The sequence below is a fragment of the Muscardinus avellanarius genome (assembly GCF_963383645.1).
Source record: "Muscardinus avellanarius genome assembly, chromosome: 15".
NCBI lineage: Eukaryota > Metazoa > Chordata > Mammalia > Rodentia > Gliridae > Muscardinus > Muscardinus avellanarius.
This window is the reverse complement of record NC_137801.1, coordinates 31,890,084-32,034,262: the sequence shown is the minus strand read 5'-3', so window position 1 is coordinate 32,034,262 and position 144,179 is coordinate 31,890,084. Positions and strand designations below refer to the sequence as shown.

At 40.7% G+C, this 144,179-nt stretch overlaps 1 protein-coding gene across 2 annotated transcripts; it reads left to right on the top strand.

Annotated features, from left to right (window-relative positions):
- Nucleotides 1-47,139: 47,139 nt before the first annotated feature.
- On the top strand, nt 47,140-106,629 carry ATL2 (atlastin GTPase 2; the record flags this gene model as incomplete). 2 transcript variants are annotated; one of them, XM_080710973.1, is made up of 14 exons in its annotated part: nt 47,140-47,257; nt 76,044-76,288; nt 90,565-90,699; nt 90,954-91,058; nt 93,323-93,373; nt 93,863-93,919; nt 95,210-95,302; nt 98,583-98,721; nt 99,713-99,840; nt 101,224-101,280; nt 102,282-102,353; nt 103,697-104,128; nt 105,916-105,930; nt 106,510-106,629. In XM_080710973.1, 14 exons carry the CDS (start codon nt 47,140-47,142, stop codon nt 106,627-106,629), a joined length of 1,767 nt encoding a protein of 588 aa, XP_080567099.1. The 2 variants fall into 2 exon arrangements, with proteins under 2 accessions (XP_080567099.1, XP_080567100.1); XM_080710974.1 differs by lacking the exon at nt 105,916-105,930.
- Between the last annotated feature and the right edge of the window lie 37,550 nt (nt 106,630-144,179).

Here is a 144,179-nt window from a genome sequence, read left to right as displayed (position 1 = left end):
TCACTGATGGTGTTTTTTGTGTGCTCATGTCAAAAATGAGATAGCTTTTACAATGCTTCCCTCAGCAGTGCACAGCAGTCTTTTTCTTCCCCAAATTCCCTGTGGTAGCTCCTCCTTTCCTTCTACTATGATTTTTGATTTCTTGATTTCATTTCCAGACTTTTCATGGTTCAGATCACTCATTCAGTGAATTCTTCTGTCTTCCTTACTCCACCCAAGCTGGGTTTATTTCTCTAGAGATTGTAATGCACAATCTGTGCGCCAATCATCTTTTCTTTCTGATCTTGCCTAAAAATAACATTACCAATGGACTCTCCCAGTGGTAGACAAGTTTCAAGTAGGCCTGACTAACCAGCTTTGTTCAGCTCCCAGGCTACACTCTATTTTTTTTTTTTTTTTGTGGCACTTGGGCTTGAACCTAGGGACATTTTAACTCTGAGCTACACCCCTAGCCCTGTTTTATTATTCATTTTGAAACCGGATTTCATTAAGCTGTGGAGAGCCTTGCTAAGTTGCTAAGGCTGGCCATGAACCTGTGATCCTCCTATCTCAGCCTCCCAAGTGCTGGGATTTTAAGTATGTACCACCATAGCCAGCTCCAGCCACTTCTTTAGAAAGTACCATAGGGTTTCCAGACAGACTAGAAGGAGCACGGATGTTTTTCCTAGAATGCAGTTTCTATGACACTGTGGTAAATAGGAATTTTCAGATTTGCAGTCAATAAAAGCCTTTAAAATTCAGCTTGGATGAGACTAATCCCAAGGCTGAGTAACCTCCTCTTACCAAGGGTCTTATAAGGCTCAGTGTCCAAATGGCTGGTTCTCTGGGCTGAAAACAATGATTTGGGCTGTGAGTCACTGACCACAAACTGATGCCTAACAACACCCTCCAAGCCTTCTCAGGGCCAGAGAACAGTGATTAGGCCAGCAGAGCTAGGACAAGCCTTTCCAGCTCTAAGTCTCCACTCAACTCATGAAATCCTAAAGCTGTTTTGCTGATAACCTCATTAGGTTATTCTATGATATGCCAATTCAAAAATGACACTAAGTGGTATAGTGTTTGCCTAGCGTGTGCCAGACCCTGGAATCCACCCCCAGATCCACCCAAATAAATAACTACATAAATAAAATAAGCTGGAGCCGGGTGTGATGACGCACGCTTGTAATCCCAGCATTTGGGAGGCTGAGACAGGAGGATCACGGTTCGCGGACAGCCTCAGCTACTTAGTGAGGCCTTCTGCAACTCAAGTTTCAAAACAAAGAATAAAAAAAAAAATTAGGGCAGGGGATGTAGCTTGGAGGTTGAATGCCCCTGGGTTCCATCCCCAGTAACACACACACACACACACACACACACACACACACACACACACACATGCACGCGCACACACACATGCACGCGCACACATGCATGTGTGTGGAAATAAAAAAAAGCTAGGCATGGTAGTACCTGACTGTACTTTGGGAGGCTAAAGCATAAAGATTGTAGGTTGGGGGCCGGCCTCAACAACTGAATGAGTCTCTCAGCAACTTAGTGAGACCCTGTTTCCAAATAAAAAAATAAAACAAAATAGAGCTGGGGTGTAGAGGTAGAATGCCCTTGGGTTCAATCTTTAATACTGCAAAAAATAAGTAAATAAATAAATAAATAAATAAATAAATAAAATTCAATAAAATAACATATTTTTTTTGGTACTGGGGATAGAACCCAAGGGCATTCTACTTCTGAGCTACACCCCCAGCCCTATGTTTTATTCGTTATTTCAAAACAGGGTCTCACTGAGCTGCAAAGGGCCTCACTAGGTAGCTGCGCTATCTGTGAACACTGACCCTTCTGTCTCAGCCTCCCAGATGCTGGGATTACAAGTATGGGCCACCATGCTCGGCTATATTATTTTGAAAATTAGTTCACATACCATTAAATTTCTATTAACAGGCACCTGTACAAATGCATGGTGTGCTAGTGAGCGGTGCTCTTCTTTTTTTTTTTTTTTTTTTTTTGGCGGGTTTGGGGATGGAACCCAGGGACATTTGACCTCGGAGCTACACCCCCTGCCCTATTTTTTTTTTTATTCTTTATTTTGAAACAGGGTCACCTTAGTGAGGTTCCTCCACAACTTAGTGAAAACCTGTTTCAAAATAAAAAATAAAATGAGGCTGGGGTGTAGCTCAGAGGTAGAATGTCCCTGAGTTCAATTCCCAGGACCAAACAAACAAACAAAAAAGAAAAACAGACCCAGGAGAGCCGATGGCATAGTTACAGTCTAAAGACCAGTCGTAGTCTGAAGTTGCACGTTTCCACTTGGCGGCATTCGGGAGGCAGGAGGAGTTCTCTGTTATGTGAGAGTCAGCCTTTTATTCTCTTCAGTTCTTTAACTAATTGAATGAAGCCCACCCATGTTAGGTGTGGGGCATCTGCATTACTGAGTCTACCAACTTAAAATGTTAATCTTTTTCAAAAACACTCTCATAGCAACAGCCAAAACAATGTTTGACTTTATTTATTTATTTATTTATTTATTTATTTATTTATTTATTTATTGGTACTGGGGATGGAACCCAGGGGCATTCTACCACCGACTGACATCTCCAGCCCTATTTTTTTCCTTTTTTTTTTTTTTTTTTTTTTTTTGTAGGTCTGGGGATGGAACCCAGGGGCATTTGACCTCCGAGCAACACCTCCTGCCCAACTTTTTATTCTTTATTTTGAAACAGGGTCTCACTGAGTTTCGGAGGACCTCACTAAGTAGCTGAGGCTGTCCGCGAACTGCCGTCCTCCAGTCTCAGCCTCCCAAATGCTGGGATTACAAGAGTGTGCCACCATGCCCAGATTCCTATTTTTTATTCTTTATTTTGAAACAGGGTCTCACTAAGTTGCAGAGAGCCTCACTAAGTAGCTGAGGCTGGCTGTGAACTGCAGTCCTCCCGTCCCAGCCTCCCAAATGCTGGGATTACAAGCGTGTGCCACCACGCCCAGCTTAAGACTTTATTTTTTAATAGACACATAAAATGAGCCATCACACCCAGTATATCAACAGTGTTTATTCACTCTAAAGTCACCATGATTTGCACAGTGCACACAAGGTATATTTGCTGTGTGTGCACTTAGGGTTCTGTGAGCTTTATCATTTCTAATCAGCTAAGTTTTTCAAGTAGACGTGTTGATTTTTTTTTCCAGGAGCAGCACATTAATTTATAACTTAAAGAATAAGTAAATATAATTTTTATCGACCTGTACCTTCACTAATATTTTAATTATCTTTGGTTCTTCCTTTGAAGGATGAAAATTTCAAAAGTACATGCTTCCTATTTTTTTTAGCCTTTTATCTTGCCTTTGTAGATATTTTTAGAGAAATATATTGAAAACTGTCATTATTAGTGCTAAGGGCTCCTGATGGGGAAGAGGAACCTAGTTGCAAATATTGTTGGAGTAAAGGTAGAGAGGAGATAGCTAGAGAGGAATAGCTACAGATCCCTGATCCTCAGAGGGCGACCCATGGTCCAAATCCCTAAGTTAGGGTAGAGCCAAGTCTGATACAGGCTGGACTGGTCTGTGGGGAATTCCATCTGGGCTAAATAGGCAGGGCCCAGGATGGCATTGCTAAGGAGAGCTCGAGTGCCCTGTTTGTGTTCAACATACTTATTCAAGGGTCTATCTACCCTGGGGAAAAGACTGAAACAAACATGTCCCAGCCAGTGGTACCGTGGTTCATGAATGGGCCCTGGTTCCAACAGGGAGAAGGAAAAGGAATCAGAACTGGAAGTCATGGCAGAACCTAAGACAGATGGTCCTTGTGCAGTGGCTTTTGGCAGGAAGACTACGGCTCTGCTGCTGTCCATGCAGAGGCATTTCTACAGGAACTCCTGACACTGGGCCTGGGACTCTTCCAGTTCTCCCTCTACAGTGGAGAAGGCTCCATTGTCCCTGCAAGGCTGGCCCTGCACTGGCTCAAGAACCAGGCAGAATGAGCTCTTCTTGGAGTTCTTTTCTTCCTATTGTGAAGAGTTTTCCTCCTCACGGCCATATCTATCCGCATAGACCATAGTCTTTATAATTTACATATGAGCAGTTTCCATCATACTGCCTCAGACTGAATTTTATGTCAGCCTAGAGAGATGAGTCAAAGGGGAACCATTGCAGATGAGGAAATGAGGGTCAAGTAACTTGATCAAGGTCATATACAGTTAATCCTGTTAGCTTTCTTTCCACTCCAGTTTAGAACTTCCTACATTCTGAGATCAGGTCCAAGGAATCTACAGGAAGCTTCTGGATCAAATACACCAATGACTCTGGATAAAGAGACGCCAAGGCTATGCTCAGGCCCAACCCTGGCCTTGAGAGCCTGTGTGGACGAGGTCTATGGCTCCTGCTTCTTTGGTTCTTAGCCACCTAACTATGATTTCCCAGCTTCTCTCTTGTGGTCAGATTCTCGAATGTCCCTGCTTCTGCTCATCAGGCCCGCCTGCTCTTCCCTTCATTGAATGGCACCGCTAGATTCTCACAGTTTTTCTGCAAAGCCCTGACTTGACTCTTAAATGGAAGGAGATAGTGGAATAGTTATCTCTGGATCCCCCAGGGTGCAGGTCTTTGGGAGCACGCACTTACTTGAGTAATGATTATTTTCTTCCTGCACCACATTTTATTCTCTTCCAGAAAGAATTTCTCATGATTTAAGAATTATGTGTCTCTTGTGGATGGTGGTCATGCCCTTACAATGATCCTTTTCATATGCCTTCGCTCTTGGTGAGACGTAGAAATAAATTTTCACGCCACACACGGGAATGCTAAAAGGTGATGATTAATTCATTTAAAGTCACAGACCCAGTCAGGGGGGAGGCAGGAATGAGCTCTCTATCTCTTTACTCCTAAACTCTGTATATCTTTGAAAGGGCAGGCAAGATGGAAGAGCCTCGATTCCTCTTTGACTCAGCTAGCACAAAGAACGAGTTATAAATCTCCTGTAGGTAGAAGGTGCCAAGAAAATGATCAGAAGAGGCGTGATGATACTGTTCATTCTTTTCTCATCCTTTGGTATTCTTAACATCCAAAGCAAAAGATTTTGAGAAGACACAAAGGCAGTTGGTCATGGTGTGGGGTTTTACAAAAATGGTTCCCACTTTCACCCTCCCAAAGGTGATTATAACTTATTCTAAAAGTATTCATAAATTTTATTTATTTATAGGGCTTTTTTTTTTTGCAGTGCTGAGGATCAAACCCAGAGCCTTACATGTTCTAAGCATATTCTTTACCACCGAATGAGACCCCCATCTTCCACTTAACTGTTAATCTGTAGATTTTGTTTGGGGCCCAGATGGGTCTTAGACCGAGTTGCTGGTTATGAAATAAGTGTGCATCTGTCTCTAACAGCCTGCGCATTGGCTGCAGTGGGTCTTGGAGGCGCATGGCTTTTTGACTGTGTTTCAAACTATAAGCCAGGCTTTGGTACAGGAGATAAATGGCACTCTTCTGATCACTCTGTGTCTTAGGTTGGCTGCCCTAAGCTGATTCCCAGGAGGGGATTCAGGGGCTTGTCTTAATGCACCTGCATTATAGGAGAATAGGGGTGAATGAGTGAAAGCTGGATTCTACAAGGAAAGGTGCTCAGCAAGGAGTCTTCCTTTGGTCTGAATCCAATAGGGTATGAAGTACACCACTGCTGAGCTGGTCCTGCCTTTTGTATAGGGGACCACTCCCCATCAACCCGGCATCAGTGTGCTGCCATGGATGGGAGTGGTGGTACAAACTCCAGGATGGGGGGCGTCTGTGCAGCCAAGAGCAGCTCTCTGGAGAAAGAGCCAGATGTGATCCCTTCACAGCCACCCAGGAGGGGCACTGACAGGGTCCACCAGTACACTCTATGGGATGAATAGTGGCCAGCTTAGGCCATTGGGCAAAGTTGAGGCCATACAGATGCCTGACATATCCTGGTTTCCCAGAAGTATTCTGCACAGGTATTATTAGGAGACAGATCCAGATTTTTGGGGGTCCTGATGCTTATTACAATTTGAGGAGTCATTTCTTAAGAAAAAGGTCAAAAAATTTAATATTGGGTTCATTAGCCTGTGCAAGTGGTGAGTCTCAAAGCTGAGACTTTGTTGGCTCCATCCACCTCTAGGTATTTTAGCACCACTATGCAGTCGAGAAGACTGTGTTCAAGTTTAAATGAAGGACATCAATCAAGGAAGTGGCTAGAGATAGAGCCCTCTGCTTCTGGCTCACGGTCCAGTGTCTGCTTTGTGATAACACCAAATGTACCCACTAAGCGGGTTGCTGGGAGGGTCAGGAGATAACAAACATGCTTTGTAGGCCCTCCCTGAAATGCCATGTGGCGGTAAGGCATTAAGATTAAATGGGCAATTGACCTGTGAGGTGAAATATTGCCAACTCAAATTAATTTAATCAAAGGAGAAACACACACACACACACACACACACACACACACACACACACACACATATATATATATATATATATATATATATATATATATATATTCTCTCTCTCCTGAGCTTTCCACACTGGCTTGCTATGCTTGTGCAATGCTTGTATTTTTTTTCCATCAGCTTCCATGGCTTGATTTAAAGTTGTAAGCTTCCAAAATTGGCATGAGTAATAAATTGATAAATTTCCCAGGCTTGTGGCTATTTGCCTACGCATGAATACAGAACATAAAGGCTTTGTCACAGAAAACAAGAGCACCCCCTCTTATCACTCTACCAGAATGAATAGTTGATGAACACTGACAGTTCTTAAGAGGCAATGCTGAAGAGATAAGAGAAAAATGGGGTCCTCTGAATTTACTATGGAGCAGTAACAAAGTTCCTAAAAGCATTTCTTTGTCCAAAACAAACAAACAAACAAACAAAAAAACCATTTCCAGGTGGCACAGCTGACTCTAAGTCCTGGATAGTACAGTTTATACCCAAAGAGTTTTCTCTCATTCCAAATTTAATCAGCAATAGGTTGGACGGGCCTCATCCCCTCAATGCAAGTGGGTGTCACTTAGTTGGGATTTTTTGTGGATCCCTGTGCCTTCTTTTCTGTAACAGACTGAACAGCTCTGTTGAGTTGTGGGACAGTGGTCCACTGAAAGAGTTGAATAGCTCTGTTAAAAAAAGCTCTTCTTTCAGAAAGCTCTTATTCATTCTGTTGAAGGTGGAGTCCAAGAGCGCAGGACTTTAGAATCTGCACTGGCAGAGAGTGCGCAAGCCAGCCCCTCACCCTGTGTGGGATCTCTTGTGGGCTACTGCTGGCAGGAGGTCATCCAGGCTCCAACCAAATCCTCCCGACAACTGGGCTTCACTTCCTCATGCTCCTGCTCGGGACAGCTCTTCTTCCTCTACCCTGTCATCTGCCTTCCTTTCCTTCTACCCACTGAGAATTCTACCCATAAAGACTCATTCTGTAACTTTAGGAAATGAGATGCACGGCTCCTCTCCCCCTCAATACCTTGCAGGTTATTACTTTGGCAATGATTGTTTTAGATCTTTCTTGCTTGTGACTTCTCCAACACCCGGCTCAGGGTCTGCAACATGGGTTGGTGTTTGTGAAAATGTTTGTTACATGAATGAATGAAGGAAATCAATTTCTTCTACATTACAGCTTTTTAAATATTAAAAGATAGTTATTGGGTGGTCTCTCTTGTGTCCCATGTTGCCTTTTATTTTCTAACAGGCTCATGACCTTCTACTGTCCCTTAAATCTTTTTTTGTACTGGGGATCAAATCCAGGCTTGTGCTGGTTTACGCTTGTAATTTCTGTTCTTGAGAGGCTGAGACAGGAGGATTGCGGGTTCGCAGCCAGCCTCAGCCATTCAGTGAGCTGGAGGTGTAGCTCAAAGATAGAATGTCCTGGGTTCAACCCCTATCACACACACACACACACACACACACACACACACACACACCAAAAAGAAAACAAAAAGAAGGAAGGAAGAAAAAAATCAATGTCTATAGCAATTTCAAGATCACTTAAAGTGTGATAATGCTACTTGGGATTTCCCAGGAGTTTTTATAATATGATCTGTATAGGCAAGGTAAGCCTAAGTTCAGCCCTAGGGGTATATGGGGAAGGGGAAATACATAAAGTGATGTATACTTGGTAGATTATGCTGCTCCTGTGAGCTACAAATGAGGTCATAGAACCACCTAATAAGATTTCTAGTAGGCTGGAAATACGGGACACAGCACAATGATCACATCAACATTAGAGCCCTTGGAAGAGCAGAAATGGTACACAACTGGAGAGTGCAGAAACTTGTTTCCTGGAACTGACTTGCTCCTTCCCCTTTATACTTGGATACAGATTGAAATCCATACTGCTAAGTGCTAGCCAAGAGTACCTAGAATTGGCACCTTGACCTTTGCCTGCCAGCACATCGACTAGAAGGAACCGCTCTTTAGACTGCAGCGAGATGGCAGTTATTTTTAACTCTTCAGGTCCTCTGCTCCCATAAGGCACCTGAGCTCAGCCAGCTGAGGAAGGCTAGGTCTTGATTGGTCTTCTTGATACCAGAGGACAGTCTATGCTCAGCTCATCAGCTCATTTGTCCCATCAGGCCAATGGAGAAAAGGCCCTAGGGCTCGGGAATTGTTTCTCTTCTATTTATGTCACAGGTCTGACCCTTTTGCATGAATAGAAACTACCATTAGCATGATACTTCTCCATCATTTTCTAGCCTTTCTGGTGTGTGTGTGGGGCGGGGGGTACTGGGAGGATTGGACCCAGGAACATTCTACCTTTAGCTAAACCTCCAGCTCATTCTTACTTTTTATTTTGAAATGGGATCTCACTAAGTTACCGCACACTGGCCTCAAACCTGTGATCTTCCTGTCCTGTCTTGACCTACTGAGTATTGGAATTACAGGAGTGTGCCCCTGTGTCTGGCTCCTGTCTTGGTTTTCACACAGTAAATCTATTTCTTAAGGGTCTCTCAATTTCTGCAGGGGAATGGTGTGAATTGGAGCATATGGATATCCTTCTCACCACTTTGTTTATAGAACCACTCTCTGCTTGGCCTTGGAAAAGGCTCTCCAGGGCTAGGAAGGGTTGGGATGGATGGAGAAATGGGTATGAATATGTGCTCTTGGGATAATGAAGCACAGAAGGTGAGAAGACTGGGATTTTAAGAACCTGGGATTTCAGGATCTTAATTGCTTTGAAATACGATTTTCACTGTCCATATAGTACATTTAAGACCAATTCCTTGAAACAGAAGTGAGCCATTCAAAGTGGCATAGTGGTGCATACCTGTAAGTACACTGGTACTTTGAAGGCTAAGACAGGAGAATTATAAGTTTGAGGTCAGTCTCAGCAATTTAGTGAGACCCTGCTTCCATGCTAAAACTAATTAAAATAGGGATGGGGTATAACTCAGAGGTAGAATGCCTCTGGGTTTAATTCCCAGTAACACTCTCTTCCATCCAAAAAGAAGTAGGCTATTCTTTGAGGCTGAGACTTGACCCAAGGAGGGAACCATACTTTGGAATTTTCTCAATTTTTTTTTTTTTTTTTTTTTGGTGGTACTGGGGTCCCTGGAAGCCCTTCTACCTCCGGGCTACACTCCCAGACCTATTTTTACATTTTTATTTGGAAACAGGGTCTCTTAAGCCAGCATGCGCAGATGGCTTCAAACCTGCGCGATCCTCCTGTCTCTGCCTCCCAAGCGCGGGGATTACAAGCGTGCACCACCACGCCCGGTTTTTTTTTTTTTTTTTTTTTTTAATATCCCAGAATTCTAGGTCAAGGCTTGCAGCCGACAACCATTTAAATGTTATGTTTAATGAGGTATCTAAGAACTTTAGAGAATAACCCTAAAGCAAGTCGCAAGGTACTTTAAGATATGAATATGTGTTATTCAGACACTTGTCCTCGGCATGTTATACTGCTCGCTGCAGCCAAAGAACAAAGAAAAAAAATAAAGGACTCCCTTCTTTCAAAACAACAAAACAATATGGCAGAGGATTGAGAAGGCTTGGGGTTGGTTTGTGTCTGTGCTAACTCTAAGACTGGCTAAGATACAAACCACTCTTATCAGTAAAATGGAAAGGACAGTGAGTGGTACCTTTTAACCTCAATAGGAGATGAATGTGAGGATTATGGTCAGAAACAACTGAGATGGAGGAGGAAAAAATAAAGGCAGCTTAGGTATAGTTCTACTGAAAACTAGAATGTGGGGTGACGCCAAAGGCCAAACTATGGAACCAATCTAGGTGTCTGTCAACAGATGAATGGATACCAAATTATGAGAAATTCACACAATGGAATTCTGCTCACCAATAAAGAAGAACAAAGTTATGTCATTCATAAGAAGATGGAAGGGCCTGGAGAACGGTATGTTAAGTGAGATTAGTCAAGCACAGTAAGAGAAGGGACATGTGTTTTCTCTAATATGCTTGAGCTAGGGAGTATTGGGGATACCAGAGGGACTCCAGGTAATGGAGGAGATCCTCATGGAGCCAGGGAGGAAGGGTAGGGGAGGAAGAAGGCTGAGGTTCATTAATGGAAATGCTACCTGAGACTGTGTGTCTACATGTGAATATAACATATTGGGAGGGTGGGAAATGGGGAGGTGGCGGGCACCAAGTACTGCTTAAAGGGATGCCATTGTCAACATGATCTACATTATGATGTGAAACTATAATGCACCAATAAAAATTAATAATTAAAAAAATTGGGGGGGGGTGTGTGTGACATACTTGGGTATGGCTTCTGTGGCAACTTTCCTTTTGCCCAGGTCCCCATTTCTAACACTGACCAGACTGAAAGAGGCCGTGTGCCAGCCGGGTGTGACGGCACCTGCCTGTCATCCCACTATTTGTGAGGATGAGAAAGGAGGATCACAGGTTCTCAGCAACTTAGCAAGAGCCTGTCACCAAACAAAAAATAAAAAGGAGCCCAGTGTGGCGGCACATTCCTGTAATCCCAGTACCTGGGAGGATGAGACAGAAGGATCACAGGTTCGAGGACAGCCTCTGCCATGTAGCAAGACTCTCAGCAATTTAGTGAGACCCTGTTTCAAACTAAAAAATAAATTGGGCTGGGGGGTGTCGCTAAGAGGTAGAACTCCTCTGGGTTCAGTCCCCAGCACCACACACACACACACACACACACACACAAATAGGAGTTGGGAATAGTGGTGCATGCTTATAATTCCAGTCCTTGGGAGGCTGAAACAGGAGGATCCGGGTTTGCGGCCAGCCTCAGCTGCTTAGTGAGGCCCTCCCCAACTAAGTGATATCCTGTTTCAAAATAAAGAATAAAAAATTGGGCTGGGGATGTAGCTCAGAGATAGAATGCTCCTGGGTTCAATCCCCAGAACACACACACACACACACACACACACACACACACACACACACCAAAAAAAAAAAATTTAGGACTGGGATGTAGCTTGGAGATAGAATGTTCCCAGGTTCAATTCTCCAGCACCAAAAAAACCCCAAAAAACAAAAAAACAAAGAGAGAGAGAGAGAGAGAGAGAGAGAGAGAGAGAGAGAGAGAGAGAGAGAGTGAGTGTGTGTTTTGCGTCAAAATCCCAAACCAAGAGCCTTCTCTCAGAAATCCTTTGGTAATAACAGAAGTAATAGTAGGAGCCAGTGTCTATTGAGCAGGTACTGTGAGCTTTCTCACTGTTCTCTCACCTGTCCTCTCAGTAAGCATCTGTGTTATCACTTTATAGATGAAGAAAACGAGACTCAGGCTGTCACAAGGAATATAGTTATCTCCCTTTCTCTAAATGTCTACCTTATTTCTCATTCATCCTGATTCTCAGATCTGTGGTGAATAAATACAATGTTTTTCCAGTGCTGAGGATCTAACCCAGGGCAAGCACTCTGCCACTGAGCTATATTCCTAGCCAAACACACACACACACACACACACACACACACACACACACACACAAATTGTGTGTGTGTTTGTGTATGTGGTACTGGAAATTGAACACAGAGTCACTCTACCTCTGAGCTTCCCCCCAGTCCCTTTTATTTTGAAAGAGGGTCTGGCTAGGTTGCTGAGGCTAGTCTCAGACCTGCTATCCTCCCATGTCAGCCTCCTAGGTACTGAGATTATGGGCACACCGTGCCCCGCTTCTATATTTAACTACAAAATAACACATAATTGTACATATTTATGCTGGAAAGTGTGATTTCACTACTTTTTTTTTTTTTTATCTGATACTGGGGATTGAGCCCATGGGCATTCTATCTCCAAGCTATACCCTCAGCCCTACTTTTTTTTTTTTTTTTTTTTTGTGGTACTGGGGATGGAACCCTTCTATACTCCCAGACCTATTTTATATTTTATTTGGAAACAGGGTCTCTTAAGCTAGCGAGGCCGGCTTTGAACCTGTGCGATCCTCCTGTCTCCGCCTCCCAAGCGCGGGGATTACAAGTGTGCGCCACCATGCCTGGCTGCCCTACTTTTTTTAATTAGTGAGGCTCACTAATTTACAGCGAGCCTCACTCAGTAGCTGAGGCTGACCACAAACTTGTAGTGCTCCTGTCTTAGCCACGTCCGGCTTGATTCGTGTACTGATCAGATCCCTGTAACTGGTATACCCATCATCTTGAACATTTATCATTCCTTTGTATTGGGGGCATTCAAAATCCTCAATATGAGCTATTTGGAAATATATAATAAATTATTGTCAACCATAGTTGTTCTATTAACATGTTTGCATTTTGGGGGGCCATTTTGGTCTTCTGGTCTGTTTCTGAGGTTTCCACTATAGCTACCTGCTCATTTAATTAGCATATCTGTAAAATGGAGTGCATTCATTGAGATAAATCCCACTAGACTGCAAACTCTGTGAGACTAAGGATTGTTGCCTTAGTTCACAGCATACCATGTTACATAGTAGGTGCTTTGCATTTATCTTACAGAAGGTTAATTGCTAGTGCATGAATATCAATAGAATCTCAGAATCAGAGACATGCCTGCTGGCTGGGATCCGGCCTCTCGAAGCTTTAGCGTCTGGTAGGCTGTCCATTGGAGGTGTCCTTTAGGATATGGGGGCCTGGCAGGAGGTTGCTCTAGGTCAGCCCCATAGAGCTTCAGATGCAGAATCCATTCAGAACATGTGTCTGGGTTCTGAAGATGCTTACATCAATGTATATAATCCTCAGAGTAGCATAATTGCTCAAGAGAAGTATGCTTATCTTTGGTATTAGGACCAGAATGAAACTTTTCCTGGGGCTTCTCATACAGACAGTCTTGCCTAATGAATACACCACGTCTTTAACATACCCATAAGGAGGTATGCTATGGTGCTTCTTTCTGGCTACCCTCAGTAAAGGTAGAGGGGAGGGTGATTTGTGGAAATGCAATCACAAGTCATGAGGTCCGGCTGGGTGCATTGGTGCATGCCTGTAATCCCAGTACTTGGGAGGTGTAGCCCAGAGGTAGACCACCCTGAGTTCAATCCCTAGTAACACACACACACACACACACACACACACACACACACAGTCATCAGGCCTACCTGTGCATATCAATGAAGCGGCTGCTCCCTCTGTTTTAACCAACCCTTCCCTTCCATGACTTCCTCTGTGGGATGCCCTCTAGGAGCAGCTGGGCTCCCTGGAGAGACTTCATTCTTGGATTCTTCTGGAAATAGCGCTAGAAATTCAAACACCTGCTCGCTCGCTCGCTCACACTCTCTGCTTTCTCTCGGGCCCATTACTCACCCCAAAAGACACTAGACTGTTCCACTTGGAGGAAACCCAAAGGAGTGAACAAGGTCTTGTTTCCTAAGTAAGATGATGAAAAAAATGCAAAGCAACCCAGCAACAGCCATCCAGTGCCATGAGGGTGCTCTTTATTCTGATGCAAATTGAAGACAGCCATGGCCTAATAAAGAGGATCTGGCCTCACAGAAATGCACATTTTTGTTCTCTCTGGCTTGGCTTTGCTGGTGTGGTAGAGTACTGAAAACCTAGATCATCAAAACTAGCACTTCTAAAATTCTCAAGCCCATGGGGAGTCTTACCATCTTCTTTGGATTGAAATAATAAACTTCAAACCTATCATTTGGTCCTTTAAAGTCCCCAAATCTAGAGCCAGAATGATTAGGGATGCTGGCAGAGTGGCAGGAAAAAAACTCTCTCCCAAGGCTTTGCTCTGTCCCAGGGAGCCTGCCAGCTCTGTCTGTCTTCCAGCAAGAGATTGTGTAATCCCGACACCCCTGGGAGCCTATCAACCCTGCCTCCCGCTTCAACCTGGCCCGGCAGGTCTTGCAAACAAAGACCCACTTTATTGTCTGTCCAACCAGCTCGGGCCACCTGCTGCTGGGTTTAAAGCTATAATCCATCCACTTACCTGACACAGGTGGCCAAGAAGCTGCCCTTTACTTGGCAGTTGAGGTCAGGGTTCCTGAGCTACATCTGGGCTTTATGTTTTTCTTTCTCCTTCATCTACAACCAAGGAGAAGACATAGAGGGGATAGTAGAGTTGCATGTACCCAACAGGATAGTAGCATGGGCTGTTATCTTAAAATAGATCATCAGGAGAAACAGAGGTTACATTAAAGGAGTCCCCAGCCACATCAAGCAGGGACTTGGGATGGACACTGCTCCCTGACACTGGTGTCAGGCAGTTGGGAAGCTCTGATTTTCCCTTTCAACCTCATCAAGTAGACTAGACTCCCTCAAAGTTCTGATCCACAGGGAATCAGGAAGATCCTGCCCCCAGGTCTTTATCTTTTAAATATTTTCATGGATAGGATTTTTTTCCTTATTAAAAGCTGTTGGGTTTTACTTAAAAATATTGTATTAAAATGTATTTACCTTATGGAGGGTTTGGATTTTTCCTTTATTAAAAGCTGTTGGGTCTTACTTAAAAACACTGTATTAAAATGTATTTCCCTTATGGAACGTTTTGCCAGAAGCATGGCCAGTTTTCTAGTAGGAACAGTGACTAGCAGGAGGGAAACTCTCAGGAAGAAGGACCCCGGTGGGCCAAGGCTTTGGGCTTGGAGATAGGAAAAAAGCAACTGAGGGGGGAAGTGTTTTGTCTCCAGAGAGTCCTGCCTCCCAGGCAAGTAGAGGTCCCTCCATTCTCCAGTGGGCTGAGGACAGAGGCAGTTAGGGAAGGAGAAAGGAAAAAGCAAGAAAGTCAAAGAAGAGAGAAGAAAGGGGGAAGCGAGGCTTTGAGCAGAGAGGGGACGTTTCTTAGAAGGGCTGCCCAGCTGCTCTCCAGCAAAGGCCACTGACCGCTGGCCCCTGGCTGTGTCTGCAGGTACAGACGGAGTGGGGAGGTAGACGTTTTGCTGCCGGGACCTCAGGGTTCAAGTCCTTGCCCTGTAACAACTGGCTGGATGACCTCTGGAGTTTCTTATCCAAACAAGACGTGAAGGCCACGTGGTCTCAAAGGTCGCTTCCAACTGGAACAGTTCTCGTGTTGTGAAATGAGGCTGATTTTGAAAGCCCAGTGACTTCAGCACACCTTACCCAGAGGACATTCTAATTAACCAGCAGAGTCATTAGCTACTGAGGCCTCTGTTACCCACTGCTGGGCCTCGTTATTGGTAGAAAGTTCATAGGAAAAGCGCTCGGAAGCTGCGGCTCGTCTCAATTCCTTTGGGTCTCACACGTGTCTCAAGTTATGTAACTCACTTTTATTAAAACACTCTGACTGTTTTATATTCAGCTTCTTAGCTGCCCTGGTTTGCGGCTTTAATTAAATAGGTGGACTTGTATTTATGCTAATTTGTTGTCTTTTTCAGATCTTGACAGTTGTTTGTTTGGTAAACAGAGACAAGTTTCTCCATTCTGGACAGCTTTGCTCCTGGTCCAGGAAATGTTTTCCAGGGAACAAACCTCAAGCCACCCAGATCTGCCTCCTTTCCAACTAAACTCATTCCCCTCGGAGAGGGAGATACCTTTCTTCCTGTTTGTTGAGCCCTGGGGACAAGATTCACTCATCCATGGCTCAGAGTGGATGTCTCTGAAGCCCTGTCCAAAGGAGTTCCCTTCCCCCACCGATTGCTCATTTAAAATTGTCTTCATAACACGTACTAGTATTTGAAACTATCTCAGTTGGACGTGGTGGCACACACCTGTAATCCCAGTACTTGGGAGGCTGAGACAGGAGGATTGCAGGTTCACGACCAGCCTCAGCTACTTAGTGAGGCCCTCTGCGACTTAGTGGCACCGTTTCAAAATAAAGTATGAAATAGGGCTGGGGAAGGGGTAGCTCAGACGTAGCATGCCTCTGGATTCAATTCTTAGTAACACACACACACACACACACACACACACACACACACACACATTGACTAAAAAAGAAGAAAAAAACTACCTCATTGAATCATTTTTTGTTTATATAACTGTTGGTGTGTTGTATATGGCACCAGAGATGAACTTCCCCCTAAAAGTGGGAGCTGTGCCCACAAAAATGTCTTGTAAAGCTGGGTGTGGTGGCACACACTTGTAATCCCAGTATGTGGGAGGCTGAGACAGGAGAATCTCAGGTTCAAAGCCAGCCTCAGCTACTTAACAAGAATCTGTTTCAAAATATGAAGAATAAAAAAATGGGGCAGAGGTGGAGGTGTAGCTCAGAGGTAGAATGCCCTGGGTTCAATCTCCACTATCAAAAAAAAAAAAAAAAAAGAGAGAAAGAAAGAAAGAAAGAAAGAAAGAAAGGTCTTGCATTGGATCAGTACAGGTAGCCAATGACTACTTATTGAGTACCAAGCATGTGGACACATCCATAAAAACAAAATATGCCAGGCATGGTGGTGCATACCAGTAATCCCCATACTTGGGAGGCGGAGACAGGAGGATTGCAGATTTGAGGATAGACTCAGCAATGTAGTGAGACTCTCAGTAACCCAGCAAGAACCTGTTTCAAAACAAAAAATAAAAAGGGTCAGGGGGTAGCTTGAAGGGGTTCAATTTCAAAAAATAAACAACAATAAAAAAAAAAAACCAGTATGTGTTACATGTTTAGAGTTATATGTTGGCAGAATTAGAAATTCCCTTAAGCCTTTGTGGTTTCTCCTGAGAAGTACCTGGGAAGTCCCCATCCATGGATTCACTTCTTGATGGTGTGTCAGGTACTCGGGTGGGGTAAGAGCACACAGGAGAAGAACAAGACAGGTTTTTGAGGAATTCATGGTCTAGTGTGGAGTGGGCTGCTGGGGGAAGACAGATAAGTAAACGGATAACTCTGACATAAGGAGATTAGTGTCTTCATCGAGTGATGACCACAGTTACAGGAGCAGCCATCAGGAGAGGAGCTAAGAGGTGCGGCTTTACAGACCATGAGGTTCTCAGAGTTGGACAGGCAAGAGGGGGAAGAGCGTTCAAGACACAGGGACAGCGTGTGCAGAGTCTGGAGCCAGGAGAGGCCCTATGTGTTGCCAGAACGAGGACAAGCTGGAGGAGGGCAGGTGCAGGGCAGCGAAGCAGGTGGAGGAGGCAGAAGGAGGGAATGAGGCTTGAAAGATTAGCTAGAGTGGGTTGTGGGAATCTGTGCTCAGGCCTTAGTAAGGGAGTCAGGAGAAGGATGGCCCAGGAGGTGTTCATGGCAGGCTTCCTAGGGACAGGAGGACTTGGAGCTCACCAAAGGAAGGCATATTTACAAACTCCAGGTCCTGACTAGTTGCCGAAACTCTGATACTAAAAATTTGCAATGTCATTTGGGTACATGTATGGGTTGGGGCAGGCTTGAGAAGGCCGGTCTGTCTGCTTGCTTGCCTGCCTGCCTGCCTGCCTGCCTCCCTCCCTTCCTTTCTTCCTTCCTTCCTTTCTTCTTTCTTTCCTTTCTTTTTTCTTTCTTGTACTTAAACCCAGGGACATTCTACCTTTAAGCTATGCCCCTGGCAGCTTTTTTATTTTTTATTTTGAAATGGGGTCGCCCTAAGTTACTGAGGCCTAAGTTGCTGAGGCTGGCCTCGAATCTGCAACCCTCCTGTCTCAGCATCCCAAGTACTGGGATTACAGGTGTGCACCACCATGCCCAGCTCTTTTTGTGTGTATGTATGTGATACTAGAAATTGAACCCAGGGACATTCTACCTCTGAGCTACACCCTCAGCCCTATATTTTATTCTTTATTTTGAAACAGGGTCTCACTAAGTTGTGGAGGGCCTCACTAAAGTAGCTGAGGCTGGCTGTGAACCTGTAATCTTCCTGTCTCAGCCTCCCAAGTACTGGGATTACAAGTGTGCACCACCACACCCAGCTCCACTTTCTAGTTTTCAAAACAATTTTACACTTGGAATTCCAGTACTTGGGAGGCTGAGACAGGAGGACTGGAGTTTTGAGGATAGCCTCAGTGAAGAGTGAGATTCTCATCAACCTAGCAAGACGCTGTTTCAAAAATAAAAATAAAAGCCGGGCGTGGTGGCGCACGCTTGTAATCCCCGCGCTTGGGAGGCTGAGACAGGAGGATCGCGCAGGTTCGAAGCCAGCCTCAGCTACTTAGTGAGGCTCTCAGCAACTTAGTGAGACCCTGTTTCCAAATAAAATATAAAATAGGTCTGGGAGTATAGCCCGGAGGTAGAAAAGACCCTGGGTTCAACCCCAGTACCACCAAAATAAATAAATAAATAAATTAAATAAATATAAAAAATAAAAATAAAAATAAAATAGGGCTGAGGGTGCAGCTTGGGAGTGGAATGTCCCTGGGTTCAATCTCCAGTGCCACATACAAAAAATATTTTTTTATAAACATAACTCATTTCCACCTCAAAACAACGCAGTGAGCTCAGTAGGAGAGGGTTTGTTATGTCCCCATCTGGAAGATGAGTAAATTGAGATGGTAGATTAAGGGGTGTGACCACTTGTCTGAACATTTCCAGCCCATAATTAGCAGTACCAGGGCTTCTTCCACCTCGTTCCAGCTCATATTCCTAAGTCCTGCGATTGCCCCTTGCTCTTCAAATCCAGAGTCCAGCCATGTAAGGAATGAGAGGAGAGGTCTCTTCAGTCCTCTAAGAGGGAAGGAAAAGACACTTTGACTCCATGTGAAGGTTTATGACAAATAGCCCAAACTTTACGTGCGCATCGGGCTGTTCTACAGTGATAATGATTAAGTTTGAACAAAAACAATATTTTCATCCCCTGAGAAGAATTTTGAGACCTTGCTATTTTTAAAAATAGAGGTGCTAGAAGTATTTTCTCTAGGCATTTTTTTTTCTAAAATTGCCTTGATAACTAGTGACAAAAGAGATTATGGAATTAAGAAGCCTGAATCTCCTGTTCTACTAAAAAAAAAAAAAAAAAAAAAAAAAAAAAAAAAAACTATTGAAAATTCCTACAACTCCCCTGGTCTTCAATTCTCCGCTAATAGAAATCTCTGGAAAATGTTGATGCGTTTGTAGTACATAAATGTGGCCCTTTTATGGATTTTTTGTTGACAAATAACATACATAAAAAAGCATGCAAAACATACAGCACCCAGTGAATTTTCACCGAGTGAATCCACTCATGTAATCAGCTCCCAAAGTAAGAAGCTGACATGACCAGCAATCTAGAGCTCTCCTCTTGCCTTGTCCCAGTAACTAACACCCCTAAGCAAAGGTAACCATTATTCTCCATTCTACCACAGTGGATTAGTTTTACCTGCTTTTGACCTACATGTAAATGAAATCATATAGTATGTAATCATCTGTTTTGTCTTGGTCTGTCTTCTTTTGCTTTATATTACCTTGGTGAGACTCATCCACGCCATTGCTAATAATTGTTGATTGTTTATGCTCACTACTCTGTAGTATCTTATTGCCTGTGATACTATACATTCATTCTATTATTTATGGTCATTTGGGTTGTTTCCAGCTTGGGGATGCGATAGAATAAGGAGGCCTTGGTCCCACTCTCACCCTCTCTGCTGAGGTTTTCATCTATAATGTAAGCTAATCCCATTGATGACTGGGTTTAAGAGCTGCTGACTTCTCCCAAAGCTGGGGAGACACATTCTTGCAACCCCTGAGAATGAGGAATGCCCACCTCTGACTGCAATATAACCTCCTGGGGTGGCAACAGTGGGCATCTCTATCATTTTTTTTTCAAACCAGCGTAGTTGGATCCAATGCACATGGGCAGGTGGCTGGGTCAAGTGCAAACCTTAGTATGGGAGCAGAAGACAGATGAAACATGTGCAGGAATTCCAAGTTGTTTGCAACAACCACAAAGAGTAGCTGCTCAAAACAGTAGCAGCACCATGAATGCCTGGTCCAAAGCTTTGTCTAAAACCTCCTGGGAAGCCGTGCATGGTGGTACACACTTGTAATCCCATCATTTGAGAGGCTGAGACAAGAGGATCACGGTTTGCAGACAGCCTCAGCCATTACTTAGCGAGGCCCTTTGCAACTCAGAAAGACCCTTTTTCGAAATAAAGAATAAAAAATAGGGCTGGGAGCATAGCTCAGAGGTAGAATGTTCTTGGGTTCTATCCCCAGTACTGCAAAAAAATAAAAAATAAAAATAAAGAATAAAACCTCCTGGGAGAGCCATTCCGGGAACCCTGTTCCTCATTTGGTCTCCTTTGTCCTTGGCCATGAGCCCTGGTGAAGCTAGGGCTTCACTGGTTGTTGTTTGCCTCTTCATGATTTTTATCTAGAATTGAGCGAAAAACCCTGGGCTGATTGGTTAATAAAGCTATTAAGAATAGTACCACTATGACCATTCTCACACATTTCTTTTGATGAAAATATATTTCATGTGGATATAAATCCAGTAGTAGAATTGCTGGATCATAGAATATAGTATCATCTCACTATCTGTAGGGAATTGGTTCCAGGACTTTCTGGGATATAAAAATCTGAGGGTGCTCAAGTCCCTTATATAAGGTAATATTTGCATATAACCTATGTACACCCTCCTATATACTTTATATTTTTGTGGTACTGGGGGTGGAACCCAGGGACTTTTCTACCTCCAGGCTATACTCCCAGACCTATTTTATATTTTATTTGGAAACAGGGCCTCACTAAGTAGCTGAGGCTGGCTTTGAACCTGTGCGATCCTCCTGTCTCAGCCTCTCAAGCACGGGGATTATAAGCGTGTGTCACCAGGCCCAGCTTCTCCCATATTATTTAAAATGGCTCTAAATTACTTATACCTAAGTTAACACAGACACTATGTAAATACTATGTTTAGTATATAATGACAAAAAGTCTGTGTATATTTAGTACAGATGCAATTATTTTCAAAATATTTTCCATCCGTAGTTGGTTGAATCTATGGATGCAGAACCTGCAAATACAGGCCAACTGTACATATAATCATAGATACTGAGAGTTTTCCAAAGCTGTCTTGCCAATTTATCCTTTCATCACTGAAGTATACGAGGTCCAGTTGCTCCACAGCTTTGTCAGTGTCTGGCATTATCTATCTTCTCACTTTATGCTTGGTTAAATTTTAATATAGTTAAATTTTGGCTTGATATGTAATATATTTAAATCATGGCACGATACACTTTAATATATTCAAATTGCGTCTAACTTAATTTGTCACAACTTAGTAACTATATTTGTGGATTGCTACATAAGAAAACGGATTAGATGGAGATGAGGCTAATTTTGATAATTATATTCTTGACTTGTGTTGTTCTCTAATGACCTCATATGGACAATTTCAGCCCTCTCAACAAGATGGCAAGCTTCTTGAGGTCAAGAGTTTTGTTGCAAGCTTCTTTTACAGTTGATATAGCCCTTAGCACAGTGCCACTGGGCACATGGTAGACATCCAATAAGTTCTGATTGGATTGGGCTGAACTAAATGATGGCAGCAGACTCACTGAGGTCTGTGGACTATCTCAGTGTTCACAGCTGCCAACATAATCATCCCCGTTCAGGTACTACACAGGGTGATAAAAAGGCCAGGAGAAAGTCATTTTAGAAAATGTCCAACTGCTTTGTGTTTTCTGGAATCAACATGCCAAGAAGATCTTTAGGTAACATGAGTCTTCTATTGTTTTTACTTGGATTTTCCTAAAACATGTACCTTAGGCCATCCGAAAGTGGATCAGACAGGACTGTCTTTCCCTGATGTCAAGAGAGAGCATTGTCTGTGTCCTCCCATGCTTGAAGTGACGCTTTGGACTAAAAATGTCTAATCTTATTACACTAACCTGACTTCCCTATGACTGAGTCCAGTTTGATAGAAATTTCTGCAAAGGCCACAGTAATCTCTACAATACTTAATTCCTCATTTTTTTGATTAAATGATTAATAGTCCTAATTTTTGAGTACTATTTCTGTCATCACATAAACTAAAGGATCTCTATTCAGTTGCCCATTTTGACATCCAACCTCGTTGGATGTCTTGCTGCGCACATTTTTGTTCATTTTGAATATTGTCTAGTTTTAGATTAAGATCCTGAGATGTTAAAAAGTACATCTTAGTATTTCTGATTTAGTTTGAAATTAGGCACTTACTGGATGTAATTGGTAGAAATATCTCTCCTGGCCTTTTTGTTTTGAACCCTGACATTTAGCAAGAAAAATTAGCTTTTGTGGGTTTAATCATGAAGGGGCGAGGGAGTAAAAAGGAAGAAATACAGACTTTGAAAAATATACAGAAAGCTGATAAAACTGAGTCTATCTGTGTTGGGCCACCTGCCTCTAAGCATATCAAGATAGGCTGAGTTTCTGTGTAAGGGATGAAAGAATAAAGAGAAAATTCCTGAAAAGAAAGATCGTGATGTGATTCTGAAAGCATATCAGGTAGTAACTGGATACTGCCGCTAATGGGAACAGTCTTGTTCTGCAAGTAGAAATCAGGACCAGCAGGTAATCAGATCTAGTATCCTGGGCCTCACAGGACACAGTGATTGTTGTAGACTAGACAAAGAAACAACAGCATGTTTTATTCTCCCCTCTCCTATCAGGGTTGGCCAGTTTCCCAAGATTTGTGGGGAGAGGGAGGAGAGTTGTGAATGTCATAATGTTTCTCCTTTGGAGACCTCAGATCTCAGGTCTCCTGATCATTTTTTTCCTTTCATTTATGTATTTGCTTTTCAACCTCAGGTTGTACTCATCATGACTCTTGCATTTATTAAATCCAGGTCCATTAGGCAAACCCCCTAAAAAAAAAAATAAGAACTCTATGTGTATGTGTGTGTGTGTGTTACTGGGGATTGAACCTCAGCATTATGCCTTCAAGATTGATTTTATTACTTACTTGGAAACAGGGTTTCACTAGTTGATGAGAGTCTCACTACTTGATGAGGCTGTCTTTGATTCTGAGACCCTCCTATCTCAGACTCCCAAGTACTGAGATTATAGGTATGCACCACCATGCTAAGCTCTATGGGTATTTTTTTTGTGTGTGTGGTACTGAGGGTGGAACCCGGGGAATTTTCTACCTCCAGGCTGTACTCCCAGACCTATTTTATACTTTATTTGGAAACAGGGTCTCATTAAGTTGCTGAGAGCCTCACTCAGTAGCCAAGGCTGGCTTCAAACCTGTGCAGTCCTCCTGTCTCAGCCTCCTAAGCACTGGGATTACAAGCGTGAACCTCCATGCCCGGCATTTATGGGTATTTTTAATTAGGATCCAGGGGCCATGAGTTCAAATGCTTGGGGTGAATCAGGCAGGTATTATTGTATGAAATGGGGCCTCTGGCAAGATGGAGAATCTATTTCCTGACCAAAAAAAGAGATCTGCTAGTCAGCTTCAGGTAATGATCACTGAGAAGGTAGAGAAGTCCAGGAAGTCAAGTCAGATCGTCTGTTTTTTTTTTTTTTTTTTTTTTTTTTTTTTTTTTTTCAAAAAGCCGGGGCCCCAGGCCGAACTGCGAGTAGCACGCCAGACCCCTGGAGAAACCAGGCCCAGTAAGACGCTGGGTTCTGGGCGGGAGTCGCGGGTTGGGCACGCCAGCTGGGGCCCGGGTCGCAGGACTCTGGGCCCCGGGCCGAACTGCGAGTAGCACGCCAGACCCCTGGAGAAACCGGGCCCAGAACAGAAAAAGATAAAGAAAAATATCGGAGAGGTGGTAAGAAAGCCGTTATGGATGCCAGGACACTGGAGATGCAGACAAAACTTATCTAAATGCACTGGAACTTATGGAAAAATTCGCCGTGAAAGAGGACTGCTATTTCTCTATATTGTTAAGAATCTCAGACATCACATATAAGGAGAGAGTTTAGCGGAGACCAAGGAGAAATGCGGTGTTAAAAGAGTTCTCCGCGATGGTGGTGGAGACTTGTATTCAGGAGAAGCAGAAACCGGATCTTACCAACTTTACTTTTTTGGAGAAATTACACCAAATGTCGAATGCTACCATCACGCATGCTTAGGAACACTGGACAACATTCAGAGTGGAAAAAGAGCCTGGGAAGGATTTGAAACGGTGGAGGCAGTGGAAATGCCAGTGGCCAATATTCGGGGGAGGCAGAGATCTGATACATTACACCTGGAACCTTTGAAATAATAACCACAGAGACAGTGAGCAGAACCTGCTGAGGGGTTAGGCGGGCGCCGGGGCCAGTGGCCGACATCGGAGCTTGCTGTGAGGCAAGGCCACTACTGAGGCCTCCGTGGCCGGGATTGGAACCTGCAGAGGGGTTAGACCGATGCTGGGGCCAGCGAGGCCGGCATTGGAGCCTGCCATGATGCAAGGCTTATGCTAGGGCCTCCGAGGTCGGGTCCGGAACTTGCTGAGGGGTTAGGCCGGTGCTGGGGTCAGCAAGGCCGGCATCGGAGCCTGCCGTGAGGCAAGGCCAGTGTTGGGGCCCCCGAGGACGGGACCGGAGCCTGCTGAGGGGTTAGGCCGGTGCTGAGGCCAGCGAGGCTGGCATCAGAGCCTGCCATGAGGCAAGGCCGGTACTTGGGCCTCCGAGGCCAGGATAAGAGCCTGCCGAGGGGTTAGGCCGGTGCTGGGGCCGGTGAGGCCGGCATCGGAGCCTGCCTTGATGCATGACCAGTGCTGGGGCCTCCGAGGCCGGGATCGGAGCCTGCCGAGGGCTTAGGCTGGTGCTGGGGCCAGTGAGGCCGGCATCGGAGCCTGCCTTGAGGCAAGGCCGGTACTGGGGCCTCCGAGGCCAGGATAAGAGCCTGTCGAGGGGTTAGGCCGGTGCTGGGGCCAGCGAGGCCGGCATTGTAGCCTGCCTTGAGGCAAGGCCGGTACTGGGGCCTCCGAGGCCAGGATAAGAGCCTGCCGAGGGGTTAGGCTGGTGCTGGGGCCAGTGAGGCCGGCATCAGAGCCTGCCTTGAGGCAAGGCCGGTACTGGGGCCTCGAGGCCAGGATAAGAGCCTGCTGAGGGGTTAGGCCAGTGCTGGGGCCAGCGAGGCCGGCATCGGAGCCTGCCTTGAGGCAAGGCCAGTACTGGGGCCTCTGAGGCCAGGATAAGAGCCTGCCGAGGGGTTAGGCCGGTGCTGGGGCCAGCGAGGCCGGCATCGGAGCCTGCCTTGAGGCATGACCAGTGCTGGGGCCTCCGAGGCCGGGATCGGAGCCTGCCAAGGGGTTAGGCCGGTGCTGGGGCCAGCGAGGCCGGAACCGGAGCCTGCCTTGAGGCAAGGCCGGTACTGGGGCCTCCGAGGCCAGGATAAGAGCCTGTCGAGGGGTTAGGCCGGTGCTGGGGCCAGCAAGGCTGGCATTGGAGCCTGCCTTGAGGCAAGGCCAGTACTGGGGCCTCGAGGACAGGATAAGAGCCTGCTGAGGGGTTAGGCCGGTGCTGGGGTCAGCGAGGCCGGCATCGGAGCCTGCCGTGAGGCATTACCAGTGTTGGGGCCTCCGAGGCCGGGATCGGAGCCTGCCGAGGGGTTAGGCTGGTGCTGGGGCCAGTGAGGCCGGCATCGGAGCCTGCCTTGAGGCAAGGCCGGTACTGGGGCCTCCAAATCCGTGATCGGAGCCTGCCAAGGGGTTAGGCCGGTGCTGGGGCCAGCGAGGCCGGCATCGGAGCCTGCCTTGAGGCAAGGCCGGTACTGGGGCCTCTGAGGCCAGGATAAGAGCCTGCCGAGGGGTTAGGCCGGTGCTGGGGCCAGCGATGCCGGCATCGGAGCCTGCCTTGAGGAATGACCAGTGCTGGGGCCTCCGAGGCCGGGATCGGAGCCTGCCGAGGGGTTAGGCTGGTGCTGGGGCCAACGAGGCCAACATTGGAGCCTGCCATGAGGCTAGGCCGGTGCTGGGGCCTCCGAGGCCAGGATTGGAATCCTGCCAAGGGGTTAGACCGGTGCAGGGGCCAATGGCCAGCATCGGAGCCTGGCATGAGGCAAGTTCACTCCTGCGGCCTCCAAGGCCGGGCCCGAAGCCAGCTTAGGGGTTAGACCGGTGCAGGGGCCAGCGAGACTAGACCTGGGGCCTCCCATGAGGCAAGGCCGCTGCTTGAGCCAGCGAGGTCTGGATCAGTCCACTGAGTAGCCAGGCCACTACTGGGACCATCAAGAGTGGGATTGGTACTTGCAACGCAGCATGCACAGAGAAATATAGCAGAAAATATAAATCAGATGCTTCTCTTAATCAGCAATAACTAGGAGGAAAAGGGCAACAGGAAGAGGTTGAGCTATAGAAAGGGCCCTATAGTGAAGCAACTAATGTGACCAATCAGAGGGTATGTAATACTGGAGGACGGAGCCTCTTTAAAACGCAGGAGGTACATAAACAAATGTATCAAATAAATCACCAAGGAAGTGTGGGATGGAGGGAGGGGGAGGGAATGGGATGGGGGCTGGAGGAGGGCTAATTGGACGATGTGTGCTTGTATATCCTCTCAAGTCTTGTACTCCAATGTGATTGATATATGACTACAATGCACCAATTTAAAAAATAAATTAATTTAAAAAAAATAAAAAAAATAAAATGAAAAAAAAAACAAAAAGCCAGGGATCTCTATTTTAAAAATATGTATATTTTTCTGATTTTTAAAAGTCTTACATTTATTTAGAAAATTAAAAGAAAATCACTCTGTAGGCCAACTATATAAGCACCAAACGAAACAAATCTGTGGACCTTGTTCAGCCTTCTACCCATAGGCATCCTGGTTATATTGATTTTCTGGAAGGAAAAACTCAATGCTTATTTCAATCACTTCAAGTTATAAGAGACTGTATAAGGACCTATGTGGTGATAAAATAAATAAGATTTTCAATCATATAATAAGTCCTCATAGAAACATAGGAACTCTATAAACATTCTAGATCAAGGGAAGAGCAGGAACAGCACACATTTCATAGTTAGGAATAGCTACAAGGTCCTCTACCATCACTAATATTGTAACTTATGCTTCTAAACTGGTTGTACTATAGTTTGGGTCTTCAGTGTTCCCCAAAGGTCCACGTGGTAAAGGCTTGGGTCTCAGCATGGTGCTATTAGGAGATGATGAAAACTTTAAGAGGTGGGGCCTGATGGGAGGTCTTTAGGTCATTGGGCATATGCCCTTGAATGGGATAGCAGGACTTCTTCTTTTATTTTTGCTTCCTGGCCATAAAATGAGCAGTTCTGCTTGATCACATACTTTCTGTCACTGCTATCCAAAACCCATTTCGGAAGCCTAAACAATAGGTTCACCTAATCATGGACTATAATTTCTAAAACTGAGCCACAGTAAACTTTTTCTCTTTTTAAGTTGATTATCTCAGGATTTATGAGAGTAACAGAAAGCTGACTAACACAGGTGGCATGCTTTGATATAAGCCACCTGTCACTCAGGTTAATTTCTCTTGTAATTATAGAACTTCTGGAACTTTTTATTATAGAAGGGCCGTCATTACTTCAACTGGAGATAATGGGATTTTCCTTGTGGCAATTAGATTATTGAAGTGTAAGAGTTGGTAAGTCAGGGTGTGCTTGAAAATTATGCCCAATGTTCTTATCCATGATAGACGCTGTGGACTGCCTCTTCAGATTGGCCATTCTCTTTCTTTCTGACAATATCCCAATTTGTTCAGGTATTGGTAAACTTACATGTTTTGGGGGAATTTGGCTTCATACTTGGATTGATGTACTTATGGAAAATTCATTTTCCTCCTCAGAAATAAGTTTAGAAGCCGGGTGTGGTGGTGCACGCTTGTAATCCCAGCATTCGGGAGGCTGAGACCTGGAGGATCACGGTTCGCGGACAGCCTCAGCTACTTAGTGAGGCCCTCTGCAACTCAGTGAGACCCGGTTTCAAAATAAAGAATAAAAAGTAGGGCAGGGGGTGTAGCTTGGAGATCAAATGCCCCTGGGTTCCATCCCCAAACCCACACACACACACAAAAAAAAGAAGTTTAGGAAGTGGCACTTATAGCTATTTTGTAATGATCTGAGAGGAAGTCTAAGGGGCTTCTGGGAAATTTTTCTTCTGATGAGAAGAAATTCAAGGCAGGAAATTTACTTTTTTTTTAGTAACAAACCATCCACATTAAACTGCAAGTGGTCTAGTCTAGATGATCAAAGGATCTGTGATCCTATGAAGTCACACTTTGGCTGTGATCACTACATGCAGGCCCAGAGTAGACTCTCTAAGCCCCAGTTGACGAGATCCCCAGCCCACTGTAGATGCTGCTCTCATTTCTCAATTCCTCCAGTTGCACCTGCTAAATCTCTTCTACATTAAAATATTTGTTGCTATTGTTCTTGATATTTTCCCTGTCTTTATTGTCTACCTCCTTCTGTTTTTTTCTGTCCCCCACAAGGGAATAGCTGGCCCAAGTATTGCTTTAGAGAATTGCTTTAGTGGATGTTGGAGAGGATAGACCAGAAACTGAGATCTTATTCTTCACTTCCGTGCTTGTGGGAATTTTTAGTGAGTGGACCCAGATCCTTCAGAATCATATGTGACTTTAATACATTCCATTTCTCTGTTACCGATTCTTGAATTGTTGTTGGCTTATTTCTCTTTTTGTCCTCTTGATGTACAATGGTCATTTTCTGGCTTAAGTTGATGATCCGGCACCAGGTTCCCAAGACAACTTGCTCTCGGTCCCTCTTTTCTATTCTAACTGCTCACAACTAACTTCTCGATCCCATAATAACACTTCTGTCTTTTAATCAAAGTCCTGCTATTTTTCTACTGCCTTCCTTAGAGCATCTGTGTTTGTACCTAGAGCAACAGCAGTTTCCTGGAGCTCTCCTGACTTAATCTAGGCAAATAGCCATTTTTTGCCTTCTGCATATATGCTTCATCTCCACCATATTTAACTCCCTAGAGAATGGTTATCAGCCCCCCAGTTCTCATATAAACATTGTGAAAAATATTAAAAAACACTTGGGAATAAGTTTCCTTGTCAAAGTATTAGACTGGAAGAGTTTGAGTCTTTAATACTACTTCAAGTTATATGATGAGAAATTGCATGCCTCTCTTAGAAAGAACCAGTACCCTACCTACAGTCATGGTGAACTTCCTGTTAGTTTTTCTTATTGACCTGAATTTGATAAATCTTCCCAGTCACCATCCAAAAAAAAAAAAAAAGGAATAAAAGAAAGCACAAATATTCACAAGGAGAGAGCCCCCAAAGGAGATAGAGGATGCTGATCTCGACCTCCAGATTTAAATTTGCCCATGAATAAGAATCTAAAAATGTTGTTTTCTCATGTGGACATGCACATTTTTAGTGCTACATACTTAAAATAAGAATAGGAGGAAAATATTTAATCCATACTGAAATTCCAAATATGATTATTTTAGTCATCTGTTATGGGGAGTCTTTGAACTACTGAGCTGGGGCCAAAATATAGCGAGCGAGGACAGTATTTATCTTCCAATTTCCTTTTGGTTCCTGCTTCTCTCCTCCCAATATCTATTCCCATCCATCCTTGTCACTAACATACATGGTTTTGTGCTAAGTAGATCAAACATCCAGTACTCTTGGGAGGTACAGGTAGGATTGGTGGAGAGCAGCACCTGAGAGGGGAGCAGTGGAGGAGGCACAGCCTCTGTTCCTGCATGGCCTCTTGGAAGGGGTTGGGGGCCCTTGGCTAGAAGAGTGAGGCCAGCAACAGAGGAGTTGTCTTCCTGAGACTCTGAGACATTCCCAGCCAGGGAATGAGAGTAAGAAGCTGCAAAAATGTCCACAAGCATGAGAATCATTAGGCACAAACAGAACTGCTTAGGAGCAAAGTGTGGCTCTGCATAGACTTTTCTCCTCAGAGGTGGCACCCAGTGGACCAGAGACTCTGGGAGCATCAGCAGGCTGCCTAGTTGGCACAGACCCTAACTCTCTCCATGGGCACTGTGATCCGCATCAGGATATATCTCTGTTCTCAAGAGTTCTAAAAAAAAAAAAAAACACCAAAAAAGCAAAACAACAACAACCAACCAACCTACCAATCAAATAAACAAACAAAAAACAGGTGCTGACAGGACAGGAGGAGGGTGTTGTAGGGGAATGATAAGACTTAGTGGAGAAGTACATTTAACATCAACACTTGCTCCAGAGGGAGAGAGGGGGAGAGAGAGAGAGAGAGAGAGAGAGAGAGAGAGAGAGAGAGCGAGCGAGAGCGCTGATAAAAGTTTTCCCAACTTTGGCAATAACCCTCGACACATATATGACATTAACACTAAAATGTTATGAATCAAACACCCTTTAAATGGTACTGGTATGTTTTACCCCTTTCAGCGCTGCAGAAATGAAAGAACATAAAAGTTAAATACAGTTTTAAGAGTTCTTATCACAAATCTGGAGTTGGAATCTGGAGCTCTTGCTGTTCCAGTTTGTGGATTTTTCATAGCAAGTGCAGTTGTTTCTAAGGATGACTTTTCATGAATTATAATAGGCAACTCATGGCTGTGCTGGCAGTGAGCATGCCCTTGGTATGCTCAATAGGCTTCTGAAAGAAGCAGAGAATGGGTGCAGATGGAGGGAATGGATTGGTTGCTGCCTGCACCGCCCCAGTGTGGGACTCGCAGAGTAGTGATGGCGGATGCACGAAGCTTCCCCAGTAACTGACCCTCCTCGAAGCAATTTGGGCTCTGGGTTTGAGAAGCAGAACTCGGCACACGGAATACACTGGAGAAGCAATCACTTTATCTTCTGAGATCTTCCATTGTGTCACATGGTGTTGGTGGTGGCAAGAAGCCCAATGAAAACCCTAGAGATATTTAATCATGGCCTTTGACTCGACAGTGGGGAGAAGAGAAACCATCGCTTAACCTTGGATGGTTTGTCCATCCTCAAGGACACTAAATGTGAATTCATGGAAGAGACTTTTGGGGGTGAAGGGATGGTCAGGCCGATCCCATGGTACCATCACCTGGAGTCTTCAAGATGCTGCAGGTGACAGAACTTAGTAGTCTGAGTGTGAACTCCTGATTCTACCTGTGAGGTCAAAGCCAGCTCTCCTGTTTTACAAATTAGATGGCCTTGGAGAAATAAATAAATAAATTTCATACTTCTCAGTATAAAATATATGGTGCCATAGTACCTATTTTATTTATTATGAAACTTAACTAACAATGTAATATATTATTCTAGTATTATAAATTTCCTGGCATATGTAAGCAACTTATAAATTATAGATGTTATTATAAGTATTAGTAGAGAATTTCAGGGAGTGTCCCCTGTGGCTTGAGAATCTGACTCTGTTAGTTTGGACTCTGTTGTTTCTATTCCTCCTGGAACAATAGCTGAAGGAACAGGGTAGCAGACAGAGTGGAACATCTCTTCATGTGACCACCTGACAGGGAGGAGCCCTGGGCTGCATGTCTGGATCCCAGTACTGTATGTGGGGACTTGCTGGCTCTGCTCTGAGATGCTTGCCTAGCATTTGTGCTCATGTCTGTGGAGTTAGCTGGAGCTGACCCGCCTGCACTTTGTTTTTTGGCTTATGCAAGACCTGGTGCTCCTTTTTTGCTGATTGAGGTCACTTTGGTGTGGCATGCTTGTCAGGAGTTCACCTTCAACCTCCATCTGATTTCTGGCTTTGTTTGGACACCCTGTTTCACTACTGTGATTGCTGGTTCTTAATTCTGCTGCCTTCATGGTCCTCTAAGATGTATGTGCTGAGCTCTTGGCCCCAGCCAAGAGAGGTTCAGAAGGGATAACAGAGCCCCATTTCCACCCATTTCCGCCTAACCCCCGCATGCCATCATTTTTAACACGCTGCATTATTTCTTAATGAAGTAAGACTATCCTGTGAAGCATGATTTTCCCCCATGAGTTCTACATGGAGAAGAGGGCCATGAACCCCCTCTAATTTCTATTTTCTCCTCTCTCTATATTTAACATCAACTTCCAGGATATAAGCTTTAAAGGAGAAAGCCACACCATATGTATCCTCTATTCCTATATTCTTAGGCTCAAAGATGTTAGAGAGATATATAAGTTCAGAGGTTAAAAATGTCCTAAGTGACCAGCACCGGCATATGTGCGCAAGGAATGGAAATACATTTGAAATGTATGGAACCGGAAACTCATCTGTGAAAAAATTTCCAAATCACAAGATGGATAAAAATGTAAAAATAAGAGTCTTGTCCTCATAAATATTGATTAAAAATGGAATTTTTCTACTGTTTGTAATACACTGAAAAAATATAGCATATGCAATTATATATGATCCATACATTTTTAATCCAAAGGATATTTGATAGTCACTGAACATTTGCTGTGATCTAAATCTGATGCTCCTACATGAAAGAGAAATGATATTTTCCCAACTTTGAATAATAGTCTTAAAGTTTATATGCCTTAACAATAAAATGTTGTGAAATTGAGGGAGACTTTGTAAATGATCATTAATTTTGAGTTGACTATGCTACAGGATAAAACAAATTGCCTTTATACTACCTCTTCAGAAAATGGTATCTTCCAAATCGGTACAGTGTAAAGAGCCAACCAAAGATTCTACAGACAAAAGGTTAAAAAAGAGTTTTAGGAAAATATGCCATGAAATTAAGCAATAAAAATAATTATTTATCTATATGTTTGAGATTTTGTGGCATGTGTTAGCTTCATAAAATATGTGATTTTGAGGTCATTTTTTTTACCCCAAATAAGTATTTGATTTCATAATTTGTTTTCTTATAGAAGTTCCCCAAATTTATAGATGCTTTAGGCTCATAAATTTTGGATTTTTGGGGAGCAACATGGCTCATACTCTAATTTGCAGTGGCTACCAATGGACATTTGGGCACACCTCTTAGAATATGTTCTGCGGATGAATGTTATATATCACTTAAATTAGTAAAAAAAAAAAAAAAGAATTAAGAGCCACTGTTTTAGATAGCAGAATAAACTTTACCAAAGTGCACTCATCATTCCCTAGCTGCAGTGTTTATTCTTGATAGGCATTAATGCATTGCTATCACACTGTGAGCACGTGTTCTGATTATCTATTGATGTATGAAAAATTACACCAAAACCAGCATCTTTAAACAACAATAACAACACTATGTTTTACTGTATCTCACCTTGGAGGGTGATCAGGACAAGCTCAGAAGATAAATATTTGCCAAGCAGATCAGGTGGCAGTGGTATTACATGCTGATATCTCTGCTTGAACAACGAACTGTTACTGGAAGTGTTGGAAAGAAGGAACCGGCATCCTGAGCAATTACAACGGAAGACAGACCCCAAGGATGTTGAGGGCATGAGACTGAGGTGAAATGTTAGAGGTGAGGTGGGATTTAGCTGCCAAAGTATAATGGGGAAGCTACTCTATTGGAAGGATTAAATAGGTGACCACAAGGACCAAGGTCTCCCAGGTGGAGTGTTTCTGCCTGCCAACTTGCCAGTCAGTTTTTAGAAGTCTGGAATTAAGGTTGGGCATGAGATGCCAGGAAAGATCTGGCTATTCTCCAGTTACAAATAAAGCATGTGGATTGTAATAAGGCCAGCATAGATGTTGTCTTAATCTTAAAAGAGGCCGGGATACCTATTTTCCCCTGTGAAGTCTGGATTTCCCACTAACTTCAAAGGCATTCCAGAGACAGGCAGGCTCTGGGAAATATATTGGGTGTTTTCCGGATAGGCTGTTGGAAGTGGATACCACTCTCTATTCTGTTCTCAGGGAAGTCTGAAGCACACGCAAGATTTGTTTCAAGCTACAATCACATTTTTTGTATCATGGTGGCTACATTCACATCATTATCATCATCATCATCATCATCGTCATCATCATCATCATCATCATCATCATCATCATCATCATTTCTGAGCTACTGCAGATTGAACCCAGGGGCATTCTATCTCTTAGCTACACCTCCAGCCCTATTTGTTGTTGTTGTTGTTGTTGTTGTTGTTGTTGTTGTTTATTTTGAGACAGGGTCTTACTAAGTAACTGAGGTTGGCTGTGAACCTGTGATCATCCTGTTATGTAATCCCAAGTACAATCGAGGACCCAATCTAGGACCACACCTGGTCCTCATTATAATTATAGAAAAAGTGCCATGAGATATGATGTAGTTTCTAGAGAGTTACTGCCAGAATATTTTTGCATAATCGTTATAACCTGGATTTTGTTTTTTTATTTTTACTTTTGCAGTGGTGGGGATTGAACCCAGGGGCTCACACATGGTAGGCAAGCACTCTGTACCTCTGTCTGCAGCCCTGATAATCCTAACTTAAAACCAATTTCTATTTATTCTTCCAGACACACTCAAGCCAGTCCAGTTAATCAATTTGAATTTTTAGCACTCCTACCTGCAAACTATTCAAGTGATCACAAGTCACCTGTGAATTCTCTAGAAGTCATTTGGTCAAGAGGATGATTCCCATTGCACACAGGACAGTACTTTCCATGGTACCCATGGGTGCCTTCATCCTGGACCTTGCGTGTTCTACTGAAACAGTCTCTGGACATACAGAAGCTGTGTTTTTGGCTACTAAGTGGCCAGAATTAAGGATTTTTTACGACTGTAAAGTTTTCAGTGCCTGGTCACACCACAGTGTGTTGTCCAGAGATATATGCTTAAGAACACGGGCAATTCAGGCAGACAGAGACAGTGGAAATCTTAGCTCCTCAATTTACTAGCCATGTGGTCTTGAACAAATTCTGTAACCTTTGTGTTTTTTTGGTACTGGAATTAAATCTAGGGATAGTTTACCTCCAAATTATACCCCCTCAGTCCTATTTTTTATTCTTTATTTTGAAACAGGGTCTCACTAAGTTGCAGAGGACCTCACTAAGTAGGTGAGGCTGGCTGCGATCCTGTGATCCTCCTGTCTCAGCCTCCCATGTACTGGGATTATAAGTGTGTGTCATTACATCTGGCAACTCTGTAACCTCTTAAGCCTCAGTTTCTTCATCTGTAAAAGATAATGATGATGGATGGTGCCAATAATCTTTGTCTCATGGAGTTATTTTGTAGGTTAGATGAAATTATGAATAAGTATTATTATTAATTATGCTCTTTTCTTCAAAGGAAGGGTCATAGACTTGAAAGGTCTCCTTCATTGGAGGAATAATCATGATGTCTGTCATTTATTGACCTGTGCCCATCACTGGGCTAAATGCTTTATTTACATTATCTGTCATCATAATGAAAAGTGTGGAAGAGACCTTTACCTCATAGCAGAAGAAAATGAGGGTTGGAAAGGTTAATTATCTTTTTCAATGTCATAAAACTAAGTGGCAGAGCTGGTGTGTGAACTCCAAAGCTGGAAACCTTTTTTTCCTCCCTCCTTCCTTCCCTTCCTTTCCTTCCTCTGTCTGTCTGTCTGTTTGTCTGTCTGTCTCTCTCTCTTTTTTGGTACTGGGGATTGAATCCAGGAGCATTCTACCTTTGAGTTATACTCTCAGTCCTCCCCCCCCTTTATTTTGTTTTTTTTTGTTGTTTTTTTATATGTCTTTTTTTATTTATTCATTTATTTATTTATTTTGTTATTGGTACACTGTATTCATACATCATAATGGGATAAAAATACTTTTGTAGACATACATGCACACTCACCCAGTCAGCCCCCACCCGATCCCCACCCCATTCTCTCTCCATCCCTCCCTCCCATGCTTGGCTTAGTGGTTGACATCTAGTATTATAGCAATTTATCCAAAATTAAAAATGATAATCTCACATAACAGTTTCATTTGTCTGATGCCAAGCTTTTGATGACTTAAAGATAACATTTCAATATTTCTTTTTACTTTCTTTCTTACCAGAGAATATTTTTTTCTATTTTTTTAAGGTGAAACTACCATATATTTATATATTTATTTTTCAGAAAAAAAATCTATCCTAATATGGAATATGGACTCTAGATACCCAAATCGATCTTGAAAAAGAACAAAGCTAGAAGATATATATTTTCTGATTTAAAACCATAAAGCTACAATAATTGAAACAGTGTAGTACTATTCTAAAGTTAGATATATAAACCATTGGAGTTAAATAAAAGCCTGGAGCTAAATTCTTCCCTATATTGTCAAGTTATTTTTGACAAGGTTTCCACGAACATTTGGTGGTGGAAATAATAATCTTTTAACTAAATATTGTTGAAAAATAATAATTACATGGAAAAGAATAAAATTGGACCCTTACCTAATCCCATATACAAGTATTAACTCAAAATAGATAAAAGACCTAAATATAAATCTTAAGACTATAAACTTTTAGGAGAAAATCTAGGTCATAAAACCTCACAACATTGAAATTGGCAGTGATTTCTTGGATATGATTTCAATGGCACAGGCAACAGAAGAGTATACAAACTCCCTAAAAAATAAAAAAATTATTGTATATCCAAAGACAATGTAAACAGAGTTAAAAGTTACTAATAGAATGGGATAAAATATTTCCAAATGCTATATCTGAAGGTATATTAATATTCCAACTAGACATCCAAAAAATTAACAGCAATAAAGGCAAACAATACAATTTAGAGATAGGTAAAAGACTAACATAAATAATGAATCTCCAAAGATAACCAATCTTAGTTGTCTGTTGGATGGAAAATCTTGTTTCTCTGGTTCCGGTGTGTGTTACCTATTTCTTCTTTGTAGTTAATCTCTTTGAGTATTTTCTCTAGTGCTGGGTTTGAAGACATAAATTCCTTCAGTTTCTGTTTGTCATGAAAGCTTCTTATTTCTCCATCTAATTTGATAGAAAGTTTTGCTGGGTAGGAAATTTTTGGCTGGAAGTTGTTTTCTTTCAGAGTTTGGAATATGTTACTCCAAGCCCTTCTGGCTCTCATGACTTGGTTTGGGAAGTCTGGAGTGATTCTAATTGGTTTGCCTCTGAATGTCACTTGGCCCTTTGTTTTTGTTGCCTTTAAGATTCTCTGCTTGGCTTCCACATTGGTCATTTTGACTATTATGTGGCGTGGGGATCCTCTTCTCTGATCCTGTCTAAAGGGAGTTCTATAAGTTTCCTGGACCTATGTATCGACCTCTTGCTCTATGTTTGGAAAATTTTCTGCTATTACTTCCTTGAAGAGATTGTTGATCCCTTTGGTTTCACTTTCTTTTCCCTCCTCTATTCCAATTATTCTTAGGTTAGCTCTCTTAAAATGGGCCCATATTTCTTCAATATCAGATTCCTGCTGTTGGATATTTTTTTCTAGATTAGAAACTATGTGTTCATTTTTTGGAATGATCATCTTCTAAGAGTGAGATTCTATTCTCCATGTGTTCTAATCGGTTGTTTGTGCTTTGAATTGAGGCCTTTACTTCATTAATTGCATCCTTTATCTCTTTTTGGCTCTCTCTGAGTTCTTTTCGAAGCACCTCTATTATTTCCACAGTTATTTTCCTGATTTGATCTTCTAGAAATCTCTGATTTTCTGTTTTATCGGGTTCTGATGTTGTGGGGTTGTGGGCATTCATTGCTCCAGTGTTATTCCTCTTTCCCATGATTTCGGAAGTTTGTGCCTTCTCTGGGTTCTTCCCTTGGGTCACTATGACTTCACTTAAGGTGTTCTGGATCTCGAGTCAGTAGTTTCTCAGACCCCACTACTCCTTTACTGGGTTTTATCACAGAGTCTCCGACCCAGAGAGTCGATAGAGGCTACTTTTTTTTTTTTTTTTTTTTGGTGGTACTGGGGTCCCTGGAAGCCCTTCTACCTCCGGGCTACACTCCCAGACCTATTTTATTTTTGGAAACAGGGTCTCCTAAGCCAACGCGCGCGGCTGGCTTCGAACCTGCGCAATCCTCCTGTCTCTGCCTCCCAAGCGCGGGGATTACAAGCGTGCGTCACCATGCCCGGCAAGAGGCTACTTTAAACTATGGGGGTTATCAGGTTGCATGTTCTTCTATGGTGTGATATCTCTGCCACTGCCACTCCCCCACTGGGTCAAGTCCCAGGGAGTACAGTACTGGGATTTCTCCTCTGTGGCCCGCAATTTGACTCACTGTTCTTGAGTTTGCAGATGTAGCTGTACTGGACTCGGTGAATTCACTGCTGCTGCCGCCAGTGGCAATATGGCGCCCCTGCTATGCCCTCGGCCGTGAGGCTGGCGTATTTCTTCTTGGTTTTGATTTCCACTCTGAATCCCTGCAGCGTGTGCTGAGCTCAGCCACTGGGAGCTTTAGATGCTGCCTGCACTGAGAAATCCCGCCTGGCTGTTCCGCAGCGGCTCACCTCGGCTTGCTGTAACCGTCCGGTGAACTCGCCGCTGCCGCCGGCAGTATGGCGCTGCTGCCGCGTCCTCGGGCGTGAGGCCGGTGTATCTCCTCTGTGGCTCTGAGCTCTGTTCTCAGTCCGCTTTCTCTCTGGAGCCTGGTGATTTTTTTGTTTCTCTGGTGATGGTGTTTTCTGGCTATTAAAGGCGCTGATTTTGTGGTAATGGAGATTGGTTGTTAGCGGGGCTCTTAAGCCCCGCTTTTCTCGGTCGCCATCTTCCCGGAAGTCCCCCCCCCTTTATTTTGAAATAAAGGTCTCACTAGGTTGCTGAGAGTTTTGCTAAGTTACTAAGGCTGGTCTTGAACCCATGATTCTCCTGTTTCATCCTCCCAAGTACTGAGGTTACAGGTGCTCTCTACCACGCCCAGCTACTGGTGTTCTCTTCATTAAGTCAAATTGATGCTTAGATATCCCAGTTTAATTAATCACATCTCAGGATGAATATGGGTGGGAGTGATCAGGATTTTCTTCTTACATTCTTGGGAGACATAGATCTCTTGCTCTGGAGAAAAATAGATCTCTAGAATTAAGTAGAAAGCCTAGGTGGAAACCCACCCATTCCTAGTATTTCAGATGGTTGAAAGCAGTTTCCAGATGGAACTGCTTTTCAAAATGCCTATAATTCTGAACCTGAGAGAAGCAGGGTTATGCCAGGGAGGCATGCATCCACAACCTGGCTCTTCCAATAAGTATTTACCCTCAAGGAGCCCTTTATACTTTTTATTTACCTTAGACAGTATAAGCCAATACCCTGGCTCACCAGATTATATATAAAGAAAATCTTCCTGCCAACCAATAACTGCTATAGTTGAATCTCACATGTCTCCCAAAGGTCTATGTGTTGAAGGCATGGCCCATGGGGTGGTACATTTGGGGGGTGATGGAGCCTTAAGAAATGGGGCTTAGCAGGAGGTGTTTAGGTTATTTGGAACATGCCTTTAAAGGGGATTGTGGTACCCTGGCTCTCTTCCCTGTTTTTGCTTGTTGGCTTGTGATGAGGTGAGTGATTTTGCTCCATCATAAGCTCCCCACCATTGCCATCCGGTGCTCCCATCAGAGGCCTAAAGGCAGTGGTCTGTCCAATCATGGACTGGACCCTCCCAAATTGTGGACCCAAAGAAAACTTTTCTCTTTATAGGTTGATTATTTTAGGTATTTGTTACAGTAGCAGAAAACTGACTAACACAATAACCCAGAGTCATTATTTTTGTCCACATTTACTCCAGCAGGAAATCTGGTTTCTCTCTGTCTCTGCAAAATATTTTCTGTGTGGCTCCTCCCTCAAAATGTTTAATCGCAAAGGAAGCCTCCTCACATGTGTTAAATCAGTTTATTTATTATGGCCATTGCACAGCTTCTGGGCCTAATCAACGGCCACTGTCCGCTGAGGTGAAGGGAAAGGGCCTGTGGAGTCCATTATGATAATACCAACGGCCAAGCTCCCCGAGCGTGGCCACTCCTCCAGGCCAATTCCCAGCAGCCCTGTTCTGCGTTGTGTCTCCTGGGCCTTGAAGAAACTCTGCCCGTGTCCAGAACTCCCTCTACGTTGTCCAGGCAAACAGCTCACTTATCTTCTGTCTGCCATTCTTGTACATTCTTGCACATAGCTTCAGTAACAACAGTTTGCAAGTATGCTGTAGCTAAAACAGTACATCCTGTAAACAAGTCAAAGATAGATAACTATATCAATAGAGAGTGCAGCTTCCCTAGCATAGGCATTTTTTTCATTTCCTTCCTCCTTCCTTCCTTCCTTCCTTCCTTCCTTCCTTCCTTCCTTCCCTCCCTCCCTCCTCTCCTCTCCTCTCCTCTCCTCACCTCTCCTCTCCTCTCCTCTCCTCTCCTCCCTCCCTCCCTCCCTCCCTCCCTCCCTCCCTTCCTTCCACCACAGATTGGCCCCAGGGGTGTTTTGCCTCTGACTTATACCCCAGCCCTATTTTGTATCTTTATTTTTAAACAGGTTCTAAGTTACCACACACTGGCCGTGAACCCGTGATCCTCCGTCTCAGTCCCATCCTCTTCACTGTTAGAGTAGTTGGTCTCATTTGAGCCACAGAAATATCCAACACCTTTGCTCTTGTTGCCCCTGCTTCCTATCTGTCTACCTTCCCCCACAACATGCTCGGCCTCATTTGGCTGGTATTCTCCAAGTTCAGGGAATGGTTTGCGTTAATGGATAGCCAAGGCCCTATACGATTTACGGAGAAAGGGTCCTTCTATCTTACACCACTTGCAGGACGGTTAAAAAGATGAAAGGGTGAGTTCTGGCTAGTTCTCACACTCTACGTTCTCTGTTTTCCTTCCCCCACATAAGACTTGTAAGAAAAAAAAATGTTTCTCTGAGTAGTGGCAGGGAGTGTTTTCTTTCGTAATCACTGCCCCTTTTTGGATGGCCAACATTTATTTTTTAAATAAAAATTTGACTCATCTTGATTCAAGTGTAGCAACCACAGACCGGGGAAGAGTGGGTTTGGAGGCCAAGCTGGGCAGAGAGGACAAGGAAAGAAAAGGAAAGGGCAAACAGGATGGTGGGCTAGGTTCAGATCAGATTTCTCAAAGCTAAAGGCAAAGGGCAGAAAACCATAAAGGCTCTTTTTTTTTTTTTTTTTTTTTTTTGGTGGTACTGGGGGTGGAACCCAGAGGCTTTCTACCTCCAGGCTACACTCCCAGACCTATTTTTTTATATTTTATTTGGAAACAGGGTCTCACTAAGTAGCTGAGGCTGCCTTTGAACCTGTGCGATCCTCCTGTCTCAGCCTCCCAAGCGCGGGGATTACAAGCGTGCGCCACCGCGCCCGGCATAAAGGCTCATAACACACCAGATGCATCTTCTGAAGGAAGACCTATGCCACAGCAGAGGGTGAGCTGGCTCAGAGTTTTCTCTCTTTTTTTTTCTTTTTAATCTTCTTCCCTGGCCCTGGATAAGACTGAGAGATACTTTTGGTTCAACAATTTTTTTCAAATTACTTGGATTAGTTGTCTTTCTTTTTTCCCTCTTCATAATGATGGTTATTGATTTTACTAATTAATGAATTAATTTATCTGGTGCTGGAGATCGAATCCAGCAGCATTTTACCTCTGAGCTACACTCCAGGCCCTTTTTATTTTTTATTTTGAAACAGCGTCTTGCTAAGTTGCTGAGGCTGGTCAAGTACCTGCAATCCTCTGTCTCAGCCTCCTAAGTACTAGAACTACAAGCATGTGCCATCATGTCTGGCTTTGTTATTAATTTTAAATACTGTTGAGATCATTTATTTAATTTGTTTTTAGTTTTAGTTCTCCATTCCCACTGTTTTTTTTTTTTAAATAACATAGATCAGGTCACCAAATGTCAGCCTTATAAAAAAGTTATACCTGGAGAAGTGTCTCTCCATTCTGTATTCCTACTGCCCTTGGAATTCATTTTATTGCTTGTTCTTAGTTGCACGTCCTCTCTCTCTCTCTCTCTCTCTCTCTCTCTCTCTCTCTCTCTCTGCATATATATATATACATATATATATACACATATGTGTGTGTATATATACATACATACATATGTGTGTATATATTTGCTATATATATATACATATATATAATTTCTCTCCTGACACAAAAGGTAGCATACTAAATATGCCCTTTTGCACATTGCTTTCTTTGAACTCAAGAATATCTCTTGGAATTCACTTAATTTCTTATTTTCTCTTATAATAGCTGTAAAGTACGCCATCATGATTATTTATCACAGTTTATTTAACCAATCAGTTATACTTGGTCATTTCAATAGTTTCCAATATTTTGCAGCTACAAAGAGTTTAGTAGTGAATAACGCATTCTTTTTTAATTGGTGGGATTATATCTTTGGGGTAAATGCTCAGAAATAACATTGGTGTATCAAAATAAAAGCAAAATATACTTGTTGGCTATTGCAAATTCCTTTCTATAGGGGATATATTATTTTGTATTCTCACCAGCAATGCATGAGAGTAACTTCCCCCCACATCTTTCTCAACATACTATAATTATAAGCTTTTGAATTTTTGCCAAATGATGGGTGAGAAGGGGTTTCTTAGTGTATTTTAATCTTCATTTCTTTTACTGTGAATGAAATTGAATGCTCTTTATTTGTTTGAGGTACATTTTAAAATTTTTATTTTTTTATTTTTTTATTTTTTTTGCGACTCTGGGGATGGAACCCAGAGGCATTCGACCTCCGAGCTACATCCCCTGCCCAATTTTTTATTCTTTATTTTGAAACAAGGTCTCACTGAGTTGAGGAGGGCCTCACTAAGTAGCTGAGGCTGTCTGAAAACCATGATCCTCCGGTCTCAGCCTCTCGAAAGCTGGGATTACAAACGTGCACCACCACGCCTGGCTTAAAATTTAAAAATTTTTAATTGGTACATTGTGATTATATACAACAGTGAGATTCATTGTTATATATTTGTATTTGCACATAATATAAAAAATGCTTTGGTGATTGTCTGTGCATGTCTTTTGTGTGCGTTTTTTTCCTTGTCAGAGTGTGTGTGTGTGTGTGTGTCTGTGTGTGTGTGTGTGTGTGTATGTATGTGTGTTTACTGGGAATTTAATCCAGGAACATCTACCTCTGAGCTATACCCTTAGCCCTGTTTTATTTTTCTATCTTAGAAACAGGGTCTCACTAGCCAGGTGTGGTGGTGCATGCTTGTAATCCCAGCTGGGGAGGCTGAGATTGTACGATTATGCAGGTTCGAAGCCAGCCTCAGCTACTTAGTGGGGCCTCTGCAATTTAGTGAGGCCCTGTCTCCAAATAAAATATAAAATAGGTCTGGGGTTGTGGCCTGGAGGTAGAAGGTCCCTGGGTTTTGTCCCCAGTACCACATAAGAAAGGGAAAGAAAGAAAGAAAGAAAGAAAGAAAGAAAGAAAGAAAGAGGGTCTCACTAAGTTGCTGAGGTTGGTCTTGAACTTGTGATCCTCCTGTTTCAGCCTCTGTGGGATTTTAAATACTTATTTAAAATTATCAAATTGTTTATTTGATAGAAATAGCTTTTGATATAATTTTTTGAGGGGGCAGTACCAGGGATTGCACTTTGGGACATTCTACCTCTGAGCAATACTCCCAGCACTATTTTTATTCTTCCTTCCTTCCTTTCTTTCTTTTTGCAGTAATGAGGTTTGAACTCAGGGGCATTCTACCTCTGAGATACACCCCCAGCCCTATTTTTAATTCTTTCTTTTGAAACAAGGTCTCACTAAGTTGCAAAGGGCCTCACTAGGCAGCTGAGGCTGGCCGGGAATCTGTGATCCTTCTGTTTCAGCCTTCCAAGTACTGGGATTACAAGTGTGCACCACTACACCCGGCTTCATATAATTTATAGCTGAATCAGAGTCCCGCAGCCCTGGGGGGCTGTGCTGTGGACTGTGCCTTCCAGACATGGGCAGTAGGGCAGTTGGTAAGCCGAACCCAGCACGGTGGGGTGAGCGCAAGCTCTGCACCAGGCTGCCTGTCTTTGAGTGCCAGGCTTCTGGAGGCAGGTTATTTTACCCCAGGTCCCCCTTTTTATCCCCATCTGTGAGATGAGACTAGTAATAACACTTACCTCTTAGGATTGTTGTAAGGATTTAAATAACTTGACATTTGTAAAGTGCTTCAAACAGAGCCAGGAACAGTAAATATTCCACAAATGTTAGCTGTTTTAAGTCAAGAAGATGTTCTCAATCCATTATTTGATTTTATCCCATAAGAATTTGGTTAGTTGTAAAAAAAAAATGAGGACTGGGAAGTTCAGAAGCATTAGGTAAATCAGTGGTAGAATAAGATTGTGTAACCCATTCACTCATTTATTTATTAAATTTAATTGATCAATTAATTAATTAATTTTCTGGGGGGTGGTACTGGGGTTCCTGGAAACCCTTCAACTTCCGGGCGACACTCCCAGAACCTGTGCAATCCTCCTGTCTCAGCCTCCCAAGCGCTGAGATTACAAGCGTGAGCCACCATGTCTGGATCCCAGCCCTATTTTTTATTCTTTATTTTTGAAACAAGGTCTCACTGAGTTGCAAAGGGCCTCACTAAGTAGGTGAGGTTGTCCTCAAACTGCAATCCTCCTGTCTCAGCCTCCCAAATGCTGGGATTACAAGTGCGTGCCACCACGCCCGGCTTCATTCACGTACTCCTTTATTCCTCAGGCATTTACTGAGACTCTGCTATGTGCCAGGAACTGGTCTAGATACTGGAAATGTACCTGAGCAAGACCTCTGAGCTCCCAGGTCACTTTCTTGTGGTGAGGCAGTCTGTGTGGGGAGTGGAAAGAGAAAAAAAAAAAAAAAAAAAACCAGAAAACAAAAACCAGGGAAACCCACTTTACTTGTCTTGGTCATTACTTGTCTCTTTAGCACCCACAAAGGAGCCAAGATTTGTTTGTTAAATGAATCAATGAAGGAATGAAGAGCTGAGTGTTGAAAAATGAGGGGAAACATGGCAGAGCCCGCATCACGCACGAAAAGTTTTCTCAACTACTGTGAAGAGCTTGGACTTCCTCCTGAACAGAGTGCGTGATCAGATTTGCATCCAGGAAAACTCAGGTTGGCGGCCTCCTGGGCAACCCACTGGAGAAGGGAAAACAGTTTTTACAGTGACTCTAGTGAGCTGATGGATCAAGAGGGAGGCTCAGGGATGGAGAGGCGGTGGGGGGTGGATTCAAAGTCAGGATGGATTTCACATTGGACTTGCTGGCATAGAGGGAAGAGAGAAGGAAAAAGGAGAGACAGCTTGGAATAATGCTGAGGTTTCACTGTGACAGGAAAATGAAGAGAGATGGCGTGTGTGTGTGTGTGTGTGTGTGTGTGTGTGTGTGTGTGTACTGGGGTTCCTGGAAGCTCGCCCTTCTACCTCCGGGCTACACTCCCAGACCTAATTATATATATATATATATTTGCGGGTCTGGGGATGGAAACCAGAGGCATTTGACGTCCGAGGTACGCCCCCTGCCCAATTTTTTATTCTTTATTTTTTGAAACAGTGTCTCACTGAGTTGCGAAGGGCCTCACTAAGTAGCTGAGGCTGTCTGCAAACCGCGATCCTCCAGTCTCAGTCTCCCAAGCGCGGGGATTGCAAGCGTGAGCCACCACGCCGGGCGAGAGATGGCTTTTTAAATATGGATTTCGCTGGGCGTCGTGGCACATGCTGTTATCCCAGCATTTGGGAGGCTGAGACAGGAGGATCGCAGTGTGAGGAGAGCCTCAGCTACTTAGGGAGGTCCTTTGCAACTCAGTGAGACCCTGTTTCCAAATAAGAATAAAAAAGAAGGTTGGGGGGTGTAGTCGGAGGTAGAATGCCCCTGAGTTCCATCCCCAGTATTGAAAAAAAAAAAAAAAAAGAAAAGAAATGGATTTGAAGTGACTGTAGGACTAATGCCTTTTCTCTTAACTGTTTGTATTTGGCCTTTCTACGCTCTTTGGAGTCAGGAGCTGTGAATTTGTCCCTGCACTGCCGTAGTAGCTTATGAGATTAACTGTACAGAGAACACCAGTTAGGGGACCAGTTGGCCAGCGGTGCCGCCTTGTGAATCACCTTAACTTTTCCCCACGTTGCTGATGGCGTGTGCTTAGTGCTATGCCAACTGCTAATTAGAAGTGGAAATTTGGTCTTTGAAGGCAAATTTATTCATATTCACATTTTGCCTCATGTCCAACGTGATACTTTGCATATAATGGACAATATAAAGTAGATGTCGCATAGGGAGTTTATGAAAGAAAATGGATTATCAAGCAAGACTTGGCTAGACCAGGCAGTGTTCACGGAGTTAGGAAGCCCAGGAGCTCCCAATTTCCTTTTTGTAAAGACAAGAAAACAAGTCAGGAAACAAACAGCCCCTAAAGAGCGCAATAAAAGCACCTGCAAGCTTCTGTGACACCAGTGTCTTTCTAAAGATCACGCAGGATGACAGGCTGTGAACTTTAGACTTACAAAGAGACCTGGACAAGGAGCCATTTGGACACCTGGACTCCTGTCTTTGCCAAAGGAATGAGATTTCTAATGCAGCCGGGGATGTGGCAATCCAAGAGAATAGGAACTATGTTTCACCAGGCTGGCATTTATTTTTAAAAGCAACTTGAACTCTGTACAGGACGCCACTGGATCCCCACCAGAAGGCTCATCAGTTAGAAAAGGATCTAAAGGATTCATCTTCTGATCAGAGTGCTTTCTGCTTTGCCCCTGGGAGGTGCTGAGAATAGGGGGGCGAGGGCGTGGTCTGCACAGTTAAGACGGTCGGGGAGGATCTCCTGTAGATGGGCAGCGAATGCAAACAAACCCCGGGATGGTGGCGGGAGGGGAAGCCAAAGATCCGCCGAGGCTGGGGGGGCACCAGCAACAGTTTGCAGGGTGGGGAGGGCGAGAAGGGGAGCAGCTGTGGCGGAGGAAGCGGGGATAAGGCGAGGCGGGGAGGAGTGCGAGTGCAGCCTCAGTGCGGGGACGAATCTACACTAGAGACGGGGTGCGAAGAGAGCTGGGTTACGGCTCGGGGAGGAGGGCTGCATCTCCGGGGATGCCTTTCCGTTTCTGCAGACCCGAGGGGGCGTGGCCGGGCGCCGAGGGGGCGTGGCCGGGCCCGGGAGGGGCGTGCGCGGCGCGGCGGGGGCGGGGCCGCCGGCGGGGGCGGCGCTAGGACCTGGCGGCCGCCCGGCCGGCTCCCGGGAGGTTGATAAAGCGGCGGCGGCGTTTGACGTCAGTGGGGAGTTAATTTTAAATCGGTACAAGATGGCGGAGGGGGACGAGGCAGCGCGAAGGCAGCAGCCGCACCAGGGGCTGAGGCGCCGGCGGCGGACCAGCGACCCGAGCGTCGGGGTCAACCACGTCTCGTCCACGACCTCCCTAGGTACGGGCCGGCGGGGCGGCGCGGCGGGCCGGGCGGGCCGGGGGCGGCGCGGGCTCGGCGGGCACCGGCCGCGGCGCGGGGCGGCTGGCGCTGCCCGGCGTCCTCCCGCTCCGGCTCCGGCTCCGGCTCCGGCTCCGGCTCCGGCTCCGGCTCCGGCTCCCGCGCCCGCCAGGCCCGGCCGCCGCGCCCGCTCCCTCCGCCGCCCGGGAGGCGCCCGCCCGCCGCGTGGCTGCGGCGTGTCCGCCCCGGCCCTGGGGGGCGGCCGCGAGCCGGGCGGGAGGGCGCGGGGTCGGGCGGCCGCCGCGGGCGGGAGGCCGGGTTTCGGTCGGGCGGGGATCCGAGCCCCGGGGCGGTGCGGTGCGGCGCGCGGCCCCCCGGCCTGGGCCCCGCGTCCGGCCGCGTGTCAGCCCTACTGTGTGCCCCCGGCCCCTGCCCCCTCGCAGACGCAGCTGCGTTGGCCGCGCAGTGTTGTGCGTTTTCCTCACACACAGCACCCCTATTTTTAGGAGTTTAGCATTTGATCCTTCGCCGTGGTGTGAATTGAACGCATGAAATCCTGATTAAGGATTTTAACAGTACTTAAAAGGTATAAAGTTTTTCAGAGGTTTATAAATAGTATGGCGAGGTGTGTGGGGCTCAGTATACATTAAATATACGAAGTAAGATTGTGTTTTCCGATTTTTTTCACAACCTGATGAAGGTTATGCTGGATGAAATTTAAACATTTTGATTAAGTATTAACCACAAGGATTCATTTTGTTTCAAATACTAGAGATACTTAGGTATTTATATTTTGCTGTACTGAGGATTGAATCTGGGGACACTACTGCTGAGCTAAATTTCCTTTCCCTTTCTTTCTTCCTTCCTTTCTTTCCTTCTTTCTTTCTTTCTTATCAATTTTGAGACAGTCTAGCTAAATTGCCTAGGCTGGCCTGCGGTCCTCCTTTCTCAATCTCCAGTAGCTGAGATTATAGGCGTGCGCCACGCCTGGCAGGGATTCACTTTAATAGAAATGTTATTTAGAATAAATATACTTCATCATTCATGATAGCCCATATGTCAGAGGTAATGACAAACTAGAATTTTCCTAAGGGAAAAAGAAAAGGAAATAAAGCATATTTTATTATTGTCCACCAATCACAGCACTGGACAGAACTGTTTACAGTGGTAGCACTCTATAGGAAAAAAATACTACCAGAGAAGAGAGGCTGTGCCTTAGATCTCTGCTGGTTGGGTTTCTCAAGAAATTAGTTGTTTTGGAATGCAAGTGGATTAATATTAGTTCTTTTGAGTACTAGGGGAGAGGGTATTATGTGCCTTTTCTCTTCAACAGTTTTAGATGCAGTTTCAAATTATTTTATGAACTTGCCTTATTAGGAGAGGTATACATTTTAACTCAGTCTCGGTTATGAACATTTGCTTTGTGGTACATTGAGAACGGAGACTCTCGAAACCATTGATAAATAGGGCCCATCATTTGTTAAGTGTTTTCATGTGTTACTGATTTTGTCTGTTGGTTGTGGGGGTTGGAAGACCTTCACTTGTTAGCCATTCCTGTCAAGTGACTGTCTAAAACAGCACCTTGCTCTGACTCACTCATTACTGTATTAAAAACCAAATAAACGTGTTAAGATTTGTGTTGAAGGTTCAAACAAACAGGCTGAATTATTAGGGGCTATTTTTGGCTATGTAGAAACTCTGCTTTCAGGAGAAGTAAAGTTGAGCAGAATTGGGGTGAGTTGGGTGTCACTTAAGTCTTAGGAAGACGTGTTTCTCAAGAGAAATGCCTACTCTTTTTAGGAATGTAGGATTTGTAGAAAACATAGGCACTCAAATAAATATCAACATAGTTGATAGAATTCTATAGATGTGATCAAGTTGATTTAGTAAAGTGTTTGAAATTCTGAAGTTCTTTTTGGGGGTTGGAGAAAAGATAATTATTAAATGGAAAATATACCACGAGCAAAGATGATATTTAGCCTTAAGTGGAGTGCACATATATGTATAGTACTTTACGGGTTTTTTTTTTTTTGGTGGCTGTATTGTAACTCTGGGATAAAGAAGTCATGTTTCCCTGTTTGGGCATGCTAGGGCAAGTGCTCTACCACTGAGCTACATTCCTACCCTACAAGGTGTGTTTTTTTAATTGTAATATTCACAAAAATAACTTTCTTGAAATTGTTAATCTTTTCTCACAATGGTATTAGGCAATTGCTTGCACTGGGAAGACTAATGCTATGCTGGAGATAGTTTTTTTTATTATTTTTTATTGGTGCATTGTCATACAGATTAATGGGAGGAGATAGATTTTTTAAATGTAGAACTTAGTAGCAGTATATTTAAAAATTGTTTATGCTCCATTGTAAGACCTGTTTGATACAATTTTAAGCAAAGCTGTTTGGCAGGCTCACAAAGTTTAAAAGTCAGAAATGTAAGAGAGGAGAAGTTAATTTCTTTTTTCTTTTTCTTTTTTTTTTTTTTGAATGGTGGTGGTCTTTTCTTTTTCTTTTTTTTTTTTTTCTCTCTACTGGGGATGGAACCCAGGGGCATTCTACTTCCAGGCTACATTTCCAGCCCTATATTTTATTCTTTATTTTGAAACAGGGTCTCACTGAGATGCAGAGGGCCTCAATAAGTAGCCAAGGCTGGCTTTGAACCTGCACAATCCTCCTGTCAGCCTTCCAGATGCTGGGATTACAAGCGTGTGCCACCATGCCCGGCTTATGAGTGGTGGTTTTCATCTTTATAGGAGGGTCATCTCCTGGGTAGGTATAGAAAAACAACTTTTTTTTTTCTTTTTTCTTCCTCCTCTTCTTTAACAGTATTCTGATTTTGTAATCATTTGGGGTTTTCAAATCCCAGTGTTTCTTACTTTCTAGAGAGTTTGGGTATTTTTCTTTTTTACCTTGAGGAAGTTTGATGTGAATGTGGAATAACAACTTGATCTCACAGTGAATCCATTATCCAGTTAGTTTCTTCCCATCCTTCACTCTTCCTTGAAACTCCTGATACAGAACAACAGTTGAGGGGTTTCTCTATAGCTTTATTTTTGTGGAGTAGGGGATTGAACCCAGGGGTATTCTGCCTCCAAGCTACACCCCTGGCCCTATTTTATTTTTTATTTGGCCAAAAAACTGCCATCCTCTGGTCTCAGCCTCTTCCCAGATGCTGGGATTACAAGTGAGTGTGCATTACCATGTCCAGTTTCTCTTCAGCTTTAAGTGTGTAGCCAGAAGAAAATACCAACCTGAAAATACAGTGGCAATAAGGGTAATAGGTGGTATTTTAAAAAGTACTTTAAACACTTAGTCTTGATTTTCTTAAAGCCTTCCAGTGAAGGAATTTAGTTGTTATCCTCCATGTGGTGGTTTCTACACAGTTTCAGAAACTACTGAGGCACTTTCCTCATGAGACTTAAAGGAGGACAAGGTACCTTCTTCATTGGACATAATTATATAATTAGAGATGACAAGACAAGAGTTTATTGAATAAGTGACATTTGAAACCATACCGGTGAGGGAAGGAGAAAAGAGGGTAATTTAAAAAAGAATGAGGAGCCAGGTGTGCACGCTTGTAATATCATCTCCCCCCCCCCCCCACTTGGGAGGCAGAGACAGGAGGATCATGCTGGTTTAAGAGACCCTGTTTCCAAATAAAAATATAAAATAGGTCTGGGAGTGTGGCCCAGAGATAGAACGTTTCCAGGAACCCCAGTACCACCAATAAATAAATAAATAAATAAATAAATAAATAAATAAATAAATAAATAGAATGAGAAGGCAAGACACTAAGTGGACTGAGATTTTAAAGTAGGAAGAGAAAAGGTATGTATTATAGAGAGCAGAGCGATTATCGAAGGGAGTAATACTGTTCTGCTTGTTAGGGATGTTGAGAAGCATCAAGTGTCAGAAGTCAAAATAACTTTAACAAGTGACTTTTCAAGTTACTGGTAAATATATCTCTTTGAAAATGTGTGTTAAGTGGCCACTGTCACTACTTTGGGACAAATGGCTATACACTGATATTTTAGGGGCAAATGATAGCTACTAGAAATAGCATTTGACATGAAAAAGCCATTTATACATCCTCTATTTTTCCAATGAGATAACATGTACTTTTGACTGACTTACATTTGGTCTTCTGGCCACTAGAAGTAGAATCTTGTGTATTCTCTTGCTAACCTGTCAGCTTAATGCATTTTGTTCATACAGCTAGTATTTATGATTGACACCCCAAAAAATCAGTATCTGGATATCCTGCTAACTCGTCAGTAACGAGAATACCTAGTTGGAGAAATTTGTAATTGATGAAAGGTGTATATCTAAGGTCTCTTGTACAGTTCATCTTTTATTGCAAAATGCCAATTGTGGCAACAATGTTTCTTTAATCATAGAGGCGGAAGACAGTGTAGTGGAAGAATAAGGAATCATAAGTTTAGTGACTTTGCTTAAGCTCTCAGTTTTGAAGCTCTCCTATATAGTAATGATAATCTTATAACAAGGCTATTGTGGGAAGCGGATGATAGGGTAACACTTTACAGTTTGTAATGCTGTAATAAAATACAGTAACATATGTAAGTATGTGTCACTTTGTACTATTACATATAGTATATACATTTGCAATAAGAGTTATGATTTTCTCTTGCAATGTGCAAGATTTAGTTTGGGCAGAGGTAGTGAGCAAGTTTCTTTCTGTAAAATGCTGAAAATAGTTTGATTATATGGTTATTATGAGTATTAAATGTGACTAAAGTACTTAACCCAGTGCCAAACAGTCTATTGGAGGTAGTTCCAATATTTGGTTGTTCAGATGAGATTTTGAACTAAAAATTAATTTTTAAATAGATGACTTGGAAGTTTGTTCAGTCCCCTCTCCCCACTCCCACCCCCAGTACTGGAGGTTGAACCCAGGGGCATTCTGCCTCTGAGCTGCAGCTCCAGGCCTATTTTTTTTATTCTTTATTTTGAAACAGGGTTGCACTAAGTTGCAGAGGGCCTTACTAAGTAGCTGAGGCTGGCTGGCCACATACCTGGGATCCTTTTGTCTCAGCTTTCCAAGTACTGGAATTATGCCCAGCTTTTGTTCAGTTTTGCTTATATTAATACTTCTTAGCTATCTTCGTGCATTTTAGAGAATCATTCATGTGAAAAAAATCATCTTCTGGAATTATAAGATTCAAAATAAAGTAATTTCTTAGTTTAAGATTATGGCAGTTTCTAAGTACTGGCTGTTTTTGTGGTATTGGGGATTCTGTGTCTGAGCCACACTCCCAGTCCTTTTTTACTTTTTATTTTGAAACAAGGTCTTGTTAAGATGCTGAGGCTGACCTTGAGTCTGAGATCCTCCTGTCTCAGCTTCCCAAGAACCAGGATTATAGATGAGCACTATCATGTCCTGCTAAGCACTGGCTTTTCAAACAGCATATCTGCAAACTCTTAACTTGAGTCTGTTATGTACAGGAATGTCTAAAAAATGATTGACTTGAGACCATACTAAGAGTGACTCCCATAAACAGCCAGGAACCAGTGATCCTCCTGTCTCAGCCTCCCAAGTAGTGGGATTACAAACTACGTATGGGATTACAAATGGGTGCCACCACACCTGGCTAGGGATTGAGTGTTGAATGGCATATTGCAGAAAAGTTTTTACAGGAAAATCACTTCTGTTTTTAAGGGTTCTTTTGGAAGGCAGTTATGAATTAAATCTTCAGAAATTTGTTTTTATTAGTCCTTTAATTTTTAAAAAGTTAATGACAAGCCGGGCATGGTGGCGCACGCTTGTAATCCCCGCGCTTGGGAGGCAGAGACAGGAGGATTGCACAGGTTTGAAGCCAGCCGTGCTGGCTTAGGAGACCCTGTTTTCAAATAAAAAAGGTCTGGGAGTGTAGCCCGGAGGTAGAAGGGTTTCCAGGAACCCCAGTACCGCCAAAAAAAAAAAAAAAGAAAAGAAAAAAGAAAAAAGTTAATGACACTATGAACTAGCTGTGTGAGCTTTTGTGTAGAGTTGAGACATTTTTTATTCCAGGAAAATGGCATTGTACTTTGATGTTGTTTCTCAAAAACTAGCTAAATTCTGAAGCATGCTAGAAGTTCTTGGGAAGGCTGAATGATAAGACTGATGTGACTCAATGTCTTGTTACAACTGAATATTAGGATAGAAGTTTGTTATCTTTAAGTTACAGCTAAACTTGTTTTTGACAGAGCTTTTAGTCCTAGCTATTGTTTTTTTTTTTTTGTGTGTGTGTGTGTGCGTGAGTGTGTGAGACACTGGGGATTGCACCCCCAGGCCTATTTTTTCTTTATTTTCGAAACAAGATCTGACTATATTGCAGAGGGCCTTACTAAGTAGCTGAGGCTGGCATCGAACCTATGATCCTCCTGTCTTAACTTCCCAAGTACTGGGATTATAAGGGTGCGCCACCATGCCCTGCTTGGTTCCAACTTTTAAATTAATACATGTAATTGGTAATTATATGTGCTAAAAGGTTTTTTTTTTTTTTTTTTTTTTTCCCCCCCGGGTCTGGGGATGGAACCCAGAGGCATTTTACCTCCGAGCTACACCCCCTGCCCTATTCTTTATTCTTTATTTTGAAACCGGGTCTCACTGAGTTGCAGAGGACCTCACTAAATAGATGAGGCTGCCCACGAACTGTGATCCTCTGGTCTCAGCCTCCCAAGTCCTGGGATTACAGGCATGCGCCACCATGCCCGGCTATGTCCTAAAAGTTTTTAACTTTTTTTGTGTGTGTGTGGTACTGGGGGTAAAACCCAGGGGCATTCTACCTCGGAGATACATACCCTGCTGTATTTTAGTTTTATTAATTTAGTATTTCTTTTTGCAGCACTGGGGATGGAACCTAGGGGCATTCTACCTCTGAACAACCCCGCCCCCCTCCCGCCCTATTTTTTATTCTTTATTTTGAAACAGGGTCTCACTGAGTTGTAAAGGTCCTCACTAAGTAGCTGAGGCTGTCTGCAAACCGCGATCCTCTGGTCTCAGCCTCCTGAATGCTGCGATCGTAAGTGTGTGCCACAGCTTAGGTTTATTTTGAAACAGGGTCTCCTTAGGTTGATGAGAATCTCACTACTTACAGAGGCTGTCCCTGAACCTGCAGTCCTGTCTCTGTCTCCCAAGTACTGGGATTACAAGTGGGTGCCACCATGTCTGGCACAAAGTTTTAAACTTTTAAAAAATTTCAAAACATAAATCTTGGAAGAGACTTTAGAAAATAGAAATAATAAACAAGAAAATTAAGATTTTGTTAACTAGTGACAACAATTGCTAGCATTTTAGTAAGTATCTTTTAGGATATATGCTTTTTAAAACATGTGTAACTTAATTTTTCCTTAATTGAGATATCACATTGTAATTGTTGTAATCTGCTTTTTATTTCATATTATATTTCAGCCTGTGCTTAAACATTCTCTACAATAGGATATTTATTTAAATTTTGTGGTACTAGGGATTGAATTTAGAAGCTTCTACCTCTGAGCTACAACCCCCCCCCCCCCTTTTAAATTTGGAAACAGTCTTCCTAGGTTGATGAGAATCTCACTACTTGCTGAGACTTTCCTCGAACCTGGGATCCTCCTGTCTCAGCCTCTCAAATACCGAGGTTACAGGCAGGGATCACCATGCTGGCTTAATCCCCCTTTTATTAGAGTAGGGATTTTTTTCTTAATGAATAATGTTGGCTAAACATCTTTGTAGATAAATCTTGTCCTGTAGAGTAGATCCTTAAAAGTGGATTACTTGGGGCAGATGGCATGTACATTTTTAAGATTGAAGCCACCCATGGCCAGATCCATTCACAAAGATTGTACATATTTTTTCTTTATTAGGGGTAGATTTATGCTTGTTTACAAATACCTTTGTTTACAGTGGGTATTGTTAATTAAAAATAAATGCCAACACATAAGTAAAAAATGAGCATTTTACTTTTTTAATTTGTATTTCTTTTTTGTGGTGGTAGGGATTGAATCCAGAGCTTTGCACATGGCCAGATAAGCACTCTACCACTGAGCAATAATAGCCCTTTTTATTATTTTGAGACAGAATCTCACTAAGCTGCTCAGGCCGACCTTGAACTTGAGATCCTTTTGCCTCAGCCTTCTGATTAATTGTGTTTACTGGCATGTGCCACCTTGGCTGGCTGATTTGTATTTCTTTATTACAGTTGTCTTTTTATTAAATTACTTTTTTGTAATTTCTGTAATTTTTTGTTCTTTGACCTACTATTTTTCTCCTATTATTTTGTAAAAGTCCCTTTGTATGTAAGAAGTTACTTTTCATATTTGCTTTTTAATTTTGTATTTTTTTTAGGTAAGAATAATGTGCTTTAAACTTACTTTCAGATAAATGTTTTTCTTAAATTGGCAACTTTTTGACTTTAGTGCCAGCCCCTTACTCTTTAGGTGTTCTATTGGAATATTTTATTTTGTTTTTTATTCTAAATTCTTTGTAAAATATTAATTATTCCTGTCTTTTTATTGCCAGAGTATGGATATCAGCCTCAGTGTCCAGAGTAGATTCAACTCTCCATAACCACCAGCCTTCAGTTTTTGTAACTGTTAGTGCCTACCCTAAAAGTTGAAGATTGAAAGATAGTCTTAACATTTGGCACACAAGCCGGGTGTGGTGGCACATGCTTGCAATCCCAGCATTCGGGAGGCTGAGACCAGAGGATCACGGTTCGCGAACAGCCTCAGCTACTTAGTGAGGCCCTCTGCAACTCAGTGAGACCCGGTTTCAAAATAAAAGAATAAAAATAGGGCAGGGGGTGTAGCTCAGAGGTCGAGTGCCCCTTGGTTCCACCCCCCAGACCCTCAAAAACACACACACATTTGGCATGTACTGATTATACAGATAAGCTTATCCCTTCTCTTGTGGTTAAAAAAGAACAAGAGAATGTAAAGGGGTTGGAATTCGTGTTCCTTTGGGAGAGCAGAGAAGGAAGAATATAGGGTAGGTAACAGGATCATACGCAGAACTGGCTTTTTTCCTTTGATGTTACCATTCGACGTACTCCCTCCCTCCCTTCTCATAAGGAGGCTTCAGTTGCTTGTGAATACTTGCATAGAAAAGTGTAGAGAGATCTCCATTCCAAGCTTTCATATACGTGGAAGATCAGAGAGACTTTATAAATAAGTTTATAAGTTTAGAAGTAGAATAACTGCTAATAGTGAGGAAAATTTACAGAGGCAGGTGAGTTTTGTTAGGCTCTGAAGATTGGGTGTTTTGTAGAGAACATAGTATAGGCTTCTACCACTTGCTTGAATATAAAAAGATAGTATGTTTGTAACCTTTATAAAGTAATTTAAGTGCTCTTCCCTGATTTCTAAAGATTTTCAATCTAAAAGGAATACTTAAAAAGTATTTAAAAGTAATTAGAAGCAACTAGAAGAACAAATAGTGTTGTTCTGTTTAGTAAAAAAAAAAAAAAAAAAAAAAGAATATGGGCTTTTTTCCTGTAGCCACATGGAAGAAAGCCTTGATTTAAATGATTGTATACTTTCTGGAAAAAAGGTGTGTCTGAGTAGTCCAAAACTGACTTAATAAGTGTGGTGATATGTTTTCCGTCCCCATAGTTTTGAGCATATTATTTATTTATTACAAAGAATCCTGACATGTGTCCTAAAGTTGTCTAAATAGAGAAGGGGCAAAAAAAGGAGACTGTAGTGGGAAACTGTGACTTTCCTTTTCCTTTGTGTTTTTTTCTCTCCAAATTAGTTACATTTTATATAGTTGAAAAGATACGTATTTGTCTTGGCACCATTCTCTTTTTATAGCTGCTCTGGTAGTAGGAATTTTGCCTGTATTGAGACAAGTCTGGAATTTGAATACTTTTTTTTTTTTTAAACTGCTGCTATAATAGTCACCTGTGGTAGAGATGTGGTAAAATGGAACTTAGTGTCCTATTTCACAGGGTCTTGGCAAATACCTTTTTGAGATTTGTCATGATAACCTTATTCTAAATTTAAGCTTGTGTGTCTCTGTGTGTGCCCTTACAACTGGTTGTCACAAATTTCCTAACTTACAGATCTGGTTTCTTTTAGTGTTAAAGTTAATTTTGAAGCTAGAAAGGGAATGATTAAGCTATTTACCTGAGTCAAGGAAACATTCTCACTTTGATGGATTCCTGATCGAATGTTACAAAACTAAGGATTTAGTGCATCAAAAAGCCTTTTGGAAATAGAAATGCAGTACATTGTCATTTAATAAAAGCTGATAAGAAAGAGAATGTCCTTTACAAAAAATATGGAATAATTTGGTGTTATCTGTTGTCTAGCCAGAGAAGGATGTTTAAAAACCAGCTCTTACATGTTTCTTTTCCCATTTTTTCTGTCACCTTGACTTTGGACTTCTCCCTCTATGTTCAGGCTCTCCTAGCTACCTTAGATCTGATCTCCCTGTTTTTAGGTTCTTACTATACTTTTTACTCATCACTTTTAGTTTATCTTTGAAACATAGCTTTAATCTGTTTACTCTTTTGCTTCAAAATTTTCATTAGCTCTCCACAGGGATGATACCCAGCATTCTTAGCCTGCATATTTAAGGTTGGCATTAACCTGACCTTCAGGGCCAGAGAGATGCAGCCATCTCCAGAATGTCTTTTCTTTTTTTCTTTTTTTCTTTTTTTTTTTGGTGGTGGTACTGGGGATAGAACTCAGAGGTATTTTACCTTCTACACCCATTCCGATTTTATTTCTTACTTGGAAATGGGGTCTCACTAGATTGATGAGTCTCACTACTTGCCTTTATAAGAAAGGCAGTTCAGTGTATGGAAACAGTATGGGTTTAATATAAAGATAGAAATTTTGATGTATGCCTTTTTATCTGTAGAATCTTAAAAAATTGTTAAACATTTTTTTGAATGTTCACATCATTTCCTCCCTCTTTTTTTTTTTTTTTTTGGTAGTACTGGGGTTCCTGGAAGCCCTTCTACCTCCGGGCTACACTCCCAGACCTATTTTTACATTTTTCATTTTGGAAACAGGGTCTCCTAAGCCAGCACGCGGCTGGCTTCGAACCTGCGTGATCCTCCTGTCTCTGCCTCCCAAACGCGGGGATTACAAGCATGCGCCACCACGCCTGGCCCTCCCTCTTAAATGGGGGTGACAGCCAAGTCACAGGGTTGTTTGTAGGACTACCTTCACAATGCCTGGCCAAAAGACATTAAGTCATTAGTGAATGTAAGTTCCCTTCTCTGTGGAAGTAAATTCTGAGGCAGTATGTTTCATTAAAAACATTTGAACTGGGCTGGGATATAGCTCAGTGGTAAAGCACCTGCTCTGCAGGTGTGGTGCTTTGGGTTCAATCCCTGGTTCCAAACAAATTATTAATAAATAAATAAAAATAAAAACATTTGAAACTTAAAAAAGTGACAGAAAAAGATATAGTAGATGCCCACAATTCCTATTGCAAACACTTTAATACACAGTATTTGCCATACTGGTTTTGAATCTTTTTTAAAAGCAAAATAAAAGTTACCATACAGATGAGGGATTCTTCCAATACCTTCCCTTTTTTCATATATATATATATATATATATATATATATATATATATATATACACTGATCCTGAAGTGTTGTACATTTTTCTGGTTTTTCAATAGTTTCTTATTGTGCATATGTATTTCATAAACAGTATGTTGGATTTTATTATGTTTAAAAATTTAGTGTTTCAAACTTTTTTGTAGCTTAATTATTTTTCAACATTGATTTTGCAGTTTATGTGTAAATAATGTAGATTTTATTTATTGATTCTAGTTCTTCAACATAAAGATTATCCTTGATATTTAGGTTGTTTCTTTTCCTTTTTCTATACTTTCTTTTTTTACTAGCAACACTTTAGTGAGCAAGGAGTCCTGTTTCTCACTTGTACATATGTGCAGGAATTCCTCTAGGGTATAAAAACAATATATCTAAAATTAATAAACTCAGAAAAGCTTTATTATTGTATACTCTCATTTTTAAAAAATATGGACCACAGAACAAAAGTGTATTACCTTCACTTTGCAAAATACCAAAGAGCAGATGCAGTACCCTTTTTATGTTTTGACATGAGATGAGATTTTCTGCAAAACTTCCCCTTTAGAAGAAAATGGAGAGCCCAGTGTGGTGGCTTATGCCTTTAATGCCAGTACTTGGGAGACATACTGGAGGACTGCAGGTTGGAGGTCAGCCTCAGTAGCCTAGTGAAATTCTCAGCAACTTAGACCCTGTTCCAAAGCATGAAATAATAAAAAAGGGCTGGAGGGTATAGATCAGAGGTAGAATGTCCCTAGGCCCAATCCTCAGTACTTAAACAACACACACACACACACACACACACACACACACACACACACACACACACAGAGAGAGAGAGAGAGAGAGAGAGAGAGAGAGAGAGAGAGAGAGAAAGAGAAAGAGAAAGAGAGAGAAAGAAAGAAACGAAACAAGGAAAAAGATCCATCCTAGTGTGAGGACTTGGAGAACCTAAATAGAATATGTCTGAATTTCTATGTTGTTTCCTTTCCTTTCCGGTACTGGGGATTGAACCAAGAGGCATTCTACCTCTGGGTTATATCCCTGGCCCTATTTTATTTTATATTTGGAAACAGGGTCTCCCAAAGTTGCTGACAGCCTCCCTAATTGAGGCAGACTTTGAGCCTGTGATCCTCCTGCCTCAGCCTCCCAAAGTATGAGTTTATAAGCATGCACCACTATGCCCAGCTAGTTCTAGTATTTCTTATCTAGCCAACAAGGTTGAATTCAAACTGCAACCTCATTTAAAATATCTAATTTAAATTAACTTTAATATTTTCTTTATCTTAAAGTACATTTTTATTCAATTGTGTGGGTTAAAGAACCAGTTAAAATTTGATGCAAGCTTTGGGAGACATACTTTGAGTTCATAAGTTTATAATCTATATTTTGCTTCATGTATTTAGATACATGCACAAAAGCATTTTCTATGCCACAGTATTCTTCAAGTGAAAATTGCAAAAGTTGTGTGACATCAGTGCTAGTTACTATGGAAACAGGGTAGATTTCAAATGGAAAGTAATATATGAATCTTATAGAAAAAACCTCTTCATTTCCTGCTTTGATAATAATGAGGGAAAATTATAAATGATCTTATATAACTTTAGAGCATAGATTCCCTGGAATGATCCAGTGGGATGGTAGTAACTTCTGATGCAATTGGGTGGCATTGAATAAAAGTAAAGCTGCACTGAGTATTTTTTTTCCCTAAAAAGGAGATGTCAAGACAATAACCTCTGGAACCTATGCTTTATAGAGTTTTTTTTTTTTTTTTTTTTTTTTAAGCCTGAATCTTTTAGAATGGTCTTTGGTTGTTGCCAACAGGACTAGTGGGGAAAAGTATTTGATAATTGGCACTAATAATAGTTCTGGAGTCTTCAGTATTTTTCTTTTGGTTATTTGTTTTAAAGTGTGAGTTTTGTATGAGAGAAATTTAATCTTTTAAATTCTTAAGATCGTTATTTTATAGGAGCAAATTATGAGTTAAATTTTTTTGTGTAGTATCTGATAGGTTAATAGCTGCTTCTTGCTATTTAATTTATTTTTTTTTAAAGTACTGAGGATGGAACCCAGGGGCATTCTACCTCTGAGGTACCTCCCCAGCCCTATTTTTTATTCTTTATTTTGAAACAGGGTCTCACTAAGTTGGGAGGGCCTCACTAAGCTGAGGCTGGCCAAGAACTTGCAATCTTCCTATCTCTGTCTCCTAAGTACTGAGATTACAAGTATGTGCCACTACACCCAGTTAAAAAAATATTTTATTGACATCCAAGTTTGTGTCTTTGTTAATATAGCTGTCTACGCTGCATTGTTCTGGGAGGCAAGGCCCAGCATTGCCATAAAAACTTATAAGGTGACTGATAACCACGCTAGATCAATAGTTTTAAACCCCTATCGTGTGTGTGTGTGTGTGTGTGTGTGTGTGTGTGTGTGTGTGTGTGCGCGCGTGTTGCTAGGGATTGAACTCAGGGGTGTTCTACCGCTGTGCTACACCCCCAGTCCTATTTATTTATTTATTTTTTTTGCAGTACTGGGGATGGAACCCAGGGGCATTTTACCTTCAAGCCACACCCCTAGTCCTATTTTTCATTTTTTATTTTGAAACAGGGTCTCACTAAGTTGCAAAGACTCACTAAGTAGCTGAGGCTGCCTTCAAAATGAGATCTTACTGTCTTAGCCTCCCAAATACTGAGATTACAAGCTTGCACAACGGTGCCTGGCTCCTATTTTTTTTTTATTTTGAAACAGTGTCTGGCTAAAGTTGCTGATAACCTCACTATGTTGATAAGACAGTCCTCAAGACTGAAATCTTCCTGCCTCAGCCTATTTTCCATGTTAATATTTTAATTTTTAATTTTTTTTGGTACTGGGTATTGAACCCAAGGACTTTATTTCTCTGAGATAGACTCCTCCAAAACTGTTTTATTTTTTATTTTGAAACAGAGTCTTGCTAAATTGCTAAGGGTCTTGCAAATTGCTGAAATAGATCTTAAGCCTGTGATTCTTCTATCTCAGTCTCCCAAGTGTTGGAATTTTAGGTATGTGCCACCACACCAGCCATCATGTTAACATTTGTGTGTGTGTGTGTGTGTGTGTGTGTGTGTGTGTGGTGCTGAGGATTGAACCCAAGGGCATTCTATCTCTAAGCTACACTCTCAGCCCTATTTTTTATTCTTTATTTTGAAGCAGGGTCTCACTAAGTTGCAAAGGGCCTCACTAAGAAGCTGAGGCTGGCCACAAATCCAAATCTTCCTGTCTCAGCTTCCCAAGTACTGGGATTACAAGCGTGCGCCACCACGCCCAGTTTCATGTTAACATTTTAAAACACTTATCCATCTGTTTTTTAAAAATAGAAATTGTTTTATATGCCTTGTCTTTTTTGTACTTTATATACAATCCTAAATAGCTAAGCGGAAGTGTTAGTTGTAACAGAGTATAAGCCAAATTCCTAGAAAGAATGGAGTGTTATAGTTTAGTTTAAAACCTTTTTCTTTTCTTGAAAACTTTGCTTTAACGTCATGACCATGAAATAAAATTAAATGCATGGCTTTTACATACTTAACACATAAACTATTATAACCCTTGTTACTCGGCATCATCTTGAAATTAGAAATGCAGTGTCAAGCTCCGCCTCAGATTTTACAGGATCCTCAGGTGATTCCTATTTCTGCGAAGAGTTTGAGAACTGTTATAGAAACAGTAACACTAATTAAGTCTTGGCGCATTTTCCCCCCCACACCCCTACCCACAACAGTGAGTGGTCTAGTTGTGTGTTTTCCTTTAGAATGAGTGCATTGGGTCTCAAAACCTATCAAACCCCCTGTGAATGAGTAATATATTAAGTATTGGAGCTAGTTTTTAATCATTTGTACAAGAACTTGAATGTGTGTCTTCATGAATCTTGATGTGACATCTATTTTATGGAGTATATGTATATTATATTGATTCATAAAACCACCTGTAGGACTTAGAAAATGCTCATCCTCCTTAATATAAAAAAACTTTAGAATTTCTTTTTTTGTGTGTGTGGTACTGGGAATGGAACCCAGGGGTATTCTAACCTCTGAGCTACACCCCCAGCCCTGTCTTTATTTTTTTGAAACAAGGTCTCACTGAGTTGCAAAGGACCACACTAAGTAGCTGAGACTGTCTGAACCACATCCTCCTGTCTCAGCCTCCATAATGCTGGGATTACAAGCATGTGTCACCATGTCAGGCTCCAGAATTTCTTAAGGAATTGAGTATTAGTAACTTTATAATAACTCTATTCTTTATACAGAATATATGTAGGCATGATTAGGTATTGTACTCATAGGAATTTATCCACAAAGGAATGAATTTGTTACCATTGCAGATATTCAAAATTGTTTTTAAGGCCCTATGTTCAGGTCACAAGAAAATACTTGAATTTGAATGGTGACAGAATGGGAGGATAGTTTGTTTTTAATCACATTGGTATAGCCATGGGCATTTATCCTAGAAATGGAAAATACAAATTAGAATGTTTTTGTTCTGGAAGGTGATTGAGGTTGGTTGTATTCTTTTATTCTTGTGTTTAATAAACACAAGAGAGAGATGTTAAGAGAAATAGGCTGGATCTGATTTTTTTTTTTTTTTCAGTACTGGGGATGAAACTCAGGGGCATTTTACCTCTAAGCTACACCCCAGACCAATTTTTTTTTATTCTTTATTTTGAAACAGGATGTCACTAAGTAGCTGAGGCTGGCTGTGAACCTGGGATCATCCTGACTCAGCTTCCCAAGTATTGTGATTACAAGTGTGTGCCAACATACTGGATCTGATTTTTGAAAAATCTGCCTTGAGATATAATTTTCATAAAATTCACTAATTTGGGAATATAGTTTGATGTCAACAAATACATAGTTTGTAACTGCCCCTACTGTCATGAGAATACAATATTTCCAGTACCTCAAAAAGTTCTCTTGTGTCACTTTGTAGCCAATTCTCTTCTTTACCCTCAGTTTCTGGCAGCTGCTGATCTGCTATCACTGTAGTTTTGCTTTTCCTAGAATTTCGTGTGTATGGCTTCTTTCATTTAGCATACTGTTATTTAAATTTATCTGAAAAATATATTTTAAAATTGTGGGATAGTACTCTCTTAGTATGTATTTAACACATTTATTCATTTCCTATAGTAAATGAACAAACATTTGTGTTGTTTTGAGTTTGGGGCTATTATGAATAAATCTGCTATAAACATTGATGTTCTTTTGTTGTCATTGTCTATTTTTTCCAAATACCTAGGGGTGTGATTTCTGATCATATGGCAGATGTTTTAACTTGTAAAAGGGATTGCCAAAAGGTGTTTTGAAGTGGCTTTATAATTTTTCTTTTCCACCTGAAAAATAAGTGAGAACCAGTTACTCCACTCTTTTGCTCATTATAACAGTTAAGCCTTTCTGGTGAGTAGTGGTGTCTCATGTGCGTACTTATGATTAATACTATTTTATTTGAAGTGCCCGTGTTATGGTTTGGATATTGAATGTCCCCTAGAAGAGCTCATGCATTGGCAAAAATGTTCAGAGGTGATGTAATTGAATCATGAGGATTCTAATCTCATCAGTGGATAAATCCATTGATAGAGTAATGGATTTATTGATAAGGTGGTAATCTAGGCAGGTCAGGTGTAGATGGAGGAGGTGGCTCTTTGGTGTGGCTCTGGGGATTTTGTGTGCCTCTGGCCCTCTTCCTCTCCCCCTTCCTTTCTTCCTCGTCCTCCTCTTCCTGCCTCCCCTTCCCAGCACCATGCCTTGAGATGCCCAAATATGACCTACTAATGTGCCCTGAAACCTCAGAAACCTCCAGAACTGAACAAATAAATATTCCCCTAAGTTGTGGTTATCAGGTATATTGGGTCACAGGAGTGAGAATGTTGGCCGAAACAGTCTGTTAAAATCTTTTACCCATTTAAAAATGGAATAGTTCTTATTCAGTTCTAATAGTTCTTTATCATGAATACTAGACTTTGAGAGTTTTAGTGTTTATACATGAGGAATATTGATCTGTAGTTTTGTTACCTTGCAGTATGTTTTGTCTTGTTTTGTTTTCAGTATAATACTGGTTTCATGAAATGATTTGGGAAATATTCCCTTCTCTTTTTTTTCCCCTGGAAGGCTTTATAGAATTGATATCATTTCTTCCATAAGTGTTTGGTAGAATTCACTAGTGAAACTGTCTAGGACTAGAATTTTTTTTGTAGGGTGTTTTTTAGTGGGTTTGATTTTAAAGTTGATTATTTTCAGTCTTCCACACTAGTGAATGTGAGTACCTTCTTTTTGTTAATGAATTTCTTAGGGTAGAGTTCTTGCTTCCAGATTTTAGGCGGCAATAATTTCCTTGTGTTTAGATAGAGTAAACATAAAATTTTAGAATTATGTGATGTGCGTGCGTGAATATGTGTGCATGTGCTTGTGTGAGTATATCCCCTTCTCTCCCCTCCCCTTTTGTGGTACTGGGGATTGAACTCAGGGGACATCCTACCTCTGAGCTATAGCTCAACCTTATTTTATTTCTTATTAGGTAGCTCCAGCCCTATTTTATTTTTTATTTTGAAACAGAGTCGCTAAGTTGTTAAGGCCTCACTAAATTGCTGAGGTTCATTGCAAACTTGTGATCCTCCTGTCTTAGCCTCCCAAGTACTGGGATTACAGGTGTGCATCACCATGCTTGCATGGTATATTTTGAAAACAAATTTTTGGTCTTTTGTGATGCCCTTTTCTCCCTTCTAATTACTAGAACGTTTAGAAGTAGATAAAAGATTGAGAAGCAGGATTCTAGAATATTTGAGACTTTCTCTTGTCTCTAATAGCACTAGCACGTACTGATTCTCCAAAAACCCCTTTATTTGCATCACTACTTAAAAAAGAATATTCCTATTATGGAAATTTTCAAATATGTACAAAAGAAAAGAGAAAAACAAGAGTCCTATATTTCCCAGATTCAACAGTTATCAACATAATGGTCACTTTGTTTTAACTGTTCCATCATAGCCAACCTCCCCAACAGATTATTTTGAAGGAAATAGCAGATAGTATGAATGTTTTATTTGTGTCCTTAAAAGATTACTTTAAAAAAATAGCTACTTCATTATCACAGTAGAGAAACAACATCAAGTATCTAGAGTTTAAAATTTTCCTGACTGTCTCAATGTTTTCATAGTTGATTTTCTTAAAGCTCAAACACTGCATTTCATTTTTTTAAAGTTTATTTAGGTTCTTCCTTTTCCCTCTCTGCTTTTGCAATTTGTCCAGTGAAATTACATATGTTTTGGTTTTTTCTTTTTTCTTTTCTTTCTTTTTCTTTTTCTTTTTTCTTTTTTTTTTTTTTTGGTACTGGGGGTGGAACCCAGGGGCCTTTCCTCTCTGGGGTACACTCCTAGACCTATTTTATACTTTATTTGGAAACAGGGTCTCACTAAGTTGCTGAGAGCCTCACTAAGTAGCTGAGGCTGGCTTTGAACCTGTGTGATCCTCCTGTCTCCGCATCCTGTATTTTCTATCATGTAGTTATATCTAGAACTTTGACCAGATGTAGATTTAAAAAAAAATTATCTCCAGCAATACATCATAGATGCTTGCTATGCTTCCTGATTCATCATATCCAGAGCTACACAATGCCTGATTAGCTCTTTGTTAGGACTAATTCAAAGGAGTTAGGCGCATATCTTACCTGTTACAGTCTGCTTTATCAGCATTTACCTTACAGTCCTAGTCATTGTCATGGCTGCTGTTTTGAAGTCTCCATTTCTAGGGAGTGAAGATTAACTTGGTTCTTTTTATGGAATACCTTAGATAGACTTTATCACTTAATTGATTCTTGGATAAGAGTGTTAAAGCCAGGTTATCAGTTACTATAAGTAAGTCTCCCTCCTTCCCTCCCTCCCTCCCTTCCTTCCGTACTGGTACTGGGGATTGAATCCAGGGGCATTCTACTTCAACGTATGCCCCCAGCCCTATTTTTTATTTTTATTTTTTGTGGTACTGGGGATGGAACTCAGGGGCATTTTTCCTCCAAGCGACACCCCTAGCCCTATTTTTTTTTTTTAATTCTTAGTTTTGAAACAGGGTCTCACCGCTTTGGGGAAGTCCTCACAAAGTAGCTGAGGCTAGCTGTAAACGTGTGATCTTATTGTCTCAGTCTCCCAAGTACTGGGATTACAGGTGTGCACCACCACACCTGGCTTAGTGTATTATTTTTAATTGGGATTCTTTTAGGTAATCTATTTTACTTGAAGATAAATGAAAAAAATTGGAGAAATATTTTATAGACATTTAGAATAAATATGACGTATTTAAGTAAATTATTATTTAGTAATGATTATATGTTCAGTACTTTTAAAGGAATTTTTTTCTCTGTTAACTAGATTGGCCACATTGATTATGGCTTCTTAGATCCTCTTCTAGCTCTTCTAGGTACAAAATAAAGCTTTAGTGTGCCATAGGACTCTATTATTTGAAAGATCTTATTTTTAGAGTTATCATTTTTATTATTTTTCTTGTTGATGCTCTAAAACTTTGCAGAGTACATGCTAGAAGGGAAGCCTTTTTCTTTAACGATTCCTTGTTTTTTCACTTTGAAAGTAGTTTGATGAATTCCTTTGAGGTTTTAGCAATTCAGTTAAGTTTGCTCTGCAACCATGCACTATATATATTTTTCTTGGCACTGTTTCTTAAAGGTTAACTAATGCATTCACTTTCTCAAAAATTCCCTTTTGTTGATGGTGATCTCAAGTAGTAATTTCTTCTTAAACTTCTAGGTAACATTAACTGAAAAATTCCTTGGTACATCTGTAATGGTACTTCCTGTTGAATTTCATTGCCAGTTATCATCCTAAACCTCTCATACTGTCTTTTGTGCTAAAACTTTATGCCTTTGATAGCTTGCCTATACAGTTTTAAGCATTTTATAGACCATAGATAGTGTTTAAAAAACTGTTGCCTTGGTTCAGCGTTTTACCAATCTCTTGCATTTTGCAGATATGCCTATTCTGTCAAGTTTTCCCACGTCAATAGTCAACCTGTCACATTTAACAAAAATTATTGGTAATTGTGCTGACCTAGAGATCTATGCTTCAATTATGTTTTCTTGTCTTTCACAACTGTCCTTTATGAATGTGATTGTTTGAACCTGGATGTTAACACATACTATATTTTATTTTTTGTAGATTTAAAATGCTATGCTTTCTAGAGTGACTTTTTTTTTTTTACTTTTAAGTAATCTGACTGTGAGAGAGAGAGAGTGTGTGTGTGTGTGTGTGTGTGTGTGTGTGTCTGTGTGTGTGTGTACTGGGAATGGAACCCAGGGCCATTTACCTTTGAGCTATACCCCAGACCTATTTTTTTTTAATACTTTATTTTGAAACAGGGTCTCACTGAGTTGCAGAGGGCCTCACCAAGTAGCTGAGGCTGGCCGTGAATCATGATCCTCCTGTCTGGTCCTCCCAAATGCTGGAATTACAAGTGTGCACCACCACGCCTGGCTGCAGTCTAACTTTTTTTTTTTTTTTTGGTGGTACTGGGGTTCCTGGAAACCCTTCTATCTCCGGGTTACACTCCTAGACCTATGTTTTACACTCTTTTATTTGGAAACAGGGTCTCTCAAGCCAGTATGCCCGGCTGGCTTCGAACCTGCGCGATCCTCCTGTCTCCGGCTCCCAACTGCAGTGACCACCACGCCTGGCTGAAGTATAGCTTTTGATTTACCTTTTTTTGAAGGATCATAAGGCAAAGAAGTTTCAAAATTTGAAGAAAGTACAAAAAGTATACTATTTATTATGTGCTATTTATGTAAAAATATATTAGCTGGGTGTGGTGGTGCGCACTTATAATCCCAGCATTTGGGAGGCTGAGTCAGGGGGATCAAGGCTCGCAACCAGCCTCTTCTACTTAGTGAGGTCCTTTGCAATTCAGTGAGACCTTGTTTCAAAGTAAAGAATAAAAAATAGGACTGGGGGTGTAGCTTAGAGGTAGAATGCCCCTGGGTTCCATCCCCAGTCATGGGGAAAGAATATTAAATGCTATGCATTGTAGAGACTCTGATTCTGTTACCTGGTTTTGTTGTGGCAAGCAGTTCAGTTACTGGTATATCTTAACCTTGTGTAAGCTTGACTTTATACTTCCTTACTGTGAATCTTTAGAAAGCTTAGAAGACTCCTCCCCCCAATTGTCTGTACAAAATCTCCAAACTGTTTACCCTATAAGATCTTTTCAAGTCTTGGTTTTAGTCATTTTTTGGGTGTATCTTAAAAAGGCCTTATTCTAGGACGTGGTCCTTCATTCTAAGATGCAACCTCTCTAGTGTCTCAGCTTGATGTGTAAGACCTTTTCCTCTGGCTGGGCAGAACTCCAGAGTGGCTCAGAATTGCTTGACTTATGGTGGCTATTTCTCTCTCAACTCTATAGTAGCTGTCCTGTGAAGAACTTGGCTTAGTATAGAGTTATATTCCTCTGTGCCTGTGAAACTTGTTGCCCTTGGTCAAGGACTTCTGGACCCCATCTCTGCATAGCTTATTTATCTCCTGTTGTCCTGCCACACAGATCCCTACTGTTTTAGTAATCCTGAACTCAGGTCTTTCTTTGCTGTGAACTAGTTCTTCATGCTGTGATTATTAGGAAATATTTCCTATTTAAAGAACTGGGGAGGATGTGAGTTTCCTCTTCAGGGATTACTGTTGTATGCTACATGTTGTCAGTGCTTGAAAAAAAAATCTCATATGTTTTGTCTAATTTTATTACTGTTTTTGGTAGAGGGCTGGTCTGGTACCTGTTGCTGTAATAATTAGGGATATCCAATCTTCCCTGGCCCTAATTACCTGTACTTTTTAAAACAAAGCAAAACAGAATTAGGGATGATTTGTACTATTTTGTAATCTGCCTTTTTCCTACTTAATTATTTATTTATTTGTTTGTTTATTTATTTTGTGGGTCTGGGGATGGAACCCAGAGGCATTTGACCTCCGAGTTACATCCCCTGCCCTATTTTTTATTCTTTGTTTTGAAACAGGGTCTCACTAAGTTGCAGAGCCTCACTAAATAGTTAAGGCTGTCCGCGAACCGTGATCCTCTAGCATCAGCCTCCCAAAAGCTGGGATTACAAGTGTGTGCCACCACGCCCAGCTTTTCCTACTTTTATGCTGATTTAAAAGTACTCTTAATTTCTTAAGAGTGCATATGTGTTTTTTAAGCAGCATAATATGTCAGTATATGACTAAAAGTTGGGTAGGGCTTTCCAATTTTGATACTCATTAATTGTCACTACCAGAATTAACTCTAGTAAATTTGTACATTTTCTTAGCTTTTTTGTTTATTCCGTTATAGTAAATTCCTAGAAATAGGTGTACCTTCTTTAAGGCTTTAAAAATATGTGCTAGAGTAAACTTGAATATTTAGATACTATTTTCATTTGGTTAGAGCATATAAATGTTGAGGTATAATAACTGGGCTCTAAAACATTTCTTTGCTTTTGTCATATAACTAATTTTTATAAATGGACTTGAATAGACTGAATTTTTATACTAGTTTTTTACTGATTTTTGTAAATGATTGAATTAAGGTTACTTTAAAATTCATTTCAAATTTGTGTTTGAAATGTGATTAATAACCTAAAATTTACTTTAGCTTCTGAAAAGTGAACTAGTCTTTATTTTCTTTCTGTAAATTTAGTTTTGGATTGATATAATCTAGCAGTAACAGTTTATTTTAATGCAGATTTGTAATACCTTTTTAATTGCCTTAACTTATAAATAAATTTTAATTTTGTTGACAGATGTAGGTCAGTTCTAAAGTGTAACTTTTGCTATTGGATTCCATGCTGAATATATGAATTTGGCACATTTAAGATAAAGTTTGGTCAAGCAGTAAAAAGACAAGTGTCTTTTTTTCCCCTGTGGGTCTGGGGATGGAACCTAGGGACATTTGACCTCTGAGCTACACCCCCTGCCCTTTTATTTTGAAACCGGGTCTCACTAAGTTGCAGAGGGCCTCAGTAAGAAGCTGAAGCTGTCCGCGAACCATGATCCTCTTGTTTCAGCCTCCCGGATGGTGGGATTACAAGCGTGTGCCACCACACCCGGCGACAGGTGTCTTTTTAAATAGATTTAGAGCCATTTTAGGTTTGTAACTAAATTGGCCAGGTACGATTCCCATACTCTTCCCCTTTCTCCATTGCCAGCATCTTGTACCAGAATAGCTCATTTGTTAAAATTAATTATTCTTCTCTGATAGATTATTATCATCCAAGCCGGGAGTGGTGGTGCACGCTTGTAATCCCTGCACTTGGGAGGCAGAGACAGGAGGATCGCGCAGGTTCGAAGACAGTTGCGAGCGCTGGCTCAGGAGACCCTGTTTCCAAATAAAAATGTAAAAATAGGTCTGGGAGTGTAGCCCGGAGGTAGAAGGGCTTCCAGGAACCCCAGTACCACCAAAAAAAAAAAAAAAAAAATTATGTGTGTGTGTGTGTGTGTGTGTGTGTGTGTGTGTGTGTGTATATAAAATCATCCAAAGTATAGTTTACATTAGAGTTCACTTTTGGGGTTGAATAATCAGTGGGTTTTGGCAAATGTATAGTGACAGGTATTCACCACTATAGTGTCATAGAAAATAGTTCATTGCCTTAAAAATTCTTTGTGGTTTGCCTATTATCCTTCCCTTCCCCTTATCCCTGGTAACCATGGGTCTTTTTTACTGAGACAGGTGCCTTTTTGTAGGCCTTATTTAGTGCTAAAGTGTCGAGAGATTCCAAAAACAGGAGATCATCTGTAGCTATTTTTCAGCTTTGACCTTGAAAGCCCTACGTTGAGACTGGAGTAGGGAGAACTTACTTGAAACTTAATCAGGAAAATGTGGGAAGAAATATACTTGTTCTAGTATTTTGGCATATGGAAGTGGAAGTGTCACTATTTTATACACAGGTTTAATTTCCACTTAAAATTGTAGGTCAGTGGATTAATCACCCAATGCTAATATTTACAGGTATTCTAATGAAATTTACACACAATTCCCTTTTATTCAGTTCTCTTTATCAGTGTTTAATGAAATATTTTATCTGTGTTTATGCTAAATTTGGTAGAGAAATCATGGGGTTAATTGTTATGCTCCATTATACCTTTCAAACATTTTTGCCACACTTGCCTTTAAATCTGGGGACTATATCTGAGGTTCCTATCTTCATCCCTACTTAGAAACCTAGTCACATGTAACTATAGCCATTTATTTATTTATTTATTTATTTATTTGGGTGGTACTGGGGTTCCTGGAAGCCCTTCTACCTCTGGGCTACACTCCCAGACCTAATTTTTTTATGCTTTTTTATTTTTATTTTTATTTTTGGAAACAGGGTCTCTTAAGCCAGCACAGCTGGCTTCCAACCTGCGTGCGCGATCCTCCTGTCTCCACCTCCCAAGTGCGGGGATTACAAGCGTGCGCCACCACGCCCGGCTAGCCATTTAATCTAGATGAAATGTCAAGTTAATAGTTTCTTTCATAGTATTTTTTTCAGTGAACAAAAAGCAAAACAACTAATGCTTTAAGAACAAAACTATTTGTTGGTTTTTAAAAAATTACCAATCCATAAAATTGGCCATTGCAGTGTTTTAGTACTTATTAATTTTTATTTTGGTACTGGAGATAAGCCCAGGAGTATTCTACCTCTGAGCTACATCCTCAGCCCCTTTTTATTTTGAAACAGGGCTAAGTTGTTGAGGCTAGTCTCTACCTCCCACATACTGGGATGACAAGCCTGCACCAGGAGGCCTGATTACTTGTTAATTTTGAATTTTTTTTTTTTTGCAGTACTGGGGAGGGAACCCAGGGGCATTCTACCTCTGAGCTACACCCCCAGCCCTATTTTTTATCCTTTATTTGGAAACAGGGTCTTACCGAGTTGCAAAGGGCCTCACTAAGTAGTAGCTGAGGCTGTCTGCAAACCACAATCTTCCTGTCTCAGCTTCCCAAATGCTGGGATTACAAGCTTGTGCCACCACGCCCAGCTGAGTTCTTTTTAACTTAAAGTGCTTATTTGGTAGAACTTCATATTTTTTGTTGTAATTTTGTGAAAAGGATACATACTACTCTTGATTTGCTAGAGGTATTTCCCCAAACAAATTTATCACATTTTGCTTATAAAATAGTAAAGGGTGTTTATAAGACTCCTGAGTAAGTGATATTTTAAAGCAGTGGTTTGGCACTGGAGAAAGGGAGACATAAAAAATATGTGCTTACATAAACATTAAAATGACAGATTATAATTAAAGGCACCTAGGGGAAGAATTTTGTTCTTGGGAAATGACATTTAAGCTGAGAGATAAGGAATACATATGAATTGATTAGGGGAGTGATGGGGGAAAAAGCATTTCAGGCAGAGGAATATCCTAAGTAAGTCTGAGTCTAGGAAAAGCTTAATAATGTAAAGATCTGAAGAGGCTAGCATAGTGTTGTTTTTTTCCTCTGTGTGTGTGTGTTTTACTAGAGATGGAACCCAGAGGTATTCTTCCTTCAAGGTACATCCCCAACTTAATTTCATATTATATTTTCAAACAGTATTGCTAAGTTGCTGAGAGTGTCACTGAGTTGCTGAGGCTGGCCTCAAACCTGCAATACTCCGGTCTCAACCTCCCAAGTACTGGGATTACAACGGTGCTGGCCTTAGAATGGTTTTAAGAGGGGAGACTAGCACAAAATCAGGGTAGAGAAATTGACAGGATATACAGGATCATATAAGGGATAAATAGATTTTAATTGATAGTGCCCCAGAATAGTGATTAAGAAAGAGAGCAACTTGATCCAGTTTACATTTGGTTTTATTATTCACTTCTTGGTTTGGGTTGGTTTTGGGGAAGAGAGCAGTCATTAGTAAGGGAAGAATAGATAACCACAGTCTGCGTGAGACACAGTGGTAATGATGGGATTAGGGATGATATTAGTAGGAATTCAGATATGATAAGGGTAAGGACATGGTTATTGATTAGGTTTAGTGGTGAGGAAAGGATGTGTCAGGAAAAGTCTCCAGATTTGTGCCTGAGCAAGTAGATATGTGGTGTGTTAGTACATGGCCACTGGTCAGTTGAAAATCACTCTAGTGTTTTGGATTTTCACAGTAAATAAAATGTTCTCCTGTTGGATTGGTTATTTTAAAACTACTGCAGCATTAATAGCAACACCTATAGGCCCACTGTGTACCATGCACATTTCAATTTTCTAACCCTGAAGACAACCTTATGAAGTAGGGCTGTCGTGATCCCCATTTTACAGATGAGAAAACAGGCGGAGTTGTGACATGCACCTGGGCAGTTCTGCCTTGTAGCTTATGGTCTAAAACACTGACTGATCTTGAAAGCTTTTTATCACAACTTGTATACTGCTTTATTACTTCCCTGGATTTTCCTAATGGTATATTAACTGTGTTGTACCTTTCTTGGAAACTTCACTCTTTGTGTATGTAAATAGCATATCTGGCTATAGGTGTGTGCCATTGAAACAGGCAGTGGTAATATCTTCTTTTGAATATTAATTGCTTTTACTTCTCAAAATTCTCATTTGAAGTTGCTTCCTCTCTGTAATGCATTGTTACTGTTTGCGGCACATTTTGAAACAAACAGTAATGTTGACTTTGCTGGTTAAAGGTGCCTTGTGATGTGGGGAAAAGACTGTAATAGTCCTTGCAAATCAGATACACGAGGTGTCTCTTGCTGTAAAAAGATTAAAAATCCATTAATGTAGGTATATTCGTTTTCTCTGTGAATAGAGCTTATATGGAGAATATATTGTTGCACTGTTGACTAATAATGTGCCACTACCTGGTGGTCTTATTTTCTCTTGAGAGAGGAAAGTTATTGCATTGAATACATTTAGTAGACAGGTTCAAGGGGAGGGGCTCATACACATTTTCATGTGGGAGAGGATAAGGTCCATGGAGTAACTTACTGCTACATGGGGTCTAAGAGTTGGTAGAGAGGAAAGCCAGATGAGGTGCCTGTCCTTTGAAGCTACAGGTGTTTTTCTTAAAGAACAGAATCCTAAAACTTTAGACATTTGTTTCAGCTGTTTATATTTCCTGTGGTTATTTTTTCATAATTATTTAGAAAAGTTCTTTCTACTAAGGCTACCTTATTCTGCCATGTTGTGTTGAACAAAGGAAGGGTATGTATGGTTGTTTTGGGGACCTACATTCTTGAAGAGGTGACTAGTGTTTGATGAGAAAGATCCCCAGTGAGAGATTAAACGCTAGCATTTCACTGACTCTTCTCCACTAAAACATTAATCCTGGGCTTTGCTTTGATAAGGGAGGCTATACTATTAGGTTACTTTAAAAAAAAATACTGTATATTGAACCTAAGGCTTTTTTTTTTGTTTGTTTTTGGTGGTGGTACTGGGGTTCCTGGAAGCCCTTCTCCCTCCGGGCTACACTCCCAGACCTATTTTATACTTTTTATTTTGAAACAGGGTCTCTTAAGACAGTGCAGCTGACTTCGAACCTGCGCGATCCTCCTGTCTCCTCCTTCCCAAGCGCAGGGATTACAAGCGTGTGCCACCACGCCCGGCCTAAACCTAAGGCCTTTTAAGTGCTAGGCAAGTACAGTATCGCTGAACTTATATCCTCAGCCTAAATTAGAGACTTAGCTTTATCATGTCATTTTCTTAGGACTCTTACTTGGCTCTTTAAGTTCTAGAACCAGAAGAAAAACAACATTCACTCACAATCTTATTTTTCTTTTTTCTTTTTGTGATACTGAGGACTGGACCCAGAGGCATCCTACCTCCAGTTAGTTATACCCCCAGCCCTAATTTATTTCTTATTTGGAAACAGGTCTCCCTAAGTTGCTGAGGCTGGCCTCAAACCTCCCAAGAACTGGGATTACAAGTGTGCACCTCCACACTCAGCTTATATATATGTTTTAAGTTTTGTAATGTGGAGTAATTTTCCAGGTAATACCTGCAGGGATATTGGAATCTGTAGTGCCAGGCAAAATTGATTTTCCTTCTTTGTTTAGCTTCTTGCTGTATACAGTAGCAAACGGTTTTTGCAGAATGATGTAATGCTCTAGTGAGAAGTCTGGCTGGTATTCTTTGTACTGTTATAGAGGGCATGAGGAATCCACAAGTACTAAACATCACTTTTTGTATTTATTCTCAAATGATCTGGGAGATTGGATTTGAAATTTTACTTTAATTTTGGTCCTTAAGAAAAAAAAGTGTAATGCAGGGATTAAAGTAATACATTTCTTTCTTTTTTATATTTTAGGAGAGGATTATGAAGATGATGACCTAGTAAACTCTGATGAGGTTATGAAGAAACCATGTCCAGTACAGATTGTTCTTGCTCATGAAGATGACCATAACTTTGAGCTTGATGAAGAAGCTTTGGAGCAGATACTGCTACAGGAGCACATACGGGATCTTAACATAGTTGTGGTATCTGTGGCAGGAGCTTTTCGTAAAGGGAAATCATTTCTACTGGACTTCATGCTTAGATATATGTATAACAAGGTGAATAGTGTCTTTTAAATTAAACCCAATTCAAACAAAAAATTGCTAATCAACTCTTTAAAAAAGACAGAAACCAAAAATTATATCTTTAATTTTACATAGTTCTTTAATAAGCCTCCTATTAAGATATGTATGTTTGTTTGAACTCTTGATTTTTCATCTTTATAAGTCCTTTAGACATATTGGTGCATATGACTGAGCCTCTGTGTTCTGTGCATGGCAGCTTTAGTTCAAGGTATCTGAATATACCCTGAAAGTCTCTGAATTACTGTTTATCTGCTTTCCCTTCTTGTAATTTTCTCGCATATTTCCTTTCTTGACCATCTTTACCATGAGAGAGTGACTTTGTAAAAGTTACTTTTAATGACTTACTTTTTGAGATAAAGTCCAGTTCCTTAGAGTGGTTTCCATGGCCTTCCATGATATCTGAGCCTATGGCTTGCACCCATTTGTAAGTACACTATACTTTTTGGCTTTCTTGATTATGTCATGCTATTTTTCAAATCTTGCTGTATTTCTGGTCTATACCTCAAGAGGCTATCCTTGACTTCTAAGTTTATTATATCTTCTAATTCTCATGATACTGGTCATATGATTTATTGATTATTTCAGTTGCTTATGTTTTTGGCAAGTTTGCTGTCTGTGGGGATGGGCCTTATCTTGATTATCACACCTCCATTGGCCATCACAACTGCGTTTACTAGGCACTTTGTGTCTGTTTTGTTGGATGGATCTCCCTCTCCCTGTATGCTTTTGTTACTTTTTTCTTCTGACTTTGACTTTCTTCCCTGAAGAAAAGAAAAACAAACTCACACACTTGAATCAGAATGTTTTTCTAACAGCCAGAAGTTGGGCTGAGGGGATGAAAGTTTGATAGGGACCTGGAAGAAGAAATTGGAAATTTTGGGGTGGAGCACCTAGGGAATTGGCTTTATAGGGATTTTTGACATTAAAATCCACTAAAAATAACACCTTAAAAGAATTATTATTATTTTTTTTTTTTTGGTGGTACTGGGGTTCCTGGAAACCCTTCTACCTCAGGCTACACTCCCAGGCCTATTTTATATTTTTTTATTTGGAAACAGGGTCTCTTAAGCCAGCACAATCCTCCTGTCTCCGCCTCCCAAGCACGGGGGATTACAAGCGTGCGCCACCACGTCCGGCGAATTACATAATTATTTAAACACCTGTCTGAATGCTTACTTTTATAAGTTCTGTATGTATCTGAGTATGTATCTACTTTGAAATAAGTAAATATTTGTGCTTGGTTTTCCAGGAAGGAATTTTTTTCTGTAAATTTGTTTTCGTAGAATTCTCTTTAGGCATTTTTGGGTATGTGCAAGTATCAAGAATATATTTCATATTAATGAACAGTATTATACATGTTTAGGAAATTAATAAATGTTATTTTCAAGTTTTTCCACTTAGATTTGGTTATTATACAGAGTTTTATATCTGAAATAGAAAAATGTATAAGCCAGGCATCATGTAGCATGCTGTAATCCTAGTATTTGGAAGGCTATGATAGGAGAATCTCAAGTTTGAGGCTAGCCTCAGCCACTTATCAAGACCCTCAGCAACTTAGACCTTGTTTCAAAGTAAAAAGTAAAAGGGGCCAGGTGTGTAGCTTGGAGGTAAAGTGCATCTGGGTTCAATATCCAGTATCCCCCATTTGAAAAAAGAAAGAAAGAAGACAGGAAGACAGGGCATAAATAGTTCCATTTAAAAATTTTTTTAAATTTAAAGATAATAAAGAATTTTTCTTTTGAGGCCCTCTTAACTCTTTAACTTAGGTACATTGAATCTCTCTGTGTCTGAGCTGTTTACTGCCAATATATTTGATTCCAAGTAGGTCACAGATAGTAAGTACAGTGTTAGAAGGGGAAAGAAGCTTAGATTGCTTATCTAGGAATGATAAGTTTCACCTCAGGTGCAATTTCTGATTCCATCTCTGGTCAGTTAGTGACTGTTCAGAGGGGGAGTAACAGCCCACATTTGTCATGTATTCGCAATTGTGGAACTATTTAGAACTCGCCCTTCCTTGGAGGAGGACCTGGAGCCATGGAAAGTTATGCTGTCCTGAGGAAGGATATACAGCAGTTTAGTGGCTTCTGAGTTGAAATGTCTTTATTAACTGTGCAAGGTACCTGTAGAATTCCTGATATGTCACCTTATTCTGTTAATCAAAAATTCATTAGACAGTGTCTGATTTAGGGATGATATGCTGATTTACTTTTGAGGCATAAGTAAAGAAGGAAAAATAACAGTGATAGTTTTGGATTCATTTCCTTAACCTATATGTCTATAAAGGTGGTATGCCAGCTGAAAGAAGCTTAGTAGCTTAGCAAAACCCTGTTTCAAAATAAAAAATAAAAAGCAGTGGATGTAGCTTTGTGTTCCCTCTTAGTAGCTATCCCTGAGATGAAAGGTTTATTTCCCTTGCACATAAACAAAACTGTACTGTAGAGGTTTGGCTTGTTTTGTTAACATTATAACTGAGATATACCCATGTTTTGTGTGTTTTGTGTGGATACCTCATTATTTTTGTTGCTTTAGTGTTCTGTATATTATACTACATTTTATTTACCCATTGATATGCTAATAGCTATCTCATATACATGTATGTGTGTATGTGTGTGTGTGTGTGTTCTTAGCTTAACTTTTTTTTTTTTTGTCTCTTTTATAACTGGGAATCAAACCTAGGATGGTGCCCTTGTAAGATGAGATAAGCACTTTGCCACTGAGCTACATCCCAGCTCTGCATTTTTTTTTTTTTTTTTTTTTTTTGTGATGCTGGGGATTGATCCCAAAGGCATTCTACCTCTGAGCTACACTACCAGCCCTATTTTACTTTTTATTTTGAAACAAGGTCTTAGTTGCTGTGTGGAGCCTAAGCCTTTTCAAGTACTTGGATTATTGGCGTGTGTTACCACTTCTGGCTGTCAGCTTTTTTTTTTAGGTTTAAGTTTTATTTTTAATTTTTAATTTTTTTATTGGTGCATTATATTCATACATCATATTGGGGTAAAAAACTTGTGTTTACATTCATGTACACATCACTGATTTAACCCCTACCCAATTCCCACCCCATTCCCTCCCCATCCCTCCTTCCCTTGCTTGGCTTAGTGGTTGATTTCGATATGTTTAAGTACATTGTGTGTTTTAGAGATTTCCCTCTCCCCACCCCCGCTTTCTCCTCCTTTAGGTTGTCTTGTTTGCTCCTTTATAGTATTTCCTTTTTCATCTAGAGTGTCAGCTTATTTTTATAAGTGACATATAAGTGGATTATTCCAGCGTTAATAGAAATTAGAAAAATGCTCATCAGAGCCAGGCATGGTGGCTCCCTGCCTTAAGAGACCCTGTTTCCAAATAAAAATATATACTAGGTCTGGGAGTGTAGCCTGGAGGTAGAAGGGTTCCATCCCCAGTACCATCAAAAAAAAAAAAAAAAAAAGGAAAAGAAAAGTGCTGATCAATTTGTCACCTTGGCAACTGTCAAAGTAGTTTTAATTCTAGAAGTCAGTTAACAAAACTAAAAAGTTAATGTAGTAGAATTGAATTATATAATGTATATCAGACAATGCAATGCTTAGTATATTAACATTAAGAGTGATAGTTGTTATTGAACTCTTCTTGGGTAATGATTTTTTTTTTTGTGTGTGGTACTGGGGGTTAAACCTGCAGGGGCTTTTCTACCTTCGGGCTTTACTCCCAGACCTATTTTATATTTTCTTTGGAAACAGGGTCTCACTAAGTTGCTGAGAGCCTCACTAAGTAGCTGAGGCTGGCTTTGAACCTGTGCGAAGCTCTTGTCTCAGCCTCCCAAGTGCTGGGATTACAAATGTGCGCCACCATGCCCGGTGGGTAATGATTTTTAATTCTATAAAACAGTTGCTTCTGCCTTATATCACTTTTTTTTCTTTTAAAAACTTTAGCATAAAGTATTCTAAACATATGTAGACAGTAGTATAATGAATGTCCTTATTTGTAATCACTAGCTCTTCAATCTCATTTCATCTGCACTTCAACTGCTGCCCCACACCTTATAATATATTGTTTTGAAATAAATGGCAGGTATACAATGTAATTTTATTTGTAAATACTTCAATAACTCTTAAAGATTAGGACTTTTTTGTTGGATATTACATTAATACCATACAGTAAAAATTAATAATTTTTTTATTTTATGAAATATAACTACTCAATTTTCGAGTTGATTTAGATGCTTTGTTATTTATCAGTTTGAATGCAACCAGATGAGATCTGCATTATGACAGTTTCTTAAAGTGTTTTATATTCTTTTTTTTCTTGGCAATTTATTTGTTGAAGAGAGTGATTATTGATCTTTGAGAGCTTCTTATTCAGATCTGTTGGCTTTATCCTCTTGATGTAGTTTTACTTTTATTTTTCTATGAGTTTTCTGTAAATTGTTGACTCTAAAGACTTGGTCAGATTCAATTTTGCTCATTTTTGTCAAGAGTTCTTCATGGATGATGATGTATGCTTCGGTAACAGTTTTGGAGTTTTTGCTATTTTTGAGTATTTATTTACTGACTTCTAGGTACTCTTGATTATGAAGCATTTAATAGGTATTATTATACTCAGTTAAGTAGTGACATTAGTTGTTTCAACCTATAGATTCTTTATAGGATGTTTCTACACTGAATTGTTCTTTTGTAGATGTTTGCTTTTTTTTTTTTTTTTTTTTTTGTGGTACTGGGAATGGAACCCAGGGGCATTCTACCTCCGAGTTATACCCTAGCCCCATTTTTAGTCTTTTTTTATTTATTTATTTTTTTACGGGTCTGGGGATGGAACCCAGGGGCATTTGACCTCCGAGCTACAGCCCCTGCCCTATTTTTTATTGTTTATTTTGAAACCAGGTCTCACTGAGTTGCAGAGGGCCTCACTAAGTAGCTGAGGCTGTCTGCGAACCGCGATCCTCTGGCCTCAGCCTCCCAAATGCTGGAATTACAAGTGTGCGCCACCACGCCCGGCTGTCTTTTTTTTATTTTTGAAACAGAGTCTCAATGAGTTGTGAAGCGCCTTGCTAACTGTGATCCTCCCTCCAGTCTCAGCCTCCCGAATGCTGGGATTACAAGTGTCGCCACCACGCCCAGCTTGTAAATGTTTGCTTTTCACTGTTCACTTCAGAAGTTGAAAGAGACTGACAGGGCACCTGCTAGTGCAAATCTAACTTTTCTTGCTGCCCACTGGTATCTAAGCAAAACAAATATAAGGGTTTTTGCTCTTTTTGGTGTGTAAGAACTTGACTCATCTATAACATTTTTACAGAAGGCATTTTAAGGAAAACTATCATTTATATAGTTTTTATTCTTCACTGTTTAAAGAGCTGCTCCCAGATCTTCTGCCAGATATCAAGAGTAAGAACTACTTCAAGGATCACTGAGTCAGTATACATAACTTGCCAAAACCACATGAGAATAAGCCCTGTGGGTGCTGAACTTGATTTCTGAGATACAAAACCTATGGGAAACGTGTAAATTGCAGAAAGAAAATTGTGTTAGTTTCATGTTCTTTTTCAAGAAAGAAATGTATTTGGAGGAAGAGCAAAATTTAAAAAGTGTTTCTTCTAAGGTCACCTTACTTTGTATTGTGTTGTAACTTACATGCAATAAATGTAAGCCTTAGCAATCATTGCTTCTCACGGAAAGACAGTGTGCTTCCTGTCTGCAGACAACATCATTTTCCCTCCTGGTTAGTCATCACTCTCTCCAGATATCAAGGGCTACTTATATTAGTTTTGCTTGTTCTGTAGCTTCACATAAATGTAATAAAAGTATGTATACTTTATGTCTGGTTTCTTTAATTCAACATTAAGCCCAAGAGATTTACCCATGTTATGGCATGCATCAAAAAAGTTACTTTTTCTAGCCCGGCGTGGTGGCACATGCTTGTAACCCCAGCGTTTGGAAGGCTGAGACTGGAGGATCGTGGTTCGCGGTCAGCCTCAGCTACTTCTTGAGGCCCTCCTCAACTTAGTGAGACCTGTTTCAAAATAAAGAATAAAAAAACAAAAGGGGTAGGGGGTATAGCTTGAAGGTCTAATGAGTACATCACAATTTATTTACCCCATCTTCTACTATTGATTGACATGTGGGTTGTTTTTAGTTTTCATCTCATGAATAAAATTATTGTGAACATCCCTTATAAAAGTTGGGATATAAGTAATTTTGTTGGGTATATATCCAGTAGAAATGCTGGGCCATGGAATAAAATATATTTTTAGCTACATTAGGGACTGCCAAATATTTTTTTCAGTGGTTTTTCCAGTTTTCACTAGCAATATAAGAGAATTATAGTTGCTGTATGTCTTAGAAACATTTTAGCCATTCCGATAGGTGTGCATTTTGTTAATTTTAAATCATATTTCATATAGGTTCATGAGTTCATTAGACTATTTGCTAGATTCAATCTAGTTTATTATATTTTTAATTAAATGTACTTGAAGATATTTCACTCTTTTTTTTTTTTGTGGTACTGGGAATGGAACCTGGGGCCTTCTACCTCTGGGCTATACTCCCAGACCTATTTTTTTTATACTTTATTTGGAAACAGGGTCTCACTAAGTTGCTGAGAGCCTCACTAAGTAGCTGAGGCTGGCTTTGAACCTGTGTGATCCTCCTGTCTCAGCCTCCCAAGCGCGGGGATTACAAGCGTGGGCCACCACACCAACCTAATCTTCCACTTTAAAAACTGGATGTGGTGGCGCACTCCTGTAATCACCTTAGTGATTCAGAATAATGCTGTATCACATTAATATCTCAAGTACTTGGAGACTGAGACAGGAGGATCAGGGTTCCTAGCCAGCCTCAGCTACTTAGGCCCTCTGCAACTTAGTGAGACATTGTTTCAAAATAAAGACTATGAAATAGGGATGGGGGTATAGCTCAGAGGTAAAATGTCCCTGGGTTCCATCCCCAGTACCACAAACTTTTTTTTTTTTTTTAAAGTGAAATACTGTAACTTTTAAGTTGCTGAAATTTTGAATATTCTATTTTTGCTCAAATGAAAAGCTAACAAAATTTGATCAGAATTTTAAGTCAGTGAGGAAAATGGAATTTGTAGTTTTATGTTTTTCCCTGAATATAAACTAAGGAGATTGGGTACAAAGGTGCAGAGGTTAAGTGCTGTGTGGACTACTTTTCTTTCCATTACACATTGGGGTCAGGCCCCTTTGAGCCCCTCCCCCCATTCTCACTTAGATTTTTATTTTAAAATTGAAATTTTCTATGTTTTCATATTCAGGGTTTAAGTTAGTGTCAATGATTTCAATTAGGAAAATTTTATAATATATTACCAGAGCTAGAGGAATTAAAATATTATTGTTCAGAGTCCTTATTGCAGTTTTTTTTTTTTTTTTTTTTTTTTTTGGTGGTACTGGGGGTAGAACCCAGAGGCTTTCTACCTCCAGGCTATACTCCCAGACCCATTTTATATTCTATTTGGAAACAGGGTCTCACTGAGTTGCTGAGAGCCTCACTAAGTAGCTGAGGCTGGCTTCGAACCTGCGTGATCCTCCTGTTTCAGCCTCCCAAGCACGGGGATTACAAGCATGCGCCACCACGCCCGGCTCTTTATTGCAGTATTTTAAGGAGGGGTTCTTGGTTGTACATCCTGAATGTATTGCCTAAAACTGTTTAGTCATTTGTAGCTTTGAAAAATCTTTCTAGTACTAAATATATGTATAACTTCTTTTGTAATATCAAAATTATGGTGCCTTTATCATTAAATATTTCAATTTTGGATTTGAGACAACAAAATTATAGCTTTTTCCACTCTAAGGTCTTTGTTACTATAGGCTAAATTTACTATTTCTAAAGTAATTGGTCTACTATACTATTTCTAAAGTATTTAGTCCATTTATTGAAAACTCTGTTTACATATAAACACTACTCAAAACACCAGCTTTATGCTATTTAGAGTGCTAAACAATCATATCATTCAGGTTACTTATATATTAATACTAACTGGTTTTGGAAGAAAAAAATCTTAAAGGGAATTAGCCCCTGTCCCCTTTCTTTCCTACTTCTATGGGGCAATTTTTCTATTCACCCCATTAGCTTTACTTCAGAATTTCCTTGGTTTTACTCTTAAACTGTTTTTTTCTGACATCTTTTCTTAAATAGTATATATTTTCCATGGATAGTTAGGTGTGTCAGGGTTCTTGTTATTTTAAGGTATACCTTGATCCTTTCATCAAGAAGCAAGTTTAAGATTTACATCACATTTTACTAGTACATGAGCAGTTAACAGAATCTTCAGTGAATCTTTCCTTCCCAGTAGTCTAGTAGACTAGACTTCAGTAGTGTTACAGGATAGGATACAAAACCCATCTGGGGCATTTGCTAAACTTGTGCACTAAGGGTTCCTTTAACAGCTTTATTGAGTTATAACTCACCATATAATTTATCCATCTAAAGTACATAATGAGTTTTAGTGTATTCAGATTTATGCAACCATCACAGTTAATTTTAGAAGGTTTTTAATCATCATCTGCAATCCTGTCTCAGCCTCCCCAATACTAGGATTACAAGAGTATGTTACCACACTCAGCTAGATTTATCTATTTTGGACACTGATACAGATGGAATCATGTATGTGGTGTTTTGTGACTGGTTTCACTTAGCTTAATGTTTTCATGGTTCACATATCTTGTATCGGTACTTCATTCTTTTTATGGCTGATTTTTTTTTTTTTTTTGCGGTACTGGGGATAGAACCCAGGGGCAATCTACCTCTTAGCTACACCCCCAGCCCTGTTTTTTATTCTTTATTTTGAAACAGCGTCTCACTAAATTTCAGAGAGCTGGGATTACAAGCTTGAGCTACTATGCCCACATCTTTTTAGTTTTTGAAACAGGGTTTCACTGAGTTATGAAGGGCTTAAGCAGCTGAAGCTGTCCACGAACCATGATCCTCCAGTTTCTGCCTCCCGAATGATGGGATTACAAACGTGCACCACCACACCTGGCTGATAATTCTTGTGTGTGTGTGTGTGTGTGTGTGTGTGTGTGTGTGTGTGTGTGTGTATACACACATACATATATATACACTTATATGTGTTTATTACATACATGTACATTTTATTCATCACCTAAGGAGCATTTTGTTTCCACCTTCATGGTGATTAGAAAAATGTGAAGCTGGGCATGGTGTAATCTAAGCATTTGGGAGGCTGAGACAGAATAGTGGTTCGCAGTCAGCCTTAGCTACTTAGGCCCTTTGCAACTCAGACCCTGTTTCAAAATAAAGAATACAAAATAGAGCCAGGCGTGGTGACACACTCATGTAATCCCAGCATTCAGGAGGCTGAGACCGGAGGATCGTGGTTCGCAGACAGCTTCAGCTACTTAGTGAGGCCCTCCTCAACTCAGTGAGACCTGGTTTTCAAAATAAAGGATAAAAAATAGGGCAGGGGGTATAGCTTGGAGGTTGAATGCCCCTGAGTTTCATCCCCAGACCTGCAAAAAAAAAAAAAAAAAAAAAAAAAAAAAATAGAGCTGGGGGTGCAGCTCAGATGTAGAATGCTCCTGGGTTCCATCCCCAGTACTGTGCCCCCCAAAAAACCCTGCCATCACATTAATATATATAATGCATTCATTAATTATATATAATATACTGATATAAAGTGAATAATAATAGTATTAGAGTAATTTTTTCTTTTCTTTTTTTTTTTTTTTTTTGTCCTGTGTATACCCATTTGTTTCCATTATTTGTTGGTAAGACTGTTCTTCCCCTATTGGATGTTTTAGTATCTTGTCAAAGATTTTTTGATTATACATTTGTGAATCTGTGTCTGAACTTTTCAGTTCTAGCCCATTGACCTATATATATGTTCTTACATCAGTACCATACTATGTTGACTGCTGTTTTTATGTGTTTACTACTTTTTCCATGAGGGCATTTGACATCAATCATAGTTATTTTAAACTTTCTATTGCATAAATCTAAAATGTGCATTGTATCTGAGTTTGGTTTATGATCCTTGCTTTATCTCTTGAGTTTCTTCTTGCCTTTTGATATGGCTTGTAACTTTCTATTGAAAGCCAGACATGAAGTATCAGGTTAGGACAGCTGAAGATTCAGGCTTTTAGTATGAGGGTTTTAAATGTTAATATAGCTAGGAGGTGGGTTGTGTTTAATGTTTTCTGTAGCTACCCATCCCAGAGGCTTCAGTTTCCTTCTCAAGATCTCCTCCTTAAATAGAGTCTTCATGTTGCAGTGTTCTTAGTTGTCTGTCATTATATTAGAGCTCTGTTGATGTGGTAAGTTGGTGAAGGGAAGCATTCTGTATAATCTTATGGTTGTAAGCCTGAGTTCCTTGGCTATGGCCAGGAAGGCTAACGGTGCTGGAATCGGCTGATTGCTCCTCTCTCCAGGGCCAGACAGATCTCTAGTGTATGGGAATTGCTCTGGGTGTATATAATTCAAAGTGGTTACTTTTCCAGTGGTGTGTTTAAAAATGATTACTCCCCCCTTTATCCTGAGAATCTTGTGGAACTCCTTGAGACAAAACCTTGGAAAATGCAGTCTTCCAAGACTGAGCCTCTAGTTCTTAATTCTTAGACTAGTCTTGTCTCAGCAGTTGGTTCAAATTGCCATATAAATGTTACTCCTAGGAAGCTGACTTCAGCTTGTGATTCTTTTTCTCTGGATTTTGGAGTGATGATTTATCCTGTAACCTTAGTTCTTTAAGAAAGGAGTAATAGCTTTTTAGCTTGCTAAGCTTTTTTTTTTTTTTTTCTGGTAAGAATGGATTTGATGACTTGTAAGCTTTTATCTGTGCATGCTGAAAGTCCAGGGGAGGACTAAAATCAAATCTCCACGTCAGAACTCACTTTAACAACTGGAGGTGTCTCCCCTGTCTGTTCTGGTGGCCCTCGGAGCACTTTTTCTTTTTTTCAATTGTAGTAAGATAAGCATAACAATTTCCTAGATTTGTTATTTTAATATGCATATTAGTGGTATTAAATTTATTTACATTATTGTGCAGCTGTTACCACCTTTCATCTCTAGAACTTTTATTTCCCAAACTGAAGCTCTATATCCTTTAAATATTAACTCCCCATTTCCTGATCCCCTATCCCTTTCCAACCACGTTTATACTTTTCTATGAGTTTGATTACTCTAAGCACATGCTCATTTGAGTAGAATAATACAATATTTGTCTTCTTGTGTCTGGTTTATTTCACTTAACATCAATAGTGTCTTCAAGGTGTAAAATACCATTTATCCAATTCCTCTTTAGTATGTATCCATGTTGTCATTCTTTGAGTTTGCAACCTGGGTCAGCCATAATGTCATCTATTTATCCAGCCCCAGAATGCAGAAGTTGTACATGAGACAGGGATGGGGATGGGTAAGAAATTAGACAATTTTTAACTCTTTTAGAGTCTAATGTTTTATATTTTGTTCTAGAACTTAGACTGTTCTCACATATCCACCTGCTAATACTAAACTACAGTTGATGGTCACAATATGTGTACTATTGTCTAACCCACCAACTTGGGTGTCCAGTGTTAATAACCTCTCTCCTGTGCAGATGCTTGTTTTATACAGATTAAGATTTTCATTTGTGGTTATTTTTGTGGAGAATGACCTATAACAGGGGAGGATCTTTCCCTTTATTGCAGTTCTACTTGGGTGTTAATTTCATCCTTTTTGTCCCTTTTACTCCTAGGCAGGATGAGTTACTATGGCTTCTGGATGGATTTTTATTCTTCTGGCCTGTCTGTTGTGAAAGGAGTCAGCCTCCCAGCAAATGGGAGACTGGTGTGCTCTGGCACTTGGAGGCATGGCTGAGCCAAGTGGCTAAGGCTTACTTAGCTCTTGTTTCACTTTGTTGCCAGGGACTATAACCTTTCCTTTGGTGAGATATAAATTTGTATTTTCTATTTAGAGTAGGTAGGGTTTATTGCTGGTAATTGTATTATACAAAGGTGAGTCTTTTTGGTAAGGGCTGTATTTATTCAGAATTTGACTACACTTAACAATTCAGCTTAGTTTGCCTTTTGCAGTTGAGATTTATTCTATAAGATATTTTCCTACTGTTTTTGCTGAAGGAATAGTTAACTTTTAGAAATTAGAGTTTTGAGACTTTTTTGTCTAAACAGTAGTAAATGGTATCAGATTAGTGTTTTCGTGTTTCTAGGTTTGGTATTAATAAATGACAGCAAATAGGGTCTGTTATCATAGAGACTGGCTTTAGAATCCATGAAAATGCTTGTTTTTGTTCACTGTTTTATTCCTGAAACCTAGAACAATGGCTGGTCCTTGCTTGATAGAGGTTCAGTAAATATTTATTGAATTGAACGAATTACTGTATTTTTTGAGAACTCTTTGATCAGTATTTAGATAGACTTCTTATTTTGAAAATTTGATTCATTAGGTTCTCTCTGATTTACCTTTTTTCATCTTATTAATCAATTTTAAAAATATTTCTATTATAGAGTAAGCTATGGAGATATCATATATGATCAATAGGGTTTTGAGACACTAATTCTTTTAAAGTTTCTTTTGAAGAGCGGATTTATAGGCATGCTAGCCTATCATCTGTACATTTGAAAATTTACTTTTATTCTCTTGTCCATGTAATTTTTTTTCTAGAAATAATAAAAATCACATTTTTCTGTACCTATCTATGCATAGTCATAAGGGAACAGGTTGAAGTTTTATAAGTAAAAATTTTTAATCAATATTTTAAGTGCTTAATTGCAAAGCAAGCACTATTCTATGTGCTGGAAATACTCATGAGAATGAAACAAACAAAACTCTGCTTTCATGGAATTTACATTTTCATAGAGAAGACAGAAGCAAGATAAATTAGAATAAAAGCCGAATTCTCCAAGAAGATAGATAATTTTAACTTATTTGTGTAGGTTGAACTTTTTAAAAATAACCAGTTCATTCAATACTAGATTTCTTTGACATTGCTGGGGAGTGAGTAGGTTCTTATATGTAGCATCTGATTCCCTCACCATGTCAAAAAAGTGAGTCTATGCAGAGAAAGATATAAATGAGGAAGGTGTGTGTGTTTGTTTGTATGTGTTGGGATCTATGGGAAATGTCAGGATCAGAGGTAGGAAAAGCAAATTAAAGGTGTTTTGCTATGCAACAGATCTCTGGATGGTCTTATAGGTAGTAGAGAAACCACAGATGGATTTTAGAATAGTGACATGATTGCATTTCTTGTAAAGATAACTATGGCAAGGATGAGTTAGAAAGTAAGAGCAAGGTGATAGAAGAACAGGTAGAGCATCTCAAGTACAGACTAGGTGCAGGACCACTAGTATTGTTATCTAGGGGCAACATTAATTTTTCTAAGCCGTGTGAAGAGTGAAACACAAGTCTGTCATACACTGTGGATGGAGTGTGCCACGTGATAGCCTACTCATCAGCGGAGTATAGTTCAGAGGTAAAATGCCTTTGGGTTCTATTCCCAGTAACACACACACACACACACACACACACACACACACACACACACACACACACACACACAGATAAATAAAAAATCTTATGGTTGGATTATTTGAATCAGGTTCTGAACACATCTTGGTTATTTATATTTATTTATACTTATTTTATTTTTTTTTTGCTGGTCTGGGGATGGAACCCAGGGGCATTCTACCTGTGAGTGACACCTCCAGCCCTATTTTTTATTCTTTATTTTGAAACTGGGTCTCGCTGAGTTGCGGAGGGCCTCACTAAGTAGCTGAGGCTCTCCTCGAACTGTAATCCTCCGGTTTCAGCCTCCTGAATGCTGGGATTACAAGCGTGCACCACCATGCCCGGCTAAGTCTTGGTTATTTTTAAAGTTTATTTTTAAGGACAAGGCAATGTGAAAGCATTTTAATTTAAACTATTCTAAGGAAGTAATGTTCTTTTGACAGTTACTCTGCCTGGAACTTAGTTTTTTTTTTACTTTTCTGTAAAGATATTAATAGCTGATGTCTACTTTTTAATGAATTTTAAGTATTATAGGAAATCTTTCTGAAACACGGAACATGGGTGTGACTCCTTATTTAGAGGCCTAGAGAGTGTAAGTGTGAACTGGTGTGAGTTTGAAGAACAGCTCTCTCTGGAAGCCTAACAGGGTTGGGGTGGTTTTTGTAACGATGTATGATGTTGCATAGTGTATTTTTTCTGTCTGAATTTAGCTTTCTTATCTATAAATATGAAATGGGTAATTTTAAAAGGCTTTGTTCTTAGCGCTTGTGTGTTTTATTTTACATTTATCTTTGACTTTAACAGGATTCTCAAAGTTGGATTGGTGGAAACAATGAGCCATTGACTGGCTTTACCTGGCGAGGTGGCTGTGAAAGAGAAACAACAGGCATACAAGTTTGGAATGAAGTGTTTGTGATTGACAGACCTAATGGATCAAAAGTAAAATTCTACTTAACACTTGCTATTTTTATCTTCTGTATTCTCTCTTGAACTATTTTCTGGTATTAAAAATCAGAACAGCATAGAATATTAATGCCTGATAACTTTAATATATAGTTACTACATTGAAACTATAGGGTATGATTGCTTTTCTTGGTTAATTACTGCTTTTGACATTTATAATTTAGTGTATAACTTTTGTAGTCATTTTTGGTGATTCTTTTACTAAGTACTTTAAATTTTTAAATTTCTAGGTGGCTGTGCTGCTAATGGATACCCAGGGTGCCTTTGATAGCCAGTCAACTATCAAGGACTGTGCAACAGTGTTTGCTCTGAGCACTATGACTAGCTCTGTGCAGGTAAGACACGAGATTAAGCCATGTGACCAGTTTACATGATTCTCATGCCTTTGGCCCCTTTTGATTGTAGAAAAGGATTAAAATTAAAGAGAGTGATTTATGTTTCGTATTGGTTATTTACACCTCCATGCTTGCTGTTCTTGTTCATAATGTGAAATTTTCTACTTTGGATATTTACAAAGGAAGCAATAAACTAACAGCCACTTCCGTTGATTTTTTTTTTTCATTTTAGATTATATGCTTTTTTTTTTTTTTTTTTGGTAACAATCCTTTTAAGGCATGCAGAAGTCATCTCTTCATATTTCCATTATCGCAGCTCCTAAAGTTTGCTGGCGTTAGGGCTTGCTCACAATTTAGTGAGAAAATTTTCTGTCCCAAAACTTGTTGCTTGGGGTTTTCTTCTTTATTTATTCAACCTTTTTACAGTTGGGGGTCTGGTTTTGGACAGTAACTTACAGCCATTCACCCACTTTATTATCTATAAAATGAGGGTTGTACCCATCTTCCCTGCCTCACATGTGTTTGTTATGTGCAGTTAAAGATCAGATCTAAATAAGATAATGTATAAAGTGCTTTGTAAACTAAATAGCCAAGGAAATTAAGGTATTTATTATTGCTTCCTTCCTGACCTTTGAGGGTAGTTTTCTTTCCTCAAATAAGATCTGACTGTTATTGATCAATTGATCAAGTGACAAATTGATCTTGTTATTTATTCGTTCAACAAATTATCATCACCTGTCAAGTACACCGCAGTATTCTAAGTAATAAAGATCTAAGATAAAAGGTCCCTTCTCTTTGCTGTTTACAACCTGGTCCTGACATTGAAAGAATCTGGACATATTTTCTAAAGACGGAGGCTTACATGAATAGACAAGAATAGGATGCTCATGCTGTCAGCTTTAAGTTTAATCATATTGGTTATTAGTTACCTTTTTGATATTTGGTTTGGAATTAATTAGTAGTTGAAAATAGGTTTGCTGGCCTGTATTGAGTGTATATATTCTTGACCTATAAGTGCATCTAGATTATCATTTATTTGTTGTCAGCACAAATGATTCTCTGTACAATAACCCTGTTTACTTAGGTAAAAGTTATTTCTTAGCACAGATGATATTTGTAGGTGCCCACCTTTTTCCTGTAGCAAGCTAGGTTTTATTTTATCTTATTTTTTTGTGGTACAGGGGATTGAACCCAGGGGCATTCTACCTCTGAGCTACACCCCCAGCCCTAATTTTTTATTTTTTATTTTGAAACAAGGTCTCACTGTGTTGCAGAGGACATTACTAAGTAGCTGAGGCTGTGATCTTCTTGTCTCAGCCTTCTAAATGCTAGGATTACAAGCATACACCATCACACCCAGCTGCTAGATTTTCTTCTAAACATCTTGGAAGGACTGGACTTAATGATTATTTTTTTCTTCAAGTTTTTTTTGGTGATTGGCTCTGGTCTATACCTTGGAAAGCTTCCCAAAAATTCTGAACAAGACAAGAGCGCCACCTACTGTTATTTTTATTGTTTCCACGGGATATTAAAATTGTTTAGGCTGATAAATTTAAGTAAAAAGAGAAATAGGCCATGGTAGTTGAAATATCCATTGACTGACTGTATACTCTATCTCAGAGAAATTTATTTTTGTGGAAAATTTGTCCTGCACATTCAGCAACTTAGAAAAATGATTGTGGAAACAGTCTTTACTTTTTTTTTGGCACTGGAATTTTTTTTTCTAAATGCTCATGAACATAACATTAAATGCTGAGAAGGATAAAAAGAAATTTACTACACGATACACCTGTTTTTTATGTCTGCTATTTTTAGGTTGTAAATATGCATGTATTTGTGATTTTTATATATTTTACCACCACTGCTGCTTTTTGTTTTTGTGCTACTGGGGATGGAACCCAGGGGCATTCTGCCTCTGAGCCCTATCCCTCTTTTTTATTCTTTGCTTTGAAATAGGGTCTCACTGAGTTACAAAGGACCTCATTAAGTAGCTGAGGCTGTCTGCGAACCACAGTCCTCCTGTCTCAGCCTCCCGAATGCTGGGATTTCAAGCGTGCACCACCACACTCGACCCCACTGCTCCTTTTTTAAAGTTTCATTTTGAATATTAGGAAAAAAGATAAAGTCCTTTTTATGTGCCACTGGTTAATATAGTGGCCAAGTGATTCATTTTTCCACCAAAAATAAATAAGTAAATAAATAAAGACAAGCTGAGTATTCTAAATAAAACACCAATAAAAACAATATAAATTTCATTTTAACAGGTATATAATCTATCTCAGAATATTCAAGAAGATGATCTTCAACACTTACAAGTATGTATGTTTCAGTATATATTGCCAAAGAGTCATGTGCATACCTGTAATCCTAGTACTTGGGAGGCTGAGACAGGATGATAGCAGGTTTGAGGCCAGCCTTAGCCACTTAGTGAGACCTTGTTTCAAAAAACAAAGTAAAATATAAAGGGCTGTGGGTAAAGCTCATGGTAGGATGCCCCTGGGTTCAGTTCCCAGTACCAAAAAAGAATATATGCCAGAGTGTTGAAATTGAACCCTCATGTTTTATGCATTCACGGTTAGAAACCTCTAATATTGTTTTGAAATGGAATGTTATAAACTGAGATAAGATTTTTTTTAAACTAGAAGTAATTTCAGTATATACCCTATGTATTAGAAAACTAAATATTTGGCTCTGAAATGATATTAAACAGGTTCTGACATCTGGTGCTTTGATATAGAACAGTTTTGTAAATGTTTTCTTTCAGTTTCCCCAGGGACATTATTTTAAATAATTTGATTTAATAGTTATTTACAGAGTATGGGAGACTTGCAATGGAAGAAATCTACCAGAAACCATTTCAGGTAAATACATGTTTTATCATCTTGAAAAAACTTACTTATGAGATGCTGTCAAGCCACCTCAGCTTCTGACTTTGGAGACACAGGATATTAAAACAAACTGGTTTCTAGCAGCAGATTCAGTGGAGTTAGAATTAGCCATTGATAATGTTAACTATCAGTAGAAGGCCAATGGGATAGGAAATAGAAGAAACAAATTTAGGTTGTTTTTTTTTTTAATACCTTACTTAGGTTTAAGGGAATAATATTTCTCTTAATTAGATGTCATTTAATTCCAAAACTGATGACAATGGCAATTTAAGACAGTCATGCAAAATTTCTCTTATGTGATAAATTGCTACAAAATGTTTTAGGTTTCTTTTTTGTGGTATATTATAAGTTAAAGTTCTGTTATTTTTATTTCATTTGGAAAAGTTTATTTTTTGAAGGAAGTGTAGTTTGTCAGTTGCCATTAGTATTGTTTGCTCAGTTGCAGTTAGAGTGGGGGAGAGTGGTTCTACGATGTTTGCTCAGCTGTGTACGAGGCCATTCCTGTGTGATAGCATTGCTAGTGATTTATCTTTGTTAGTGGATTTACATTGATTCTGCCTTATTCCTGTCTGGCTGTTCTGCTTAAAGCAGTCACTTTTGTGAAATAGTTGAAAAGGTTATGGCTTCATTTTGGGGATGTGGGTGAAATGTACTACCTTGGGCCTTTATCAGTTTTTCTGAACTGAGGTAATTTTGCTTTCCAAGAGACATTTACCAATGTCTGGAGACATTTTGGTTGCCACAGTTTTGGGGTGAGGTTAATGCTACTAGTATGTAATGCATAGAGTTCAGAAATACTGTTCAGTATCTTATAGTACATAGGATAGCCATGCACAGTTAAGAATTACTTGAACCAAAGTAGTGTTGAGGTAAAGAAACTTAACTGTGAATAAAACATTCTGTGAAAATGGCCCCATTAACACCAAATCTAGAATTAGTCTAGAATTATCCATCAAGCATTAGTTATTTTTGTAATTACATGACCTTGGTTTAAAATTATGGACTGAATACCCTGATATATTCATTTTTTAAAAACCTGTATTATTGCTTGTGTGACTCTTTAAAATGCAGTGAAGTTCTCAAATGCAGGTGATTACTTGTTATGGGGGCTTGGTTTGGGGGGGGCATGAGTAGTGTTAACCATTTCATTACTATTAACTTTTGATAAGGATTGTTTAGAAGAGGAAGAGAGGATTGAGTCATTAAAGTTAAGATTTTTAAAAAGATTTTATAAGAAATTATTCATATTTTTTCTGTGTATAGACATTAATGTTTTTGATTCGAGATTGGAGTTATCCTTATGAACATTCATATGGTTTGGAAGGTGGAAAACAATTCCTTGAAAAGAGATTACAGGTAAGTAGGAGAAGAGCATGAACACCAGGCAGAAGATGGGTTACCTGGACTGTGTTTACACTACCAATCACTAAGTATCAGTGGAATAGATTAAGTATCTCAGGTTAGCCCAGGTGATTCTTTATGTAATTGGCAAAAATAAATTGGTTGTAGGCCTGCCACAGGGGACAGTGCCCTCATCAAACTTGAGCTTTTTCTCTAAACTGCCCCTTAGTAAATAAATACTCAAATGATCAAATGTTTGGGGGGCACTGGGAATTCCACTCAGGGCTTTGAGCATGCTTTGCAAGTGCTCTGCCACTGAGCTGTGTGTCCAACTCTTTTCTAAGTTGTGTGTGTGTGTGTGTGTGTGTGTGTGTGTGTGTGTGTGTGTGTGTGTGTGTGAGAGAGAGAGAGAGAGAGAGAGAGAGACAGACAGACAGACAGACAGACAGACAGACAGAGACAGACAGAGACAGACAGACAGGATGGCCTTGACTTGTGATTCTCCAGCTTTAGCCTCCTCAGAATAAACGTTTTTGAAGGAGGCTAACTTTAGTCCACTTTGATTGCTCACACTTCTCTTTTTGGGTTAGCTGAGCTTCTGAACATTTACATTTAAAACAGTCTGATTAATATGGATGTACTGAACACACATGATGTGAGGCCTTTTTTTTTTTTTTTTGGTGGTACTGGAGGTGGAACCCAGAGGCTTTCTACCTCCGGGCTATACTCCCAGACCTATTTTATATTTTATTTAGAAACAGGGTCTCACTAAGTTGCTGAGAGCCTCACTAAGTAGCTGAGGCTGGCTTTGAACCTGTGCGATCCTCCTGTCTCAGCCTCCCAAGCGCGGGGATTACAAGCGTGCGCCACCACGCCCGGCTGTGAGGCCTTCTCTTAAAGGGTGCTATCTGTGATTGGGTGACAGATGTAGAGCTAGAAAAGGGATCTTAAAAAAATGTCATGTAGGTTAGCCTTCTTTTCTTATAGACAGTGAAATTAGGACCTAGAAAAGTGGCCTGTTTGTAGTCAATGAATAGTAATAATAATGATAATTATATGTTGTTAATAATAACAATAATATTTTGTGGTACTAGAGGTTGAACTCAGGAGCATTCTACCTCCGAGCTACCCCCAGCTCTATTTTTTATTTTGATTTTTGTAACAGGGTCTTGCTAGGTTGATGAGAGCCTCACTGCTTGCTGAAGCTGTCTTCGAACCTGTGATTCCTCTGTCTCAGCCTCCAAGTACTGAGATTACAAATGTGCACCACCACGCCCTGCTCATTTAACTAAATTATTGCTAACTGGGACTAGGCTCCTAGTATTTTCATGCCTCTGCAATACGGCATGTGAAAACATTCCCAGTAAAAAGCTTCTCCAGCAATATCATCATCCTTTATCTTTAAAGGTACCCTCCCATGGAAGTATTTGGGAAACCTGCAGGTCAGATACTTAGACTACCATCTACTCATACATCAAAGATATGGAGAGATCCCTTTATTCATAGAGTAGATAAATAAGATTTTATTTGTTTATGGAATGATGCATTTGATCTTCAACCACATTTAAAGACTTGGAGTAAAGTATGATTTTCATATTCTAAAATGTGATTAAGACCAATTTCTTATTTTTGGGTTATTGTAAAAGGCATTTTTAGATCCTTCAAATAATTTCACTTATTATAGCTTTTTTTTTTCAGATTTGTTCAGAAGAAAATAACACAGACTATATCAGGCATACTAACTTTAATTATGTACCTCAAAGACAAGAATGCTTTTAACTTTTTTTTTTTTTTTGGTGGCACTGGGGATTGAACTGTTCTTTTCACACTATTGTGGGTCTAACTTTATTGTCCAGTATTTTATTTCTATTTGAAGATGAGGTCTTGCTAGGTTGACACGAGTCTCACTCCTGAAGCTATCCTCAAACCCACGATCTTCCTCTCTCAGCCTCTCAAGTACTGGGATTACAGGCATGCCCCACCATGCCTGCCTGGGTTTAAACTTCTTATTGAAGTGATACATGTATTCAGAGAAATCATTCCATTATAATCGTGCAGCTTGATGAATTTGTATGAAGTGAGCATAGCTATGTAAATTGTATTGAGAAGCATCCACCTCCATACACTCACCCCAAAACTTCTACCACTATCCTTTCTTTTAACAGGCTTTTTGTACTTTATATGAATAGACTCACCTAAGACTGTATTTTTTGTGTCTAACTTTATCATTCAGTATTTTGTTTCTGAAATTAAATCCATTGTTGCAGTTTATTTATTCTCATTGTTATGCAGTATTTTACTGAGTAAACCAGACAACAGTTTTTTTCATTCTGTGGTTGATAAGAGATTTAGGTGATTTTCTGGTTTTAATTACAAACATGGCACTTTGTGTAAGGATGGCTTTAAAGAATAATTTTTGGGCGAGGCATGGTAGTGCATGCTTGTAATGCCAGTACTTGGGAGGCTGAGACAGGAGGATCGTGAGTTTGCAGCCAGCCTCAGCTACTTTAGTGAGGGAGGCCCTCTGCAACTTAGTGAGACCCTGTTTCAAAATAAAGAATAAAAAATAGTGCTAAGGGTGTAGCACAGAGGTTAGAATGCTCCTGGGTTCAATCCTCCATACCAAAAAAAAAATTTTTTGGAAGAGTACGTGAATTATATTTTTATAAGTTAGCAGTTATTCCCAATATTTCTAAATCCAACAGTTTTTTTTTCCCTCAGAAAATACACAATCTCTCTTCTCAGTGCTCTGCTAGGTAGTATAAATCATGGATAATCATGTAGAAAAGCCCTGAAAAATCATAATAAATTTCTAAGGTTCTTGGGATAACACTGGAACCTTTGACCTAGTTTTTATTATGCTCAGGAGCTAACCTTATTTTTTTGTAGGCATATTAATATTTTGCTTTTTTATTATTTTGCTTTATTTTGCCATTATGAGTACTTTAAATATTAATTTGCTATTCAGATATTTATTTATTGGTGTGTAAGTCACAGCCACAACTTGTTTATTCAAACTTTAGACATTATGATTATTATTTGTATTTTTTGGTATCTGTGGAAGCTTACTTAGAAAAAAAATCATTTTTTTCTGATTTAAGAAAATGGGGGTCTTATCAGAGTGGTCAGAAATGGAGCTTTAGTAATTTTTTTGTATAGTCAAAAAAGACCCTTCTGAGGTAACATCTGAGTTGAGTATGCATGCATGTGAATATGCATGTATGTTTTCTTTTTTAACATTAATTGCTTTCCTTTCTCCTGTTTACACCTTTATCTTGTTTCTTTCTGCTCTTAGGTAAAACAAAACCAACATGAAGAACTACAGAATGTAAGGAAGCACATTCACAATTGTTTCTCAAATCTGGGTTGCTTCCTTTTGCCACATCCTGGTCTTAAAGTTGCAACTAATCCTAGTTTTGATGGGAGATTGAAAGGTGGGATTCCCATTTTTGCTGAAATCAGAACTTTTATTTTAGAGACTAAAAGTTTTTTCAGATACAAGACTCCTTAAATTTCCTGTCTTATAGTGGAGGACATCTTGATGCATTGATGACGTGATTTGAATGCTCTCAGTGTTGTCTCTCTAGCTTTCATTGGTTTGTTTGTAGCCATCTAGCATAGTGATTAACTTCTTTCTAAATGTGGTCTGTTGCTTTGATGTGTTAAATGCTTGGAAGGCTGAAAACATTTCAGTATTTCATCTGGCAGTCTGCTGAAAAGTGTTACCACCTTATTGATAAAATTAGATTTATTTAAGTCTCTTTCAGAGTTGATAGCATAATTTTAAGATTATTTTGAATGTAATGTCAAAAGACCTTGCAGATTGACAAAACTTATAGTATGGCTAGAAAAGCAGAATTTAATATTAAAATTTAATCCAGTCTCTTGAATTGTTTGCTTCTTTTGAAAATGATATCTAGTTGTTAATATTTAATGTAGAATTTATTTTGGTAATCCGTAATTTGAGCTGGGAAATTATGGGATTATATGGATAGTGGGGATTATATTTTTTCCTAGGAGATAATGGCATGTTTGGAAGAATTTTAATTTTTTTTTTATTGGTGTATTATAGTCATACATTTTAATGGAGTACAAGATGGTAGAATGGTAGGGGCATACCTGCTCATATCACTCATTTAGCCCGTCCTCAATTTCTTCCCCATTTCTTCCCCCTCCTCCTTCTCGTGTTTGGCTTAGTGATTGACTTTGATATGTTTGTGAATGTACATCATGTTCATTAGGGAATTTAGCAAATAAGGAGGCCTAACTGGGGGTGATGAGAGGGGTGTGTGGAAGAACTTTTAAATATATGATTCTGCTTAATAAATAGCACATACTGTTACATCACAACAGAACTTTATAACCCTTATCAGTGGGACTTCTATTCTTTTGGTCTAATATATTGATCCATTTTATGCCTACTAGATATTGATGAAGACTTTAAACGAGAGCTTCGAAAGTTGGTTCCATTGCTGCTTGCCCCTGAAAATTTGGTAGAAAAAGAGATAAGTGGATCTAAAGTCACTTGTAGAGATCTTGTAGAGTATTTTAAGGTAGGTAAATTCTTAAATGGCTTTGTCTAAGATACAAATGTCATTAGCTTAGAATTTAGCTATATTGGTACAAGACGTATATCGATAAGTAAATCTAAGAGATTATAGCAAACAACTTGTTTCTACTAGAAAGTTTTTTTTTTTTTTTATGGTACTGAGGATTGAACCCAAGGACATTCTGCCTTTGAGATATACCCTCAGCCCTATTTTATTTTTATTTTGAAAAGGGTCTTGCAAGGTAAAAAAGTAATTTTATTTTTTTACAAAGTTGTCCTACATTTTTTCTATCTCTAGTACGGCAAGAAGAGCCATTCATTATAGTGTAATATCACTCTGTCTTTTGTAAGTGATAATAGGAATTTGGAGCATAATTCTGCATCTCAAGATCTCACAAAAATATTCTCTCAGAATTCTGAGGACTTGTTAAGAGCAAATGAAAGTACTATGCATTTGCATTCAAGTAAATTCAGTCTTTGCATTCAAGTAAATTATTCATAGACTCCCCCTCTATGTTCTTCTTTATCTTTTATTGCTTGCCTGTTACAACAAGACCATTGAGGATTGTGTTATTAGTAGTAATTACAGATAGATGGGAGAGAAAATATAGCTAACTAGGAGTATATTTTTATTCACTTATTGAATGTTTGATCACTTTCATACTATATTTGCTAGTTGTGAATTAATTTTGAGTCAGTAGAGGTGAACGTTGAGATGAAAGACTCCTGTATGAACTTCAAAACACCTTTTCTTCTTAACCTTAAGCTACAAATTAATTTTTTTCTAAAGCTGAAATGTAAGATACTCTAGTCAAAGTTAAATATTGAGTTAAAATGTTTTATAATATGTCCATTTGGAATGGCAGTAGAAATTATAGATTTCATAAAGTAGATGGCATTTCACATATGAGATTTTAAAATATGAGATACTTTTATGCGGTATGGAATTATTTTTAGAGTTATTTCTCTAAGATATTAGTTAGCAAGAGATGCATTTAATAACATCCAAGAGTGGGATTAACATTGAAGTAAGAGTGGGTTTCTTTTGTGTGTGTGCGGGTATGGGGATGGAACCCAGGGGCATTTGACCTCTGAGCTACATCTCTTTCCCTATTTTATTTTGTATTCTTTATTTTGAAATGGGGTCTTACTGAGTTGCAGAGGGGCTCACTAAGTAGCTGAGGCTGTTCGTGAACCGCGATCCTCTGGTCTCAGCCTCCCGAATGTTGGGATTACAAGCGCCACCACGCTTGGCTAAGAGTATGGTTTAAAGCCTAGAATTTCCTTTTAATGGTGTGAATTATTTTTATGTTTCACAATTTCTCTTTGGGGATGTAGAGTGAAATTGCATAACCGGCTAACATAGCAAATCTTGTGTCTTTTTTAGGCTTATATTAAAATTTATCAAGGAGAAGAACTTCCACATCCAAAGTCCATGCTTCAGGTATAGAAAAAGTGTGTATGTGTGCCAGAAAGACAGCGGGAGAGAGAGAGATTGATTGATTTAAGGCAGTGTGGGTCCTAAATTTTGTACCTGATTTTCCCTTTCTCTCTCTCGCTCTTTCTTTCTTTTTTTCTTCCTTTCAACTGCAGCTTGCAGGCTTTGAACCATGTATAGGCCAATAGAAATAGGAGCTCTTGGTATCTTTTCTTCAGATGCTCAAAGTGTTAGGAAAATTTCTATTGCATAAGATGGTTTGTGTGGGCCTCTCTGAACTGAGCTGCTTCCAATGAAGAGACTTTTTTTTTTCTTCAAATGATGTTCTTTTGAGATAATTTTATTTTAATCCAGTTTATATTTTTTAAGATAGGCTACTTTGGGCAATTTCTCACTTTTATAGTGGACTAAACAATATTTTCTAATAAAACCCATACAATAAGCTGTTTTGTGGTTTTGAAAAATGTTTGTTGTGTGAATATGATTATAAGAGGACTGTAAATAAGGAATTCTTGATTTTTTTTACATCTGGAAACTCAGCACAGTTTAGAGTGTATCTATTTCTTTCAATTTCCTCAGTATATGTGGTGTTTTCTGCATGCCTCTTTTAACATAAACCTAAGCAAAACAAAATTAGGCAGGCAATCCTATTAAAAGCCTATAACAGCCGGGCATGGTGACGCACCCCTGTAATCCCCACACTTGGGAGGCGGAGACAGGAGGTTCGCGCAGGTTCGAAGCCAGCCGCGCTGGCTTAAGAGACCCTGTTTCCAAATAAAATTATAAAATAGGTCTGGGAGTGTAGCCTGGAGGTAGAAGTCCCGGGGTTCCATCCCCAGTACCACCAAAAAAAAAAAAAAGCCTATAATATATCCTACTCATGTATCCTTCCAAAGGAAAGAAAGTTAGTATTTTCATTTTCAGATTTGTTTATAATACATAATTTATATGATAATCACAATAGGTATTTTTTGCACAATAATGGTGAATTTAATTTTATCTTTTAGGCAACAGCTGAAGCTAATAATCTTGCTGCAGTAGCAGGAGCAAGAGATGTCTATTGCAAAAATATGGAGCAGGTTTGTAACTAAAGTGTGTGTGTGTGTGTGTGTGTGTGTGTGTGTGTGTGTATGTTAGCTACTGGGAATTGAATCCAGAGGCATTCTATGTCCGAGTTACACCCCCAGACCAATTTTATTTCTTATTTGGAAATAGGATCTCATTAGTTTGCTGACAGTGACACTAAATTGCTGAAGCTGTCCTTGAACCTGTGATCCTCCTGTCTCGGCCTCCTGAATAAGAGGATTACAAGTATGTACCACCATGCCTGGCTGTCACTAAAATTTGATGTGAGACCAGGATGGAAGATTTTTTTATTTAAAGTAATTGAGCTAATTTGTGTTCCTTGTGTATTATCATGTATTTTTCTGTAATTCCCCCTTTAAAAATCTCTACTAGAAGTAAACTGTAGGAAAATAATTCACATGGATAAAGTACAGAATTCAGATGGTAAGTAGTGTGTGTGTGTGTGTGTGTGTGTGTGTGTGTGTGTGTGTTACTGGGGGTGGAACCCAGAGGCTTTTCTATCTCCAGGCTATACTCCCAGACCTATTTTATACTTTATTTAGAAACAGGGTCTCAGTAAGTTGCGGAGAGCCTCACTAAGTAGCTGAGGCTGGCTTCGAACCTGTGCGATCCTCCTGCCTCAGCCTCCCAAGCGCTAGGATTACAAGTGTGCGCCACCACACCTGGCTATAAGTTTTTTTTTTTTTAATCATAAATGCTACTGAAATATTTTCCAACTCATGATTCAGAGTGCTGTTATTAGTAGCCTCTGCTTAAGGCCAGTAGCAGTTTCTGCAACTAAGCTCATTCAACAGTTAAAGTACTGTGTTAGTGTGTAATCTTATCTTTTGCGTGTATGTGGGTCTTACTGGAGATTGCAACCAGAGGCATTCTACCTGTGAGCTAGACTCCCAAACTCTATTTTTAATTGAAACAGGATGTCACAAGTTGCAGAGGCTAGCCTTGAGCCTGTGGTCCTGATCCTCCTATCTCAGCTTCCCGAGTACTGATGCCCACTTTGCCCATCTAGTTTTAATCTTTTACCCACTCTCTGGCCAGCAGTCGTTTGTATTATTACAATGTATTAGTGTATTAAATGAAGCCAGTTATAGTGTGCAGTATACATTTTTTGGTTTTCAGTTTAATAAATAGTATTAGTCATATTTAGAAAATTACTTGCTTGAGTCATTTAAACATGTAAGAAGTAATAGGTTATAGTTACCTGTGAGGTATTAGAAAAAGCTTAAAACTGAATCGCATAAATGGTTTGATTTTATGTGATAAAAACTATGAACAGGGGACTTCTTTCAAGTGTTAATTCTAGCATGTAATTTGTCCTATAATTCTGTTTGTACAGGTATGTGGTGGGGACAAGCCTTACATTGCACCTTCAGATCTGGAGCGAAAACACATGGATCTCAAGGAAGCAGCAATTAAACAGTTTCGTTCTGTGAAAAAAATGGGTGGAGATGAGTTCTGCCGTCGTTATCAGGACCAGCTTGAAGCTGAAATTGAAGAAACCTATGCAAATTTTATAAAGCACAATGATGGCAAAAATATCTTCTATGCTGCTCGTACCCCTGCCACGCTGTTTGCAGTCATGTTTGCTATGTATATAATCTCAGGACTGACTGGCTTCATTGGCCTAGGCTCTATAGCCGTCTTGTGTAACCTGGTCATGGGGTTAGCACTGACAGCCCTTTGTACTTGGGCATATGTTAAGTACTCTGGGGAGTTCAGAGAACTTGGAACAATGATTGATCAGATTGCTGAAACACTATGGGAGCAGGTTGGTATCTGTTTTGGCTTTTCAGTGACTAATTTCATTTTTCTTATATTCCCTCTATCCCCTCACCTCTTCCTTGGTGTTTGCACACCTACTTTTCCTTTACATGAGAAATGACAGAAGGATATTTTCTCCTTTGTTTGGATGTGTTAATTGGGCTGGCGTGATGATGCATGCCAGTAATCTCAGTACGTGTCAGGGAGGGGCTGAGACAGGTAGGTTGAAGATTCAAGGATACCCTGAGCAGCTTAGTGAGACCTTCAGCAACTTGGACCCTGTTTCAAAATTTAAAAATAAATTAGAGCTGGGGTATTGCTCAGATGTAGTATACACCTGAGTTTAATCCACAGTACCAAAAAATAAAAATAAAAAAGAACCTGTGTTAATTGAAGGTTTCATTTTCTTTAAAATCACAGTGTACTTTGATTAGCTCATCTCTCTAATATCTTCTCTTTAGATTCTTACATAATTATAGGTCTGATTTTGCCAGTCAGCTGGCAGGGCCAGTATCTCTAATAATATATATTTTTTTCCTTTTGGAAAATAAAATACAATCATTTTAAAGGTAAGGAAAAGAAGTTTGGAAGTACAGTCAGTAATTTTAGAAGGGAAAAGAAGTTTCTTACTAATATTGGCAAGAAACCATGCAGGAGAAACACTGGATAATGGTGAAGTCTTCAGTGTCTTCTATGAAGATAGTGGTGATTTAAAGATGTACCACATGGAGCAGATCTACAGAGATTTTTTTTTGCAAATAAAGTTTGAGGTTTGTACCATGGAAATACTAAGAAGCAAAACAAAAGAACCATGTGCAGAGAAACCAACTTTAATCATTACACTTTTTCTTAAACCAGAATTCAAAGCCATGAACTTTGAATTCACAAAATGAACTCTTGCCCAGCTGGTATTTACAAAGGAGAACATTTTGATATATTTCCCACCTGTGTTTTGGAATCGATTATGTATAGATAATTCCACTTAAGGATGTCATTAAAATTATGATCATGAAATACCTGAACGAGGACCAGAATGAAAGCTATAGTTGTTGTTGAACCATATAGTAGCCATTTTCAGATGCTATTTCTGGGCCAATGAGGTATTGACCCTATTTAAAGATTTAGGATATGCAGGCCATGTTTATTTTGGCTTTAAATTCGAAGACTGAAGAAGTAAACAATTTGCTGAAAAAAGTTGATTGGATGTTGCCTTTTTTTGTAATATTTTTATGACCCACTGTATTAATTTGGACTTTTGTCTTTTTAGAGAAGTGCTGTATTTATTAAGATCTGATTTAGAAGTTTGTGCTTGGATATTAAGTTTAGATTTTAATCTCTTAAAAACCTTACTACTCCATGGTCTTTTGATATCTTCTAATAGAAGATGGACTAAAAGCTATCACCACCTGTTTGAACTTTTATAATTTTTTATTGGTGTATTTTAATTACACTTGATAGTGAGATTCATGGTGATAATGTTCATAAGCACATGCATTCTGTTACCACCTCACTCTTTAAAAAGTGATCTACCTTAAAAACTTGAACCATTACTAATTTTCTGCATTGAATTTCAATAATTGTACAATGTCTTCTTTTAAAAAACACTCATCTGCTCAGCATTGATTGTAGATTTTTACAGGTGCCATTCTTACAAAGCAATTAGATAGAAGTCTAAGGTGTGCAGAATTTTCAATTTACTATTATTGGGGAAAGGCGATTACTAGTCAGAGAAGCTCTGTGCTGTTTCAACAAACCTTGTCTAAATTTTTTTGCATTTCTCTTCTTTTGCTTCAGAGGAGTCCCAGGAAGGTGAGAAACATAGTCTCAAATTCTTGTAGTCTTAAACTCTGTAGGCACTCTGAGTCATTCTCCTAACACATCACTCCATGTTTTAGGTGTTTTCCAAACTGTTTGAAGTTACTAGACGTCGAGTGGTTCATCGTGCTCTTTCATCAGCACAGCGACAGAGACTGTCATCCAACAATAACAAGAAGAAAACTTAGACAGTATTTTTAACTTTTTCTCTATCTGAAGTGTTCACACTTAAACATGTAGGACAATAAGCAGGACCGTCTGGCCGGTCTGCATAAATGCTGTATACATACCAGATTTGATGCTGCATATAGGGTATGGAATTGCACATCCATCTCATAGGATTTGTAAGTGGTTTGAATAAGAGGAAAGTAATTTTTGTTGCAGTATAAAATGTCTAGCTGCATTATTTGTAGCATCATAACTTTTTTTTTCTTTTGGAAAAGCATCTTTTTATTTCTCACATTCCTGGTTATTTTTGTCATTGCTTTGAATTGAAATTTTATATCTATTTTTATATGTAACTCTTTTTTTACCTCATGTTTTTGTTTGTTTTGCACATTTCTCATACCACAGGTATTGAAGCCCCTGGGTGATAATTTGATGGAGGAAAACATAAGGCAGTCTGTAACAAACTCTATCAAAGCAGGCCTGACTGACCAGGTGTCTCATCATGCCAGATTAAAGACAGACTGACAGTTCATCTCCTCATGGACTCTACTCTCTCTTTTGTTCATGCTTGCTGTACAATGAGAACTCAAATAAAAATAAACCAAAGTTTACAATCAACTGTAGAAGTAGTTTAGTATAACTGGCTTCACAGATGGCTGCCACAGAGTGTGAAATTGTTTGTTGGTTTTAAGCTTCTTTTAATGGCTCCTTGGACCTGGAGATTGGCTGAGGAGCATTAGTATATCATGCACATTTGTGCCATGTCTAATTCTTTTATTTTTAATCTAATGTTTAGTGAAATTCGTCTTATGTAAAAGGATATTTCAGGGAAATATTTTAAGAAATCTATTTAGAGTCTCTTTAACATAGTGTCCCATTGAAATTTTAATTTTTAGAGAATATATGAATCACTGTATCAAGAATCAGATCAGAATGACAATGAAGCCTTTATTGAGCCACTACTTTAAAAGTATATATTGCTTTACTGCCTTCAATACCAGTATTACATAAATGCATGTATCAGAAACTTCACAAAAATTACATGACAACTCTTATAGCTAAGAAAGTAATTCTGAGGTGTACATTTGTCTTGCCTTTTTAAATTTATAAACCTGCCCTAAAAGGAGATGCATATCTGGGAAACTGAACTGTTTTTTTGCAGTTTAGCCTTCATGTACATAAAATATGCCATTAATTTTATTGGGGGAGAAATTCCATCCAAAAATGTTGTCTACAGCTATGAGTTCAGAGTGTCTGTACAGTGTGTAGCTTTTATTTTCTAAAATTCACTGATAGGGCATGTATATGACTTATAAATATATAAATACAATTTTGTATTCAAAGTTTTGTAGTTTATGGCAAAATCTGGTTCTGTGGTAGGCTGATCAGTACAATTCCTGTGAAGGGAATGTTTGTGGCTCACGTCAGTGTGTGAATGCATAGACAATTTGAAGTTTTTGATATATTTGTGATATTTATCTTCCTTGAGCACTGCAGTCTCACCCCCCCCAAGGGAATTCAATGGGAATGTTTCTTGTGACTTGTCCTCTGTTGCATTTTAAAGTTATTTCCTGTAATTTATTTTCAGTATATAATTAAAAATTTGTTGTATATATAAAATGAAACTTGTGATTCTTTTTTAAGGAATTCCTCAAGTATGTATTCCACTACGTAAACCATATTTGTTTATACTGAAAAGAGCATGAGCAGGAAACAGCCAAGTTGAGAGATCTAAGGTATTGTACCTCAAAGCCAAGCTTGTAAAAAGTTATATTTTTCTGTGTCTGTCTTTGTAAGGGAAACCCGATATGAGTAGCTTAGGTATAGTTGAGGGTTTATTAATTCCTTTTTTTATTTTTTGGTGTGAGTGGGTATGGTATGTGTAAGGCTGACATTTTTCAGTGCATTTGCAGCCTTCTTTATAAGCATCTTTTAAAGCCCCTAGTTTGGTTTTTAAGTAAAGCAGATTCAGATGTTGAGTTGTATGCACGAAAGCTTAAATTTATTTGGTTGATATATCTCCCCTTCCAGGCCCCATTCAAATTGTTTTTATATGGATTGTATTTTTGTGTCTGTATTAAATTCTGCTTACTTGTCTGTTTTTAAACATATAAAGAATCCACCTGAAAATGTCTCTTTTTATTTCTTCTCCCACCCTGTTTTATGAATGCTGTGGATTGTTTTTATGAATGGCAAAATAAATGTTTGTTGTATAATAACAGTTTTTCTGAAATGAAAGACTTACAGCTTACCTTAAAAAATTTTGTGAAGTCTAAGCAATTGTGTTTTTTAGTATTTCTTCTTAAAGTGTTTTCTCCAAAAATGGTATAATTCTTTACAGGATTACAAGAAATCCTATTAGTTTCAGCTGGAAGGCTCTGAGTATTGTTAGCCAAGAAACACTAAAAGGAATTTAATTAGAGACGAACTCTAAGCTATTGGCTAAAATAACATCTTTGGTGTTAAGTATTTTTTTGAGATGAAATTTTTACTAATCTATATTGCAAATTAGGTTGTTAAAAAGTGATGGGAATTTTCTCAGTGACAAATGATTTATCTTCCTAAGCAAGACACATAGTTGCTTTTGTGGAAAAGATAGTCATTTATGACCTTGCAGTTGAGTGTACTTTATATATGTTTCTCATGAAGATACATAGCTATTCATCCTTGCTTCAATGAAACTATTAAATTTGTAGAACTGAATAGCAGTATTTCACCTTTGAGGCTTCTATTTTCAGAGAACTCTGAGATGGACTTTGTTTTACTTAAAGAGTTGATCTGGGTGGGCTAAAGACTTCACCCTTGATACAGGCATGAGTGCTTTTAGTTTTATTTACATAATAAAGGTTATGTAAATAAATTCTTAATTATGGGATTTTAAAAGGAAAGTTTTGGTCTTAACTTGGTTAAGAACCTATTATACCATCAGCATTGATGTGGCTGTTAATGAAGTGCTGTATAAATACCCAAAATGGCTTTTGGGAAACCATTTGCTTTTCATTTTAGCCTGGTCAAAAATGAGCTTTTTGATTAGCTGCTTGTCTGCTAGTGTGGGTTGTTTATGTCTGTTATACATTTACAGGTTCAGGCCTAAAAATTGATAGCCTAAATTCCTAGCCACTAACTTAACCAGAATTTGTGTGTGTGTGTGTGTGTGTGTGGTACTGGGGTTCCTGGAAGCCCTTCTACCTCCGGGCTACACTCCCAGACCTATTTTTACATTTTTATTTGGAAACGGTCTCCTAAGCCAGCGCGCGCAGCTGGCTTCGAACCTGCGTGATCCTCCTGTCTCTGCCTCCCAAGCGCGGGGATTACAAGCGTGCGCCATCATGCCCAGCCTTAACCAGAATTTAACTCCAGTTGTTAGTTTCTAGGTAGACAAAGCCAATTTGGAACTTCCCCAAGTAGCATGGAATTACCATCTTCCCTTCTTATGTCTTGTGTTAGATCCTTGGAACTTTTTCAGATTTGCATTTTTGCTGGAATTTAAGCTAAGTAAATCAGATACCTGTAACAGCAGTGAAATATAGATTTTATGTCCTTTTAGGTTTTTTGACTTTGGGGGTCTTTTCAGAGCCAAAAAATATCAGCTGACCAGGCTAAAGCACCTAAGATATGTATAATAAGGCTTATAGGAGTGATCACAGCTGTTGCATAGCTCAGTTCAACATTTCCATGTATATGTACTTTTTTGTATCGTCATGACAGTCCTGTAAAGATGGATAGGAAATGGCCTAATTAAAAAAGAAGTTGCAGGTATCTCAGGTTTGCAAGTCTAGGATTTTACTACTAAAGTTTGAATGGAGGTTTGAATCAGTATGAAGCTTATTATGTATGAAACTTGAGACCCAGACAAGTAACTTCCCTAACTGAAAATGTAAGCTGTCTTAGCTGCATTCTAAAAAAGCACTAAAGAGTGGAGAAAGCAAGATTCTACTAATACTGAAACAAGGTAAAATTTACCCATAAAATTATAATGTAAAAATGAATCATGATCAAGAAGTGGAAAAATCTGCCCATTTTTTTATTATACCTCAGAGATAGCCATTAGCTTGATATTGTACTATTGAAGTCTATCCTGTGTGTATTGACAGGTCTGCATGTACATACAACATACTCTTGGTTTTATTTTACACAAAAATAGAATTATTCTGTACATGATACTTTTGTTATATACTTGGATATTTTCCTAGGTTATTAAATAATTTAATACTCAATTGGTTGCTTTGATTATTCTGAGGGGAGATACGATTTTTTAAAAAAATTGAGTCAGTCACATGATGTTTCCTGGGCTCAAATGAACCCCCTTCCTGAGTAGTGGGACTGTAGGTGTGTGCCACTATGCCCTGTTGGTAGATGGGCCTTTGTGGAAGGAATGCCAGACCTTTTATCACTAAAGAGATTTTTTGATGACAGTTTTCCTCCTACCACAAGATTGGAGAGAGATGTTAACATCTATGAGGAACAGGAGAGTGGTCCAGAGTGACTGAAGCTCAAAGATGAGTATAGCAGTGGAGATGAAGTTATAAAGACCTGGGCCAAATGGTGCAGTGGTGCACACCTGTAATGCTAGTACTTAAGAAGCTAAGACAGGAGGATTGTAGTATAGGTCTAGGCCAGTGTGCAGTAATTTACCAAGACTCTGTTTCAAAATAAAAAGGGATAGGGTGTAGCCCAGAAGTAGAACCCCCCTGAGTTTAATCCCCAGTACCATAGATAAATAACCTGAGCCAGATGGTAAAGGGCTTTATGGACCACGTAAGGAAATTAACATTTAGATATTAAAGACACATGGATGACTCTTAGGAAAAATAGAATAGTTAAGCAGCAATTCTAACTAACACTCTAGGGTTATTTTCTCCAAGTATCAGTTTGGCTTTATTTTTAGAATCACATGGAATGCTTGTTGTAGATGCATGTTCTTGGGCCCCACCTACATTGTATTTAACTGTATTTCTAGTAGTCACACATCATTTTGATTCATGCTGCTGTAATAGTTCCAGTATTAAAGAAGAAATGTATCCCAGTGAGTAATAGGATTATGAATTTCCCCTGCTGTTTGTTGATTTATTTATTTTGGTGCTGGAGGTTGAGCCCAGGGGCATTACCACAGCTGTCACTCTACACTTCTAGCCTTTCTTATTTTTTGAGACGGGGTCTTGCTAATTACCTAAACTGGCCTCAAACTTGGAATTCCCTCCCTCAGCCCCCCGAGAAGCTGGAATTACAGGCATACACCATCATGCCCAGCTTCTGCTATATTTATACTTTTCTGGTTAAGCAGGTTTTCTGCAGTCAGAGCTGAAATTATTTTGTATTTCCCTGGGGGAGAGGTAGAACCTGTGTTGAGAAGAACAAATGTTGATAATAGATCTAAAGTATACTTTTCTGTATTAAAGTGTGGTAGGAGGAAAACTGTCATCAAAAAATCTCTTTAGTGATAAAAGCTTTTGTCATCCTAATGCTAAAGAAAGAGTGGATCAGACTACCAAATTCTCTTGTAAACACTGGGAATTGAGACTCCTATAAGTCCCTTTCTTTAAAATTCCTCTAGAGCAGATAAAATATGTGTTAAATTAGAAAATGTATGTAAAGGTATAAAATATTCACCTTTAGTACTCTTGAGTTTGTCAGAGATAAACCTGATGCTGGTGCCCCCTCCATGTTACTTGTGTTAAAGGTAAGCATATATTCGAAAGTTTGATGACCATGCTACATATATTTTGCATCCTCCTCTCCCCAGTGGTTCTAGTTGAGATGGTCTGTCCAATCATCAATATTTTTAGAAGTTTTCCCAAGTGATTTTGTCATGCAGCCAGACAGGACCACTATCTAACTGTATACCTCCTCAACCCTTTCCTGCCCTTCCTCTCCCTTGCTTTGTGTTCTACAACTCTGTGTGCTCGGAGCTTTCTCTCTCCCTCTATGGCTTCCCTTCATTTCTCACCTTAACTGAAGGTTAACTGTTTTCCAGTCCCTCATCATTCAAGCATGTCTCCCCTCTGCCTTCCACGTGCTGGCCTTCAGTAACTGCTCCAGCCTCCAAAGTAGGGATAGACCTGTTCCTGTGCTCCACTGCTCCATCTTGTCTATTGTCCCAGGTGTGGAGCACCTATAAAAACTGAAATTGAGTAACAGATATGCCACTTAAGGTAATTTTGAAATAATATTTGAATATTTTGTTTGCAGAATTGAAAATTTGGGACTTAGGGGGTTAAATGACAACAGCTTCTGTAAGTCATCAGCCCTTTTCACTGCTCGTCCCAATGCTTTTGGCACTCTTCTGATCCCCTTATCGGTAGCTGGCAAGTGGCTAATGGCCTCCCTCTTGTTCCTGCTGTGGTCATTCTTGACACCGTGACCCCACATAAAATGACCCATCCCTTACCTTGGCCTCTTCAGCCTCAAGGATATTTCCTGCTACTTTATCTCCACCCTCCTGCCTTCTAACTGTGCTACCTCCCAGATCTGTGATCACTTCCTGTCTTTTTAGTTCATTTACTCCAGTATTTCCTTTCAAGCAATTCTCACATCTCATCAAAACCTCATCTTTTCACCCTACCACTTTTTCATGTCACCTCATCTCACTTCCCCTCTTACTCAGCTTAGATGGTGGCCCAGCCAGCACTGCAGCCATTCCTTTATAAAAATTTTTGCCTCTCTGTGTGCCCGCCTAACAAAATTTCAAGCCTCTTTAAAAACCTAGCACTCTAATTACATGTACCTGTATTCAAGCAGCTGAATATTGCTGGAGAAAATCACCAAATCCTGTGGAGAGTATCTTAAAGTGCATGGCCGCACATCTGTAGTAGATATTTACCCCACCAGACAATCCTGCCACTCTTCTCAATAGTAGCAAATTCAGCTACTATTTCATGCTTTCTTATCAGATTATTAAATTCTTTTCCTGCTCGCCTTATGTCTCATAGGGAGAAATGCAAGCAATTAATTATTCTCATCTACCACATTAATCTATCAGTGCAACTCCAGATGTGTCCATGTGATTCTGTGTTCTCAGACAGTAGGTAAAGTCTCTTCATATTAATGTTGGCTCTTCATGTGTGCTCTGGAATCCATCATCTTGAGACTGTGATCCTGTGCATATCCTTAGTCTCTGCATCCTTTTGTGTCACTAAGTTCTTTGCTGCAAGATCATTTTATTTGGCTAGCAAACATTCCTTAATACCACCTCACTTAAAACACCTGGTCTGCCCCTTTTTCAGCTACAATTTTTCTTCACAGCAAAATTTTCAGAAAGTTACACTTTTTTTTTTAACCTGAATTGACTAATCTGGCTTGTCCCTACCACTTTGTGTAAACAATTCTCACCATGGTCAAAAGGGATCATCTTTTAAGATAAAGTTCAGTCTAGTGCCTGTCATTCTCTTAGCATTTTATATAGTTGATGATAGGTTTATTGAAAAAATTTTACTCATTTTCTTTGATCTTACTTCTACTCATTGTCCTTTGTTGAACAATACCATTAATAGTCTTCACACCAATTACCATTAAATGTTTAACTCCCACTGAGACTTCTGTCTTTGACTATCAGATATCTCCCAACTACTCAAAATTCCTATAAGCCTACTATTTTAGAACATAGTATGAATCCACCCCCTCACTAGGCCCACAGCTACAACTCTAGTCTTATATCATCTCTCTATCCTCTTTCAGCTTGGCCTGCCTGAAGTGGCCACAAGGTTCTTTCACAATGGAATTTTACTCAGCCATTAAAAAAAAAAAAAAAAAAAAACTCAATTACATCATTTTCAGGGAAATGGATGGAACTGGAAGACATTATGCTAAGTGAGATTAGTCACAATAAGAAATCAGATGCTTTCCTTAATATGTGAAAGCTAAGGAGAAATGGGTCATAGGAGGAACTCTAGATGAAAAAGGAAATCCTGTAGAGGAGCAAACAAGACAACCTAAAGGAGGGGATGGGAGGGGGGAAGAAGGAAATTGTCTAAAACACGCAACGTACTTAAACATATGGAAGTCAACCACTCAGCCAAGCAAGGGAAGGAGGGATGGGGTGGGAATTGGGTAGGGGTTAAATAGGTGATGTGTACATGTATGTACACACAAGTTTTTTACCCCAATATGATGTATGAATGTAATGCACCAATAAAAAATTTAAAAAGGGAAAGATCATGTGTCTCTGCTGCTTCAAATCTCCAGTGAGTTAATTTCTCTTCCTACCATAGACAGGAAGCTGGTCCTTGCATATTTCTTCCTCCTCTTTTTCCTTTTTTTGTCTGGTGCTAGAGATTGAACCCAGTGGCATTCTGCTACTGAGCTACATCCTCTGTCCTTTTTATTTACAGTTAAGGTCTTGCTGTGTTACCAGGCTAGTCTTAAACTTGTGATCCTTCTGCCCGAGCCTCCCTTGTAGCGGGGATTACAGCTAGAGTACTACCATACCCCAGCTCACTCTTGAATGTTTCTTTGATCTTATTTCTCTCTTCTCTCACTAACTAGACTCCAGCTACCTTGACCCTTCCCTTGAACACATCAAACCTATTTCAGGGGCCTCTGGGCTTATTGTTCATTCTGCTTGGAAAACTCCCTATTTTTTTGTTTGTTTTGTTTTGTTGTTTGTTCCAATCATAACTCAGATGTTACCTATTCAGAGAGGCCCAACCACCCTGTTAGTCCTCATTACCCCAGTTATTCTGTTGTATTGCCCCAGGTTAGCATCTTACCAACACTTAGTATCTTATTATTTATTTATTTATATATTCTATGTTCTTCTGTATTGATATTGTATATTGTAACTTCTCTTTTTTTTTTTTTTTTTTTGGTGGTACTGGGGGTGGAACTCAGAGGCTTTCTACCTCCGGGCTATACTCCCAGACCTATTTTCTATTTTATCAGGGTCTCCTGTTTCCAACAGAGTTGCAACAGAGTTGCTGAAAGCCTCACCAAGTAGCTGAGGCTGGCTTCAAACCTGTGCGATCCTCCTGCCTGAGCCTCCCAAGCGCAGGGATTACAAGCATGTGTCATCATGCCCGGCTTGATATTGTAACTTCTAAAAAGCAGGGATTCACTTTCTTCACTATCATATTCCTCCTAGAACAATGTCTGGCCCAGTGGGAACATAATACAATAAATACTAACTACCTCAGTTGTCAAATTGAAACACTGCTTTTAAACCAAAGTTTAGGCCATAGGGATTATTGGCTGGAATAATTGCATATCTCTGTTGTAGTATATAGTCATGTGAACATTTTGATGCCACAAATATGGAGGGACCTTGGGAAGTAAGTGAACACATTTTAATTAGCATTGGAAAATCTTAAATCAGCTGCACTTAAAATATTTGGCACAAGTCAGGCGCAATGGCGCACACTCGTAACGCCAGCATTTGGGAGGCTGAGACTGGAGGATCGTGGTTCATTGACCGCCTCAGCTACTTAATGAGGCCCTTTGCAACTCGGTGAGATCCTGTTTCAAAATAGGGCTGGGGGTGTAGCTTGGAGGTAGAATGCCCCCTGAGTTCTATCCCCAGTACCACAGGGTGGTGGTGGTGGGGGGGGTTGGCAGATACTCCGAATGCTACCCACACTCCAGATAACTACCCACACATTCTACACATTAAAAGACTCCTAAAATTTTAGGGACAAAAATAAAGTAGTGGAGAAGAATGGGTGAAGCAGAGGTGTTGGGGAGAAGCAAAAGGTAGAGGAGGCAGAACTCAGTTCAGTTTTATATTGGTTTGTCTCGTAGTATTGCCCAGAGGAGTTGATTCCCAGGTCATGAAAACAACCATATATTGAGTAAATACCAGGCTTGTGGCTTTGATTGTGTATGATACCGATATATAACCTATGGATTGTGCTTTTCCTGATCAAAGAGCTGTGGTGCTAGGTGCAGGATATCATATGAGAACTTAATAAAAAACTTCATGATGGGATGTTTTAAGATACTGTGAAGATTTTTAAATAGGAAAATGGAGAGGGTAAAGAATATCTACATACCCATTAGCCAGATTAAATGTTTTGGGAAGAGTATTTCAAACAAAAGGAGCAGGTATCATGAAGGCCTGAGGAGTAAGTTGGGTGGGTATCATTTGAAAAGTATAGTTAGGAGGCAAGAATGGGTGGGATGGAAGAGACCGAGGGTAAAGGTACGGTGGGGGAGTTTGGAGGCCGGGTCCTGTCAGTCTCATCAGCTGTTGAAAGGACTTCTTCGTAGGAGGAAAACTGGGAGCCATTACGTCATTTTGAGCAGAGGAATGATGGGAGCAGAGCAGTAAAAATTCAGTGACTACTTTTACAGAGTAGTAAAAGTTCAATTAGGAAAAAATAAATAATCCAAGTGAGAGATATGACGACCCTGGGTTAGGTAGAAAGAAGTAGGTTTTGGATGTATTTTGATGGAATAAGAAGTCATGATAGAGTATTTCCTAGGTATGCAGTACTTTGCCTGTCTCATTTCAAATCTTTACAACAATGCTTGTAAATTTTGGAGGTAAGGGAACAGGCTGAGAGACAAGACCAGCACTCATACAGCTACTAAACTCTTCTGTATGAATTAGGCTTCCCAGTGGTGCTGCACCACTGAGCTACATCCCCAGCCCTTTTTATATTGAGTCAGGGCCTTGCTGAGTTGTCCAGACTTGCCTTGAACCTGCAATCCTCCTGCCTCAGGCTCCCAAGTCACTGAGATAACAGTGAAATTCTTTACCCCCTCCATTTCCTATACCCACCATTCCCAGCCAGGCTATTTGGTTCTAACAAAAGAAACCATTCGAGGTAATTTAAGTAGGAAGGAAATCACAAAGGCTACCAAAACCTGCAGAATTATTAGAGAAGCCGGGCAGAGCCTGGGGAGCGTGATGCGGCCTCTGCTGTGGCTGGGATAGGGCTGCCATCATTACTAGCCGCCTTGGCTCCCCTGGGTCATAAAATGTTTTTTCAAAAAACTCACATTCAAAACAAAGCCTTGCACTTGTGGTCTGGATAGGCACAAACACACATTTTGGTATTCTAATTTTAATGTACTCTAAGAAATTGTCTGAAGAAGAAAGGCTTTGTACTTGGGGAAATAACAAAGTGAGGAGAGTGTGTCTGAAAGATCTGGGTGGCCCAAGCATCAGAGGTCGCTGCAGCTCACCCTCTGGTGGTCAACATCAACATACATTTCCTTTACACCTTCATCCGAACAGTGAGTGACTGTCACACAGAACATGCTGTTCCCTCCGATAAAGGGGGATTCCCAAATCCCAACCGATTGCAGTCAGCTCTAAATTTATGAATTTGTTTTGTTCTTTCCCCTAAGCATAATCTCATTATTCTGTGAACTGTGGACAAACAGATTAATCAACAGATACTATACAGACCAATTGGGAAGGGAGCAGGGTAACAGAAGGAATTAGCACATGTATTTCTATACATAACTGACCAAGGAAGGAGAAAAATAAGGGCACAGTTGGTAATGTCTCTTTTCTTTTGGGGGGGCACTGAGAAATGAACTTGGGGGCATTCTACCTCTAGGCTGTACCCCAGCCCTTGTTATCTTTTTTTTTTTTTTTTTTTTTTTTTTTTTTTTTTTGGTAGTTGGGTCTTATTACGTTGTTGACACTGGCCTCCAGCTTAGGAGCCTGCTGTCTCAGCCACCCAAGTAGTGGTATTATAGGCAGGCATGTTCCACTACACCTGGCTTTAAATGAGGTTTTGTTCTATGGCGGTGCCGGGGATTGAACCTAAGGCTTCATGCACACTAGGCAAGCACTTCTACCACTGAGTTATGTCCCCATCCCAGTAATATCCTATATCACAGTTTATTTGTACCCAACCACAGCTTTGGCTTGATCTGGCAGGGTGACTCAATCCTCTATTCCTGGGGGATGTGTTTGGTGGTTGTCTGTTCTCCAGGATTGCTGGTGTGTTAACTTTCACAGTTAAACAAGACAGTATGAGAAGTTTTCTTAAAAGATCTCCTAGTTTCTATGCATTTCTTCCTGTCTGCTGCATGTAGCACCTCTTATCTACTTTCCTTTGATACCCAGGATCAGTGACCTCAGCTAAAATGGCAAACATACCCTCCTCATTTGTTTTAGTGGTGTGGTGAAAGGAAATAGAAATGGCCATTTTATTTTGTTTTATTTTATTTTATTTTTTGTGGTATTGGGGATTGAACCCAGGGACATTCTACCTCTGAATTATAATACCTCAGCACTAGTCTATTTTTTATTTTGAAACAGGGTCTCTAAGTTGCAGAGGGCCTTACTAAGTTACTGAAGTTGATCCTGAACTTGTGATCCTCCTGTCTTAGCTTCCCAAGTACTAGGATTATAGGTGTGCACCACCATGTCTGGCTCAAATGGCCATCTTAAATGGTAGAAACATTCCTCTGGTGGGAACTTTTTGTTTTTTCTTGGTCATTAGTATTTCTAAACCAGCAAAGTCTATAATCATAGAGTGAGTGGCAAGCAAAAGTTTTTCAGGTGGATCAAAAGGTTTGATTGGAAGTTACCACACCCAATTTATTTATCCATTCCCAGGCATATATTCTGGCTATTGGAGAAATAATATTAGTGGCTAAAAGCATATAACTGGTAGGGCAATATCTAATTTTACAAAATGTCTCTTAGCTGGTACTGAAGTTTTCAAGAAGCCACTCCGGCATGTGTAGGGCTACCTGCCTCCCAGTGCGTGCTTTCTTAACCAGGGGTCCTGTGACTATCAGCTCGCTGCACCATTACTGCTGTAGAGTGAGCGCCTTCATCAAGTCACCTTTGGGTGGAATATCCTGATCACGGTCAAGGGGTGTAAGACATCCACAAAGGGTGGCATGCAGGGAAGACAAATTCGAGCCAGAATGTGTGTCCCGGTGAAAACAAGCTGCAACTTTTCTGTGATGAAAAGGGTCTTATGTGATCACCTATCTGGTGGTAATCTGGTCTCCCTCAGTCCTCGTACCAAACTGGAGACTCAGAATTGGTGGCAGCAGTCAACGGGGTGAGTCCTCAGTCATGGCAGAACGGGGATCAGCTTTAATGGGGTCTGTTTATTGAGCTCAGACATAACCTTCATTTTTATTCCAGGGACACTGAGCTTATGAAGTTACTGAGCAAGCAGTCTTACATTACAGGGAGGACTTTCTGGCATCTCTCCTTGATTTAGTGGAGATCATTGTTGTGTCCAGATTTCAGGACACAGAGGGGCAAACAATTAGAACCCCTCCTAACACTTGATGATGGCAATGGTGATTAGGTACTAGGGATTGAACTCGGCATTTTTCTTCTAAGCGAGGTCCCTAGTCCTATTTTATTTTCTATTTTGAAAATAAGTTCTTGAAGGTCTTGCTAAGTTGCTGAGTCTAGCCTCCAACCTGTGATCCTCTTGTCTCAGCCTCCTAAATACTGGTATTACAAACTTGCATTACCATGCCTAGCTCAGTTTCCTTAATTATTTAAATTCAGAATCTCTGCTAAAGGAATCCTTGTCAAAATTTTAGCCCAACTTATGATGATGCTCCCTCCAAATCATTCTCATGTATGTTGTATGGATAACTAAAATTTGAAATTTTGGTCTTGGTGTATAAGTATTCCTTCAAGGGAATAACCGAAGGAAAACTGGTGTCATTAAAGTTAACTATTGCAATCTTTATATGGGGGTAGGGGTGGAAGATCAGCTTCATGAAACAGAAAGGAAGGCTTGTTTCTGCTGTCAGGAGTGGTTCAGGGACATATCATATCAGTCTATGTCTTTACTCAGTCACTTCCCCTAGTCTGAAATACTTTTTCCTTTCCTTATGCTTGTTTGATTCATATCCATGTTCTCCAAAGCTCAGCTTCTTGGAGAAGTCAGGCCCATTTAGATGTTTCCTTGTGCAGCACCCTACTGCAGTTGTCTGTATCACATGGATTAGCACTTAATTATATTGCCTTTAGCATTCTTCCACACATGTAAATTGTGTTAACTCCTCTGAGTAGCTATCTCAGTGTATGAAATGTTGAAATCTTACCTCTGATATGCCTTTTTTATATTCATTAAGTGTACCTCCAACCAGAGACGACGCCTGCCTTCCCATCTCTGCCTTCAGTAATCCTTTTGAGATATAAAATGATCACTGGAGGGATGGCGGTGGCAGGAGTCCCTGGAGCAAGGGATGGAAGATGAGAACTTTGTATGAGCTCTCAACAAGTTCTGTCATCTTGGAGACAAGTCTAGGGTTTCTTTCTGTTATTTTCCTCCCAGTGGCTTTTAGCTCCTGTGCTCTTAACGAATTATTTCTTGGTGGTCACATCCAGAGAGATCTACCTATATCTAACTAGCTTGTTGGACCTAGTGGAATCATTAGACAATTCCAGGTTTTGGATTGCTGAAAGAGAAGTCCCAATGGGCACCAAATTATTTTCAAATGCTTCTGAACAGAGCATTATAAAACATTAGAATTTTTTATCTTGGACCTGTAAATATTGGCCTTATACCTACCCAGCATCTGTAAGCATGTCTTCCTTACCTGTATAGTCACTCATCCAATATACGTATTAAGTGTCTAGTCTATGCTATGTGCTGGGGACATGATGAGTCACATGCCCACTCTCTTCTGCCATGGACTTTACATTCTTGCTAGAGAGGCTACTACATGCCAAATAATGTTTCCTGATGCTAAATTAGGAAGTCCTGTCATTCACTTGGAGTACAGCAGGGGGCAGCTGAGGCCCATTTTACGCAATCATTTGTCATTTGCGGTAGCCTAGCATTTCTGATGGAGCAGATTATAATTGTTCTAAACTCAGCTTTTGAATAAAAACTAGAATCTGATTTTGCATTTATGCTCATACCTTATTTAACTTATGTCAAATCTGGGAAAAGGAAACATCAGCATCAACAACAACAAAACTACTGGGATATTTCATCTTTCAGAGTAAATATTTTTCTGGAATAGTTGTGAAAGAAGTTTCTAAGTAAAAGGCCTTACTGTGATCCCTCTGAAAAATAAAGATAATTAAAATGATCTAATGTTAACATTTTCCATGAATGTGAATTGTTATTCTGGTGCTTAGGTTGAACATTTTCACTGTTGTGATAGTAAGGAAACTTCCTCATTAGCCAATCTTGTCCCCATTTCAGCAGTAGTAGCTTCTGCAGTCTCAGCTTTTGAGAATGAATGAAAGGAAATTTTTAGAAATATAGAGAAAACAGATATGTGTACTTTAGATATTACTATGGCCACGAGAATGACATCAACATGATACTTGAAGGAACATGAAAGCCCTAGGGATCTGGGTCTTGCATTTTGAGGAGAGACCTAAGAGAATATTCTAACTTTGGACTTGTTAATGCTTTGTAAGTTTAGCTGATTGCATCAAAGCGGTCTGTATTCACTTCAAAAGGTAAATATTCAGATTTCCTTCAAAAAGGTCTGAGCTGACATCTGGGGTCTGGTGGATGGTTCTGTCACCAGTGTCAACTTCATTTTGACAGATGTAGCATGAAAGGGCAGATCCTAACATCGGTGGGAACTGGGTGAATCGTATGTGGGAACTCTGTACTTTATTTGCAGCTTCTCTGTGACACTCATTCCAAAATAAAAAGTTTATGAAGAAGAAAAAGGCCCTGCCAAGCTTGAGATAACCTTTGGTTGTGATGGGCTGAAAATGAAGTCAGATTTCCAATGTCGGAAAAAAAAATGTCTTTTGGTGTTTTGATTCTGACCTGTGAAGTACCCGTAGCACAGGGCTGAGCTCTGTAATCATTTTCTTTGGATCCTGGTACCAAAGACTCCTAAAGTGGTTCTGTGAGTCAGCCCAGAAGCATGTAGGGGACCATGCAACTGTCCTAGGTGGAACTGTCTTCCTTCCTGTTGGTGAAGGATCCTCTTTTCAGTGCCCTGACAGACCTATGGTGGCTGATGTGCATTTGGAATGCCTAGGCAGAGTCGGAGGACTGACATTTTGCCAGAGGTTATGGTGGTTAGACCTACCAGGCTGTGGGCTGGATTGTTTTCCAAGTGGCTCTGGATTTTGTGGAGTAGGATCCTTCTTTTCTTAGAAAAGAAGACCCCCTCTTTTCTAAGAAAACATTCCCAATATCAGGAAAATTGGTGAGTTAGAAAGGGCTGAAGTGAGCTGCCAGAGGAAAGGAAGGGGCTAGTATGGAGCAAGAACTTTCCAGCTATTTTCATTTCTACGGAGGAGTTAAGTTTCTCCAAATTTATGTTTCCTCTGCAGGAATTATATTACGCTGCCGGGTTCCCAGGCAATTATTCCTGCAAGGCAAAGCCTCTCATTTCAGGACCCAATCAAATGACCACAAATCAAAGATAGCTTGGACTCAGTCCACTAACAGCATGGAAAGCCATTAGCTGAAGTCATTTGCAAAGGGAAGCAGCTCAGAAATCTCTCACAAGAAAAGCTTCTGTAATGTCAGATCGTGGTAACCAAGTGGCTCGGCGGGGTGAGGCATTGCATTTCTCATAATGAGAGGTTATTTATTACCCACTGAACCAGCATGCTCTCGCTAGCACACTTGTACAAGATAAGACATGGAGTCCTTTCAACTTGAATTAAGTTTCAAAAGCAGCACACATGTTCCTGGCCATTGCTTGTTTTTTAGTGTGGGTTGTATAAGGGAGGTAGATGCCACCCTCTGGGTGGTCTGAGAGGCTTTGCCCAGCTCTCCTTGCCCCAGTCTTTAGTACTTCCAAGTTGGACTCACTAGGAACATTCCTTTTGGCTTAGGCACCATTTCCAAAAGGGGCTGTCAAAATGTTAGGAACCTGTACTGTTCTCCATCATTAACCTAACAGAAGCCCTTTTCTTTGGGAATTCTATCTTCTCAGTCCCCTTCCTAAGGGTCTGTTAGTACCAGAATGCTGCACCCTTGGCCATGGGTGGACATGTACCCATTCTTCTGCCTACAGTGACAGCACAGGCAGAATCTGGGCCAGAGGGCTTTCCTAGAATTGTGTTAAGAAAAACTGCTGGTTTATAAAGGCATATTAACTCTGGGAGGTGGGACCTAGGGATGCCAGAGACTGGTTTCAGTCACACAGAGAAAGTCTTTCTCTACTGAAAAGAATGAGAGGGGGGGAGAGGGAGGAAAGGGGTCCCTGTGGCATGAGGCCCAACTGTAGGTATGAGAGCCCAGGTGTGTGTGCTGGTGCTCCAGGGTCCTTCCAGTGAGGTCTCATTTTCATGAAGCTCACATGGGTTGGGCTTCTACCATTCACGGGGAAGAATATTCTGATCAACACCCTCATCAGTGTGCCTGCTCACAACAGCTTTTCACAAATACCACTTCTAGTGCTGGGTTTATTATTATTTATTTATTTTGCGGTACTGGGGATGGAACTCAGGGGCATTCTACCTCCAAGCTACATCTCCAGCCCTATTTTTTATTCTTTTATTTTGAAACAGGGTCTCACTGAGTTGCAAAGTTGCTGAGGCTGACTGAACCACAATTCTCCTGTCTCAGCCTCCCAAATACTGGGATTATAAGCATATGCCACCACGCCTGGCTCTGTTCTGACTTTTTATAGGTTTTGCCTTGGCTTTTTTTTTTTTTAACTGTGTGTGTGTGTGTGTGTGTGTGTGTGTGTGTGTGTGTGTGTTACTGGGTATTGGATCCAGGGGCTTTCTACCTTTGAGCTACATTCCTACCCTGATTTTATTTTTTTTTTTGAAACAGTCTCACTACTTGCTGAGGCTTATCCTCAAACCTGCGATCCTCCCGTCTCAGCCTCCCAAGACTCTAACTTCCAAGTATACTACTCCCAGCTCTGCTTGTTGTTATAATGTTTGTTTGTTTTGTTTTTGAAGTAAGAATTCTGCAGCTAAAAGTCTTTTATTTACTGGCTTAGAAGAACTTTGCCTGTCCCTCCAGGTCAACCCTCCATTGCTCCACTTCCTCAGTCACCTAGCTTTGCCGTGTGCATGGCAGAGACCTCTGGCTGTGTTCAGCCAAGAGTGCAGGGGGAGGGAGTCATGTGGGCTGCAGCAGGACTAAGCTCACACCAAGCACCCTCAGCGGCCTCAATTGCTCATCCTCCACCCCTGCTGGTCCCTGCTGGGATAAGCCTGTGAATAAGTCAGCCATGTCGGAGTTTCCGCCCCAGCTGACCACCCGGTCACTCTCTGATGCGCCTCTGCAGCGAGGGGATGTGCGGGCTTGCAGGTGTCTGAGTCTCCGTGCAGCAGGAGGGCGGCTCGCTGCCAAGCTCACAGGTGTTCAGGACCAGGAGATCTGGAGGCTGCTGGGAGTGTGACAGTGTCAGGTCAGAGTAGAAGCACGCGGGGACGGAGAATAATGAACCCCTTCATGGCTCAGAAGACTCCCAGAGCCTGATTTTCAATTATAAATAATCCCGGGATTTTTTCAAATCTCAGCAACATCCCCTAGTGCTCTGCAGCTGGGCAGAGCAGCCCACGTGACTTTCTAGATCTTCCACGTGTAGCAACTTTCTAACTCCCAGCCCTTGATGGTGCCAGAGGAGGAGCTCCAGAAAGACAGCAGAAACCAAAGTTACAGCCACAATTACTTCTGGGTTTGTGTGCAGGTATGTTAACAAGGAATGCTGTGCTTCTGTGGTGAACTTTCAGTACATAAAGCAACATTCAGCACCTAACGTGTGCCTGCATGCCAGTCCTGCACTGGCTGGGCATATGGATGAGGAGAGGGGGTCTGGATAGCAAGTGTACTTGTTCCAGAGGTTCAGTGCAGTGGGGAAGGCAAACAGAAAAGTCATATGAGATGTTAAAACATAGGCATTATTCAGATGCTCTAGAATGGGCTGCAGAACGAGGAAGGCATGTGTGTGTGTGTGGCGGGGGTGGGGGGTTGAGCTACTTGCAAGCAACAGGAGAACTAGACAGGAAGATGGAATTCTGAGTCCTGGCAAGAAAGTTCAGCAAGCAAATGAGAGTCCAAAGTCCAGCACGCAGGCACCAGGGCAAGAAAGAATCCCACCAAGGCAAGGCTGTTGGGCTGTGTGTGAGGGGTGGGTCTCACAGAGACTCCAAGATCAGGGTGGTGGCTGCTATAGCTGCCCTGGCAATGAAGGCCAAAGGCAGATCTTTGTTTTGTAAAACCTGCAGCTGGGATGATCTGGAAGGCAGGTGGTCCTGGCTTGGAGGTCCTCCTCCCCTGCCACCAATCCACATTCCCATCTGCCTGGCCACTCCAGCATTAGCCTCAGACTATGCCCCAAATGCTTTGGGATTTGAAAAGAAATATTTTCAGGCAATATGAACTATCAGCATCATTCAAAAAAAAAAAAAAAATCCTAGTCGAGTGTGGTGGTGCACACTTGTAATCCCAGCACTCGGGAGGCTGAGACCCAAGGATTGTGGTTCACAGACAGCCTCAGCTACTTATTGAGGCCCTCTGCAACTCAGTGAGACCCAGTTTCAAAATAAAGAATAAAAAATAGGGGGGGAGAGTGTAGCTTGGAAGTCGAATGCCCTTAGGTTCCATCCTCAAACCCGCAAAAAAAAAAAAAAAAAACATATCTCCTTCAAAAGTTTTAATGTAGGTAGAGGGAAGGCAGGGTGGAGTTCAAAGTCATGTTTGGGTCCATAAAGTCCTGTCAGAGCTGCTGTGTTGCTTTGCTGTGCTTTGGGAATGCCCGAGCCCTGAGGGAAGATAAAATTACCCTGTAATTTGAGGGAGAGTTTATTTTCTTCTCACTTCCCTCGTTCATGTGTGTGGTTTGTGTGTGGGGTGGGGGAGGTTGCTGGCTGGGCTATCAGTGGACATGAGGTCTGACCAAAGTCCCTTGTGATATGTTATTGAATCGGTTGCCTTGGAGAGAAATTCTTCACATTTTTCAGTCAGTGTTTCCCAGAAAGGAATATAAGAAAAGACGGGACACCTTTTCCCTGCAGTCCTAGCACTCTCTTCCTTGGAAGAAAGGCAGTTGTCTAATGGAGGGAGATTTGGAACATTGTGCCAGGACTCCTCATTCTCCCCCAAATCCCATTTTTACTAATTCATGCTCCAAACTTTTAAAGGCTTTGTGGACTTCTAGAAACAGAATGTTCCCTAGAATAGAACACATGTCTGTTGAGAGTCACTGTGGGCACCCAGGGCCGGTGGACTCGGCTGTGGTGTGGGGTCCTTTGGCTGTTACACATGCAGGAGGGATGACCACTAGGGGAAACCGAGGCTGGTGAGCAGGGGCCCCAGAGAGTACCAGCTCTGAAGGATGTTAGGTGCTTGGCTCCACTGCCCTGTAGTGCTGGAGACAGGTTGGCTCTGGGCTCCCTAGGTCAACAGCAATCAGGTAGGGGCCTGCCAGAGAACCTGGGCAGGGGCAGATCTGGCTCCCTGTGGAACTGGTGTGCTCCAGGGAAGCCCAGGCTCACTCCCCAAGGTTCCAAGATGGGAGAAGTTCCTTCCCGTTCAGTTTCCTAAGGTTACTTTACCTTTTGGCCTTCCTGTCCTTGTCTGATGAATGGATTGAGCTAGATAATCTTTAAGGTCTTGTCTCACTAACCTTTGCAAGGCTGGCTGTGTAGTTTTCAGGACTCAGTGCAAAATGAAAATTCAGGGCTCTGTTTTAAAAACAAGGGAAGTCCTAATAAAAATTCTAAAATGCTGGGTGTAGCTGGGCGTAAAGGTACACACTTGTAATCCCCGTGCTTGGGAGGTGGAGACAGGAGGATCGCAGGTTTGAAGCCAGCCGCACTGGCTTAAGAGACCCTGTTTCCAAATAAAATATAAAAAATAGGTCTGGGAGTGTAGCCTGGAGGTAGAAGGGTTCCATCTCTAGTACCACCAAAATAAATAAATAAATAAATAAATAAATAAATAAATAAATAAATAAATAAATAAATAATGCTGGGTGTGGTGGTGTAAGCCTGTAATCAGTACTTGGGAATCTAAAACAGGAGGATAGCAGATTGGAGTCCAGCCTCAGCAACTTAGTGAGACCATGTTTCAAAATAAAAAGTATAGTAGGGCTGGAGTTGTAGCTCAGGTAGAACACTCCCGGAGTTTGATCCCTGCTACTGGAAAAAAAAAAAGTACTAACATATAAAACCCTTTCTTTTCTTTGGTGGTTTATTTCTCTCTTTCGATTTGTGATGTTTTCATTTGTTTTTCAACGTTGCTCTAAATAAAGAATAATCAAAATGTAATAATAATAGCATAAATGTTTCCACTGGTCATTGTGTAATGCCACTTAAATGTAAATACAAGAATATCTGAGATATATGCAGAATCACCGAAATTATCCAAACACTCCTTAGCTTGTCCACGCGTATCTAGGAGAGTCTGGTTTTACCAGAACAATGGCAACCCTAACTCACCTGTTTCCACTTCACTTGCTGCCGTGCGCACACTCTGCCCCACTCCACCTTGGCTCACTGACTGGTGAGAAGAACTGGAGGGAGAAGGAACGCCTGTTGCCCTGTTTCTTCCTTTCCTTCTATGTTGCCATTTTAGGCATAATTGGTTGACTAGTACATGGAAGCCATGTAAATAGGAAAACAAGAAGTTGACAAAGGAAATATTACCTGTTTCTATAAATAAAGGATTATCATAGGGTCGTGTACAAAGAAGTTACAAGAATATGGAAGGGAAAAAACAGGAAAAACAAATATCAGTTGAAATACAGCATCCAGAAAAACGTTCCAGTCTAGGATGCAAACCATGGTATTAAGACAGGATCCCATTACACACCTGTTAGAATGGCCAGCTTCCAAAGTACTGACAATAGCAAATGGTGGTGAGAATATGGAGCCACAGGAACTCTCGTTCATTGCTGGTGGGAGTGTAAATTGGTATAGCCCCTTTGGAAGATAGTTTGGGAGTTTCTTACGAAACTAAATATATTCCTACCATACAATCCCAAAATGGTGCTCCTTGATATTTACTCAGATGAGTTGAAATATTATGTCCAAACAAAAACTTGCATATATATATTTTTTTTTTCTTGCTAAAGATTTAAAGTTTATTAAAAAGATAGAAATACAGAAGATAGTTACAGCCTCATGTTGTAACACGAGGGGGTGGTTCGAACGAATTCACCCTTGCATATATATTTTTTGTGTGTATATGGTACTGGAGATTGAACGCAGGGGGGTTCTCCTTCTTAGCTATACCCCCAGCTCTTTTTATTTTGAAACAGTGTCTCACTAAGTTGCTAAGGCTGGCCTCAAACCTAAGACCCTCCTGTCCCGGCCTCCCAAGCACTGGAATTGCAGGTACACACCACCACATCTGGCTGCATAGAGATGCTATAAGACTTTATTCATAGTTGTCCAAACTTGGAAGCAACCAAGGGATCCATCCAAACTAGAATGGATCAACTAACTGCTGCAATTCCAGGTAATGAGAAATCACTCGATGCTCAAATGGTATAGACTATGAAGTCATGAAAAGAAGTGGAGAAGATTTAAATGTCTTACGCTACATGAAAAAAAGCTAATCAGAAAGGGCTACATATTGTATGATACAGCATTCAGGAAAAGGCAGAACTATGGAGACAGTAAAAAGATAAGTGATTGTCAGGGACTTGGGGAGGAGGGGAGATGAATTGGCAGAGCACAGATAATTTTTAGGGCAGCAAAACTGTATGATACTACAGTGGTGAATACATGCCATTATGTATCTGTCCAAATGTATAGATTGTATAATGCCTAAAGTAAAACCTAATGGAACTATAGACTAGTGATAATGAAGTGTCAGTGGAGATCCATCAGTTATAACAAATGCACCGCTCTGGTGTGTTAAGGTGGGTACTGTGCACGGCTAGGGGCTGGGCGCATGTAGGAGCTCTTCATACTTTCTGCTCAAATTTGCTGTGGACCCGAAACATCTATAAAAAAGTTTATTTAAGACTGGGCGTGGTGGCACACGCTTGTAATCCCAGCATTTGGGAGGCTGAGAGGAGGATCCGAGTTTGCAGACAGCCTCAGCTACTACTTAGGCCACTCACTGAGACTCTTGTTTCAAAATAAAGAATAAAAAAATGTGGCTGGGGGTGTAACTTGGAGGTAGAATGCCCCTGAATTATCACAATAGTAACAATAATAATAATAATAACAATAATTTTATTTAGAAAATTTATAAAGAAGCATTTTAGAATCAATTTAATAATTAGATCAAAGGCCCAAAGTATAGATACAATTGGGGAGATGTGTAGGAATAACAAAGTTGCTGATAATATAAACAGGGATAATTCAAATTACCAAATAAGATTTGAGAGAGGACAGAAGATTTATAGAGACCATTACATTAGAAGAAATAGAGCTGTTAGACATCTCTTTTCCTCAATAAGCACAGAGCCCAGAATTCATACCCAAACCAACCAAGCAACCAACCAACCAAACACAAAAACCCTGTTGTTGAAATTAGTGCTACTTTGGAAGGAACATAAAGAAAAACAGATACTTCTGAATACAAATAAATATACATGAGGTATCTGAGCAAAATGGAAATGAAGGTTTTTCAAAGGCTAGGAGACACTATCAGCCTGCTAACAGAAGAGACCCTTCCCGCCGGGCGTGGTGGCACACACTTGTAATCCCTACACTTGGGAGGCTGAGACAAGGAGGATCGCATGGGTTTGAAGCCAGCCTCAGCTACTTAGTGAGGCTCTCAGCAACTTAGTGAGACCCTGTTTCCAAATAAAAATATATTTAAAAAAAAAGATCTGGGAGTATAGCTCGGAGGTAGAAAGCCTCTGGGTTCCACCCCCAGTACCACCAAGAATAGACCCTTCCCTTTTCTATAACAGTTTTATCTTCTTACAGATTGAGGTCTAGATTTTTTGAAAATTTTGAACACATGCAATACATAAGGTATTCATATTTGAAAAATATCATACTTCTAAGAAGTTAAAAATATTTTTTTTGTGTGGTACTGGGGATTGAACTCAAGTACATTTTATCTCCAACTATACTCCCAGCCCTACTTTATTTTATTTTACTTTTTAAAAATTTTAAGCAGGATCTTGCTAGGTTGATGAAGAGTCTCACTACTTGCTGAGGTTTGTCCTCAATCCTCGTCTCAGCCTCCCAAGTACTGGGATTACGAGCATGTGCCATCATTCCTAGCTAAAAAGTAATTTAAAAACAATAATTTTTTCAGTTTGATAATAAAAAACATGTTTAGAGAAAGTAATGGAATTAGGAGACAAGGAGAGGAGATGCAGCATATAAATCATTGAAGGACCAAGAGAATCATCAAATTAATTGAACAGAAGACACATTTATTAACATAATTTAACAAAGCTTTTCAGAAATAAGTGATGTAAATATACTTAATGAGAAACTTAACAGGGTCCCAAGAAACATTGACAAAGAATGGGCCACATGGAGCTAGATCTTATAAATATGCGACACCTTAAATATATTGAGAGACTCCTTTGAGCATTGTTTGAACATTATAATCATAACCTCTGAGTTCTTTGGCGTTTTGAGGTTCTTTTATATTTAGCCTTTTAAAATTAAAAATTAATTAAATGCTTATATATGGCTATGCAATGTATAGCTATAATTATATTTTGTGATATAGTCTGAAAGTCTATTTTACTATACAGATTCATCCAGGCAATAAGATTGAGTCACTCATAAAGATTAAAGCAGACTAAGCTTAGGTTTCTCCATAGCAACATTCAGTTCTGAAAAACACCAAATAACGCCAAAATCCTCCCAGAAAGAAATCTAAGCCACAGGTTTATATCTAGCCAATAAAGCATTTGGTTATGGAGATGACTTACCATTTTGAACATGACAGAACTCTGGGGACATAGTTCCCACAAATGCTTCCTAAGAAATCTATTAGATAAAAAAAAAAAAAACTTCTGCAAGATGGCTGAAGGAACTATGATAAAAATACTAGTGGTGAGCACTGATTGAGTTTATTGGTGAGATGTAGGCAAATATGGGAAGCAGAGTGATGAACAGAATGTAAATATTATTTTCCCTGATGGTGTAAACCACATGAAACCAACAACAACTGGAAAGTAAAGTCGGAAGAAGGTGAAGGTTGTATCAGTGTTTATTGCTTCCCAATTGTTAAAGGAAGGCAGAGATTGGTAAATTATGTCCCATAGGGAATTCCTCAACACCCACTACGTCACAGGTCAGAGTTCAAAGCAATGGATGTTTAGAATTTTCCATTTGGGCACATCTTTTTCTAATACCTTTTTTGGTGCACTGTAATTATACACCGTAGTGAGATGAGAGAAAAGATACAGTTTATGACTTTCTGAGACTGGCTACTCTCACTTAGTATCATAGCCTCTGGTTCCATTCATTTTTCTGCAAATGACTTGGTTCTCTATGGCGGAGTAAAATTTGGTTCTTTATGGTGGAGTAAAATTCTGTTGTGTATGTGTACCACATTTTATTTATCCATTCATCTGCTGATGGACACCGAGCTCTATCTGTTGATGGACACCTTTGGCTATTGTGAATTGTGCTACAATAAACATGGGTATACACATATCACTATAGTTTTCTAACTTTAATTCTTTTGGAAAGATACCAAGGAGGGTCATATGGTCACAGATCTTTGAAAAACAAATGAAGAAAAGAATCTTATAGCAAATAATACTGTTATTAGAATAATAAATAATACTATTTGTGTGTGTGTGTGTGTGTGTGTGTGTGTGTGTGTGTGTGTGTATAGAACTGGGGATGGAACCAAGGGGCATTCTATCTACAAACTACATCCCTAGCCCTATTTTTATTTTTATTTTGAATAAAGGTCTCTCTAGCTTGATGAGAGTCTCACTATTTGTTGAAACTGTCCTCGAACCTGCAATCCTCTTGTCTCACCCAAATACTAAGGTTACAGCTGTGCACCACCACGCCCGGGGTAATGCTGTTATTTTTGGCGGATCACCAAAGCATAGTAAACAATATTGGCTGATTAGTTTCAAGAATTAAAAGAAAGAAAAATAGAGGGAAAGAGAAAACTTGGAAGCAACGGGAGGAGGAGCTATACCTGACCTGGGAACTGCATCACTGATATTCTGTTCTGGGTGCAGGGGGAGAACCTAGTTGCTAGACTGATTCCAGAAACAAAACATTAAAGTCAGATGCACTGCACAGCTGTTCCCTGTTATAGATTCCAGCCCTGTGTCCTCCCCTCCTTCTGCCCCCTCCATAGTGGACATGGAGGCCTGTATGTTTAACTTAGAAGGTCCATTTAAATCTTTGGCATGCTATGGCTTCAGTTAAGGAGGATAAGTTTTAGAGTTGCCAGTTAACCACAGAGCTAATTCTTTATGCAGCTCTTTGATTCGAGGATTTTTATGCCTTCCCTTGATTCCCTGTCCACCAATACCCCTGTACCCAGGGCACCCATACATGTTCCTAAAATGGGAGGGTGAAGCAAACAGCCCCTGCCTGCACCCTAAAGACGCCAGTACAGCCTTCTCCAGTACAACGTTGGGCCACTCTGCCCACATTGTGTCTCTGCCTCTGACCTCTTCTCTTGTCAGAATTCAACATTCTACTTTTGCAGGCCCACCTGCCTGTCAGTTCCCTACAGCACTCCCTGCTCTCCCTTAGGCAATGGTGGGGGGAGAAAAAAAAAAAAGCTTCCAGGGATGACGGCTTGTGCCACCTACACCACGCCGTGTTTACAGTCCTTGCTGTCTGAGTGTGCTTGGCAGGTGTCTTCTCCACCCAGTGCTTCCTCTAGGCCCCTGAGCAGGCAAGGGTTACTGGGGAGCCCCAACAGAGAGAATGCTTCCCTCCCTGTCGCTTTGCTTGTGTTGGCTCGGGGATGTAAAAAGTTCTTTCCTTGCAGTGGCAAGACGCACGGGCTCGGCACATTATGTGATCTGAAGCCAGTAGCAAGCCTAGCAATTTGAACACATCCCCTGTGCCAGCTTGTCCATGGCCACACCTAGGCGGAGGCGCTGCAGGTGCACTGGGGTATGCCCTAGGAAGCCAATTAAGCAGCCTGGGGAAGGCACCCTAGGGAGCATTGGAGAATTTGAAGTGTTTTCACTTGCACAATGACTGGAGGAGGTGCTGCTGGCATTTAGTGGGGTAAGGAGATGCTGGTCAGCCTGCCATGCTTACCACTAACCACATCCACTATGCTTCCCTTCCCTTCCTTTTCCCTTCCTTTTCTTTTGCTCCTCCTCTTCCTTTTCCTCCCCCACCCCTCCTTCTCCTCCTCCCTCTTTCTTCCTTTTGTACTGGGAAATTAACCTCATGGCATATGACCTCCAAGCTAAACCCCTAACACTTTTATTTTAAAGCAGGATCTCACCAAGTCACTGAGGTCTCACTAAGGTACTGAGGCTGGCCTCAAACCTGTATATCCTTCTGCCTCAGCCTCCTGAGTATTGGGAGTATAGGTGTGCACCACTGCACCTGCCTCCATTTTGCTTTATAATTTCCCACCACAAAGTCATGCAGGTTAAAAAAAAATTGGTGACTGCCTGAACCTAAATGTGCACTCCATTTCACATACAAACAATATTTTACAAGGTGGTAAAAAATGCACTGAACTTTCCAAGAATGCAAATACCTCGAAAATCAATGACTTGTTTTAAGTTACAGTATCCTGCCTCTGTGCCTTTTGATACAGGTACAACTTGAGAACTACACATTTTTGTGTAAGATGTTCCTTCCTCAGCACAGATCCATGAGGAATAACTGTGAGGTAGAGATGTTTAATACACAACACATGTTAAGTCTACCTTGAGTATGTTCATAAGGTAAGAATTAAGAAAGGCCCCCGGGCGTGGTGACGCACGCTTGTAATCCCCGCGCTTGGGAGGCGGAGACAGGAGGATCGCGCAGGTTCGAAGCCAGCCTCGCTGGCTTAAGAGACCCTGTTTCCAAATAAAAAAAAATATAAAAAATATAGGTCTGGGAGTGTAGCCCAGAAGTAGAAGGGCTTCCAGGAACCCCAGTACCACCAAAAAAAAAAAAAAAAAAAAAAAAGAAAGGCCACTGACAGGCTTAGCAGACCCATGCCTCAAAATGTTGGCTGCTTGCATCGAACTTCTCAAACAGGAGAGCTACAGATTGTTCCCAGAGTCTTTAAATAATGTTCGAGTGTTGTGTTTCTGTTATGAGAGCAATACGAAAGAACTTAAGCTTGTAGATTTACTCAGGCAACCATATTCTGATGATTATCGGCACACAATTTAGTGCGTGTGTTTGCCGGTTGGTTTATGATCATCTTGGAAACCGTAGCACTAATTTTGTTGTTATTGAATAATGATAAAATAACAGGGGGAGCTAAACTTTCAGATATCTGGAAAATTGATTTATTTGAACTAGCCCATTTCTTTAAAAAATATGTAGATGAGACAGACCTTATTCTTGTCCTCAGTCTAATTGCTTATTGTCTTTTGCGATGGAAAAAGAAAGATGGGGGTGGGTGTGACTTGGATGCCGTTGGTTTACAACTCTATCCTGGGGTAATTGGGAAAAGCACTTAACTGAAGTCCAGGGACATACAGTGTCTTGGTGGAATTGTGCTTAGACGTGTATATCTGTCTCTTCTCCAGACATTCCTTGGGTCCAGAGACGTTTTTATGGTTTTGAGAGCTAAGCTTTCCCAATAATGCCAACACCACTTTCTGCTATGAGACCCTGGCAAGCGCATTTTCCTGACCCCAAGCTCTAGCTAACATAATTTAGAACTTAATTGATGGAAAGGTACACCATTAATACAAATGCTCTTTAATAAAGGTGAGCCATGACACCAGCTGCCTGTGTGAACCCAAATGCAGCAAACTAAAACAAGAATCCCTGTTGCCAGCAAACTATTTTCCAAATATATACCATGGAATTCAAGGCCCTTAAGAGTGAGCCCTGTATTAATTAGGGTGTAGACAGCAATGACGGTAGTTCTGGAGTTTGTACAAGAACCCAAAGTACCATAAGATAAACATTCCTTTCTCATGTGCCTGCAGGTGAGTGTCCAGGTGTGGCTGGCCGCCTCCACCTGTGGTTTCCGTCTCTGGGTCCAAGGCAGCTGCTTCAACTGTCACTATTCCCGTCCGGGATGAGGGCAAGGGAAGTCCTGGAGAGGAGGCCCAGTGTTTAGCGCTTTGGGGCAGCGAATTGGCCGCACACCGCTTTAGCTAGTGTACCATGGGCTCGGGTCGGGCACATGACACACCTTGCCCAAGACAGGCTGGGGACTGTAGTCTCTAGCTGTGTGCCAGGACAGGACCGGGGGTTTTCTTACTAAACGGAAGAAGAGGCAAATGAATGCAACGGAATAATTAGCAATCTCTACTTTTAGCCCTTGACTCCCTTTTCTTTTCCTACAAATGGCCACACAAAACGTTACCCAACATGTGCGTTGTTTCCTGCATCCGGGCCTTTGTGCCAACCTCCCTGTGTCTGGGATGGCCCTTTTCTCCCTGTCAACATATCCCTCATCCTTCAAGGCCCAGGTAACCTGCCACTTTCTCCAGGACATCTTCCTAGGTTATCCATCATCCCCTTTTCTCTTTCCGCTTTTGGCTCTGTGTTTACATTGGACAAACCAGTGGTATCCATGGAATGTCTTATATGATATTACTTGTAAATATGTGAAATTTATTGTGTGTGTGTGTTTGTATGTTTGTGGTACTCTGGATTGAACCCAGGGGTATTCTAGCTCTGAGCTACACCCCAGCCCTATTTTATTTTTTATTTTGAAACAAAGTCTCACTAAGTTGCTGAGGCTGCCCTCAAACCTGTCATCCTCCTGTCCCAGCCTCCTATATGCTTGTTTTATTTCTCATGATAATGGGGGAGTTTCTTGAAGCCAGCCTCAAGATTTTTGTTGTTTTGAGTTTGAATCATATCTCTGCCACTTGGAAAGTTGTGATCTTGTCCATGGTGCCAAAATTGGATAAACTTAGGTTTTTTTCCCCCTTTTAATAGTGTTATCTCCTTGAAAATGAAATGACATACCTTACATAGGAGCCTTAGCATCATGCCTGCAGGTAGGACGTTCTCGGTGAATATGAGCTGTTATAATTATTTTTTTGCTGCTTTCATTTTCTGGTATTATAAGAATCTCTCATACTCTGTCTGCTGGTAAGCACTGTTTAGATACTTGCTATTTTGAAATGAATATTTGCAGCTCATGTGCTACTAGTCTTAGTATACAAGTGCAAAGTCACGTGTGCCCCGTCGCACCTATCTGGAGTATTATTGCCCCTTTTCAGGCGGGGTGGCGTGCGCGCTGGGCAGGCGGCTTGCTGAGGGCTTTCCAGGTCCGACTGAAGCACAGCTTGTTGGAATTTGTGCCCCATGCTCTGTCCCCTTCTCACATCTGGCACTTTTGAAAATCAAATCCTGCAAAGACTATGCTACTTTTTGTGACTGCGAGGGAATTTTTATGCAGAATAATGAATGAAACAGATTAATGCAGTTCAGGAGGAGCCAGATGTGTCTTATTGGTTTTCTGTTTTGTTTTGTTTTCTGATTTTACTTATTTATTTTGGTGCTGGGGATTGAACCAAGCCTCTTGCTTGCGAAGCATGTATTCTACCACTGAGTTACACCTCCAACCCCACCAGCTGTTTTATATTCTATAAAAGAGGGATGCCCCGAGGAGCAGAGGAGCGCAGACAGCCTGGAATGAGCTGCTTGCCCTGAGCTCGCCCGGCCTCAGGCACTCCATCCCCTTGCTGGCTTCACAGGAGTGCCATAGATGTCTGAGTGACCTTTCCTATGAGATCAGGTCTTGAAGCTGAGCCATTGGGATAATGTTCTGGGAATTAAAAAATATTTAATCAAGAACACAAGCATATGCATAGCTCACTTGGGGGGCCTCACACATCTGAGCGAACCTGGCTTCATAGCCAGGGAGCCCACACATCAGGAAGGCCCAGGAGAGGGGGTGAAAAGTCGATGGGGTGCGCTTGTCTGTGGAGGAAGAGGATATCAGCGGCTGAGAACTGCACCTGTGGCCGACAACCCAGAAGGCTGCCAAGGAGCCTCTGCTGAGAAGGAAGCCTTTCCTTCACATGCCCGCAGCCCCTTCTGCATGTGGGAAGGGGGTAGCCTGGACTGCAGCGGAGACCAGCCCAGACGGCCACCTTGGCTCCTGGCATGCAGAGGTGGGGGGCTCCAGCTTCGCTGGCCGGGTCCGAAGGTTGAGAAGAGCCGAGCTCTGAAAAGCTGACAGCGCTTCTGGTCTTATTGTCAAACTCAGGTTCTTGGATGTAGAATTGTAGAATGAACACTAGATCCAGAAAGAATTAAACACAGCCAAGCCTTCGTCAGTCAGAAGGGAAACAGCACGTGGGGGAGAGGAATCCCAGGCTGACGCCAGCGAAGAACAAAGCGAAATAGCTTTTAAGGCCTCCACAGGGTAGGCGGGACATGGCTGTGTGTGTGTGTGTGTGTGTGTGTGTGTGTGTGTGGTACTGGGGATGGAACCCAGGGGCTTTTCTACCTCCGGGCTATACTCCCAGATCTTTTTTATATTTTTTTAATATATTTTTTGGAAACAGGGTCTCACTGAGTTGCAAAGGTCCTCACTCAGTAGCTGAGGCTGTGAGATCCTCCTGTCTCAGCCTCCCAAGCGCTGGGATCACAAGCGTGCGCCACCACGCCCGGCGACATGGCTGTATTAATGTCACGACCTGGGCAGGTGGGATTTGAGTGGCACTTATGCGCTTCTTTCCGCCTCCTGCTCCTCCTCCTCCTCCTCCTCCTCCTCCTCCTCCTCCTCCTCCTCTTCCCCCTCCCCCTCCTCCTTTTTGTGGTACTGGGGATTGAACCCAGAGGCATTCTATCTCCAAGCTATACATAGCATCAGCACTTTAAAAAAAAAATTTTTTTTTTTGAAACAGAGTCTCAGTAGGTTGCTGAGAGTGTCACTACTTGCTGAGGCTGGCCTTGAACTTGTGATCCTCCTCTCTCAGACTCCCAAATCCTGGGATTATGAGCATATGCCAGCTGCACCTGCTACTCCCTCGTTCTTTATGCTTCTTCCTGGAGTGATGTCTCGTCATCTTAAGCCCCCGTCCAGGGGTATGTGCTTCACTACACTAATAAGATTAAGGCACTTCAGTGACTTTTCTATACACCTGTTTGCCCTTCACCACTTGGAATTACACTTACCATCTGAGAAAGTTTTTAAAATTGTTATTTTCATAATAAGGCAGCCCCTGCTTTTCCGGGCTTCAGCTGGCATGTCTGCTGAGCACATAGTCTTAGAAGGCCCAGTGGACTGTCCCAGTCCCTCCCCTGGCATGCTGTCCTCTCCCATAGCCTTGCGGACAGGTGCACCGGTAAGTCCTGATTTCCTAGTATGGCTGTTAACCCCATAAGGCTGAGAGCTAGCTAGGCTGTCTGGTTTTCCGTGAAAGGTGTTCTTCCCTTAATCCTGAGGCCTGTTTTTCACGGAGCCCCTGACTCTCTGTTTTTAGTAAATGGACATTACCATCTTGGTGGCTGGTCATGTGAGCTCCCAGCCAGCAGGTGTCCCGGCAGGAGCCGCCCAGTGTCTGTTTCAAAATAAAATAGGGCTGGAGGTGTAGCTTGGAGGTAGAATGCTCCTGGGTTCAAACCTCAGTGCCACAAAAAGTAATAAAAATTTAAAAGAGATTTGAATACAGGGAGAACTATATCATGTCCCTGGATAAGAAGACTTGAAATTCTTAGTGTTAAGTCAATGTGCTCGAGAGGGTGTGGAGGTGGAATCAGAGATCTCGGCTGCTGTTGGCTGTGGGCAGGGAAGTGCAGCTATGCTCGGCGTCCCAGCAGCCTGGGGGGGGGGGGGGTCCGTGGCTGTGCGTCCAGATGAAGGTGCAGAAGAGGCTGCTGCACGTCCCCTGCCTCAGAGGCGCCTGGCTCAGCCTCCTGGTGGTGGAGAAAGTCTGGACAAACCAAGTGAGGAAGAATAATGCTATCTGAGGGTACTTACACCACGAAATTTAGGGGCCTGAGATACATGAGGTTCGGGAATCTGCCAACAAAGCGAGAGGGAAACCACGCCCCTGCCAGCATCTTACACAGCAAGAGGCCCGCCAGCCTGTTCTGCAATATAACGGAAGAGAGAGAGCCTTCCCTGCCCATTCCACAGATGCTGGCCACTCCTCACCCCAGAGGCAACAAAGACAGGGTTGGCACCTTCCCCCAAATCTGCACCTTTTACTGAAGAAGCCAGTCACGCGAGACTGGCCCGCTGGGCCCCACTGGAAACTACAGCCTCGGTGCCATGGGCTCGCTGCGGGTCCCCCGTATCTCTCCTCCCGTGAACCCAAACATGTGAGTTCTAGCAATGCCCACGAATGACAGGCTGGCAATGGCTTCTGGCTTGTCTCCAGGAAGCTTTGTTCGACTTGGAGACACTGAGCCAGGGAACAGAAACACTTTTGCCACTTTTGAGACACCTGTGACCAAACCAACAGGAATTCTACAATACTCAGTAAGCAGACATATTCTGAGGGCCAGAAAATAGGCATCAGGATCTGGGGATCCAAAGATAAAGAAGACTGAGTTTTCTTCTTCTCTACCATATCTAAGGGCCTGGGGACCTGGCCTGAGGGAAGCGTGTTAGAGACCTGGGTTTGGCTCCTGCCTCTGCCAAGGGAGCATGAAATGGTTACCTCTGAGCCTCGGTTTCTTTACATGCTCAGCTAGTGAAAGGCGTAGCCAGGTGTGGGGTGCACGCCTGTCACCCCAGTACCCTTGGGAGGCTGAGTGAGACAGGAGGATCGCAGTTGTGAAGGCAGCCTCAGACATATGGACACTCTCAGCAACCTAGCGAGATCCTGTTTCCAAACAAAAAAATAAAAAGGGTTGGGGGTATAGCTCAGAGGTAGAATGCCCCTGGGTCCAATCCCAGTACCAGAAAGGAAGAACAAAATAATGTAGGGTGTAGTGGACCCATTGCCTGGTCCACCTCTAGCCTCTGCTGAGGTTGGCGAGTCTGTGGGCACAGGCAGAAGCATGATAGGGGTACTAGAAGGTTCTTCTTTCTGAATTTTCAGAAAAGCTTGGGCACCTGATTTTCTTTTTATTGTTCTTATTTCTTAGTTGATATATGCAAAAGAACGTGAGAATCACAGTCAAGGGATGAAGGCCGGCAGTGACTTGTGTGTCAGCCTTGCAAGCACATGGCCGAGAGACCATTGCTGCAGCTGGCAGGCTCCTCTCCCATTCCATCCCAGAAGACCCCTAGAAATTACAGCATCCTGGATTTTATTTCAATAATCCTTGGTTAAAAAAATAATCCAAGCTGGGCACAGTGGCACATGCCTGTTATCCCTGTACTTGAGAGGTGAGATAGGAGGACTGCAGGTTCAAGGCCAGCCTCAGAAACTTAATGAGGCTCTCAGCATTTTAGTGAGACTCTGATTTCAAATTAAAATTCTAAAAATCAGTCTGGGGGTATAGCTGAGAGGTAGAATGCCCCTGGGATCAATCCCTAATAAGACACACACACACACACACACACACACACACACAAGCACACACATATATGGCATCAAATAATAAAATATTTAATTTTGCTTGCTTTATCAAAATGATATTATATACAGTAGATATGACGTGCAATCTCCTTTCCGCTTGTTTTTTTCAATGAATATTTGTTTCTGACATCCCTCCATGCTGCACATGTAGTTGACTGCTTTCTCTTCTGTATTTCACATTTTGTTTTCTTTTTCTTTTTCTTTTTTTGTGGTACTGGGGGTAGAACCCAGGGGCATTCTACCTCCAAGCTACACCCCCAGCTCTATGTTTTATTCTTTATTTTGAAACAGGATCTCACTGAGTAGCTGAGGCTGTCCTCGAACCCAGATCCTCCCGGCTCAGCTTCCCAAATCCTGGGATTACAAGCATGTGCTCTGAAGAGATTTTAAAACATGAATCCAATCCTCATGCAGGTTTTATTGCTTAAACATATTGCATATATGATCTCCTGGTTTGTCCTCTGGCCACTTTCTTCATGGGGGTCTGTTGTTAAATAGAAGTTCTTAATTTGAATGTATCCAAATTTATTGTTTTTTTTTCTTTTATAGTTAGCTCTTCTGTGTCTTGTTTAAGAAAATTTTTCCATCCTGAGGTTCTAGGGATGCTCTTCTATATTAATTTAAAAATCCTTAGAATTTTGCCTTTTACATCTACATCTTACAGATTACGTCTGAAGGCTCGGCTTTCTGCATGGTGTGAAGCAGGGTTTCACCTGTTTTTCCCCGTGTGGCCCTGCAGTGTCTGTGGAAGTCCTCAACGCCGCCTCAGTGACATGCAGAGCAGCGCTGCCATTCCCACAAACCCACGCTTCTCTCTTCCTCTGTCTGGTCTTTTCGTCTGTCCCGTTGGGTAATTTATGTATCTCTATGTCTATACATCATGGTCTTCATTATTCCAGATTGATTTTCTTCTTCACAAGCACCTTGTTTATTTTGAGGTCTTTTCTCCTTCTTATAATTCTGATAATTATCATTCAAAGTCCTCGATGATTCTGTGTGGCTTTTTATTGGGATCACATCCAGTCTTCAGAAGTGACATATGTGTGATATTTACCACAGATTATGTTATGGTTCTTGAAGAGCTGATGGTCTGGGGGTGGGGGAGAAAACACAGACATGTTGTTATAATATTGTGTGACAAATATTATTAGCACAAACACTCAAAGAGAGTTGGAGGGAAAGTATGAGAGAGGGGTGGGGGAAAAGAGAGAAGGAGAGGGGGAGAGAGAGAGAATCTGTAAAGTTTCTCAGTGAACACAGATTCTATATTCTGGCTAGATCTGTCAAAAGCCTGTCCCACTTCGTCAGCCCCAGGCTGCCTTCACTAGAGCCCGGGGCGTTGGGCCAGAATGACTGGAAAGCTCCCACCGCCGGATTAGTTTGCCCTGGACCCATAAACTCCACCAGTGTGCCCAACCGTTCTTTTCTCTGTACCCGACCTTCAGCGTGAGCACTGGGCTACTCTTCTATCTTTATCCCACACCCCAGTGTCTTAACTTTAGTTGGTCACTCTTGTCTTTCTCTGATAGACTTGAGGTCTCTTCAGTCTTTTATGAAACCAGTTAGAATTAAATTTGCAAGCTCAATTTGTAGGAGTTTCACCTTCAAAATTGTATTACGTATTGGACCAACTGATCACTCTTCAGCAATCAGAGCACAACACCACCAAGCCCCTGTCACAGTGCTTGACATGATACACTGACACTGACACACAGTCTAGGGGTTGCAGCCAGACCTGGGCTGAAGTCTTGGCTCTGCCTTATTATCTGGGTGACATTGGGTCAAACATTTAACTTTTCTGGTTATGGGGTTCTTCATGTGCAACCTGAGATGATCATTTGGGGTTGAGGACCAAATATGTGAAGGGTTTTATAGATGTGGATCTTACAAATCTCTGTGTGTGTGTGTGTGTGTGTGTGTGTGTGTGTGTGTGTGCGCGTGCGCGTGTGTGTGTGTTACTAGGGAATTGAACCCAGAGGCATTCTGCCTTCGAGTTACATCCCCAGACTGATTTTATTTTTTATTTGGAAATAGGGTCTCACTAGGTTGCTGAGAGCCTGGCTAAATTTCTGAAGCCATCCTCGAACCTGTAATCCTCCTATCTCAGCCTCCCAAGTACTAGGATTACAAGCATGTGCCACCACGCCCAACTTCAGATGTGCTCTTTTAATCCAAGATAACATCAACATATTAGTTTCAGAGGCAGAACAGAAGATAGGGTGCTTCTGAGATTGTTTTCTTCTTCCTTGGGGAAAAGTATACAAATGAAGTAGAGGGAGCTAAGATGCCCCCAGGGGACATGTGCAGGGAGAAAAACACGTGCCAGTGTCGTTGTCCAAAGAGTCCCAGTTACACTCTACTCTCATCCAGAAAGCACCAAAGGCATCACATGGGAATAGATCAATTAGAGCCAGGGAACAGATTGGAGGTGGGTGAAGACTGTCAAATCAAGGGTGGGGTTGTTCATCAAGGTGGAGAAAGGGGAGCCGGTGTCCCCAGTGAGTCGGCTTCAACGCTCACTTTGGGGGTGGGGGCACAAATTTGATGCTAAGCTTTTCAGTGGCCACCACCAACAGCCACAATGGCAATTTAGACACCTGCCAGATGATCAGGAGAATGATCAGCATAGAGAGAGGCTGGACAAGGGGAGGTTTGAACCGGGCGTCAAAGGGTGTGAGTGACGGAGTTGCCAAAGCACTATATACAGGCAGAGAGCCAAAAGCTGGTCCTGGAGCACAGGGTCCTTTGGGACAGTCTTGAGCTCTTTAATACCAGATTTTAGACAGGACTTTGCAGAAGGGAGCCCTGTCTCAGCTTGAGGAGAACAGGACCTGACAGGAGTGGCATTTGGAGAAAATTGTCCTGGCACCACATGGCTGCAATTTTCCCCTTCACAAATTATAATTCATCACGAACATTTCAGAAGATGCTGTCACGCATGTCTTTCCTGATGTGGTCCACATCTGGCTCTGCCATTAGTAAATGCAGACTATTTAGAAAATCTGTGCCGCATTAGTGTCTAATAACCTCTGCTTTCAGCCTCGTGCAACAGGCCACAGGCTCGGAAATGGAGCATATACCTCCGGAGGGATTTAGTCCAGTTCCCCGTGCAGCTCAAGAAAACTCTGGGTGTAGCTCCATCTAGCTGTCCTGGCAAAGGCATGAATGTTTAAAATTGGAGGTGACTGGGGGCAGGGTGGGGAATTAATCTTAGAAATAAGGGTAAACTTAGCAACTTTCACTTTTGGCTTATTTTCCTTAGATATACATCGTTTTTTGAGAGTTTAAAAATGACTCTAAATTTAAAAGCATTCTGCAAGCCAGGCGTGGTGGCGCACACTTGTAATCCCAGCATTCGGGAGGCTGGGACCGGAGTATCGCAGTTCGCGGACAGCCTCAGCTACTTAGGTCCTCCGCAACTCAGTGAGACCCTGTTTCAAAATAAAGAATAAAAAAATAAGGCAGGGGGTATAGCTAGGAGGTAGCATGCCCCTGAGTTCCATCCCCAGACCCACAAAACAAAACAAAGCATTTTACAAAAATACTTATAGTGTAATTAGTTGGGTTTTCCTTTTTATATTATATTTTATTTTATTTTGTATAGGGGACTGAACTCAGAAGCATTCTACCTCCAAGCTACACTCCCAGTCCTTCTTATTTTGTATTTTGAAACAAGTTACCGAGGGTCTTGCTAAGTTGCCGAGGCT